At 45.0% G+C, this 144179-nt stretch overlaps 1 protein-coding gene across 1 annotated transcript; it reads left to right on the forward strand.

Moving 5' to 3' along the window:
• The first annotated feature begins 2475 nt into the window (after positions 1-2475).
• On the forward strand, positions 2476-91995 carry WNT3A (Wnt family member 3A). Its single transcript, XM_086615207.1, has 4 exons — positions 2476-2546; positions 53026-53267; positions 88627-88892; positions 91516-91995. The coding sequence occupies exons 1-4, from the start codon at positions 2476-2478 to the stop codon at positions 91993-91995; spliced, it is 1059 nt and encodes a 352-aa protein (XP_086471333.1).
• The last annotated feature ends 52184 nt before the right edge of the window (positions 91996-144179 follow it).

Below are 144179 nucleotides of genomic sequence, written 5' to 3' on the forward strand. Positions count from 1 at the left end.
TCCCCCTCCACCCCCGGTTTGCGGGGACCCCCTCGCCCGGGTGGATGCTGGTGTGTGAGGGTCTGTGTGTGTGTGTGTGTGTGTGTGTGTGTGTGTGTGTGTTCCAGTCTGCAGCGTGAGCAATTTCACTTGAAAAGACAGAGAAATCCCCCTCCTTTGAAAGTCTCGGCGTTTGGTTCTTTCCAGTAATGCTATAATTGGATGGGATTTTCTCTAATACAGAGGGGAAAGTCCTTAAGATGATTTTTCACACACCGCCACCCTCCCCTCCTTCTCCTCGCCCTACCTTGTGCAATAAAACTCCTTTCTCCCTCTCCAGCCTCTTCGGCTCCTCTGGGGTGGGGGAGCTGCTGATGGAGGTGGCGGGTTTAATACGCTCCATATAATTGCAGCATCGACACCACGGGGATTTGCTGGGAGAGCATCCGTTCCTCCTCTGGAAGGAAGCGAGAAGCCGCTCGGATCGACTCGAGCTTGGCTACACGGGGCGATTAGATCTCGGAGCACTTGCCAGAGCTCACATTTGCAATCGCTTGTCAACCAACCCTAAAGAAAATAATCAGGGCCCGACCCCTGCCAAATCCCCAATGATTTAAATATCCCCGAATGAACTGCATTTCTAGTATAATTTCACTAGAATGAGGATATCTCTCCATCTAGCTAAACACAAACATATCTTTATATATATGCATATAAAGCTCTCTGTGTGTAAATAGAAATATTCCCTACTAAGGGAAAATATATATGCAATTCTTAATGAGAAAGAAAACGCATTTTGATTTGAGCTCATGCAAGGTTGCAAGCCTTCCTCCAACAGAGTCATTAAAAATTGTACCTCTCTTTGTTCCGTGTGAGCCACAGACGCTTTCTGATTCACAGATAAAACCAAATAAAGTTGAATAAATAAATAAAATCTCATCCAATTCTCTCTCCTAAAGAAAAAAAAAAAGGCAAAAAAAACCCAACAAGCAGTAGCCACAACAACTAAAAAAAAAAAATATCACATACAAGAGAATGATCAGTGTTATTCCAGGGAGAAAATATCTCCTAGTTCATCCAGTGCCTCCATCTCCTCGTTTTCGCCTCTCCAGCCTCTTTTCAAATGTCCCAGGGTGAGGGGAAAGCCTATCAGCTGGGTGACACTTGCTCCCAGATACAGCAAGCTTTAAACAATATGTTCCAGAGGAGCAGCAAATCCAACCACGTACCCCATCTCGAGAAGCTACATCTTCATAATAACACTCATCATGATTATTTTTAATATTTTTTTTTTCTTATTTCCACCCCACCGAAAACCTGCGGATTTATGGAACTGCGCGATCCACCCCGGCTCACCCCCCACCAACCACCGCTGAAAGGAGAGAAACTGGGACAATATGTAGAGAGAGAAATTAAAAAAGAGATCAATTACTAGTGCCCTGTGGGGTGGATCTGGTGGATGAAGTCGTTTGCAGCAGCGTCTTCGCAAAATCCGGGGCTGGGACTCCTGCAAATTGTGATGATCTGGAGGAGCCTTATGGAGATTTGCATGGAAGAAGTTGATTTCTTAGCAGATGTCTTCAGTTGGAGCTCTTGGATATCTGGCTGGTTGGAACTGGTGGGGAAGGGGTGTGCGTGTCTGTGGGGGTGTGCATGTCTGTGTGTGTGCGTGCATGTCTGGGTGTAAATCCTCTTTTTTTTTTTTTTTCCTAATGAAAAAAGGAGGAGGAAAAAAGAAGAAGAAAAAAAAAAGAACCAGTTGAAAGTTTCTAGAAAGTTAGTTCAAATGTGTCCCGACCGTGAGGAAACGGGGTTTTAAGAAGAAGGCAGAATGGCAAGGAGCAAATCGAGAAAATAATAACTAAAAAAAAAAAAAAACACCACAAAAAAAAAAATCGCACTTTTTTTTTTTTTGCATTTTAGTAGCTTCGACCCAGGGAGTGAAATCCGGGCAGGTTGTTATAGCTACCCAAATCCACAGGGGTCCCCCCTGTCTATTTAAACCCCCTAAATCTTCCTTCCCCTTTTTAAAACTACATTTTATCCCTTGGCTTGTGGGCCAACGTGCCCCCTAATGAGTATTAAAACACTATCTCCTTGCAATTAGCTCATTCCTGACTTCGCGCTCCTGATTGACAGAACAAGCCAAAGCATCAGAATTCTCCCTTTGGCAATAAGTGCTGATTGGGTCCTTTTTAAGAGAGCTACTTCAAACTTTTTTTTTTTTTTTTTTTTTTTTTTTTTTAATATTTGCCTTCAGTGTCTTGGCTGAGAGAAGAGTTTTTTACCTCTCTGAGATTTTTTTTTTCCTTGAGAGTAGTAGAGGAAGCAAGAGAGGATTTACCTGGTCGGGTTGAGTTCACTTCATTTGACTTTTTCTTTTTAAATTATTGTTATTATTATTATTATTAAAATAATCATCCTGCCTCAGAAGAAAGGAAGGTTTTTGGCAACTCTGGTTAAAAAAAAAAAAAAAAGAAAGACAACTTTTCATCAATGGCCTCTTTTGGATATTTCCTGTTTCTTTGTGGGTTGAGTCAGGCTCTGTCAAGTTACCCAATCTGGTGGTAAGTTTTATTCTTCTTCTTTTTTTTTTTTCCTCTCATTTTCATTTATTTTTCCCCTCCTCTGTTTTCTCTGCAACCCCTGCGCTTAAGATGACTTGAAATTCTCCTTTCGTTGCCACTCAGCTAAAGAGGTGGGATTGTTCCAGCGCCAGCAAGTTCTTAGAACCTGCATTTCACCTCTTTTATTTATGCATTCACTTTGTTTATTTTGACTGGGTTATACCCGATCTCTCCTTCTCCTACTGTAAAAGAGAGAGAGCGAGCGAGAGCGATCGGAAAGTTATTTTTTTTTTTTAAGTGCTTTGATCCTCTCCTGTGAAGAACAAAAGGCGCTGCCTGAATTAAAGAGATAATGATACAAGTTGACATGAGCATTTCAAGGTGATTTCGAGCTAGTCAGGTGGAAGGAAGGGGGGGAAAGGATGAAAACTTTTGTTTTATTTATTTCCCCCCTTTGCTTTAAGGAATATTTAGGGGGAAAGAAGGAAAAAAAAAAAAACTAGAGAGGGGGAGAAAAAAGAAAAAAAAAAAACAAAAAAGAAAGAGGAAGGAGGTGAGAGGAGGCTGAACAACCTGGGCTGGTTTTGGAAAGGAGAGCAGGGAGCAGAGACGGGGCTGGGCGCGATGTGCCCGGCGCTGCCGCGGAGCTGCCCCGCGCAAGAGCAGCGGGGACCTGCGCACCCCCCTTTCCCCGCGACAACGCACTTTTTCTATCCGGGCTCCTTTTTTTTTTTCCCCCCTTTTTCAGCTCTTTGCACCCTACGCCTTTAAGAGGCTTTTCTCTCCCTCTCCCCCCCCCAACAAAAAGCAAATGGTGCTGGGCAAGGCATGTAACTGCAAGATCTGCTCTAATTACCCCGCGGAGGTTAATTGGGCTTCAGGGAAACCGAAGCGCAGGAAAGCTCCTGCTCTGCAGGCGGAGCGCGTAGGAACCGCGGAGCCGGAACGGCGCGGGGGTTGCGCGGAGGCGCGGGCATAGCGAGCCGGTGGTGTTCCGCGCTTTGCCACCGCTTGCGCGGATGCGGAGCTGCCCGGGTAGGGAACTGCCAACTGCCAGCCCCGCGCCTGCGGAGGGGAAGGCAGCTTTGCGCGGCCCCAGCACCCGGGGCGGTGCTGGAAATAACTCAGAAGCGTCCCAAAAAAAAAAAAATATATATGCAAATAATAATAATTAATTTTTTTTTGAAGTGCGTTGAATCTTTGTCTTGCCCCCCCCACATCCGACAAGGGGGTTAAGCGGGGTTCAGGTGCGATCCGCGGCGGGCGGAGGCGAGCGGGATCCACGGGAGCGGTACCTCCCGCCCGCGGCCGCGCTGCCCGGCGGTGCAGAGGTGAGGGTGTTGAAGGCAGCCTCTCCAACTATTTCAGGTATGTCTGAAAGCAGGGAATTCGTTGGGATGGGAGAGAAGCAATAAAATGCAAATGTGTTCTTGGGAAGGCAGGCAAGAAAGAGCACCTGGACGGGAGTCATTAAAAAGCAATCTTTTATTCCCAGCCACCATCTAACTTATAATTAGAAACTCCGGTTGCATTCCTGATTGGAGAAGGAAACGCATTCCTCTAATACCAACATAAATATTCCCTTGTCACCCCACCGAGGGGAGAGGAGGGCAGAGCGGCTCCGGCTCCCCCCGTCCCCCCGGTCCCCGCCGCGGCGAGCCCGCAGCCCGGCTCCCCGCTCCCTCCTCCCGGAGGTGCGGGAAAAGCGGCTGTCGAGGGGGAAAAAGGCAGGGATGGAGGCGGTGGAGAGAGGGGTAGAAGGTCTCTTTCCAAGCCAAGGCATCAGGTGTGTGCAGGGGGACCGCTGCGGAGACTCTTTGGAATTTATTTTATTTTTTGGGGTGGGGGAGTTTCTTTTTTTTCCCCTTCCATCCTTCCCCGGTGCCAACCAGCGGTTTTAGAGGTTTCTTTCTCAAAGAGAGCAAGCCCCCTTAGGCCATGGAAATGCAAAGGAGGTTTTGATTGGGGTGGGGGAGTCGGAGGAGAGGCTGGGTGCTGTTACATTGGCTGCCTAAATTCCCCCTCACCCCACCCCTCCGCCTTCCCCTCTTTATTTATCCTCAAGCAAGATATAAACCCGCGGCCACCCTCATGGCTGAAAGAAATTAGGGGAAACATCAAGTGTGTATTTGTCAGGGGGACCAAGTGGGCATGTGCCTGTTCCTGGAGTTTCTCTCTACCTCTAAACAGAGCTCCTTCCTTGGCTGAGCTGTAAATCGCTGTTCCCACCATGGCGTAGGGACACCTGTTTAAAATCAGGAGGCCACGCAGTGCTGGTGGCCTCTGCACAGCCCCAGATGCCTGGTACCTTCGGGAAAATTTTGTTGGAGCAAAAGGGAAAAGATCTCCCCGGAACGGTGATGCTCTCACGCTCCGTTCGCATCCTTTCAGCAATAATGGGAAGGAAAAGCTATGGGAGCTTCTTAAAAACAGAAAATTCCCAAATACCAGTTTTACAGAGTGATGGAATCGGCTTTAAAAATAATTTTTAAAAATAATAAAAGAATTTTATTTAACCGGGTCCCCGGTTCTCCCTGGGACTGCTGTGGCAAGTTTTTAGGGATGTGCTGGCGTGATTTATTGTGGCACAGTAACCCCACGGGACCTTCTCCAACGCAACGTGGTGTTGAGCTGTTCAACCTAAAGGAGCTACTGGTAGCAGCAACAGGCTCTTCCACACCCGGGGGGCCAGATTAACAGCAAAAATGTGGGTTTGGCTTTTTTCTAAAAAATGTTAGTAGTGCTGTTCATTTTTTGGTTGTTTTTTAAAAAAAGAAGAGAGACCGGAGTGAGCAAAGGAAGTCTTATGAAATTCAGAAGCAGAATTTATGGATGAGGGAGGATTAGATGTAACCTGTCCCCTGTCCTGGGGGGGCCTGGGGTCCATGCGGAGTCACAGTAGCAGGACAAACAAATTAAAACTTTTTCCGGCTACCTTGCACTGCCTTGGCTGACTGTGCATGGAACGGAAAAAATATTTTGTTTTATTTTTTAATCAGTGGCATGAGGCCTGACTTGGTCTGAGAACATTCAGAGTGCAGAAATAATTCAGAAGGGAGAAGGGTTTGATTCAGGAGGGAAAAAACCAGCAATAAAAATTAACATAGAGCTTCAGTGCTGGGAATCTTAACCTCCTGTAGCCCAGGAGACCGGTTTTAGAGGAGATGATGATGGGACAGGATCTCTGGGCTGAATTAGAAGTACAGGCAGATCTCTTCGCTGTGGGAGAAACCTGCCAGCTGACATCTCAAATGTGGTTCTTCCTGGGGCACGAGGCAGCTTGGTGCGTGCTGAGGGGTGTGGGTGGTTAAAGCGTGTGCCTGGAGAGGGGCTGGAAGAGGACATCTCATGGGAGGAGATAGGCACTGTCTGGGACCTCGTGTGGTGGCATGGCTTTGGGCAGTGGTGTGTGTCCCTTCCTCTGTTCTGCTGGTCATGGTGGAGCTCCTCTCTTCACTGCTGCTCTCTGCAACATCTGTGTCACACTCTAAGTGGGGTGGGATGAGGTCAGCCCCATAACGAACTGGACAGGGAGATGAGGGATAACTGCTAGTGGCAGAGTGGATGTGGTGTTACGGGAGATGCCAGGCTGGTGTTTGGAAAGTGGACGTGAAGGATGTGTGTTAGGAATATTTTCCTGGCTGTGACCTGCATTTGCTCTTGACTTCTTATCACTTATTCCCCAAGACCAGTCACAGAATCTTTATTGTTTGAATTATCCATGTGGGATGAAGCTGGCCAAAGCCTGTGATGTCCCACCGTAGGCACTTTATAGACCACGAAGGTTGGAGAAAGTGATCTAAGGGATCTTCCCTTCTCTATTGTTTGCGATTCGGGAAATGTAAGTGCATGGGAGCAGAGCGGGAAGAAGCCTTGCCAACAGAAAGACAAGTAACCTGGTGGCATAACTCCAGCAATATGCAGGTGCAACACCTGAACGTGTCCCTGTCGGAGTTTGATGGCATCACTTCAATAAAAGCAGCACTCGGATGAAGTCCTGGCTTGTGACCTGGTTCAGGTCTCTCCTGGGATCTGTCCTCCTCGAGGCAGGTGGAACAGCCCCCAGTTTGGACCAGGGTGGGTCCAGGCAGGGTTCTGGATCTCATGAGAAACCCAATTCTCCTTTCGTTGCTGGAGAACCAAGCTGAGTCTTGGCAGGCTGCGCGCTTGAGAAAGCAAAGCTCAGGTTTGGCAGAGAGCAACCGTGTTAAGTGAGAGATGATCATCCCTCGTTAGCCAGGAGGGAGGCAGAGCGGTGGAAGGTCACCCAAGGGACAGCGTGAGCCATGCGCGTTGGCACCAGGGCTCCTAAAGCAATCTCTAGAGCTCGGAAATATGAATTGCATCTGAACACTTCTCCTCTGCTTGATTAGCTGGAGTCGAGGATTTTGACATTTCCGAGGCGATGGCATTCATCTTCATTTCTTCTGCTGCTGCAGCAAGTTGAGCTGCTGCCGTGCTCCTCTGCAGTGGTAGCTGCATTTCAGCTGTACGTGGTGCAATCCCTGTACATGCAGCCCTCTCCCACCCGTGCCCCAAGGCTTGGGAATCATCTCTATATACATGTGTATATGTTACAACAGTATCTTCCATGATCCTGTTTTGCCAGGCAGCGTATAAACATGAAATGATGTTTTAGCCTATTCTTAGAAGTCAACTCGCCCACCAGCTTGGACTTTCTGGAGCACAGCACAGGTGGTTTGCAGTCAAGCAGCAACGGGGATGGAGGGCAGCTGGGTCAAGGGGATCTTGCTGTGTAGATGTAAGTGGTAAGAAACAGCCCTTGCCTGGTCCATGCTTAAGGTATAGTGTGCAAAGAGTAAGGGAAATATTTTCCCATCTCCATTTTATTTGGTGTTGGGACTGAAGAAACAGACTCTAATGGTATTTGTGTTGCTCCTGGAATAGTCCAGGCACGGAGGAGCTGTGCTGGTGGGATTAAACAACAGGATCAAGATCACGCAAGAAGTCTTTCTCATGACAGGAACTGAAAATGTTGCAAAGTTTTAGCAAAAAGCCCCTTTTTCAAGCACTGGGACGATGGGACCCTACTTGTTTCAAGCACTGGGAGGGATGGGACCCTCCCAGAGAGCACAGTGTGTGCTGAAGAAGAGCCCTCATCTACTCAGATTTTAGACTCATTTTATTAAATTGTATTGTCCTCCTATACATATTCAGTGATTTTTTTTCTTTCAATTTTAAGAGGACTTTGTTAGATAAGTTAACCTGAAAACCAGCAACTTGATATTCAAAGCATTGAACGAAGGCGTTGCTTCAAACGAGCAAGCCTTTCCTAACCAAGAGAAGGAAAAGTGAATCATTTTGTTCCCCAGCCCTTTTCGGGTAGCCCCAGAGGCAAAACATGTCCTTTATAGACATTTGAACACCTCTAAAACTTCTCACCTGAAAACCTTTGAGCACTTACTAACACGGCTTAAGCTCTGACGTGTGCCCAGGAAGGGAGAGGATGATTTTATTCCTATTTTGCAGGTGGGTAAGCAGAGGCAGAAGAATTTAAAGGCCCTGCCCTGGACCTTGCAGTGAGCTTGCAGCAAGACTGGATCTAGCACCAAGACACTTGGTTGTCCATTTCACCAGGGGAAGGCAGGTCTTTTCTCCTTTTTCTGCTTTCTAAAGACTTTTCTGCACAGGCCCTGTGTCCTTGGGTGCTGTTGCAGTGCATGGCACCAGGGCAGGGTAAAGAAGTGTCTGCTTCAGGGGCAGTAGTTAATGAATAGGTGGGTCCTGTTCTTCTCTCTGAGCTCCCATGCCACCTAGACGAACCATTTCACTCATGCACATGGCATTTCTTTGTCCAGACTCAGCTCAGGCCTGCTGTAGGTAGAGTAGTTGGAACAGGAGGATGGCTGTAGCCCTGCTTTCTGTTGGCCAAAAAAGACTTCTTGGCTGTTCCCTCTAAAGGGTTAGGCTGGAGGAGCCTTGACTTTAGCTATGAGTCTGTGGTCTTTCCTAGGAAAGAAAAGCCAAATTTTGCTGATTGTACCAAGGGAAACGAAGCTGACTCACTGGTGTCTCCATCCCAAATCTATGGAATCTCTTCCCTGCTTGCATCCCTCTTCCTGAAACTGGGATGACACAACTCGACTCCAGCCCTGTGGCAATGCTGCTGCTTTTCCGGACAGGGAGTTCCAGTCTCTGCACCTCTTCCCACATTGCTAGTGCTTAGCACGGGTGCAAAGCAGCAGGGAAAGGTGGCTGTTCTGTGCTAGACCTCGTGAGGAGCAGATGTTTTTGCTTTGCATTTATGGGAGCACGAGAAAAGCCCAATGGGACAACCTTGGGTTGATATGCCTGCTTCCCCCTTGCTCAGCATTTGTGCTTTCGTTCCTTGAGTGGGTGATTCAAAAAGCCCAGCCGCACTTCAAAGGGATTTATTTGGCGTAATGAGGGCACTTAACAAGCATTGCACAAGTGTGTCACAGGGGGAATCCTCCGGGCTCTGAGTTGGATGCTCCGTTTGGACAGCTGAGCTGTATGCAGTATGATGAACGTGGTTGACTGCAATGAGCATGCAGTCTGATCCCCAGGGCCTCCTGAAAGCAGGGATGGACTCGTCTTGCTCCCACCAACATCCATGTTGAAATTTCCTTCCTTGAGCAGGACTGGATTCCTGATCTTGCTCTGGATCTCAAAGGAAACCCTGTGGGATCAAAGAGTGCAGCTGGGAAGAGGGGAGGTGGAGCATGCAGGTGGTCTGGAGACCATTGCTGCAAAGAAGGAGAAGGGCTTTCTAGGCTCAGAACAGGCACCCACTGTCTCCTGGTGATGTGGAGCTTGGTGCTTGCTGCCTGGTCAGGTGGTGGCAGGTGCTGGGATGATGGTGCCACTTAAAACCACTGAAATATGTTGGAGATGAAGAGGAAATAGCAGAGGGACAAGTATTGGCCAGAGCACGTATGTCTTGTCCACATGCTCAGCTAAGGCTGGACGGGGCACAGTCCCAAGGCTGCAGCAAGAGCTGTTCCCATCGTGTCTCACTAAAACCATCTCTGCTTTGCTAACACCACCGAGAGCTAAATAAGGGTCCAGGGGCCGTAAGGGCCAAGACGGTTCAGTGGGGCTTCATACTGGAAGGAGATGAATACTCAGGAAAGTCTGTAAAGGCAGGAGCCCTTCTATGGCGTATCCACCAGAGTTTTACTGGATCAGGCCCAGGGTTGGTCTTGCAGAAAAGCCACTCCTGACACTGTCTGTGCCAACTGTTTCCATCTAGCCTGGGCCATTCATAATGCTTTTCACCCCTCCTGCCCCTTGAAAAGCAGCGAGGTTTGCTTTAACTCCTGTTATCACCTTAGCACAACATGTGAAAATTCACCAGTTCACCAGTACACTCCAAACTCTACTGGTGCTCGCAAAAAAACAGGGAAAGGGAAGAAGATACATTGACTCCCTTGTTCTGAACTCCTAACATAGGGCACTGCTTTTAGAAACAGCCTGTAAACCAGGGGAGAGCGTTACGCATCACAAAGGTGTTGGTTGTCTCTTTTCCTTGTTTGTCTCTTTTCCTTGTTTGTCACCCGCATATTCACAGTCCCCTTCCCACTTGGATGTTGCTAATACCCAGAGAGTGCTTTGCATTTGTAGAGCTTGGGCCATCAAAGGAGTTCAAGGTGCCTTTGTTCTCCTCATCACAGTTTCTGTTCTGGTGTCAATAATAGCCAGTTATGCTTTATGTTGTTATAGTGATAATTCTTCGAAGGGATGCTGTTACTCATTTCCAACGAGGATACTCCTCCACACTCTATCGGTGTGAAATGTTTCTCTCTTGTTGCATCTTTGCACACTCTCAGGCTTCATCAACAAGATCATGTCATAGCATGTGGGCTGGTTCCCTTCTCCCATCACAGGTCTCACAAGGCATCCCAGGTGTTTGGGATGGCCATTTCTCCTCTTCCATGGGGGCTCTCTAGGCTCTAAGTGTGTTGGAGCAGGTTTTCCTAGAAGTCTCAGAGTGCCTCGGGAATTCCTTAAGCTGAGATCATGGTAGACTCTCACATTTCTGGCTTGGCTTTATGTCTGTCACAAATTATGGAAACTCTCCTGTGCATCAATCCTAACGGTCAGTTTAAACACGTGTTCCAGGAAAGGTATCTAGTCCAAAATGAAGATGCCTGAGTTCCCCTTAGATGCCCGTGCATAGGTTCTACTTCCAGTTAAGATGTCCAATGGCTTCCTGGTTGTCCTCAGAGGCCTGGCAGGAATTATATATGATCTACTGATGACATGTTCCTTTCTCAGTAGCAGATGAAGGCCAGTCAAGAAAACCCTAGAGCATCTCAGTGGCACTTGATGCTTATCTGCAGGCAACTGAGCAAATCCTTAGGGTGAAATTCATTTTACCCATTAATTTCTGCAATTTCGTTATCTCCATCCAAGCCGAGTGTTCCTGACTCCTTTCATTGATGGGAAGAAGTGGTCACTTTCATATAGAATGGTTAGGATTGGAAGGGACCTCAAAGATCATCTAGTTCCAACCTCCCTGCCACGGGAAGGGAAATCCTCCACTACACCACGTTGCCCAAAGCATCATCCAACCTGGCCTTGAACACTGCCAGGGATGGGGCATCCACAGCTTCTCTGGGCAACCTGTTCCAGTACCTCACCACCCTCAATGTGTGCAATTCATGTCTCAGTCATTTGACTGAGCTTGACTGGTTAAATCTTCTGTGACTAAGGAGGAGCTGAGGCAACCAGCTCGGAGATCTCTCCACTGTCATCCAGGTTTAGTCAAATTCTATCCAAGATAGAGAATCCTCTTTGAGACTTGCTCGTTTGCCTATTTCTTAGCTGTTAAAATACGAGCTCCAATTCCCATTGCCTGGCATAATTTCCCATGGCTAAAATCAAGTCATGGACTTTTTCTCCGTGGCTTTCCTGTATTTTAACGAGCTTTTTGTACACAGTGCTCATGGATGTGTTAGAACGGGTGCAGCCATGGTATGCTATTGCAGGAACATGCATGCCATCCAGGCTGGTACTAAAAACCTCTAGACCACCCCTCTCCTCAGCAAATTCACACCATCTTATATTTTGTCACGTCTCAACACAGCTGCTGAAAGCCTGAGCAGCTCGAGTGTTTTGCAGCTTTCTCTGTATCCTATTTAATCCTGCCTCTAATCCAGCACGTTGTGGAGCACAAATACATCTTCGTCATGCTCCTTATGTTCAAACACATCCAGAGTGTCCCACCATCCTCCAACCGCATTCACAAGTCATTGGCTCAAGCGTGCAATGGAACTTTATCTCAAAACTTTAAAAAAAGGTATAAAATGTCTCTCTTGCATCTGTATCGTGACAGTTATCTCAGCAGAGGACATAGTCACTCATTAATGCAAGAGTTGTATTTGCGTTTTGGAGAATTCCTCTGACTTTTTTTACTTTCAGTTCTCCGAAATCAAAACCTTTTCTCTTTCCCCAGTCTATATCTCTTAATTTCACTTTCCAGCTTCACATTTTCCTCTGCATCTCTGTTGGAAGATGTGGGTTTATGGCAGAGGTTATGCATATTCAAGTTTCCAAGGAAGTCGCTGTTATTCAACAGAATTCACATCGTGGGATGGAGCAACGAGAAAAGGCAGAGCCCATTCCTGCTCTAGCCAAGCCTGTGAAATGAAGCCAAACAGCACTGAGCAGAGCAGGAGTTTCTTCTGCTTCCAAAAGGGTGCACCTTGGCTAATAGAGATATTTACTAAGGGGTGGGAAGGCAGGAATGAAACTCCTTGAACAGTTGCCAAGCCTCCCATTCAGTTTGTCCCTCTGCCCCTAGAAGAACAACAATAGAGCCTGTTGCTAGACAGTGTCGTGTGGCATGAAGGAAAGCAACTCTAAATCCTTTGCGGGCTGAGGGACACACTTAAGGGAGCCTTTCCATTTTTTTTACAAGCCTACAGTAGCCGGGAAGAAATGGGACAGTCTAAGCTCTTGCTGGACACGTAGGACCCCATACAAAGCCCAGTGAAGACTGGGGAAACACCACTGGACATCAGTAGATGCAGAATTTGTAGAATTTACTAAAAGACCGACAGTTCCTTCAGAGGCATAAAAATCTGGTTAATGCTGGTTTTTGGGAGATCCAGGTTTGATTCCCATCCCTTCTGGAGGGAGAACCATCTTGCAGCTTTAGCAGTCTCTGGCCAAGTTTCTTTTAGAGTCATTGGTGAGAAGTAGGATGCAACTCATTTGACGTATGTTAGACATTTACTTTTGGATGAGATGAATCACATCCCAGCTCTGCCAGTTTTCTCACCATTGCCTTCAAGAGGATCCTGGATGACTAGGTCAGACAAAGAAATCTTCTTTTAGACAAATGAATTGAATCCAGCTTCTTTTTTTTTTTTTTTTTTTTTTTTCCTTTGTATACACTCCTCAAGTCTAGGAGCATCTAGGCATTTTATGATCTACCTAGACATGTGGAATACTGAAATAGGATACCTCCATTGGAAGACCTTTCTGAAAATCCTGGTGGGCATTGCTTTTACATCTTTAGTGACTAAATTACCTTTAAAAACCCATCACTTGAGGTCCTGGTGTTGCATTCTACATATATGTAGAAGAGGTGAGCAAAAGTTTCATATCTCAGAAGGCAATTCTTATGAAGTATCAATTTCTTGCACATTCTTCCATGGAAAGAGCAGTCCAGATGCATTTTTCATGAAAATAATTGCCTTAACTGATCCAGCCTAGGAGAGCTGGGTGCCTCATTTGGTCCTGCATACCACAGGAGTGCAGTTCTCTCCTTGTGGATTAGCTTTGTAACAGTGGTGGAGAGCTGTCCTGAAGGTTCTAAGAACAGTACCCTTCTGAAGGTATGTAGATGCTCAGAAGATGTTTTAAAGGTGTTTTGAAGTTCGTGTTGATATAGTCTATTTATGGGCCTTCGAGAAAGCTGGAGAGGGACTTTTTACAGGGATCTGTAATGACAGGACAAGGGGCAATGGCTTTAAACTGGAAGAAGGCTAGATTAGATCTAAGGAAGAAATTCTTCACTCTGAGGGTGGTGAGGCACTGGCATAGGTTGTCCAGAGAAGCTGTGGATGCCCCATCCGTGCAAGTGTTCAAGGCCAGGTTGGATGAGGCTTTGAGCAACCTGATCTAGTGGAAGGTGTCCCTGGCCATGGCAGGGGAGTTGGAACTAGGTGATCTTGAAGGTCCCTTCCAACCCAAACCATTCTGTGATTCTATTGTTTTCTGACAGTGAGGGACCCAGGGACTGGGAAGCTCAGTCCAGCCCAGCCCGTTCACCAGCTAGTTTCAACAAAGTGTGTTGATTTTTTTCAAGACCTGGATACACTCCCGTTTACAAATGTTGTAAATCTACACAGAAAGAAAGTGGCAGCCTGATCTTCAGGGCCTGAAAGCTGTTTTGCTGCAGCATTAGCAGAGGTGTGGGTTGGTCACCATCTGGAAAGATTTGCTGGTGGAAATGCTCGGACAAAACAAGAAGAGGCTAAGTGGAAAAGGACAGAAGAAGGAAAGTGCAAGGCTATTTAGACACCTAATTCTTGCTTTATGCCTTTGACTTATTGACTGCATTGCTGCAACCTGATCAATTAACTGATTTTATTGAGCTGCCCTTTCTCAGTGGATCACAATGACTGGTCCATGAATGCCCTTAGCTCATTCTGGATGTGAGGAAAAGTGGATTTAGCTCTGTAGCTTTTACTGAAGAGCTTATTTGTCCTCAGATGCAGTAGAGAGAACAGAAGTTAAGCAACACAGATTTAGCTGTCTAACTGTTAGACACCTTAGGTTAGTTAGGTTGCATCCCACTGTGGGTTTGCACTAATAGGTTTAACAGCTCCTACCATCACTAAATCATTCAATCCAGAAATCATCTCATCCATCCTCATGTGCCCCAGGCTGGATTAAATGTACCTAAATCAGAATTGTGAAGAAGCAATGGATATAAGAGGTAGTTAGCCCTGAGTCATTACTAACAAGAATATCATCTGAGTAAGGAAGGAGCTTATTGGATCACAGCCCTTTTCTAACAGGACGGGTCATGGATATTAGTGGATTGATTGCAAAACCTATAAGTCACTTACAACAGAAGACTAAGGGCACAGTAGGAACTAGTTTTTGCCTGAAAGAGTTATGTTCAGACAGATGGGGCAAACAACTGAGTTGAAAGAGAATAGATAAGACACATTAGCAGAAGATTGGAAATCAGACAGGGAAATGCTAATTCAGTGGCCACTGAAATCCTTGGTGCGACTTGCCCACAGGCATATGGGAAGTCTGTGATAGAAACAGCACTGAGTCCATCTGTCCTGCTGACACGATGTGTAGTCTCAGTCTCCTGGTGAATAAAAGGTTCGAGCTCAGTCATAACACAAGGCAGCATGTTGTCTGTACAGCTTCCTAACAGCTCCACTAAAATTACAGGTAAACTGTAATGTTTTACCAGAAAAGTCTCCAAGCTGTAGTACAGAAACTAATTCCAGGGTTATATAGTCTGGCAGATATTTACAGCCACAGATACAGTGGCAGTGTCTGCCACCAGCAGTGATGCTAGTGGTGGCTCCTGTTGCCTCTGACACTGGTACTCAGATGGAATAAATGGAGACATTCTGTCCTGCACACGAGCTCCAGAAATAGGGCAATACAGGCTCTTGTTTGGATTTTTGTGTGCAAGAGTCTACTAATGAATTGCAGACTCTCTGAGAAACCAGAAGAAAAAGCTAAGTTAGGGGTTAAAGCATATCCTTAGGACATGGGACACGTGGTTATATCCCTTTTCTGCCCTCCACACGCCTAAACAAATAGCTTGGTGACATGGACAGCTGAGAATCAGAAAGCTGGAAAACAAGACCGTTTCCTACTGTCTCTGGCAGAGGCAGGCTGCATGTGTCCCATTTCAATGTAGAGTATGGGGTCACCGAGCAGAGCAGACTACAGGAGGAAAAGCTGTGCTGGAGTTACGTTTGACTCACTGTTTCGAACAAAAAAACCAACACTGAGATGAGAGTAACAGCCAGGGCAGCTGGGCACATGTGAGTCAGTACAACAGAGACCATGAGTGAAGAGTTTAGGTTGGTTCACTCTATTGTAGAGACGTACATAACGCTTACGCATTGCAGCCATGCTGAGGAGGATTCGTCATACTCCATCTCAGAGCTGGACATCTCATCTGAGGTAGTCATCTGAGCTCCCTTTCCAGTCAATGAATGAAGGCTAATGCTTCCTCTTACTGATTCATCAGACCTATCTTCGACGCAGATCTTTGGATGCAATGACTCTCTCTGTAGCAGCTGATCTCTCTATGTTGGTGATCAAGAGAACCAAGATGAGTAGTTGGGTGCCTGACTTCTGGACGAACAAGGTTAGGTCAAATACTCTAACTCCATCATTCCCAAATCCTTAGGCTTATCCTGTCCACAGCCGTGGGATCCCATGGGCAAGGAATCTGTATTTCTTCAAAAGTTTATCCTTTTTGGGTTTCTGTGGTGCTAGCCTACAACGCAAAGGCTGATTCAAGAAATGCTTTTGCAGAAGCATCATTCATCAAAGAAATAGTAATTTGGACTGATCTTTGTAGCCAGTAATGAGCTGCCAAGTGGAGGTACCATGACAGAGACTACCCTCAAGGCCAACCACGATTCTGAAATCACTGTGGCAAGAGTCACCAACTCATATTTTTTTCCCCCGAGCTTGAGATTTGTATGGTTCTGCTGACCTTGCTGATAAGATCTGTACAAATCTATTCACACGCTTGTGCTGTCTAGTCCTCAAATTCCCAGACTGTTTCTGTTACTGTGACTAAGGAAGAGTTTGGCTTATCTCAAATTTCCTTGATCTTAAAGATGTCAGGAAAGATGCCTGGGATTTTCTTTGATGCCAGAAGAGCATGGTGGCAGCAATATAATGGAATAGTGAGAGAAGTGATGTGAATATCCCTCTAAACTGCCTAAATTTCAGGTCTCTACATAGGTTTTGCTATTAAAACTGTCTGGATGCTAAGTTAGGCATGAACTTAGCCTTAGGCAGTACTATGCTAAGTTAGACTTTATTATTGCTATTAGGAGAGATGGAGACACTTGAGGTGTAATTTGTGTAATTTTCAGCCAGTGTTGGCCCCCTTCTCTCTGAAATTCAGGCCCTTCCAAAGTGTGTTTTAAATGCAGACTTTTAATTGTAAGGGGAAAGCTTGAGCAAAGGACCTGATGTCCTTCAGGGCATGTGCGTTGTGGCCCCAGAGGGGCTGGCAGGTTAGGGGCAGGGAAGGTCTCATGGAAGAGCTCTCAGACACCTTGCTCCTCTACTCCATCTCTTACAGCTGGTTTCTGCATGAACCAAGGCTTAAGCAATCTTGCTGCCTGCCTCTTTGTCCCCCTAATGACATTTGAATCTCTTGCCTTAATGAGCTTCATTTGGCAAGGTTCTCAAAGATATTGGATACCCACAAGTCTCACAATAATGGGCAATTAAGTAGGGGGGATGTGACCTGTGCCATGCCAGAGGGAGAGGCTGCAGAGCATGTGCATATGTGTGTGTGCACGTGAGTAGGCATGCACGTGTGTGTGCGTGCGTGCATGTATGTGTGCAGTGTTCTCTGGACATCATAAATCCAGACAGAAGGACAGACAAGTCAGCACTCACGAGTTTCAGTGTCCACAAAATAATTCCTTGCTCTGTGTTTTGTTTTGTTTGTTTTTTTCCTCCATTCATCTTCTGTTTCTTCCTCCTTCCTTCTCATTCTGGCTATGTGATTTGTGGGAGGAAGGTGAACACGGAGGGAGTGGGCCACGCCATGAATGTCATGATAGACATATTGCATCCCGTGATTGAGGAAGAGATCAATCTTAGGGATGCAAGAGATCAATCTTAGGCTGCCCAGGGAGGTGGTTGAGTCCCCATCCCTGGATGTGTTTAAGAATAGGGTGGATGATCTACTTGAGGATATGGTTTAATGAGGATTAGGGATGGTTGGACTCGATGATCTATAAGGTCTTTTCCAACCTAGAAATCTATGAAATCTATGAATCTATGAGATGAAGTGAATGAACCTTCTCATTAGGTTGAAGGAGGAGGGAGGGCTCCAGTTCTTGAAAGATCTATGCTTCCCAGCCACAGCTTGTCTCCCATACCAGGATACATAACATTGTTCTCCTCACCTGGTTGATACATGACAGCACAGCTTTGCATTGCAGATATTTTGGTAGAAGGTCATAAGACAGAGTGACTGAAAGCGATGAAGGGTTTGTGAGAACAGCCAGTTTGTGTTTTGTGAGCAGGGAAGGAGGACAGATGCAGAAATGCACCCACTTCCCTGGAGGATTGGTGTTAGCAGCTCCCAGTGACATCTAGAAAAGTCCAGTTAACAACTACTTTGAGGATTCTTTGGGGAGCAGAAGTATATATTACGAAGGAAAATAGTTATATACATACATAATATATATGCCTATGTAGTTGTATGTATATACATAGAAAGGTACATGCACATATCCCTTTCCTTAGTTTTAGCTTCTCCTCCAAAGACAGGTCAAACTCAAGGGAAATCTTCCCTTGACTTTAACAAACTTTGGAGCAACCTCTTTGTCTCTCAGAGGAGACTCTGAGCTCCTTTAGGTCTTGATCCTGCAAGGATCATACTTTGATTCTTCATACTTTGATTCTGGGCCAGGAAAGTGCTGCTTGGCTTTGTGTTTATTCTTAAACATCTGGGCACTTCTGTTCATTTTCTATACACATGCACCAAGCTGGGTCACTGAGGTGGAGATCAAGCCTGAGAGCAGGGAGTCTTTCCTCTGTTGGGCTGCTGCATAGCACATTATTATACGTGCTATCAGGGACATACAGTAATAATGTATGTAAATTACAGGCATATCTCTCAGTCCCATCTCCTATCCCATTGCAGGAGAGAGAAGGAACCCAGTTAAGGCTTGTATATATCTGACAACGTGCAGCAAAACTTGGCTAGCAGCTGGATGGGGTTTTGGGGCATGCAAAGGCAGAATTGCAGAACTTTTGTGTGTATCCTAATGGCCTTCAGCACTTGTAAAATCCATCCATATACCACCTATCCTGATCTGCACCCAGGTCTCAGGTATGATGGGTGTTGAGAGCTTCTTCTCTGAGCTCCAGAGGTTTCTGGCTGATTCCCCAGTGTTGGCCAAGACTCAATCAACGTGAATAATTGATTTGGTAGTTCTGTGGAATAGCATAATCTGTTGGCTAGGGTGAAATACTGAGATTTGAGAAACTTGAGTTCAAACCCCTGCTTCAAGTCAAGTAGAGGAAACTTATGAAGCTCATTTTCCCATACTGTGGGTAAGTGCCCTAACCACTAAGTTGCTGACTCTGAGTATAAAGGGGACATTGCATCTTCTAACTTCACTTTGGGAATGGCACCTTAGGGGATGGGCACATGAACAAATTACCACGAGGTAAGTTAGGGTGTGAACTAATAAGATGCCAGTTTTTCTGTGGTAACTGCCTGTGTGAATGCTCTTACCCTGCAATAAATACTAAATTGTTCATATATACCACGGGGTGAAAACGTTCACATGGGTGTTCACATGGCTCACACCCTGGTTTGACTCCCAGTAACTTGGGTCTGTGCCTCTAACCTCAGTACCCTTGAGAGTCCATCCTGAAAATAAAAATCAAACTCTTCTGTTTCACAAAAAAAAAACCCTAGATCTGCCATTTCTACATTTCCAATTGTAATTATTTTAGTGCATTTTTTGGTTTGCCAGAAAGAATTTGCTGAGCTTGACTCCACTGCACTGTTTTGGCAGAGACAGTTCTACCCGAAATCCTTGTGGCCAGCTTTAGCCAACATGGGCAGATAGTCTACAGACACCTCAGAAACTTTGTCTGCCTCATTGTCAGAGACCTTCTGGGCACTGTTTGAATGTTAATATTCCCATTTCTCACAGCCAGCTCCTGAGCCATGGAGAGATTTAAACATATGGACATACGAAGTTAGGCACATAAAACACTATTTAACTATCGGAGAAAAGGTGGTGTGGTTGTGAGATGATTAGTGCTTGCAGGTTGCCTTGGGGTCACTGGGTGCTCAGTGCTTTTTCATGCACTTCTCGCAGGTCTGGGAAATGGCCACCAAGAAAGGCAGCAACTCTGAAGAGAAGACCTTGATTTCAGGTCTTGGTATATTGGTCTGGGAGCCTTCCAGGGTTGCAGAGATAGACAACTTTGCCTAGGAGCATGCTGAGCATAACTGTGCATGGCCCAAGTGATTGAAGAAGGGAAAATGCCTTTAAGATGTTCTGGGAACTGGACTTCATGTTCCAGTCAAAAAAAACCCCACTTGCTTATGGGGTGGGACCTTGTATCACGATCATCCCAAAGGCTGACTGACTCAAGCTATCTTGAGGCATCTCCTTGCAAGTTAGATTGGGAAGATTCAATTCATCCTTGAGGAAGTGTTCCACCAACTTGGGACAACTCTGTTTTGAAAACAGGTCTTTCTCAGAAAGTTTGAGGACACCTTCTGTTTCCAAGTATACAAGGAGCTGCATCTGTACTCTATTGGGTGACCGCACGCTCCCCTAACAGACTTCTGGATGGAATTCACTCACTTAGTATTAGCCTTGTAATGCTTAGCTATCTGAGCTAATCTTCTTACCTCCCTCTAGAAAGATGAGCATCTTCTGAAGGCGATTAATCCTTCCTGAGATAGGTATCGTTTTAGTGGATGCGATGAATCACTGTCTGGAGTTGCGTATCTTTCTCCATACGCTCTAGAAACAGCCTGAACACCTAGCTTTTAGACAACTAAAGTTGGGAGGTGTGACTGAGTGCCTCAACACCCAACAAATGTCATTGATGTGATGCCAGTTGATGTCTGGAAGGTTTATATCTGTATTTTAAGAGTGGCTGATGAGAAATCTTCAGTGTTTGTCAGGTCCTTGACCTTCCTTGGTGATTTTGCCTGGAGGTAAGAGGTAAAACACCCAAATATTCCCTGGTACCAACAGCGCAACTCTTCCAATTTAAGCATAAAAGCAAACCGAAGTAGACACTGCTTTGCAGAGTTACTTCAGGAGAAAAAAAAAGCTTGCCATTAAAAAATGAAAACTGGGAAGGCGAGCCTACCCCAAACACCAAAAAGGCTTTGGAAAGAAGTGAAAATTACCTGTCTTCCCATAGACAGTGAGTTTTATATTCTGTCCTGAGGCAGAAGCAGAACCTGACAGTTTTTAGCTTTGGGATGAGCGACAGGATGTTAATTGGGCCAAAAATTTAACGAGGTTCAAGAGGATTTTTCAATAGAATTTTCCAAGTCAATATTTAGAGATATTACAAATATTCAGGATTGTCATAGTTAACAACAAGTATTTTGACAACAAGGCTTTTATTTCTGGGCTTAAGGTGGCATCTGGCTATCGAAGATCAGAGTGAGATTCATGCAAGGAAACAATGTTCCACAAATATCCTGTGCAGGATACTTACATTTTCTTCTGGAGCAGCTGGTTCTGGCCACTCTAGGAAAGAGTTCCTGGCCTCAGGTCTGCTAATTCATATTTTTCTACAGGACTGGAGCATTGTCACCAGCCTGGTGTGCAAAGTGCTAGTCCATTTGTGGCTGCAACGGGGTCACCAAGATCTTTGTAGAGAAAATAGAAGTACTTCTTCATCACTGCACGCTTCACAGGGCAGCTGATGGTTTGTGACTGACCAATGGCTAGGTATAACTTTGCAATGTTTTGGAGAAATATCAAGCTGAGTTGCCTATAGTGTGTGCTAACCATGCTGAGAGGTGATTTAAAAACCTCTCCTTCTGAATTTGCTGTTGAAGTTTTTTTGTGTGTATATATGGCTCATGAGAAGTGTAGGATTCATCTTAGGAAGCTTCTGCTGTCTAAAAATTAAGCATCTAGCTTATGGCTTTCATGTAGGCTCCTTTTGTAGGGACTGACTGCCCCAGAAGGCAGTTCAGCCCACCTATCCTGGACATCTATCTTAACACAGAGCAACTCACTCTTCTGAGGTGCTGATCTCTCTGTCATGAGGACATAGAGGGCCAAGGTGATATCATTAACTGGATTCCTAACTTTTAGGTGGCTACGGAGAGATGAGATGAACTCTGTCCCTGCCCATGGCAGGGGGGTTGGAACTAGATGATCTTTGAGGTCCCTTCCAACCCAAACCATCCTATGATTCTGTGATTCTATGATTCTGTGATTCTGTGATTCTGTGATTCTGTGATTCTATTCCAGGTGACCAGCTCTGGCGTGAGCATTGGTTCCTGCCATAACCATGTGAGAGGTTTCAGTCCTGGTGAATCGAGAGGTTTTTGCAAATCTGTTGAAGTCCTGCAGGCTTGAGAACCCTTTTAAAGCTGAAACGGTGTGAACTGGCACAGGTCCTTAGCCTAGAGGATGGGGACCACGGCTGACAAATATCACGCCAACAGTATTACGGTGCAGAGATGAAATATGAGGTCGTTGTGGCTGAGGAAGCTGTGGAAGCTGCTTGCACAGTGTTATGGCTTGAGAAGTTTGCTAGTACCTACACGTCTTTTCAAAGTTTAATTGTGCTAACGCTATAGCAGCCCTAACTCGAGGGAAGTTTCTAACCAAGCTATGAATCCCTGGAAGCTTCTTTCTTGCTTGGCTTCAGACCTCTACAGTGAGAAAGTCTCTGTCTCCAGACTGATTTCATAAGCATAAACCTCAGCATTTCATTAGGCTTTTGGGGATGTGTATTCGGATGAGGCAACCTGGAAACAGGGAGATTTCCTCAGAACATCCTGAGCAAATGAGAGATGTCGTTGTAATTAATGTGGCTTTGCAGAGTACAGGTTTGGTCTCCACTGACCTTCAAAATCCCATGCCTTTTTTTTTTTTTTGATGATGATTATCCCATTCTTACTGTTACGGCAAAAGTGATCACAATTGAATTTCTGAATAAATGCAAAGTTTCAGCTTTGCAAAATTCGAACAAAATTGACCTCATTTTTCTCTAATTGAAACATTCATCTACTTTCCTGTAACTCCACGGTGTTTCAACACCTTTCCCTTCGTTTTCCTGCTCTTTGCATCATGTTTCACCTGAGTTTTAAGAAACTCTTCCATTTGTCGGTGCATTGTAGTCCACGTGTATGTATTATTTAGGAAGTCAGAGGGAATGGTGGGAGCAGCAAACTCAGCTCTTTAGCATAACACTGGTCCATGATTCTAAATATAGAAATTTATATTTCTTATAAATACTGAGAGCTTGGTCGCAGAGGTGACTGGGAACCTCTGCAGTCCTGGATAAATAAGGTTTAATTGCAAAATACTCTGTGTGCAGTGGATTCAGTAAAGCCAGAATTTGCCCTATTGGACATTTTTGTGTGCAAACATAGAATCATAGAATTGTTTAGGTTGGAAGAGACCTTGAAGATTATCAAGTCCAACCGTAAACCTAACAGTGTCATTTCCCACTAAACGATGTCCCTAAGCACCACATCTATGTGTATATATCTCAGTCTGTGGACTGAGTCCCATCCTGAGAAACTTTGGCATTAAGTTGGTTGATAGTTTGACCCATTTGTAACTGGGTCTGGGATATAAGGCTCTAGGGGCTCATTTCTTAAGATGGCAATGAGGATTTCACCACATTTTCTCCTGCTCATTCAAACAACTTACATTGGACTGAAATGCGTTTTTGGGAATCATCAACTTAACTATACTTTAGGTTTACCTCTGAGCTGAATTTGACTGGTTTCAGTGAACCATCAGTGGTTTCCATTTCACTGCTAGATTGAAAAAGACCCTCGTATAATCCAAGAATCTGGCTGGGGGGTTATCCCTTGCTGAGTAAGTCATTTAAAGAGCATCCTATGGACCACTGGAGGTCCAAGAAACAAGCGTTTCTGTATTCTGTCCTGGGCTTGGTGAGGTGAGCATAAGTCTTGTCTTACGTTGAGATTGCTGCTGATCATGTCTATCTTCTACCTGGGCAGAAGACAACATAGATGGGATGAAGGGAACAAATGGTCAGTGTCTCTCTTGAAAGACGTCTCTTCTAACAGCAAAGAGGCTGTGTTTCTGACTCAGAGCTAGCTGGACTGCTGTGGTATATGTGACAAAGGACCTTTGGTGACCTTTATTTGTTGTTTCCTGGCTCAGAAGCAAAAGTGCTATTAACTTATTTATAATTTAATCTACTTGCAAGAAATAAATGCATTTTATTATTTTCCGTTAGGCACGGCTCTGTTACAAGGGATGTTGGCTGCCTCTAGTGATACAGATTTGTTGCTCTTTGACACAAGTAGCTCCTAATGTTTTAAGCTGGAAAAAGATCCAGGAATTCAGATTATTTTTTTTTTTAGTTACCTCTGTCAGATACTTCATTTGTGCAAAACGGAAGTTTTTGGAGGAAGATGGGCTGACGCCCACCATGTTGTAGCACCTCCCAGCAGAGAGGAGGATCAGTGTGACGGGTCCTTTTGCTTCATACAACTTTTAGTCAATTTTGTACTGCCTGAGGCCTTGGTAGAAATTAGAATCCAGGTCTAAGGGTTTGCCTATGTGTGGAAGTTATAGCAAATTAAACTCATGATCAAGTTTCTGCGGTGCAACAAGTTACCACACATCAGCTGACCCTTGGTAACTGTCTGTGTGCTCACTGCTAGCCTGCAGCAAGTGAGGTAATTAGACTTTGCTTGCCCACAATAAAAAAGGGTTAATTTAAATCACATTCACCAGCATTTGCTGTAGGCTAGGAATCCACATATGTAGGATTGCTGTGGGTCAACCAGCACCTAGCAATTTGAGCTCCACTTGCTTGACCATGAGATTGAGCCCTAAGAGGAGATCTGAATTTATCATGCAATGGTGCCTGTGTACTGATTCCTTCAGGAGGCACTCTAGGACATCCACGTTCAGACATCTGCAACACAGACATCTTTTTCTGACTCCTTTCTAGTTGATAAAGAGGAGGAATGGATGGACATAGTGAGACATTTTTCTCACCCTAAAGATGTTAAAAAAAATTAAATGAAAATACATTGAACTGTGCCCTAAAACAGCATACTTCTCTTAACTGCTAAAAAGGAAATCTGGATGACCTGCTCAGATGTAGACCTCTACATTGCAGATGTCATCAGCTGGACAAATTAATCCCACCTCCCAGTGCACACTGAGGGATCAAATTGTTGCAGGCCATAAGGGCCATCCGAGGGGCCTCTACTTACCCCTGCAAAAGGGCTCAGGTCTCCCCAAGGTCCAGTGTCATATCTACTAATCCCACAAGCACATTGCAGAAACTATGCCCTAAAAGTGAAGTGACTTGCCTCCTTTCAAAGAACGAGTTACTTTTCCAACATTCCGATGTAGATTATTCAAATGCACGTACTGTTGACTATTTGTATTTCAGGGTTTGTGAGGAATACGTAGTACTTCATGTATTTACCATCCAGGTTGCTATGTGACGATATCTCATGTAGGTAAATCATTAGTGATTTCTATACGTGTTCTATAGATGTATACGATGACTCAGAGAAGTGGAGATTCTCTGCAGCATGTGATTCTTGTCTTCACTTGAGCCAAAATAATAGAATCATAGAATGGTTTGGGTTGGAAGGGACCTCAAAGATCATCTAGTTCCAACCCCCCTGCCATGGGCAGGGAAATCCTCCACTACACCAGGTTGCCCAAAGCCTCATCCAACCTGGCCTTGAACACCTCCAGGGATGGAGAATAGGAGAATAGTCATTAATAGTAGGAGAATTGGTCAAATTCCAAGGCAGCTGCGTACCTGAGCCCACAAGAGATGAACAAAGAGGCTGAGAATTGAAGAAATAATGAACCAATCAAGCAATTTTTGTTTTAAAAGATCAATATCTTTCAATAGCCTGTACAGTGCAGCAAGTTTCCTTCCCCAGACACAGATAGCTCTTTCTGTAATCTCACTTTCAGGATTCCTTATTTCTGGTACAATTTGAGCAAAGGAAAAAAAAGGAGGACTTCAGTCCTATGCTTCACAAAGTGAGTTTTCAAGCTGAATAGTAACAGTCCTTACTGAGAGTTTGATACATTTGGCTAAACATGAGTGTCAAAAGCCATTTGAGATTTCCCTTGAGTCCATGTGCTGCTCCAGAAGGGCACAGCTCTCCCACGTCATATCTGCAAGCCTTGTGTAGGTATCTCACATAATGTCTTTCATATGGAAATATTTAGGCAATTGAATTCATTCTGAGCTTGAGATTCAGATATTTTCGTTCGACTTTCTACAATACAGCCATCAATGCCTAGCTGGTTATCCGAGTCCCGCTACAATCCATAGAGATTTAAGGTTCAATACAGTTATGTTTGCAGAAGTGTATAGTGTCATTCAGGATGCTCTATGTCATCTGAGGTATCCACATGCTTCAGAAAGGCAGGCTGGAGCCAGGCAGACACTGTAAAGCACCTCAAATGGTACTCAACACATCTATGCTTAAGCAATTGAATTCCACCCTTGGAATTCAATATGTGATAAAGTAAGGAAAAAAGTATTAAGATAATTTCAAGCAGGCACATACAGTTTCTTCCAAAAAGCAGCTGTTAGCAGGCTTGCTTCAGAATGTTTGTTTCCCAACTGCAAGTGGTATTATGCAAAGCAATGTTATAATGTTTACATAATGTTATTATGTAAAATAACGTGCAGCAATGAACATTTATCCTGGTAATGGGAATGATAGTTGAGAGGTCTACAAGTCTAGACATGGAGGCCTTCACTATAGAAGGAGTCATTGATCGTGGAGTCAGTGGGTTGAAATATGAAAGAAAAGAATTAACCATCTTCCTGTGTTTTGGTTCGGTTAATTTGGATCGTGTTTAGCCTATGTTCAGGGAAGCAGAAATTAAGCTTGCTAATGGACATGTGGTGATGAAGGGAGACCACAGTTTGCAGAAACTAGTAAGCTAGCACCAATCATCAATTTCAAATTGACTTTAAATACTTTTTACTTTCAAGCGTAATCCAGGGTTACTGATTTAGACCTGTGTCCGATTGCTGTTGAAGTAGAAAATTAAGATGTTAGGCTTACCTAGAGTGACAAATTGTGATGTTGCGTAAAATAATCTTGAATTTACTACCACAGCAGCTGCACTAAAAGACAGGTGGGTTATCAAAGCATTTAACTTCACGTGTGATAAAAAAGTTTGCTGTCTTCAGATGACTGAATGCAATATAGTTTCTTTGGCTCGACGTTACCAGCCATCAGCAGCACCGCGACACCTATACATGACCTCAATTTAATCTAACAAGGCAAAAGGAAGAGACTTAATCCTGTACTTCTCCCAGTTGGTGTAGGCTAAGAGCACTCGTATGGACAGTCGCAGCAGCTCTGCTGGCAGGCAGGAACTTGTCAATTACTTGATCTCATTCATTGTGTGCCAATACCTTGCTTCTCGTCACCTTGGTGAGTAAACAGAGGGAGGCAGAGCCCCTACCTCCACATTTATGAAAAGCGTTGCCATGTCAACATGCACAACTTCACACGGATACACGTGAACAGGTCGGCTATGCACAGGCACGCATCCTTCAGCCTGAGTGTGAAATGCAAGGTGACGGGAAAGAAGAACCCACATGAATGCACTGAGCTCTTGAATTGAGTTGATATGATGATATGGCTCCAGAGTGAGTGCACCTGGACTCCTGTATTTCATTCCATGCTCATGCCAGGAAGATGTTGACAAACTGGAGGGTATTCAAAGAGCCAGAGGGCTGGAAGGACTGATGCTGATGAACAAAGATTAGCAAGTACTAATCCGGGCCAAATAATGATATGATAATAGCTCTCAAACGTTTGTCAGGTGTATATAGTAGAGGAAAGCAAGGAGGAATCATTCCACAGGGTACCATTGGTCATAACTAGGAGAAGGAAAGAAAAGGGGATACCAGTTAGATATCAGGGGAAACAACTTGTCTGATATTCTAGAACGTCAGAGTGTAGAGGAGTGTTCTTTAAATGGTGAAGGATCATCATTTGACTTATTGAACATGATCCCAGGCAAGACCAGAGAGAGTTTGTGATGGAGGTTTCTATTTTACAAAGAGGCTGAGTGGAACAGCATCAATCACTGATTTTTTAATGGAATTCGGTGAGGGCTTATCTTCAGCTGATGTGAATCACTATAGCTTCCCGGACTTTGGTGGAGCTGTTGCAGATATCCAAAGACATAGAAGAGGCTATTGAAAAGCTAGAATTCAGGATATGACTGTATGGACTTACAAGGCATTAATCTGTGTACTCAACTTGATGGCTTGGACATTCACTTATTTAGATGTAAAATGATGAAATTGCCAATTTGTGGCTTTGTGTACCAGGTATAACAAAGTGTGTAAACTCATAATTTCTCATTGACTCCAATAATTTGCCATGACCAGGTTTGTCTGCCTTCACAGTGTTAATCATGAAATATATCTTCTAGCTCAATAAGTAATTGTATTCCACAAATAGGATTTTTCTCACTTAGGTTGTGATAAGTTAGATGTGGCAGGTTGAATTGCCTCCTGAATGTGCCTTTCCTTCCATCAAGTGTAGTAGGAACTGAATGAGTAGGTGAGACTAGACATCTACATTTTAGATGTTAGGTGAGATGGGTCCTACCTGAGCTGCAAATGAGCATTTGAGAAGGTTCAGAGTGTGTGAGAACAGATAATAATTTGTCAGAGACCCCAAGCTAAAGTCAATGCTTTAGATTTTTGTAAGTGAAGATGAAACGAAGGAGTGATCTCTTGCTGTTTGCTAGAGTAGGACCTAGATATTCCTCTTCTTTGGACGCATTCTCAGTGTGAGATGGTCATTTTCTCAACTTCCCAGTCCTACAGAGTGTGTAAGGGCTGCACCTACAGCAGATGTGAAAAGACTCTCAAGATCAACACTATTTAAGCACCGCGTTACTTCTCTTTAGCACCCTGCTGAAAAGTTGGGCAACTAGCATGCTCATGCAATCAAAGACCTGGTGTTAAAGAAGAGGCACCTCACAGGACATGTAAAATGGCCAAAGGAATGCATATATATGGGGCAAAGAGTCAGAGTTTAGCGACTGACTTGGCAAGATGTAGATAGACGAAGGGAATATGTAACTTGCAAACTCATCTGTGCTGATGTTCCTGTATCCTTTCAGCTGTGGAGTTGCCATCAGTGCTTAGATCACTGTGGAAATGCACAGGTACGCAGCTGGTAGGAAGGAGGAAGGGTTTTGACATCACAGTCGAGGTCGGGTAAGTATCTCTAGAGATAGACTGACTGTTAAATGACTTTAAGGACCTTAGTCCTAGTTGTCTGAGAGGCCAGGAGTGCTGCTGTTTGACACCATCTGAGGATCCGTCTTCCCTCAGCTGATAGAGATCACTGGATTTCAGCAGTGTTGTCATGTTACATTATGTACTGCTCCAAAATGCCTTGGGATGAGATTTACACAGAAAACTGCAGAGGACAGATGAATTATGTCTGAAGTGAGTTCCTTCCAGCTGAGACAAGCTCGGGAGCAGAATCTCACATTTCCCATCCAGCTGGCGGCCAAATACATGAACAGATCCTCCCCACCCCTTCTCCCAGCATTGGCTGGACTTCATGGCTCGTGTGTACATTGCACAGAGACCCTCATGGTCCTTAGGCAGTAACTCTATTAGGTGAGTCAAAAATGGAGCCTCCACCCGTTGGCCGAGCTGTGCTGAACTTGTCTCAGCTGGAAGTCACTGTTTGCATATTTTACCATAGCTACTGAAATATGATTGATTCCAGGCTGAGGCGTGACATGCAGGTTCCTAGCTCATGTAAGCAAATTCACCTAGTGAATTTGAACTGCCTCCCCATTGCTGAATTATCCAAGATATATATTTTTTTCTTTTTTTTCCCTTCACCTTTGTGATAATCTGAGCACTGGAGCACCTCTTTTATGAAAAGAGGCTGAGAGAGTTGGGATTGTTCAGCCTGGAGAAGAGAAGGCTCTGGGGTGATCTTATAGCAGCCTTCCAGTACCTAAAGGGGGCCTATGAGAAAGCTGGAGAGGGGCTTTTTACAAGGGCGTGTAGTGATAGGACAAGGGGCAATGGATCTGAACTGAAAGAGGGCAGGTTTAGATTAGACATAAGGAAGAAATTTTTTACAATGAGAGTGGTGAAGCACTGGAACAGGTTGCCCAGAGAAGTTGTAGATACCCCATCCCTGGAAGTGTTCAAGGCCAGGTTGGATGAGGCTTTGAGAAACCTGTTGTAGTGGAAGGTGTCCCTGCCCATGGCAGGGGGGTTGGAACTAGATGATCTTTAAGGTCCCTTCCAACCCAAAACATTCTGTGATTCTATGATTCTATGTTGTATTGCAGGACCTGGGGTGCACCAGGAGCCATGATCTCAGACACCCAACTTTTGGGTCTGAAGTAATCCTTTTGCTCATTATTAGCCTATCAATCCAATCTAACCGACCCAATGCCTCCTCTCACAGCCCGAAGTAGAGATTGTGTTAGGCACATGGCAGGAATTCTGCCATGCAACAGCATTCCCCAGATTCCTGGGTCATTAAACAGCTCCCAGAAGCTCCAAGGTTATTATCAATTATGCTAGTATCTAGATTAGTCTCTGCTCTGTCACCTTATCAGTAACAGAGTCATAAAGCTGGCCTTTGTGATTCTTATCTCCCCACTTTGATCAAATCCCTGAATCTTGATGGTGCGCTAAGTTGATCTTGTCTGCACTGTGTGGATCCCCAAGAGCTGGCAGAAGCTATGCAAAGGACTCAGGGCATAAAAAGATGACCAGGATCCTGCTTTATTTTATCCAAAGTCCCGGTAAAGCCCTGAAGCCAACTCTTGCCAGGAAATACTGCTTTCACTCAAATCTGGTTGAAGTGATGAGCATACAGTGAAGGAAACATGCAAAATGCCTTTCGGTTTCCATTCTTCAGGAGCTGAGCTCCTGGGTCAGATAAGGACAGTCTGTTCTGGACTTGTTTCTCCTGGGACAGTGTATGTGACCGTTGTGGCCACCTGAATCTAGACTTTTTCCCAAGAGACAGTTTGACCACATGATTCCTTACCTACCTCTGTGAAAAAGAAAAGAAATAGCAGAAAAAACAACCTGAAGATTGACATTGTCAAAAATTAGTGTGCTTGACTAGACTGCCCCAATGTTATCTTCTCATGTAATCTTTAAATTAAATAGAAACAGAAGCTCCTAACTGGTTTTGAAGGGGAGCGAGCTGGTACAAGAAGACACTAAAATATGCAGGCCACATGCAAAAGTGGTTGAGGAGAGTTAAAGTGAAGATGAGAGAGTCCTATCTGTGTTGCATCCGTGTGATTGTCTTGAAGGTCAATGCCTGGTCAGGACTTTTGCCTTCAGCTCTGTGAGTACCAGATCTTAGACAACTGTGGGCTGCTTCTTCTCTGGGTTCGTCTGAGCTTCCTATCTACTTGTGCTCTGCAGGCAGAATTTGGCCTGGTGGCCATCATTCAAGAAGATGCTGTAATAGAATCGGTGAAAACATGTCAGTTAAAATACCTGTTGTGCAAAGACACAAACATTCCATCTTGGTACTCTCATTTCCTAACTCAGGCTACTGTATCATGCTTCCATTTGGGCTCCTCTTTAAGCCAGCTTCAACTAGCTGCAGAGGCAGAGGTTTCCTAGAGGTGTCTTTATTGGAGGTCTCTACTCAACTGTAGTCTTTGGACTACATGGATCAGGCTATGGATCAAGCCTTCCATCTAACGTAAAGGCATGATGTGTCCATTTTTGTCTATGACTTCTAAAGTACCTCCATAGATCTTTGCTGACTTAGTAACTGATATGAAGAAATAGTAACTTCGGTAAATAAATTTTGAATCAAATCCATAAATGGATGATTATGGTTGGTAAAGTAGAGCTGAACATAGGTATATTGGAAGTTTTACCTGAAAGGTTTTTTGTGGTTTGTTGGTTTTTAAGCTGTTGTGTTTTTTGACATTTGAAGATTTTTATGCTTTTAGATTCTGAAAGTCTTAATTTAAAACACTACAACAATTTCTTCAGGGTAGGATCCAATGTTACAACATCCAACACAGGAAAACCTGGGTCATGTGCAGGATTACTCACTTTTATTATATTAAATCTAATCCTTATGAAAACTTTGGTTCAGCAAAACACTTAACCACATGTTTAAGCACCTGGGACATCCTGTCCTTACATACTTGCCTATGTCTCATTGATCCATAGCTTGGCTGGGGCATTGGGTAAATGGGGAACAAATGCAATTGACCTGAGAGAAGGAAATTTCCAGCTTCCCACCATCTGCTCTATCTAGTAAAGTGGATTGAAACATTGAAAATAAAAATCCACCAGTGATCAGACAAGGCTTTACTGGAACTGCAGAAAACGACGGTGTTTGGTGTTGCTCTGAAGATGGCAAGAAGAAAACTTTATGGATGAGGTGGAGTGAATCCTACATAGAAATATATAAATATAAATATAAATATAAATATAAATATAAATATAAATATAAATATAAATAGAAATAGAAATAGAAATAGAAATAGAAATAGAAATAGAAATAGAAATAGAAATAGAAATAGAAATAGAAATAGAAATAGAAATAGAGGGGAAGCCTCCTCCACTCAAAATAGTGTCCATAGGTGCTACAGTGACTTGGAAGTTGAGTTTGCACCTTCTGTCCTACTTACTCTTAAACAGCTAGTTATAGACAGAGGCATTATATGCATCTTTGCAGCCCTTCTGGAAGATACATTCAGTGATCCATCAACTACCTTCTGTTCTTGTGGTTGGCATGAGCCTCAGTTTACCACTTCAGTATGGCTCTTTTATTAATAATCCATCATCTAAGTGTTAACAGCCTTTGTCTTTAATTCCTTAAATACATGGCTCCTTTCATGATTGCATATGGTAATATTATTCCCACTTCACAGATGGGAAATTGAGGCAAACCAAAATGCCTGATTTGCCTCAAGTCCACAGGGGATCTTTTGTGCAGTGAGGCATTGAACCCACAGTCCTAGACTCATGCCTTAGGAACTGCACCATCTTCTCTCCTAATTAAAGTTAGTCACTGATATAATTGATCCATGTGCACGCTGGAAGGATTATTATCTCATATCTAATGTCAGCTCCATTAAGGATAGGTTCATAAATCACCTAATCTTTTGGTGCTGAAGGTTCTCCATCTAAAACAAGAGGGCTGCGAAGTTTTGTTAGTGCTGGTGAAGTTCCTATCTGTGCTTAATCCAGAGTTGGGAGCTCGAAATTATCATTCTTAAGGTAAAACAAAAAAAAAAAAAACCCACCAAAACTGGGGAAAATCTGCTGCAGTTCTGATTGGCAGCGTTTGATGATTAAAAACATGATTCATCCAAAAACAACCCACGCCTTTCAGTCTGTTCCCAGAGCTCTGGCGCCAACCAGATTCTGGGTACCCAAGAGACATTTCTGTCCTGTCACAGCAAGCAGCATAGAAATTGCAGCAAGGCAATTCCTTTCCCTCTGCTAGCACAAGGTGTCTTTCACAACGACCACCCAAATTAAGTAGAGTATCACTTACAGGGAGAGTCCGAGGTGCAAAAGCCTTTCTTGAGCAGGATGCTGCAGGACAATGGAATGAAAGAGCTACAACTGAGATGTTTCCAAAAGGGCGTTTTTAGTTTAGGACCTTTGCTGATAAGTGATTAGATGCTCTAAACAAAAAGGTGGTGCTAAAAGGATCAGCAAGGAAAGTCGGTGCTGAGTGGGAGCAATTTGCTGGTGAGAATCAACATCCTTATTCCTGTAAGGCTGAAGAAGGCTGGTAATTTCAAGGCATAAATCTCTTTAAGGCTTGCCACATCCTGGTTTCAGCCAACACTGGGATGGGTTAAAAGCAGGAGGGGCAGCATTGTAAAGCCATGATCTTATCCAACTCTCATCCGACCAGCTATTTATATGGTTGTAGATATATTACATCCCATTGTCTAAGGCAGATCTTGCTACTCAGTCCTTTGAGGGCTTGTGGTGAATGCTCCTCTGATCAGAGAATTTTATAGCACTTGGTGATAGGGGACTTTATGGCCTGAAGCCATGGACCATCTCGGGTCTGATCGTGTCAGATTCCTTACCTAAAACAATAAGGGTGAGTCACTACTTGGGTGGGAAGCCTTCAAGGATATCTGAGTATGATTCTGTCTCTTCAGGACCATTATGACCATGATGTCTGAGAGCTACACCTGGTCACTCCTTCGACAGATCTAATAACTTGAGTTTGAGCTACAGCATTTAGAAAAGATGTTCAAGGTGGCATTTTTCCAAAATTCCCGTAGTCCATATTCAGACCACTATTCTAATACCTTGGAGGAACTTATTGGTGCATACTATGGCATCGGAGATCAAGAAAGCAATGAATAACAAGTCAAAACTCTAGTGCTCTCTGTCTCACCAGAAAGAGGTTTTGTTAATGTTCAAAGTATCTCCTGTATGTGACTGGTTTCCATCCTGTGTCCACTTTCTTTGTTGTATTTAAAGGGAAGACTAATGTAGCAGTTAGGGACTGGAGGTGGTATGAATCAGTCGTTCCTTTCTCAAACTTGGAGGGTTTTCTGCTTCCCTGGGCCTTCTCCAGCTTTTCTGTACATCTGGATGTGATAGTTTGGTAGAGTCCTCACCAGTGCTATGTGTAGACGTTATACTCTCCTCCTCTTCTGTCTTCGCTCTCCTAGCCAGCCCATTGTGCTCAGCATTCACACCATGGGGGGTCAGTCCCCAAATCCCTGCATCCTCTTGGAGCCTCAACATGGCTTGTGTCAGTTTTGCAAGCCTGACTTGGCATCTAGGACACGAAAATGGCTTTAAGTGGACACATCCTGATCCTTCACTTTGCACTGCTGCCCTGTCCACGTCCTTCACTCTCACTCCCCTGGTGCTTTCGTATCTTACAGACTTTTTCGATAATGTGGTGGAGTATTTTTTGCCCCGTCGGTAAGAAAGTTAAATAGCACTGAGATGATCTGAGAGGGTTTCAGCTAGAAACAGCCCCACCTGATAATGGTTGCTTAGCAGAATGATACTGGAGAGCTGTCAGCTGTGCATCTGTTTATTGTGTACTATATCGATCCTGTATATTACCACTCAATTCTTTATTCAGTCTTTTTCTTTATATTCTGACAAGAATGCTATATGAACAGAGTTATTTTTATCACCTGTGTTTAACAATCTCATTTAAAAATTGGATTAAATTAATTTTCCATATAACTGTAGTTACTACCACTAATGATGTTAATATTCTTTCATTCTCTGTGGGTTCAGTCTTGTATCATCCATTTCCCTTTTGGGCCAGATAACAGATTTACAGTTATCAATTTGCTCTTTAACAACACAGTAGATTCTTAACCTATTTGGCATTCTGTTGTTTTCCATCATCACTTTGAGACTTATTACAAATGTTAACAGCAGTTATCCAGAAATATCCTAGATTCCCTTCATTCTTTATCTCCTTGTTTATCTACATATGATTAGTATATTATTAGGGACTATAAATGTATATTTAGGTATGACTGACTGTGTGTGTGAATATCTCTAACAACACATTAAGCAATTATTTATTGGTCATTTTCTTGTTCTTAGTACTACTAGCCATGGATTATTCACCGAGGGCTTGAGCTTCCTTTATCACTTATCTGCCTTACTTAGTCCTAATTTATATTTACTATATTCACAATTTCCCATTTTTCTCACCCGGTTTTTGAGTGCCCGTAGAAATGGAGTGAGTCTGAGCTTCATGGGCAGTGCTATGAGCTGATGGATGATTTTTAAACCATCCTGTGGGATTTCACCTACATCGTCACTTTCTGATGAAAAGCAAAGATGTTCACTTTAGGGAATTGCATTCACTTTACCTAAACTTCTCATGCCACTCCACTTGAACAGACTTTTCATTTACCCTTCTTTACCTAGGCTGTAGTTCTAGGTAAATCCTTCCTGTGTCACAGCCCAGGTGGAGGGATTAATTCCTTTTTCCTGTATACAGCCAGGAAATAGATGCTTTTTTTACCATTTCCCCTCCCTAAACCCAAAAGCTTTCAAAAAATTTTAGACCCCTGCCAGCCCCTCTCAGTCACTCTGCTGTCATTTCACACCTCGCCTTTGAAGATCCTTCCAATTATTTATTAATTGCAATACATTAGCAGTTGCCAGTTCCAAGGAAGTCGAAAGGCTCCTCGTCCTAAGCACCGTATGCGCATATAGCAGGAGACAGTCCCTGCCCTGCAGCGCTTCAAATCTAATCTGAAGAGACAGAAAAAAAGGTGGGTGAAAAGAAGAATTATTAGTACGGCACGATGTTAGCAACTCCTTACCCCAGATCCCTGGCAGCTTTCCAGTCCCCAAAAGGGACATGACTGCAGGTATCTCTTCTCAAGGTAAGAGTAATGTAGGGTTTTTATGGTGGAAAGCTCTCCACCCTGATTTTGCCACTGACGAGGGGATTTTGTAGAGCATTTGGCATGCTTGGAGCAGACCTCTATCAGCAAAGAGGCAATGGCAACGATCAGACCTATGCGCAGCTGCTGAAGGCTTTCTCACTGCTGTGTCAAAAAAAATATCCACGTTTCCACAGCTGGGAAATTCAAGGGAGCATTCCCCTTCTCCCTGCCGAGATTTGACATGTGTGGACACAGACAAGGAGCGGGGTTTGCTTAGGCAAGGCACCAGTGCTGACTTCTGCTATTTCTAACTGCTCTTCATTTTCTACTTACTGCTGCCTCTCATCCTACCTCATTCCTGGCCCCTTTTCTCTGTTTCGTTCACTCCTTCATGTCCTGCCTGAATGCAGACAATGAGCTTTCTACAGCAGGAATCAGCTCCTTGACATTTCTCCATCAAGCTCTTAACACAATGGGAGCCCTAATCTTAGACTCAAGTTCAAGGCATAATAGGAATAATTATTGTTATTATCATTATAATAACAATGATGGAAAGATTTGGAGAAAGCAGGAAAAAAAAATGTTGCTAACAGCAAGGGAAGATTATCCTGATCCTGGAAAGAGGTGTGTATCAGCAATGTTTATTCACCAGATAGTTGTCTCTTTCCAGTGTGGGATGATACTAGAGCCTGGGAGCTCTGGTCACACTCTGTGATGAAGCATATGGTAGGAGCCGTATGAATGGGTCGGTGAAGTTACAAAGAGGTGCAAGAAGCCATTTTCCTGAATACAAATGCACAGGAAGATGGGGAATGAACTGCAGGCATCTGTCCAGGTTCATCAGTAGAGGGTGGCCCAGACCTCAGGCAGAGAGAGGTCAACATTTGGCCACTTATTGAGTACAGAGTACGGAGTTAACAGCCAACATGGGCATGTAGGGCTTTCTCCCTCTCTCTTATTTCTCCTGAGCACACCAGATAAATAGCTCGAGGTGAAGGCCTGCACATTCTTTATGAAGCAAAACGTGCTGTCGGTGTAAGGAGGCGAATCTGTGGCCCGGGGCACCATGTGCAATGTAATGTGTCTCAAGTCCCTTGCACGGGCTTGTTTGAAATATGTGTCAATAACACCAGCAGCAGCAGCTTGCTGCTCGGGAAGTAAAAGGAGGTTAGCGTGGTGGGGAGCTGAGGGGAAGGCAGCACGGGGTGGAGGGGAGGTAGGCCCCCGTTCTCCCCCACCACCCTCCTTAAACAGTGTAAACCTTCCCCTCCTCCCCACCACCAACTCCCTCGTCAGTTGGTGAGATCACCCTCATTAAAGCGAACACCTAACAGGAGCAATTCCAGGAGAGATCCAGCATGTTTGCTTACAAACTCATTTTTCAGCAGAAAGAATAAATGATCTCTTGTGGGGAGTGGGTGAAGCCTCTAATTATTATTTTTAAGGAAATAAACCAAAACCAGATTAAAAATTACGGGGGAGTGACTGTCTTCCCCTTCTTGCTTCCTATTCTAGACAGATTCAGATCTTACTATAATTTCAGTGGAATCAAAATTAGCATCTGCAAGGCCCACGTCTGGAAAGCTGTATTCCTTTTGCACAAGTCTCTGCACCATGGTCTATGATTGCCACTGCTGCCACAAGCGATTGGCTTCAGCAACCCTAGCAGCTCTTACCAGTGAAGGTGGTTAGCCATCACAGCACATCCCCAGGGGGAACTGGTAGGTTCCCCATCTCTGGTTATCTTTGAATCAAGATTTGGGTACCTTTCTGAAGGAGGTGATTCAGCTGAACAAAAGCTACTGGGTTTGCTCCAGGTGAATCTAGTGCCTGAAATGCAACGGCCAGTGGTACAGAGGAGACGAGCTAATGGGTGGCCTAGCTTGGAAAGTGTATACATCGATGAATCAAGAAGATTACAAGGCTGTTGAAGAGAAACTCATATGAAAGCACTTTTTTTTTTTCTTGAAGAATTTCAACAGAATTCCTAGACTTTTGTGATTGTCTCTCGCCAGGTCCCCTGCCCCAGATGAGGAAAGCTATCTCACAAGGAGGGGAGTGAAGGAAACGGTCCTAAATGTTCCGTTCAGACTTTCTTGTCTCAGTGAGAGTCTCCCTGTCTTGGTTTAAGCTACTTTGAGAATTGTTGGGTTTGGGTCTCTGTTCTTGTATCTGTTACACTTTTCAGGGAGGGAGTTCCTGCCCCCCTGCAATCCCCCTTCTCCTCTCAGCAAGTTTCTCTGGAGCTCCTGCAGAAACAGGTCTTTGTTTAGCCAAGGGATTTGGTGCAGGTGGATACAAACCTCCCATTTATCACCTGACCTCATGATCCTGAGTTCAAGGTGGGATTCATCTCACTAAACACCTACAGTGTCAGTCATTCGCACCTGAGGTATAACATTTTTAAAGCCACTGGAGTCCAGCCCATGACTTAACTTCATATTGAAACAGATATCTAAACTAGGCCAAATGACTTGTGTCCTAATTGTGCCCTTTTCTTTCCATTGGACACATGGGAAATGTGGGATGGCCAGCTCAGGTCTATGCTGTAGCCTTCTACAGGATGGTGAGCTAAATCTCACCCAGCTGAGTGGGCCACACCAAGGCACCCAGTTCTGCTCTAGATTCACGGTGATACCCAAGACACTCAAGTGGGGCAGGCAGCTACCACACAGAAGACGACCTGTGCCCTTATGGTGTGGCAGCTGGGAGCCAGGTAAGATCTTTAAGCATAGCTGGAAGGGTGTGAGAGTGTGAGATGTCCATGTGTAGTCAACCAAACTGACCCTCCCGTGTCTTGAAACACCTCCCTGGGTTTTGGAAATTTGTCCCACCTAGTTCTGAGCTTCTCATTTCCAAATATTATTAGTCAGTATTAGCAGGAAAAAAAAAGATGTAAGAAAGAGTTCCTTGAGGGCAGTCGATGTTTCTGGTCGATGCTTGGGTGCATTAGAGCAGAGAAATTTTAAATCGTGCCTCCACAGACAGGGCTGTGTCAATAGGTGTGTCTCTCCGTGGGTACATGCAGGAAGGGAAAGGAACGGAAGGCAGAAAACATCTGATGGTGGCATCAAGGGTAAACACGTTCTTGTGTTTATGGTTTTGTTTCATTGTGATTTTCAGTCCTTGCAGTTATGGAATAGGCTGTTCGTTTCAGATAAACCTTCCATTTTGCCTTCCTAGTTGGTTGTAAATGGGCTGATGTTCTGTAGAGGTAGTGCTTAGAAACCTTCAAATCTGTGACACCTTTGTGCTGTCAAATCTCCGGGTGTTCCTGCTTTGTGTAAAATAGCTCATCCCTTCTTACTCCTGCTAAGATCTGAACCTCAATGACAATTTGTGAAACTGAGTTCCATTGATTAGTTGAGCATTGTAGTAAAAGCCAGAGTTGTGGAGGGCATTCTAAGGTAGTAGTTATAACGTCTGTATACCACTTAACATCTTGATCCTGTAAAAATCCTTGAAAATTGCACTTCCTCTTTTCCAGGTGATATGGACAGTAGGAAACCTTTTTATTTCTTAATCAGAAAAAGTTCCTAAGATTCTGAGTGATTTGTTCAGCTGAACATCTCTGGCCAGTCAAAATATCTCCTTTAGCTTTGTGTTTTCTGATGTTCTAATGCACGTGGGATTATAGTGAAAAATCATGACGCTAAAAGTTGTTGCAGCGCGGAGAATAAGCTACTTGTGATGCAACAAAACATTTTGGATTTTTAAAGTGAAAAATAAAACCCTGGCAGATTAAACCTAACAATGGCACAGGTTTAGTATTCTGTATAGTACCCGTGCATCATGGAAGAAAATTGCACAGACACACAAAAAGCTTTGGGGGGCTTAGGCTTTTGAGGATTTCAGCACAATTGCATCCAGAGCTTAAGGTTTCGATTCGGTACTGACAGAAAAGGAATGTAAGGGAGTATTCCTGCGGATTTTCTGTCTCTTTCCCTGCTACGAATAGGCACCACTAGATTTTTAGGATCTATGAGCATGGGAAAGCCAAAAGCTGGAGAGTGTTAATTGCTCCTGCAGCTCTTTGGTGAGACAGAGCTACTTCTGTTGCATGGATGAGAACAGCTTGCTGGCCAGCAGCGAGCTCCTGGTGCAGAGACCTGAGTGGTCCCTGTGGCTACTCAGGCTCCTTAGACCTGAGAAAAGTCCACAGGTTCCACGTGAGATCCATGATTTTCTCTTCTGGAGCTTCCTTCCCACAGCCTCCCATTGTCACTGATCAGATCTCCTGTGAAACCTAATTATTAATATTACATAACCCCCCCCCAGATACATCAGTGCATCAATTCTGCAGGTAAACGAGGAGAAATCCGAGCTGGAAGGAATCCATCTGCTAAGCCGAGTGACCCTGCAGCTTTATTATTATTATTATGAAGAGGAGGGCTCATCTCTGGTTTCTAAAGTAAACACAGGAGGTATCTTTGCAGAGGAACGTGCAGCAGAAAGCCAGGATTGCTTTCCCAAATTCTTGGCCGCTTCCCTCGCTGCATGTCAAAGCTGGTATCTTTGCCTAATTCTGATCACCCCTCCACGAGCTGATCACAATCTGGCAGCCTGTCTGCATTTCCCCAGCTGCTTTCAGAGAGAAATCATTAGGGCTCCGATGCTGCAGAGCGGTCTGCAGGTGCAGCTCCTGGCTGCTGCCACCATCCAAGAGTCCTTCTGCCAGAGGGTCCTCACCCCACACACTGGGGGGTCATTTACTCTCACCAACCAGGCAAAACGAGCCCAGTGCTATGGTTATTTGCTCTTTGCCCAGCAGGGTAGATTTAGATTAGATATAAGGAAGAAATTCTTCACTCTGAGGGTGGTGAGGCACTGGCACAGGTTGCCCAGAGAAGTTGTGGCTGCCCCAACCCTGGAAGTGTTCAAGGCCAGGTTGGATGAGGCTTTGGGCAACCTGGTGTAGTGGAGGGTGTCCCTGTCCATGGCAGGGGGGTTGGAACTAGATGATCTTGAAGGTCTCTTCCAACTCAAACCATTCCATAATTCTATGATCTTATTTCACCCTCCAAGTCAGAGATTTGAGTTAGTTTCTCCTGTTCCAAAGACAACTCACCCACTTTCTTTCCTCCAAATTCTACTCCTCCTACGTGCTTCCTCTCTCTCACCTGAGATTCTTCCCTGTTCATCAGCCTGACCACCAGCCTTTTTTCAGCCAGGCACTGAGTCACCAATCACGCTGAGAAGTTACTAGGCTGGAGAACAGTTATGTTTTTCTGAGGAACATCGGGTCACCACATCTGCTGAGTCACTTGGAGAAGAAGCTCTTCAAGCCATGGCTCCTGGTGCATAACCCCAAACTTCAGCAGGTTTAGGGAGAGGAGCCTGGAGAGGAAAGCTTGGTCCTTCTCTGCATGGTCTGGTGATGCATATATGGTGCCATAATTCTCCAGCCATGTTGCAGGAAATCAGACCAGGTCTTTTGCTTGGTTACTCAAAAGACTGGAAGAGCTTTTCACTCAAATCAGCTTTTTTTGACCAAGAGATCTGGAGACTCTTGGAGTTGGTGGCCTGTTGCTTAAGAGTCCACAGAACATAGCTAAGAATATCAAACTGGTTGGGAATAGATTCACATTACATATAGGTAGGGCTTCCCAGCTCCAAAAACAGATTGTAAAACATTGACTTAATGTTAGGTCATTGCCACAAGTGTAAGAAGTTGAGGGGTTTTGCTTAGCAGTCCAAGAAAATTAAGCTACCTGATGGCTGAAACATCCCTGCCTATTCCGCTCACATCAGCATAAATTTTGGGCTGAAGGAGATCCAACAAATCCATTTCAGCAGACATGAGGTATCCACAAACACTGGTAAAAGTCAGTGCTGTAAAGCAAGTTAAATATTTCTCTTCTTTCTCTGCATCGGGTTTATTGCTGTTGTTATTCTTCCTGTTGTGAGAGATGATCTTTGAGAGAGAATTTTTCTCTCTCCCAAGGTATATACAAATGCCAGGACATACACTGGCATTTTTCCTGTACCTTTGAGCGACTCATCAGTCTGTACCTCCTTAATTTTACTGAGATCTAGCTGAAACATGTCAAGGAGCCATGAGGATTTTTTCCCATGCAAAGTAGTTTCTTTGCAAAAAAAAAAAAAGAATTAATCCAGTTGTTCTGTTGCAGCAAAGATTGCCGTTCCATTTAAAAAAATAGTTTTATAAGCAATAAAAAAAAGTCTGAGATTTCGTCTCATGGTAGTTCTGCAAGAATTGAGCTCTAAATAAGAGCTGACTTCCCTTTGGGTTAGGGTGTTCCTCATGGCCTTCCTCCATGTGGATTCTCTGTTTTCTAAAAACAGGTCATCTTTTGCTGCAGCCTTTCCAAAATAGAGGAAAGCAGAGGTTAAAGAAGTCTCTGTCCTCTGCTCCTTTCAATTTTTTTTTTTTATTTTTTTCCAAAAAGAAAAATATAAACTTGAAAAGCTTCAGTGTGATTTTGGAGGAAAGCTTTTCTTCCCTGACTGACTTTCATGTCCCTTTCCCATACATGTTTGGACCAAGATCCAGATAAATATTCCCTTTAGTCCTAAGTCCATCCTGTATATGGAAATGATCCTCAAAGAGGTTGTATTCCTACCTATGTATGACTTTGGAACAGTTGATTCAGTATGGATCCGTCCTTGAAACTTCTTGCAGGGGAATTGAATGAGATGAGTCTTGTGACTTTTCAGATGAAAAGAGAAGCAGATTCTGTGATGAATGGATGATACGAAAGGAAGAACAACCATAACGTATTGCAAAGTAGTTAAATAGGATTTTGATGGATAGTGCAACTAGATGAAAAGCTCTTTCAGGTTTGGCATCTTTTGCTTTTTTTTTTCTTTTCTTTTCTTTTTTTTTCAGTTCAGTAGTTCAAAATGGAAGCATCTTTTTTTTGTGGTTGGAAAATCAAGCATTTGATCAGAAACTCTTTTTCCACAGAAATCCAAATATTTTACTTAAGTTTTGAGGTTCTGAGTACTTAAACATAAAGGATTTTTACACAAAGTAAAATTGTATGCAAAGCAACCCTCCATAAAACTGTATTTCTACAGTGGTCAGAAAAATTAAACTTATTCTGAGTGCTTGGCAAATGTGGCAAACTACATAGATATGTGAAAAGTACTCAGAAGATCTCAAGGTGAGTTTTATATATATATATATGTATTTTTATGGAAAATAGATTCATGTAAAAAAAAAAAGTGTCCATTCCTAACCAGCAGTTTTGGTAGAGTAGACGAATTAGTGTAGGACTTTGCTCTTCCTCAAATGATGAGGGTTTGGACACAGTGACAATAAGAAACAGCAAAATTCCTGATGCAACTGGAGCTGTGCTCTGGGTCTAAAAAGGAAGCAGTGCCTGAGATTGCTCAATCAAAACCGCTAATTTGGTATCGATAATTAAAAAAAAAAACACACACAAGTGTAACAGAAAGTTCCTTACTGTCTTGGCTCGATAAAAGTCCCAAAACACATGCTCAGTTTTAAACATGTGCTTAGGTCCCATAGATTATGGTGTTAACTTGAAGCATAGACTGAAGTGCTCTTCTAAATCAAGGCTTCCTGCATTTTCCTTAACAGCATTTTATGACCAGAACAAAAAGTAGCTGTAGGATTCATTAGAGGGAGAAGGGAAAGGGGGGGAAAAAAAAAGAGAGAGAGAGGGAGAGAGTGCAAAAGGAAGGAAAAACAAAGAGGAGGAAACTTTATGGCTCCGTAAACAGCTGTAAGCAATGTCTCTGGTCGGGTCAGACCGGTCTGAGTTGACAAGGCAGTGTCTCCAATTATATAGCATGCTGTAGCCTGTAAAAATGAAATCAATTTGTTATTTTTCTGGGAGAACATTATAGCGTGAGTTCACACATTTGGTGAGCCTGATGACTCAGTGAAAGCCAAAGAAGGAACTCGCAGACGTGTGTGTGTGTGTGTGTGTGCACCTGAGTGAGGGTATGTGTGTGTGTTTGGTGTGACCAAATGCATATGCAAAATACATCCTTGGAAGAAAGGGTGAGAACTATAAGTAACTCAGTGTATTACAACAGTGGACAGTGAAAACTGTGTTGTTCTTATAAGGTTACCTAAACACCACAATGCCATCCACAGTTCTCATTTCAAAATTGGCTTCATCACTAAGGAGTTTCAGGATAAAATTCCCCCAAGCACTCAAGCACTTAAGCAATTTAGAAGTCCAAATCCAATCTGCACAAGGATCTGAGGTCTTTGAGCCCGGTCCTCCAAGGTATTTAGCACTGACATAGCCCAGCACAGACCTCAATTCAGGGGGATGAGCATTAATGAGAGGTTGGAAACCACAATACATAATTTATATTGCTGATCATTTAAAAAAGGTTCAAGTCAGAATGCTTTGGGGATGGGGGGGAACTAGGATTGTTAAGACTAGCCACACTCCTAATTATTATTGAAATTCATAGTAGGAGTGTAAATAACTTTAAATACTGTAGGCATTTTTCATTGCCTAGTACGTTGCCTTCTCTCTTCCCTCTATTCCCCTCTTTTAGCACACCTGGCGCAGAAAATGTGAGCTATTTTCATCCAAAACTTGATTCCAATGCCCAAGATATAAGTGTATTATGCTGGGTAGAAAGAGGTAGGTTCTCTCCCAGGCCAGCCAGTCGTTGCATCGCAAACACACATATATATGCATAGTTTCCATTTGTCATGAAACCTTGATAGGGGTTAGGCTGGGAGAAGTCAGAACTGAGGCAGCAAAGGTGTTTACATGAAACTTTAAATTACTCTTCTTTCATTTGCAAGTAACTGTTGTTCCTCATCCCAGGTAAATTTATCCATCAGCAATATCATTAGATGAGTTCATTGTAACCACGAGATTTACAGCTCTCATAAACTGCAGTGTAGGTGGCAGATTAAAATGTTAAGGCTTATACATCTCTAATACCCTGTACTGAGATCCTGGCAAATCTTATGAGATAAATGGAGCAGGATGGAGGCAGATCTCAGCAGGGAGACCTACAGGGAGAAGCCCCAAATGTGGGATGTGGTATGGAAACAATATCAGGGTCACCGTGTCCTGGAGCCAGGCTTGGAAACATGGTTTGGGGGGCCATTATTCTGCTGGATGGGTTGTTTTTCAGAAGACATGTAACAGAGGCGTTAATTGCCTAAGGTAATTAAAGAGTTCCTGAGACTTTTTCAAGGAACCAGGTCGTTAATACTCATATTGTCTCCTCTTCTATTCAGTTCAGTAGATCCTAAGGGAAGACAAAGTCAAAGAAACATCTCTTGCACTTAGAGTGGAAGGTGCTGAGTGTTGTGGTGTGCCTTAGTTCCTGTGGGAATTCACTGTCCTGGCCAAACCTCAACTCGGATAATTACACTCCACTTTCTTAGCATCCACTCAAAGTTACCATTGAGAATGTTATTTTCCAAATCTAGACCCAAACTACCATTGGCTGTTATAAATAACCTGCCATGGCCCACGTTAGAGAGAGCTGCCATCTATCTCTCAGCAAAGACTTTCCTTGATGACCTCTAACTGGCCGCCAGGGATTTCTGAGATTCAGCAAAAAAGGGTGAGATTCCTGGTTCCTATTTTTACCTTGCAAAAAACAAGGTGTCTAGTTTATGCTCATCACGTTTCCACAGCCAGTGCCGCCTCCCAGGCATCTCCAGTGATTCAGCCCACCTATCTGAGGCACCTATCTTAGGATGGGCTGAATTGCCCTCTGGAGATGCTGATCTTGCTCCACGGACTCCAGTAGACAGCTAACTTGGCCGAGATGCCTAACGTTTAAATGGTCAAAGTCGGGTGAGATCGGTCCCACGCTTACAGATCCTCTGATGAAAGGTGCTAGAGAAATGCAATGCTGCATCATCATCACCATCATTATTATTAATGCAGGGCAAGGGTGAGGGAATTATTCATGGGAGAAAAGTTACCTCCATGCCTGCGTGTTTGCAGGATCAGACCCAGCCAAAAAATTATGTACATGCTTACTGGGCTAGAAGAGAAAAATAACTTAAATATAGCTCTGTGTTCCAGTTTAGGATGCAAGAAGAGATATCTAACGAGAAATGGAAATAACAGTTAATCCAGTAGGTCTCAGTCTTTTTTTTTTCCAGCTTGGAAGAAAAAAATTCTGGAAGGACGGATACCTGCACAGTGAAATTGATCTGTCTAACAGGCTTAGATTTCTTAGTTCTTCTTATGAACCTCTTAGAAATAGTCTGTCAACAGTCAGACACCACTCAGAGATCAAAAGTGGAGACCCCACTGCAATCAATGTTACAGACACTCATAATTTCTAAACTAAGATATGTCACTTCTGTAACTAGTGTTAGACATTTAGTCCCAGGTTTGATTATTACTGAGCAATGCACAACCAAATAAACCCCTCAAACTGAAAAAAATATTTTTCATGATAATCAGTTACTTGATTCGTGTCTTCTAGAGCTAAACCTATGGTTTTGCTGATCTATGTTAAGGCGGTTTTCAAATTTTCAACTAAAATATTAATTAAAAATTTCATTTTTGTCCACATTTTGTAATTGCTTGGGTTTGGGCTAGTTTTAACATCATAGAAGAAAATCATTTCCATCCAGAAGGGACATTAGTTAGCAGAATGATTTCCTTTTCCATTTAAAATGATGGGATTTGGCAAGTTCCATTTCCTTTCTTTCCATTCTAAAACTTATCCAGGTTTTATTTTCATTTTCTTAGGAAAACAGAAAAATAATCACAACATATGCTAGAATATTGGTGTTTTTCTGTGAAAAAGAATGCTATTAAATGAATGTAGATTCATTAATTTTCCTGTCTGTCCAACCACCACCTCTGCGGTGATGGTTCAACACTGCAGAAGAGCTTCATGGAAACTGGGACTTGATGTGTATTATAGGAGTGTAAAAGAAGACTCAGTAGGTTCCACTACATCTTCTATGCCTGCTCTGTAGCTCTGGCTGAGATGTTCTGGAGTATCCTTCCCAGTTTCCAGTTGTCCATGTTAGGTGGGCACCCTAGCTCTTCAGTCATGCATGCCAACTCTGTATGGTGAGGGTTGGTGGGAACTGAACAAAGGCTGGCTTACAGATCCCATCCCATGAGTCTCTTGAACATCCAGGTGTCATTGGCCATTCACTGCAGTCTCCATTTTTTGGAAACTTCACAGCCTCCTGGCATGTCATTTCTCCCTAAATATGTTTTCAGGCATCCTCAGATGCATGAAGTTCATGCGACCAATAGAGGATCATGAGTAGGGCACCAGAGAGGGCCTAATTCTGATGCTGTAGGATGCAGTAAGTGCTACCTACTCATCATTTGCAAGTAGCTTCCCTGTGAGCCCTTCTGGCCTAGTACAAGGAGATGTGAGACAACCCTGGCTGAGTTTTCCTTATAGCCTAACAGGACCTATGAAGAGTCCTCCAGCCACCTTCTTCAATTCCATATTTTAGTGTCATAATACCAAGTCTGTATTCTGAGCGTGCATCTTTTTTAGATAGGCAGCTCTGCACAACTTGTCCCCTTCTTCATAGTGTGGCTGAGATTCGTCTTCAGAGAGTTAGATGTGGCACCATCAGGAGGCAGAGAAAATGAGTGAGAAAGGAAAAGAGACTGAGGAGAACCTCTGGAGATGTGAACAGATTATGAGAAAGGATTTGGAGGAGATGTGACATCATCCTGTTAGGGGATCCCATGCAAAGGGAGCAACATGGAAGAAAACCCAGGGCATCTGCAAGCAAACACAAATCCCTTCTATTATAAGCAGATGGACATCTTTTGACTTAACTTCTGCAGCAGGACTGGCCACCACCTTGCATCAGTGTAAGGCAAAGGAAGCAAAGTCACTGCTATTGCTCAGTTCTCAATATTCAGTGGGGACTTACGTGCTCTCTGGGTCTTATCATGAGTCATTAGACAAGTTACACTCTTGCTCACAACACTAATAAATGCAGTTATTTCACCTGTGTTGGGGATCCCAGAAGGACAACTGCTGAGGAAGTTCTCAGCTATACTTGGAGCCAGCAAAAGACCTCTCCAAGATGAATAGCAGAACAGAGCTCCAACAGAGTTCAACGTAACAGAAAGCAGGAAGAAGCAAGTAGGTGTACACGCCTCTACATGCTGCTACTGATGTGTCAAGGACTTTTGACAGCCATACTGAGAAGGTAGGGACCTTGAAAAGTCAGTAGAGTGGTGCTGTACAGCAAGGTAACCCAGAACTGAAGCCTTTTCTTTCTGAAAAAGCTACGAGTATATATTTCCTGCATATTTCTTCCTCATAAACTGGTTGGAGTGTCCATTCCGAGAGGGAGGGTACATGCAATTTATTAAGAAAGTGGCCAGGTACTTGTTTACAACGGCTCTGCTGAAGGAGCAGATGGATTGAGATAAGGGGAATGAAGAGCTTTCTAGGTGTGTTGGCAAAGAAAAATTCTCACTGAAGGTTGAACTAAACACTTCAGGGCATGCAAAGCTTAAAGATAAGCCAAGAACTTCGGACACACAGAATAGTGTTTTCATGGCTTCTCCCGAGCTAATGGGAAGAAAAAGCTAATTGGTTTGAAAAGAACAGCTCTTTGACCTTTCTCTTGGTTCAAACTTGAGCTGTACCTGTTCTGAGGATGAGCGTTTCTATAAACTTGAGTGCTTCACAAATTCTCCAGTGAAAAAGAAGTGGTTGGTGTCAATACATCTAGGAAGTGTTGGTGCTTAAGAAATTTGAAGATGATGCCTGGTTAGACCACGACAGATGATGCTTGGCCCATTTCTCAACTCCACATTTTCAAAATCATCCTCATGCAGAAGACAGTTTAGAAGCAGATCACAGGAGAGTGGGAAATGCAAAAGACAGGTTTAATCATTGGGAAGAGTGAGAAAAATGAATGACGGGATCTACTAGAGAGTTGAGTAACACCAAAATGAGATTCTGATCTTTGTAGACTTTCCCAACGTTTTCTAAAGGTTTTGGTGGTCAGATTTTTGTTGTTTTTTTTGGGGAGAGGGTTGGAATGCTCATAAGGTTCATATCTCATGACCAATAAAAGTGACAGGAAGCTGAAAGAACTTGGTTCTCCTAAAGCTATGTTGACTTTGGAGAGAGGGAGAAAGTGTTTACACCTGGAAGCTGGAAGCAAAGTAGAGACCAAAAGAGGGTGCTCTGATAGATGTTATCACACTCCCAAGTCTGGAAATGAGCTAGCAAGAGGACTGTGCTTAGCCGTGTTTAACAGCAGAGGCACTGTTCATGGAGAGATGTTTTGAGATTCCACCCTGGATCTTCTGCTGAAAGTCAAGTGACTACACACTCCTCCATAAAAATGCCAAATTTGCATTGCACTGTCTCAGTGCCTGATGACGCCTTGAGAACAAGACTCTTGCTGGAGATTGTCTTTTGCAGATTAAACTTTCCAGACTGTAACATAGATCAAAGCAAGGTGTGACTGTTTCCCTACTGTATTGAGAAGGGAGCAGTGTGAAAAGCAATTAAAAGTATTTCCACATGTTTTTATTTTTTTTTAATCTGAGATGATCTTCCCAGCAATGGAAACAAATAGTTGAGAGCACCAACCTATAAACTCCTCTTCCTATGACTGGTGTTTTCACTCTTCCACTGTGGTAACCACCAAAAACATATAGACAGGCATGAGTTTGGCTGTTCACATAAATTAAATTTTATGAGACTGGAATCCTACAGCTTCGTCCAAGTCCTATTGAAATAGCTCAAGAAAGTCCTCCTGGATTCACAACGTGATGGATAGAGCCTACAGCAGGTTGATTCTATCTCAGTGGATACTTTGATGGAAACTGGATGGGGCACTTTTGAAGGCTTTGGGACGGATGCTGCTGACGGTAGTTGTTGTAGGAACAAGCTCTGCAAATGTTTCCACCGAAGTTAACTTTAGACACTGCAAGTAGCCATCCTGGACTTCTTGTACAGTGAGTGACTGAACTATTCTCTGAAAGATGACTCAGAGCAGCTATGTTAGTGCCCTTCTCTGGAGGCTTCAATAAAGACCTTTATTTCTACCCATTGTTTGTAGAGATAAGGTCCATCTAGCTCCGGAGCCTAAAGTTAGCGTCTGTGAATACCTGCTAGCTCCCAGTCCTCAGAGGCTGAATGGGTTGAGAATTAAAGATGTGGCACCCTGAGACTTCACATTCCCAAAAAGGCCACAGGGGTGACACACTCAACAAGTCCTCTGAAGCCTGAAACAGAGTTTTAGAAGGTGTCTTTCACCCAGGGACTGTGATCCAGCGTTTTGTATATAACTTAACAATGAAACAAAAATGTACACAGTGCAGTCAAAGTGAAAACACTTTTTGGCTTGGCATGGGCTCCGTTTCACAGGTGCTAGTTGTTCCCTGAATTAATATGAAGCTCAAGAAAACCCACATCAAGCCGCTTAGGGAAAACAAGTTAACTGGGTCCTTTCCTTGGTCTTCTCCTGTGGCTTCCTGTGGGATTCTGCAGAAACTTGCCTCCTTCTTGCAGCTGAGATCTTTGCATGGGCTTCAACACAGCACTTATCTTTCTTGGGTGGATCTTTTTCAAGGAACTTAGCCATCCTAGTTGTTAGGTATCATGGCATGATTCATCTGGAGTCTTTTACAGTGCAGGCATATCCCACTCAACCAGTCACCCAGGCTGTCTTGATAGCCTAGCCAATACAGTCAATGGAGGTAAGGCCGTGATTCACCTCATCCCAAAGCAGACATCTAAAATGGGGCAGATGAATCGCTCCCTAGAAATGCCTGTTTCTCTCCACTGACTGATTACAAAAGCAGGCTAGGTTGACTAGATCAGCTGGAGATGTCCATGTTGCAGACATCAGAAGGTAGATGAGATGAAGACAGTTCCTGGTCAATGTGAGCTGCCTTCTTCCCTCTTTTAATGCAATGGAACAAGAGAGGCACTTCTGGAGGACAGTTCATCCTATTGTCTCATCTTCCCTTCCTGGAGTAGGATGAATTGTCCTCTAATGTTAAGTGAGATTAATTTTCTCTTAAAAGTGCAGCTGAGATGGAAAAAGGCACCTAAGTTTAAGATATCAGCTGAAAATCCTTTGCTTTCCCAGGTGCCTCCTACCTTGCCCACCTAAAGCCCATTTACTGGAGGGCACATTCTTGGCTGAACTGACTATGTTGGTTCTAGATTCCTACCTGGAATAATTTGGGATCAAGGAATGGATGTCTCTACGTCTCACTTGCCTGGGGAGGACTAATTTGTAAAGTCTAGTCTATGCACTGTCAGCAAAGCCGCTGAGATGTGGTACCTGACCATCTGAACGTCCATCTCCTTTTTCACTCTGGCCACTCTTGACAGGGTGCCTACCAGGAAGGGAGCTAACTGGCTGCAAGGACTCCTCTCCCATAAAAACGTCAGATACTTTAAAATAGTTTTTTATCCTAGCCTAGATAAGTGCTAAAGTCGAGCTAATTTTCTCGTGAATTCCAGCAATGGTGGAATTCTTGTGCTTTTTTTTTGAGTCAGAGCAAGAGAGAGTGAGGGCATGTTCCCTGACTGCCCTGTTGATAATTCAAACACACCAGGCTGCTCCCAAATGAAAACCACATAGCAAAAATGAATGTAAACAGAAATACACACTGCCCAGGCAGGTTTCTGTTTGTCATTAATTCTGAGCAGAAAAGTCAATCAAGGGATTTAATTAGAAGAAAAGGAAATTATACTCTAAAGATCCCTTCGGTTTTAGTAATCAAGGTTATTATTAGAAGCACCAGTAAAAACACTTTAAAAATTTATCTAATTAGCTACATTATCTGCTGATCTCTCTGCATAGCTGAGTTGTTTGTCTCTAAAGCTTCAAGCAACATAATGGTTCGTGGACACTCCTTTCAACAGACTTCCATTTGTCTGAGCACAGAATTTGAACTCAATTTTTGTGTTTTTTTTGTTGTTGTTGTTGTTTGTTTGTTTGGTTTTTATTTTGTTTTATTTCACTCCCCTCACTTTAACTAAAGCCATTCACAGACTGATGGTCAAAGCAGGCTCCCCATATCTTTGCGCCAGTACAGCAAAAGTGGCATCTTTTTGTGAAAATACAGCCCTACTTTTGAAAATTCCAAAATTGGAACTGGTGTGAAAGCAAAGTGAAAAGGCGTTAAACTGATATCCAGACAGACACTGGCAGCCATTTTAATAATTTATCTTTAAAACACTTCAACCTGATTAGAAAGCCCCAGTATTAAGCTTTGCAAAGCACGTGCTTGGATTAAGCAGGTGTGGGAATGTTTTGGTAAACTGGAAAATCTGTTCTAGACCTCAGGGATGTTACGGATATGCCAGGCGTGGATCCCAACTTGTGTGCACTTCCGAATGAATGTCTCTAGTAACATAAATACTGCTGTTCACACAGGGAAACAGCATCGATATTGGACCTGTATTAAGCCATAGGAGAGTTTTTCCCCAAGTTGCTTCTATTCGAGGAGGGCTACATTTCCATCCCCTTTCCTCTAAAGCACAGGAAATTTAACTGCTTATGGCAGTGCGTTTATGCAGCATTTCTGCAGCATTTAGCTCAGAGTTGGGTTTTTTAAGTTCTCAAGGTCCAAACTGCTTAAGTACTTGGGGTAAGTTTCAGTGCACAGAAATTACCTGGTAAGGTTCAAATAAATACAGCACACTGCTGGATTGTATGACAGTTGTCCATTTTCGGCGTTCCCCTTTCCAAAGACTTGGAGCACCATGTCTTCTGTTGATGTTATTTGTGCCGCTCCAAAAGTGCTTTTGACTGTCGAATCCCTGGGCTTCCTCAGCTGCCAACATTTCCCATAAAACTACCTGCTCTTGCACAGGTGTGCTTGGCTTTCAAAGAAAGAAATATGGGTTTGAACCTCCGCTTGCAAAGGAAGCTATCTGTATGAGCTAAGCATCTCTGGGAAGAAGCACAATGATGGATTAAAGCTTTGAAACAATGAAGGAAAGGGAAGAAAGATATTAAATGCAGAGTTACTTGCCTTGCTGGGCCTGTAGGGAACTTCACGAGAGAGGTGATGTTGTTTTGGGGAGGGATGACAGCGGAAACGACACTTTCTGGAGAGGTGAATACAGAGGAACTGAAGATGTTGACTTTCTGTCCCCGTTCTTGTGAACCAAGCACAAAGGTGAAAGCCAGCCTGACAACATCTTCCTTGTTTGCTTTTTTTTTTTCCCAGGTCCTTGGCAATTGGTCATCAGTATTCCTCCCTGGGTACTCAGCCCATCCTCTGTGGGAGCATCCCAGGACTGGTACCCAAGCAGCTACGCTTCTGTCGGAACTATGTGGAGATCATGCCCAGCGTAGCAGAAGGGGTAAAGATTGGGATCCAGGAATGCCAACATCAATTTCGAGGGAGGAGGTGGAATTGCACGACCGTCAATGACAGCTTAGCCATCTTTGGGCCCGTGCTAGATAAAGGTGAGTGCAGTGTTACGGGTTTGGCAACAGCAACATCCATGGTGGAGTAGCAGCAGAGATCTTGAGAAACCTACTGTGAATTCATTTGCTTCTGATAAAGTGTCATGTAAAAAGGGCTGCTGGAGACAGGACTTGACCTTGATAAAGGAGACATGTGACACAGGCAGGGAAAATTTTGTTGGCCCAGGACCCCATCCAAGCAGTTCAAACCTGACCCAGCAGTTCTTTCGTAGAGATAAGATGATAATTAATTCCTATTCTCATAGGAATAGCAAGTACATGCGTGCCACCCACAAAGGAGGGTGGTTACCCACCATCTCCATTGCACAGTCAACATCCAGTCACAAGTAACCATTATTTCTACCTCAAACCTCTACTGGGATTTTATAAGTGGCTCAGAGAAGTGGGAAGTGCCCCATTTGGCAGTGCACAGAGAGTGGGGTCATCTCTGACCCTACTTGGAGCAGGAGGTTGAACTAGAGACCTCCCAGGGTCCCTTTCAACATGAATTATTCTATGATCCTATGCCTCTTGGAAAGAACACAAAGGATTATTGTGTTTTCAGTGGTCAAGCTGGACGTCTGGCTCCTTTTCTGACCCCTTGGCATTTCATGCTGCATTTTCAGATCTCTCAATAATAGCAGAGGGGAAATGATGGGCGGTTGGAGATGGTTCCTAGGGGCTGGACTTATCAGATAACATCAGTTTTGACACCATAATGGGATACAATGAAGATCAAAGGCCTGAGGAAATCACCATCAGTTAACGGTTCTACCTTCATTGGTTATGAACGTGACAAATTAAGACAGGGTGTGAATTCAGGCAAGTAATTCTGACACGGCACCAACTGATACACCTGGGAGCTCTTAGAAATGTTTTGCCATAAGTTGTCGAATGCAGTGGGATTTAAGCACTTGGCTAAGTCTGAGAATCTGGTCTTTTCCCCTATAAGTTGTCAGGATCCTATTTTAGCCCATAAAAACTGTTTTATCCTTCTTTGCCCTTCCAGCATGCCTTTTAAAGCCCAGCCTGCTCCTTCTGGTCTCAGTAAGTCTGAGTCAAGCTCTGTCTTTAGCACGAAGGGCTTCGTCCAAGAGGCAGACTCACTTTGCATTTAATTCCTGCCCAGATGCTAAGTCCAGGTGCCCTGTGCAGGAATATGGCTACTTTCTCTTAGGAGAACGCCAACAGAAGAAGCTTGGAAATTCTTTCTTTCTTTCTTTCTTTTTTCTTTCTTTCTTTCTTTTTCTTTCCCTTCCTTCCTTCCTTCCTTCCTTCCTTCCTTCCTTCCTTCCATCCTTCCTTCCTTCCTTCCTTCCTTCCTTCCTTCCTTCCTTCCTTCCTTCCTTCCTTCCTTCCTTCCTTCCTTCCTTCCATCCTTCCTTCCTTCCTTCCTTCCTTCCTTCCTTCCTTCCTTCCTTCCTTCCTTCCTTCCTTCCTTCCTTCCTTCCTTTCCTTCCTTTCCTTCCTTTCCTTTCTTTCTTTCCTTTCTTTCTTGATTTTGCAAAAGAGTAACCATTACAGGATCCTAACAAGTCTGAGAGTTGGAATTATTTTGTCTGGAATATAGTGGAGTAGCATTGTTTCACTTCGTATGACAGAGGAGAGAGCATCTGGGATAGTTTCAGGAAATCTCTTGAGTTGATGTAAGCAGCTGATCTACACCCACCTCGGGGAGTGTTCTTCCAGTGCTTGCCGTCTGGCGATTGGGATTTTGCTTGTTTTCCCCTTCTGCATTACTCAGAAGAGACCTCGGCATTCCGTCTCGTGCGAATTTTGAAAAACAAGGCAGCCAAGGGAGAGTAAAGCCTTGATTTGTGTCGTGGCAGGGCCTCCACCAGCCAGAACAGGCATTTCACATGCACCTAGCAGGAGAACAGGTGGTTTCAGCGGGTGAGATTATCCCATTGGAGCTGGGCAGCTGAGACACCGTATTCATGCTGGTGTCACTCTTCGGGCTTAGCGATGAGAGATCATCCCGAAATAATTACACCCTGTAAAATCTGCAGTGTGGTGCACTTAAGCCCATATCAAAGTGTCACACCACAATGTTTTGCATGCAATTAAAGCACCCGTTCTGGGTACCTCACTCCTGGGTGACTATAGCAGCTGAATTAGGCCAGCACAGCCAAACTGAGTATTTTTCCCCTACACACAAGTCCAACATGACTTGCCCAAGATCGTTCCCTGAGCACAGGCAGTAAGTGAACCAGAGAGCCCAATGTCTTTGACTCGTCCCAAGGCTGGATGTCCACAAGGACTCACTGGAGCACCTCATGCTCCCAGATGGTCTCAGATTAGATGCTCCACGTCTCCTCTAGGAATTATACTCTGTGCATGAGGAAAGCAATCCTCATCTTCTTGCTGACTGAAGGAACTCCGATCCCACAAGCTGCCAAACGCTCTTATCTCACAACGGTGTCGACACGAAGGGTCTGTCCTTGCTTGAGACGACAGGCTTTCGGTAGCCAGGCTCAGGGAGGGAAAGAAGGCTGGGACGATTTCATAACTGAAGAATGTTGTTCCTTGAGGGAGAATCAAACCACCCTTCAGTTTTGCTTCACCTACAGCAGGAGGGGGGAGAAAAAAACAGCTCAGTTGCATTCTTGTGCGGCAGATCCCCCAGGGTAGGAACATATTTGAGCTTCTACCCAGAAAGAGAGAAGGAGAAAAGGAGAGAAAGCAAGCAAGCAAGCAAAACTCTATTTTGCAGCTTGGATTTTAAGTCACCCAGGATCTAACGGCACCTTCTCGTCTGAGTCAATAGGGACCTCATCCTCCTTCAGCACAAACCAGCGTAGTCACTAAAGCAACTCCCTTTTGTCTTACATGACTATCTGCAATTCTTGCATTGAAAGGGACTGATTTTAATGCCTTCAGGAAATACTTTCTAGACCTGAACCTCACGGAGGCTGCCTCACTGTCTGGGCTGCCCTCGCTGCTTTGGTATCTCATTGCTAATTCAGAGCTAGGCTTGAGCTGTAATTCAGCAATGCCAAACTGTCACCAGACTCTGGCCCCATTAAGAGCCATATTCTGGTATCTCTTCTAAACCCAGACTCATTTTACCCCTCAGCCTGCTTATGGAAAGAAATCCCACATGGTTTAGCTACAACTATATGTATATATTTTTTAACATTTCCATAGCTGGGCCTAATGAATCTCATATTAGACAGCAATGATATTCATGAGCCCCGCTACAAGGGGATGGTGATGTTCAAGGGATCCACACCTGCTGCTATTAGGAGGCAATACTTTATAGAGTTGGCCTAAGTCCGTCTAACTCTTCTTATGTCACTCAGGACATATGAAGAGAAGTCCTCCATTCCATCCAGCTATTTAATTACTCAGTTTTGCCTGTCCTTGGCTGTGGAATCAATGTTCCCTACACAAAGGGAACACAGTCACCTTCCTCCCCGTGCTGTGCTACCTGCATGGGGAATGATCCAGGCATTAGCAGGAGGTGAAATTGCTATGGGGCTGTTGGAAGAGGGTTTTTCTCCTCCTTTGTGGTCTTGGGAGCATATGAGCAGCAGTGCAGCTCCAAGCAGAAACATTCAGACAGGTGCCACTGTTGAGTCTTTCTTGCAAAGCACTAGGAAATAGATGGCTTGGGTACTCTAAACTGTCGGGAATGCAAAAAACAGGATGCCTACATAGGAAAAGATCCCCTGATCTCTTTTCCTCCACCTGAACCTACCTATGTACCAGTCATACATAAGGGGCTACAGTTCACATAATTTCTAGCCTCCCAGAAGTTCAAATCTTAACTACTGGACAGCAGAAAGAATGCTTCACTTGAACTTTTCTGATAGAATAATTTCTAGAGGAAAAAAATTGTTCTCCTTTGTTTCTTTGCCTGTATTGTGTGAAGCAGTGGAGCAGAATATGTCCATAGCCACATGATCTCAAGTGATCACCTTAGCCACAGCTTGTGCTCAGCCACTTACCTGAGAGGTTTGGCTGTTGGTAGGGCGGTTTCCATATCTTTCAGTTTCCTAAGGACAAGGGAAGATTTTTGAGTTGCCTTTAAAAATATACAGGCTAAAACTTCTGAGAATGTAGTAGAGGGACATGCCATCACTGACAACAGAAAGTGAACAGTGCAACCTAGCAGGTGTTTCCCATCTCATACTTAAATGCCACATACTGGGAATTGTGTCTTTTGCCCTGGTTGTAGCTTTTGTGGACTGAAGACGCCGTTCATGTTTAAGTTGTGGTGCATTTTCTAGTCTCTTTGAAACTCCTCTGGGCAGAAATATGAACTGATCTCAAGAGAAGTTCTACAACAAAAGCTTATCAAGGCCCTGTCTCTTTAAAGGACCTCGGCACATAATTAACTCAAAATAAAAGTTTCCTCCCTCTCCTCCCCCCATTCAATAAAAGTAAATTACCTCAAACTATTTAAGCCCCCAGTTCGTTTAAATTTAAAAAGGGAGCCCTTGTCTATCTATTTCTTTCACTCACTCCCACCTCCTTCTGCTAAAGACTGGCTGGGGCTTTAAACCTGCCAGCTGGACTGAGAAATGGTTAAAAGTTATTGTGGAGGAGCAGCTTTTAATGAACTATTGAAGAATGATACATTGATGGAGTAATGGGAGTTTAAGTCGCTCTGTAATGAAACAGGTTCTCAGCGCGGACCCATTGTGGTGTAAATATGGCACGTCTCTCCCACTGTTTGGTCAGGACTAAATAGCAGAGGCCAGAGGGGGGTCAGCTTATGGGGTCTCCGCTTTCGTTAATCAATCTGATTGGATTAGGGTCACCGCGATCCCTAATAATGTCAAAGGTTACGCCAAACTGGATTAAATGCTTTGTTGGGGAGGGCTCAGATTCTTTCAGCTTTCGCCGACGGGGCTTGTTTATTAGAGTTTAACACTCGTGCAACCTTGGGAAGCCACACCGTCACTTTTTGTACGTCGGGGAGTTCGCCGGCGTGCCAGGGGGTTTGAACGAGCCGGGGCGGGCGCGCGCGCGTCCCGTTGCTTTGTCAAGTGTCTGCGCCCGTCGGATGTGCCCTCTGAGGACATATATCAAATTCCCCACCGGACAAATGAGAGCCTAATGGGTGATGCGGAGGCTTGGAGGCATAAATTAATTCCGGAAATAATTGTTGGCCATCAGCCCTGCTAGAAAGGCAAATGACAAGAGCCACAAAAGCGGTGGAGTGACCCACTGTTTGTGCCTCTCTGGGTTAACCCCGTCCCTGTCCAGCAAAGAGATGTTCTTTTTGATACAGCTCCTGACTGTGCAGTTACCTGGATGAGCACGGAATGAAATACTGAGTATTCAAGACCACTTGATCGCTTCATTATTAAACTGAGTAGACATCTTGCCTTCCAGCACTTCCAAACCAATCAAGGTGGGATGAGATGGGATGGGACGGGAATGGGATGGGATGGGATGAGATCCACTTGTCATTGTAACCAAGAAGACCATGAGGAATTACTATTATCTTCACTCATGTTTCTGAAAATGACACTGTCCTGTAGATACAGCAGAGTGTCCTTCAGAAAATGATACCAAATAATCTCTTGAAGGCTGCCTGACAATGGAAAGGGGCAGCAGTAATAGCAAGTTATTGGAAGAGGTACAAGATCTCTGGATCTCAAATGCCTCTTTCCTTCCTGCAATAGAGCACACACTGCGTGTTTAGAGCCTGCCAGTACTGTCAGATTATCCAAGCAGACTTCTTATATGATGCGAACTGGAGAATTTCACCTCGAGACTTCTGGAATGAACCCAAAATCTGGATTTGACTATGACATCTCTTCCCAAAGGACATCTTGCCTTGACATGCCACCGAGAGACAGATTATCTACCTCCCCTTTTGCAAGTCTCCTCATTTCTAATGCGACACTGCTCTGGTGTTCACAACCAGCCACTATATTGTCCTTTGCTACATTCTGAATAACTCTTCTAGAACAAAGCATTTTCTTTGCTACTTACACTTTATAAAAAGTTAAAGTTGAGGTCTGTAGAAGAGCAGTGGGTCAGCAAAGGCTTGGGTCCATTATGTCAGACAGTGAGACATGTTGAGGGAGTTCCATCTGATGCTGGGGTCCCCTGGGGCATGATTCATCTGATGCATTGTAGACAGTCAGGATTAAATTATTCACAGCCTGAAGTTTCTACATCTCTCCATCAATCACTGAGGAAATCCAGGGAGACCGGCTTTTGATGAGAAGACTCTGGCTCCCAGGAACTGCATGAAGGGCAGGACAGGCATTTGTCTAGCTCATGAGAGATGTGGGATTCAAGTCACATCCAGTTTCAAATGGGATGCTGGGCACTGTTACCTTTGCGGCTAGGCTTATTTGGATCCTACACCTTTTGGGGATAAGGCCCATATATCGCCTCTTCCAGGAAAGCCACAACATTGCTATGTTCATCGTTTGACTCCTTTGTCCCTGTTACTACTGTGAATGAGATAGCTCATCTTGTGTCTAGCAAAATCCATGTAAGTTTTCCGTCTGGGTTTAGCAAGAATGGAACAAGACTTACAAATTCAGTTATAATACCTGGGAGACACAAATCTCTTCTGTATTTTTTTCTTGCTGTGTTGTAACAATATCGCTCCACAGGCTCTCTGATAGGGCTGATCTCATCTACCAAAGTTAGATGTCAAAGTCTGAGCTAGTCACCCCAGGCTCCCTTTGTAGTCAGTGGAGAGCAATCGTCATCTCCAGAGAGCAATTCACCTGACCTATCTCAGACACCTATCTCAGGATAATATGAATCATACCAAGATGTTTATTTCTCTCCATTGACTATAGAGGGAGCCTAGGGCTACAGGCTCAGACTTTCATGTGTATTTCTTAGATGCTCAGTTTAGGGGCAAATAATTTCCACTCCCCATCTTTTTCCTGTTAGAAAGCAGTCCTGACATCCAGCCTCTGTTGGAGAGGCAAAAACACGACACTGAAAAGGATCTCCTGGACCACTGAATACAGGCAGCCCTTTGCTATTTCAGGCATAACCCCATCTCATAATGTCTTGCATGATTTAAAATTAATATGTTTAGCAGATCTCATCATATTTTCCTGATGGCATTCTGGCATCTCAGTTGTCTCTGTGCCAAATGCTTCCTCCCCTTTCTCTGCTCTAGATCAGACTTCTCTGTTTCTGCAATAAAGTAAGGCATGAGCAGAAAGCCACAAGATACTGATCCATCCAGGAGGTTAGTTAGATGTAGGAGGTACTCTCTACTCTCTCATGAAACTCTTCCCAAGAGGATCTGATTTCCAACCACACCCCGTCTACCTCTCCGCTAATGGCAATTTGGGCAGCTGCCCTGGTATCAACAACGGAGATCTACAAACTCTACCCTGTAACTATGGGGAAGGAAACTGGAAGGATCAGGATTGAAAATGTGACTATGCAAGCTCCACTCAGCCGTCAAGATGCATAAACACTGCAGGCCAGAGATTTGCCAATGCTGCTGAGAAAAAGACTGGCAGATCTTGGCTCAAGACAGAAGCATCAGTTGTGTTTAGCGTCAATGTAAATTGAGCCTGGAGCTGGGGATTACTGCAGGGGATGAGACAGTCATTAAGTGCCAGCATATCATTGTACTGCCTGAGTCCCCGTTCTGGCCCACAGAGCAGTCCATATTCATGGCTACACCATTTCTGAACCGGCTGTTACCTAGCTAGCTCAGTACAGGCAGCAGCAGCAGAGAGGCAATGCAGTTTGAGGAGATCTAGATGAGCTGTAGCCACGTCTCTGGTTTGTAGCCCACATCACTACTGAGAGATCAGCAGCATCCACTGAGCCTTGGCAAAAAGTGAAGTTGCAATGGCAGCAAACAGAGGTGCTGAGGAAACTTGTCAATGTGTTCGTCTCTCAGCCTTTGGGAACAGGACACCAATGAGGAGGTAGAGGAACTCCTTCTCTTGTTGATGGGGCTGCTGGTAGGGCCAGGTCACCATCAGAAGGGGTCACTTCAGCCTCTTGTGACTTCAGAGGTGTTAGAGGACAAGCACTGGTCAGCCCTCTGGTACAGTAGGCTAGCAAGAATATGGTTAGTACCATATCTGGATGCATTTGTTGCATCCTCAATGCAATCAGGTGAGTCAAGTGGAGGCCACGCGTAGCCTGGGTTTGGTGGGCTCAAGTGTAGCCTCGGCTTCTTAGCCCTTGCCTCATCACCTCTCCTCCTGCAAAGTGACCCCAGGATAAAGATCTGGCTCTTATGCATCTATACAGTTCTCTGGAGACGAGACAGCCCGTGTAAACAGCTGTAAACAGCCAACACTCAGGCGCAGGCTGCAAACCCGGGAGAGTGGTGATGAAGAAAAGGAAACGGCAGCAATGCCAGGAGCCGATCCTGTTTGCTTTCTGCGCTTTCTCTACCTCCCACTGCACCAACCTCCATCTGTCAACCCCGACATGGAGATTTTTCTGCCGACTAAAACATTAGACGGGGAATCAGGGAGGGGAAAAGGAACAAGACAACCTGCGGCTACAAAACCGGTGGCGTCTCTCCCGGCGGCGGGAGGCACTGGAAACTTCTGCCTCGGGCGGTGAGCACAATGCGACGGGCTGGCAGGGAGCGGGCTGCGCGGAGTTATGGATTTATTTCCTTCCCCCTCCCCTCCCCTTCCTCCCCTTTTCCCTGCTGGGTACATTGCATTCCCCAACTGGGCTTCAGGCTGGTTGCAACAAGGAGCTCCCTCTGCCGCGTCCCAGAGTGCCAAGTCCAAGCGTGGGAGCTAGTCCTAGACAAAAGGGAACAGTAGAGGGAGCTGATTAGCATCCCTTTGTCCCGGGAGAATCCCGGCCCCAAATGGGCTCCTTGGCGAACAACAGGCGACAGAAACACACACACGCATGGACGGGAGCCAGGGAGGGAAACGGGGACAGCAGAGGCTTGGTCGCCTTCATCCGGGCGATGGGGGGGAAGGGGGACGCGGTGGGTTTCAACTCCTAAGCACCGCTGTGGAGTCCTGAGCCGAGGTGCACCGTCCTCGAGTTCGCAAACGTGGTTCTCGCCGGTTGAGGAGGTAGACTATGCGTCTGCCCGCGCTCCTACGTACCAAACAGCCAAAACAAGCGAAGTCTTCTGACAAAGAGGGATCCAAGCCCATGAATGTAGCTTTTCTTCCCTGTGAGATGCGTTGTGAGCTGGCAGTGCTGAATAGACGCGGGGATTTTAAGGCCAGAAGGGGCTGTGGGATCATCTGGTCGGATTCCTGTATAACAAGCAGAGAATTTCCTCCTGTCCCTCCCCAAGCAGATATGACAGGGCAACAAGAGGAAAAACAGGGCATATAAAGATGCCCTGCACGCTTCTTTCTGTGCTATGGAGTCACATGGCGGGGGAGAGGGGCTGTCTCCTGCGGAGCAGACAGGGCAGGCAGCCAAGGCGCTTATCGGCAGGAGACAGGTCAGCACGCTTCCTGCAAAGGTCTGAGGCAGGAGGAAGTGTGTGCCCTGATGGATCAACTGAGGGTAGGGAGGCCCTTCAGAGGGATTTGAACAGACTGGATCGTTGGGCTGAGGCCAATGGCGTGAGCTTTAATAAGGCCAAGTACAGAGTCCTTCACTTGGGGTATAGAAACCCCAAGCATCGCTATAGGCTCGGGGAAGAGTGGCTGGAGAACTGCCTGGCGGAGAAGGACCTGGGGGTGTTGGTTGGTTACCGGCTTGATATGAGCCAGCAGTGTGCCCAGGTGGCCGAAAAGGCCAATGGGATACTGGAGTGTATCAAGAATAGTGTGACCAGCAGGAGCAGGGAAGTGATCCTGCCCCTGTACTCGGCACTGGTGAGGCCGCACCTGGAATATTGTGCCCAGTTTTGGGCCCCTCGCTTTAAGAGAGATATTGAGCTCCTGGAGCGAGTCCAGAGAAGGGCGACTAAACTGGTCAAGGGGCTGGAAAATAAAACTTATGGGGAGCGGCTGAGGGAGTTGGGGCTGTTTAGCCTGGAGAAGAGGAGGCTGAGGGGAGACCTGATTACAGCCTACAAATACTTGAGAAGGGACGGTTGGGAGGTGGGGGAAGGGCTCTTTACATTAGTGATGGGTGACAGAACAAGAGGAAATGCGTATAAGCTTAGTCAGGGGAGATTCAGGTTGGATATTAGAAAGTATTTCTTCTCTGAAAGGGTTGTCAGCCACTGGAATAGGCTGCCCAGGGAGATGGTTGAGTCCCCATCCCTGGATGTGTTTAAGAAAAGGATGGATGAACTACTTAAGGATATGGTTTAATGGGAGATTAGGGACAGCTGGACTGGATGATCTCTAAGGTCTTTTCCAACCTAGAAATCTATGGAATCTATGAAATCTATGAACTTCTCTCCTTCCTTACTCCCTCAGCCCCATCTTTTAGTGAACACCTTCAAAAGAAGGACTCATCATCCAAGAAGATCCATAGGATTAACAAAGAGGCAGGGATCAGGCACCAGGAGAGGGAATGGTTCAAAAGGATTGTTATGACTGTGTTTGGATTTCTGTTGTGCGTGTGAGCAGAGTGATGTAGGAATGATTAGTGACCTGTGGCACAGCCCGCTGTACAGTTGACTTAAGACTAAGCAGTGAGGACAAAGAGAGAGCAAGACAAAAGACTTTTAGGGTCTCCAGTGCCTTGGGAGATGAAAAGTTGCAGAATCAGAGAGCTTCATGGGAAGCAGCACTCAGCTGAAGTAGGTAGGGACTTGCACAGCTTCAGGGTAGGCAGTGGTGCTGCACAGAAGTGGCAATTTTTGGAAAAACAGCATGAGATGGGTGAAGCCGAGGTAGCTGAGGACTGTGTGAAGTAGACTCCAAGACACTAAGCAGGAAAGTGCATGGTGCACTGTCTCCTGCTCACCTTCAGTGGGCTCCCATGGGTCACCGAGATGCTTATGGAGAGCGTTGCCTACAGCAGATCTCTGTAAGATGGGCTCATAAAAGAGGGCTATACCTATGTGACAGTATGGATGTGCTTTAGGGAAGGACTTGAAGGAAACTCTCATGGATTTGTTTTGGTTTGGGCAGGTTTTTTTAGGAAGTAGCAGGTGGCATGGTGAACCTCAGAGAGGCTATGGAGCTTTTGCTGTAGGCGACCTTAAAACCTGATGGCAAAGCACAGAGAGAAACCTGTAGAGCCCATGAGATACTGGGAAACACAGAGCCATCCGAGTGGCTTGAGGCGGAACCCAAGGATTGGTACAGGTCATGAGTGGAGGAATGGAGAGCGTCTTTCAGTTTTTATTTCATCTCGACTCATCTTCCCCTTCCTAGAGAAGAAAAACAGTTTACAAACATACGTCCTATTTGACTGGTTTCTCCAGACCCAACCTGGACCAGAGAAAGGGAGCAAGGCAGAAAAGAGAGGTTCTGGTTCTGGCTCTGCTTTTGGCTGTGATGGAGACAGCGGAGCAGGTCGTCCTTTCTCTGCATCTCCGCTTCCCATGGAGTTGCACCACAGAAATGACTGGATACTTCAAAGAGAATGATATCAAAGTAGGTCATATGTAGGGCCCTGCAGCTCTTGCAACATAATTTAGGTAGTTTTATTGGCCTACTTATGACTGTTCTTCTCAAGTTTGATCGACGGGGCAGTAATGCTTCATGGAACACTTCCTGCTAGGCTGCAGCTTGTTGAGTAAGCATCTGGCACAATTTCCTCTCCATTATTTCCAGGTGCTAAATCACATTAAATGATAGCTAATAATTATGGTTTATCCTTTCCTAATCATGCTACTTTCCCAGGGAAGCTGTTGCCACAGGGATGTTGTGGGAGTGTGAATGGGTGGGGAGGGCACAAGGAGATATTTCTGTTCACCCGGAGCCATGGAAAAGTTGGAGACCCCTTAGGCTAGTCATGCAGAATCCAGCCTAGGAGATATTATATCTTGTCAAAAATGTATCTAATTATTTTCTAGGCCAGTCTTCCATCAGAAAAGGCAGCTGTATCAAAATGGAGATGTTCTGCAGGACCCTCTTGATTTTATGGCAAAAATGCCCAGCTTTGGCTTTCTTGTTTGGTTTTGCACATTTCGGATAGTTTATTTTGAGTTCTTGAAAAGAAGACATTTTACTTCTTTTTATTTTAAACGTGATCTTATGTCAAAATAGAAAGTCATTAAACTGTCAAAGAAGCACACTGCTGTACTTTTCATATTTGGTAGAATATTGGAGTGTTTTGATATTATTGTAGCTGAAGTATTTTATCTTGTCAAACAAAAAATTCTGACATTAACAAGACAAAATACTTGAAGAGCCTAAAATATCTCTTTTTTTCCCAGCCTCTTATCACATGGAAAAATTCAGACTCTCGTATTTTCCATCTGATTTTCGACTCTTAAAAATAAAACAAAACAGAATTTCCTATAATATGGTAATTTGATTTTTTGGCCCTCATTACCAGCCTTAGGCATGACATACTCTCCAAACTCCTTCATTCTGACAGGCTGCCTAAATCCAGATTAACTGAGAGCAAAGCATTAGCAGTGCTCTCCTAAGGACCCCTCTAAATTCATAAAGCAGCCTCACAGCTCTATAAAATGAGGGCTGTAACAGGCCCCAAATCCATGACTTTTTCTCCCCTGTTATAAACAATTAATTTTATCACGGAGATATTCCAACAGGAAATTGCACAGATTCTTCTTAGAGATGAAACAAAAGGAGGAAAAGTATTTTAGAGCTGTCGGGTTTGGTGGAGGAAGATGTTTCTACTCATACATTTTCATTTTACTTTCCTAACTGAATTTGGGATATAGATTCTTTGACAGATGAATTTGAAGACATAGATTTATCTTGAGAGAGGTAGATGAGCTCCGTGGAGGACGGCCAGCCTATGTTAGATGTTCAGTCTGTGTCCAGCACAGTAGCACTCTGGTGAGATTTTTAATTGAAGTATCATCTGAGCCCAGCATCAAATGAAGAATATTCTTTGTATTTAGCTCTCTTGAGCACAGCGTCTTCTCAATCAAAAGTTAATGTGCACATCACTTGCACCTGAACACATCAGAGATGACTCAGTGAGCTTCTGAAGGCAAGGCCCTGACAAATAATACGTTTTGTAAAGTTCTGTTTATGGCTTTATTAATTATAACCCTGGTCCATACACATCCCCATATCATTGATCCCTGTGGACCAGGAAAGAGTTGAAGAGGGTACAAATGTCTTATCATAAAATACTTTATACTTCCATTGAGCAAGACAATGGAGTATTGCCTTCTTGTGTTGGTTCTCAAGAGACCAGATGGACATTGAACCTTTTGAACTTCTTAGCCAGCAGGAAAGCACCATCTCGGTTTCCAGCTCCTTGTTTCCAATGATTGTCCCAAGGCTTCAGGACCCATATCAAATAATCCATAATCGATTGGTAAGAATAATCAATTGTAAGAATTAAAAACTCTCCCTAAAACCTCTTCTCTTCCACCAAAGCCAGCCACTAAAGTTCAGGATATTCCTGTCCCATCAGCCATCAATGCTTTTGTTGAGTATTCATGTTAAGACTACTGTGACTTTCCTGAAATCTTTAAATCAACCTGATGTAAAGCCAGTGTTGTTTTTTTTTTTTTTTTTTTCCAAAAAGAACAGAGAAGGGAAACTGGAAAAGGTGTTTATTTTGTGGATTATTTTTTTAAGATATTCAAACGTATCTCTATGTTTAACCTGAGTTTTCGTGTAGATACTTTGAAAATAGATGATACTCTGCTCGAACAGACATACTCACTCTTGCAACTCTGGCACAAGCCTCGTACACTAGTGCTGGCTACAAAATAATAGTTATTCAAGTCTGCAGAGTAGGAGGGAAGCAATTTAAAAATATATGTATCAGCATTACAGCTCTACTGGAAAAGAGGCTGTGATCACCAGTGTTGCAACTTGGTGAGGTCACCGCATCAAGCACTCTGAACTATTAACTACACATATTTGCCTATTTTATGGGGTTGACCACTAATACGGTTGACCAAAAGCTGGAAGTATATTGGGCTTTTCTTTCTAGAGCGGGGTCTTCTGATATTTGAGAGGCTGTGGGGCTGACTGCTGGTTTGTTAATCCAGGGATGCACCTTCTCTTGTGAGGCTTATGCCTGCTGATGTTTTAGACTCTTCTTTGGTTCCATCAACCCTGACAGATGAAGAAGGGTGTTGTTAATTCAGACTGGGCAACTGAGCCAGGTAGTCTGGTTTAAAATAACAGAAGAGCTAAGCTTGGTACTGATTGGGATCAGACACCTTGGGATGAACCCCATTGTGGTATGGTGGATCTTCTTCACTCTACGAGCCACGTGTGACATACATCATAAAGTCTAGGGCAGTGGTGTACTAGAACTACCTCAGAAGATGACAGTGGCTCCTTCATAGCTGGCCTGGGCAAGCAAGCCACATCCCCGCGTAATACAGCCCAATGATACTGGGCTTCTAACCCCCATGCAACGTAGCCCTACTGCTCACAACCACATGCCATAGCCAGGGCAAAGAGCCATATGCAAAACGTTGGAGAGCCACATGTGATTCAGGAGCTGCTGGGGAGTCACTCCTGTCCTAAAAGCTTGAACTTAAGCTACTCACCCAAGCTAATACCCAAACCTGCCTTGAACTTAAGCTGCTCATCTGAACTAACACACAAACTGCCTTGCTTTAAAAACTGTTTTAACTTGACTTAGCCAGCTGAGGTTAACCAGCCTGGGTGAAGTATGTGTCTTCTTTGTGTAGGGCTTACCATCTGGGAGCTCTTCATTTCAGTGCTTGATCTCTAAGTGGCTCTGTGAAACTGTGGGAATCTGCATATCATAGACATTTTACTTCTCAAGTTAAATTCAATAGGACTTTTTGCTTCAGAGACTGGCATGTTGCACTTGACATTAAAGTAAGAGCAAACACAGGCCCTGAAATCTGAAGAATCCCTGCAGTTCCTCACCGGAATATCTCCTCTCTAAATGAGACCACGTTGCTGGGATGAAGTGTAAACCCGTTCTGAGCTCTGCTTTGCTCAGCTCTGCTCTAAGATCCTGAGCTCTCTGCAGGCTTCCACCAACTCCCCATATTAGCACCGAAGTTAATGGTGATGCCCATAGCTCCTATGCTTATCCAGAGTAGAAGACCAAACACGAAGGTCAGAAGAAAAGCATACCAAAATCTTCACTATAGCCAAGAAACATACCAGATAATGGGCACATATTCAAGAAAGCCAAGAGGATGGCAAGGTCCAGGAGTGATTTATAGGCAGGACATAATATTTCTCAGCAGCATTGGTATTTCTCTGCCACAGGATAGGATTGGGCAATGCATGGATGACCCAGCTTTAGCAGTTCCAACTGACTGACTGCCTTCCACACCAGGACGTCCAGGAGCGTGCACAAAGCCTTAACCTTATTGCTGGTCACCAGTGACATAACCAGTGTGGGAGACATGGCTGAATTCCTGAAGAGTAGTGCTCCGCTCAAGAGCAACAGTGTGGTCTCCAGGAAAAAACTAGGAATCAAACCTGATTTCCTATAGCCCACTGACAGCTTTCCACCCTCCCCAGTTTATACCCATTGTCAGCGCACGCAAAGGCTTCATATCCTATTGCCAGTTGCTTAATCCATTCCTTCCCGCCCCACTGTCAATACAATAATACCCCACCGAGGAGACCCACCCACCAGGAAATCCCCCTTTAACACCCTGCAAAGGAGCAGCCAGATTTATCTCTGCCACTGTTCTGGAAAACTAAATGAGGACTCATCTGCTCTAATCCCCTCTTAAGATTTCAAGATGAGGCCTGTGTTCCCATATTAGCATATCTAACAGCTTCTACGTGTGCACTGCAAGGCTACTGCTCCATGGAGGTAAATCACGTACCAACACATGCTTCAGGTACTCTACTATCTCCCTCTGAAGACATAAATGATGGAGCCTTTGCAACGACCTCATAAAAATGCCTGAAATGAAGACTTGGGTTAAATGAGCTTGGAGATCTCCACAAAGAACAAATCTCATGATTCATCCACAGCCTCCTGCTAGAGAGTTTGGGGACCGCTCCTTACGTGTGACACACAGCATTTCCATTGGCCTCGTTTTTGGCATGGCAGCTGTGACTTCCTTGGTGTGGGTAGGAAACAGGCACTACAGTGTGAGGAAAATTCGGAGATTTCTGCAGCTCCTTTGGGCTTGCACTGGAATGACAGTGAGGCTTTTCAAGATTTTCACAAGTCTTGAAAAGCCTTGAAAAGTTCTCAAAGACCTGTAGGTAGATGTCAGCCGTGAAGCAGCTGAAGGTTTGGAGTGAAGGTGTCCGCTTGGGATGTGGGTGACTGAACATTTTGGTTGTTGCTGTTCTTGAGGCTTTGCTATTTCATGCTGAAAGCCCTAAGTTTGTTTGGGAGCACTGGCAGTGTTAGGAAGCACAAGTATTTGTGACTTGTGGTGGATGACAAGGGACTGGGAAGGGGTAGGGAGGCCAAGGGCCACCACCAGCACTAACTGGTGTGGCACCCCGTTGTGATTCACGCAAGACTTTTGTGTTCTCGCTGTTATACCACCTCCTGTGCACTGCTCACAACACATTCAGCCTTGTTGTGGGGAGTTGTCCTGGGTAGACTTTTGAACTGAACCACTATTACATAGTTATCTGGAATTCCTGGAGACCAGACTTTCTGACCAAGGTTGTGAATTAGGGCTGAATGATGCTAAACTGAAGACTGGGTCATTTGACCTCAGCCTTTTCCCAAGACCCAAATTAAGTTGATCTTCTTAGGATAAACAAATTCAGATGTTTGCTGTGGTTTTTTGGGCCGTGGTTTCCATCTAACTCCTTCATTTTGGTAGTCCCTGCCTATCTGGAAGTAGGAAACACTAATATGACCACTAAGCTCCTCAGTGAGGTTGTCCACTAAAGAGACTTGTTGGCCCATGTAATATGCAAGCCCAAGAGTTTTTATTCCTCCCAGCTAACTTGGGAGAAGCATCTATTTGGAGCAATGCATTTTCAGGCCCGTAACCATCAGAAACTTTGTTGTGCCAGCACAAATCCCAATTCCCTTTGCCGTACTCAGTCCTGCAAGCCTTTTGCTGGCAAGTCTGGAACTGCACTGAAGAGGTGAGCCATTTGCATGATTAAAGGTTGCAGGACCAAGCTGATTAGAAAGATTCAGCAAATTCTCCAATCAGAGCATTAGCACAGATCCACTAGGTAAGGAGCTGGCTCTGGGTACGTAGTTGGCTTCTCCCCAGAATAACTTCCACTGGTTTCCACCGAGAGTTGGAAGTTCTCAGCTTCTCTCAGGATTGATCTCTGCACCTGCAGAGCGAATGCCTGTAAATATTGTTGTGGTTTTGGTGGCTTTTTCTTTATAATATCAAAACCTGCTGCTTTGATTAGAGATGGGTGGAAAAAAAAAAAAAAAAATCTGACAGCGCTTTCTGGCATTTAGTCCCTAATTGAAATATTCCCTTTGGGTATTCAAAAAAAAAAAAAAAAAAATTAAATTGGCCCAGATATTTTTTTATGAATAACACTTTAATTAAATTTTTACATATTAAATGTACATCAATCGAAATAGTTAGACAAATAGCGTGAGTGTTAGTCATGTACAAGCAAAGGGATGAATCAGTCAAAGACTGCGTATGTTGCAGCAGCCTCTCCCTCTGAGGGCACACGTGAGGTGCTGAAAGGCAAGGGGAATTAACATGAGAGATGGAAGCGAGTGAGAAGAAGGAGCATAGAAAAAAAGGCGAGGTACCCAGTGGGATTATAAGGAAAGGACTCCCTCGCTTACGCAGACGTAAGTCATGGACTCAAGGGACCGGAGAGCTCTTCCCACCTCTGCCACTGATCCGCTACGCAACTTCACAGCATTACTTTGTTTTCCTCTCTTCCTTGCACTTCCACCTCCTCCTCTGGTTTGCTCAAGTTAATTTGACAAGTTCTCCTCCACGTCCACTTCAATCGCAGCCAGGGGACTGAGGCCAGACTTTAGGAAGAGTGGTCTAACGGTAAGGGCAGTGAAGCGTGAGGGTAGATTGCCCGGGGAGGGGGTGGGAGCTCCAGCCTGGGAGGTTTTCAAGAACAGGTTAGACAAACATCTGTCAGGGATAGTTTAGACAGACTGGATCCTGCTTTTGAGCAGAAGGGTGAGAGGTATCAAGCCTGATATCTATGATTTTAAGGTTTTCTGGAGCAGGGACTGAGCCTGCCAGTGCATCTAGGTATCAGTTTCATGCAAAACAACAAGAAGTGAGATGCCTAATTAGAAAAAGTAGGGCTTTGTGGGGAAAAATACTCCTATACCAAGATGCACCCCTAATTACTCTAGCTTAGCTTTCCTACGACTTTCACTGAATTAGATAAAGGTTATTCTGATTTACATCAGGCCAAGAGGAGAATCAGGCCCCGTGTTGTTCTGCTCACGGCCAAATTCTATTTTTTATTTTACCCAATTTATTCAGTAACTGATTTGCAAAGACATTTCCTAAGGGTTCTTGGTTGTTCTTTCCCCCCCCACCCTGCACTTCATGTATCATCTATCCCCACTCATTACATAGGGCAGCAGCAGTGTTGCCACCGAGGGAGCTTACATTTAGCAGTAAGAGAGGAATCTTTAGCAGCTCCCATCCCAAGAGACGGCAGGATGCCTAGCTTTGATTTTGTTGCTGTAAGATAGGCAGGGATGAAAGCGATGTGCACTGTCAGTAAACCCTTAAGGTACTGGGATCCTCCAGCAGTTTGGCAAATGCCTTCCACTCCCACTAAAGTCACCAAAGACAGTGTAGACAGAACAGGTCATCGACCTTCCTCCCCCTCCCAGGTTAATATGCTGGATAAGGAGCCATGAGTTGTTCCCACCAGCTCTGGAGTGCACAAACCCATTGCCGTGGAGTGTGGATGCTCTTTAAGAAGCTGTAGCAGAACAATAGATGCAAAATCAGTAATAACATCATGTCCAGTTTTCAAATACAAAGGTAGGGCTGACCTAAGAGCAAACAGGCATTTAAAGCAGCAAGAATGAGAAGTATAAGCTGGAATTGCAAGTTTTCTTGCAATTGGGTTGATGAAGCTCTGGAAAAGCCTCATGGTGTGAATGAGAAGAAGCAAAAATACTGTTATGACATATAGCCTGAGGAAGGGAACGCTTCATCAAAGGAAATGTTATCATTTGGCTTAAAATGGGTGAACCCAGAGACAGAGATCGAAGCTGGATCAAAACCCACAGCACCTGCCTCTTCTTCCCACTCCCTCACAACTCCTGTCTCTCTTGAGAGAGAGACTCCAATCCCTACCTGGAGGTTATTCGCATTATGGGTGCCCATCATTTTCCTTGCCTAGGAGGGCAAAACTCATGTGCAGTTCAGACTAGAAGAGATCATCTCCATAGGAGAGAGCATCTCTGCACGCTTCCAGCTCGGCTCTGGAGAGTGTATGGCACGGGGCTGGGCGAGAGAACGGCATCTCTGTAATTAGGTAGATGGGCGCTATTCAAACTTAAGAAATCTGGGCAAAATAAGGTAAGCATAAGATTAATTAAATTGGCTTGTCTTATGAATATGAATGATGGCTGGTTGAGAAAGTTGTCTGGAGGTGTTTGGTAACCTTTGCTTCTACAGCAGGTTTGGGGCTTTTTTTAGGTCAAGTAGCTATCTCATGCTGCAACAACTGTGCTGCAGTTCTGATTATGGGAAGGATCATGCAGCAGCAGGAGAACTGAGCCTTGACGACATCTGTTCATGATTTTGAAACTGTTTTGGGGTCACTGGTTCAAAAACCTGTGTGGGTCAGTGAAGAACAGAAATCATCATGTCTGAGAGCTTCTTGGTGGGCATCAGAAAACAGAGACCGTTTTCCTAACCTAGGTTGGGTGTTCCATTCGAAGACAGCTGACTCCTTGAACTGGCTTTTGATTCTTGCAGTAAGAGCATGTGGCACTTGCCCACACCGCCAGATGAGAACTGCATGTCACTCACTTCACCAGTGGGGTCACAGGCACATGAGTGGATGGTTGTCCATGACAAGTAGCCCGTTCACATTGGTGTGAGCAAGGTAGACATTGTTTGTGTGTGTGAGAGCTTCACTGCTTTAAATCACAAGCAGATACAAGTTATGGCTATTTTATTGTTGATATTATTATTATTTAACCCTTGTTCATCATTTGACAGTGAAGCTGATGGAAAACTTCCATTTATTTAATTTCTGTGGTCTTATATTCACCAAGAACTCAAGCTCTTTGCGTTATTCCTGGTGTGACAGATATCCAGGTGGTCTCCTAGACAAGTATTCACCTCGCATCTTTTTGCTCGGCTTCCCAAATCTAACTGCTGACATTTTCAGTCCAGCAGGAGGATCACAGGCTAACTCTTCAGGGTAGCTAAAATGAACCATTCTTAGGACATACATGCAGTAGAGGGTGAGGTCTACTTTGAAAGCACTGTGATCCAGATCTTCTTCAATTTTTAAGTACTAGGACTCATAGACCTTGATAGGCTTGACAGGTGGGCCTGTGCAAACATAACAAAGTTCAACAAGGCCAAGTGTAAGGTCCTACACATGGATCAGGGCAATCCCAAGCACAAGCTTGTAGGCTGAGTGGAGAACGGATTGAGAGCAGCCCTGAGGAGAAGGATTTGGGAGTGTTGGTTGATGAGAAGCTTGACATGAGCCGGCAATGTGCGCTAGCAGCCCAGAAAGCCAGCCATGTCCTGGGCTGCATCCAAAGCAGCGTGGGCAGCAGGTCGAGGGAGGGGATGCTCCTCTACTCTGCTCCGGTGAGACCCCACCTGGAATACTGTGTTCACCTCTGGAGACTCTAACATTAGAAGGCACGTGGAGCTGTTGCAACAGGTCCAGAGAAGGGCCACAACTATGATCCGAGAGCTGGAGTACCTCTCCTATGAAGACAGGCTGAGAGAGTTGGACTTGTTCAGTCTGGAAAAGAGAAGGCTCCGGGGAGACCTTTTAGCAGCCTTCTAGTACCTAAAGGGGCTACAAGAAAGCTGGAGAGGGACTTTTGTCAAGAGTATTTAGTGATAGGATGGGGGACAATGACTTTAAACTGAAAGAGGGGAGATTTAGATTAGATATTTTTGCACTGAGAGTGATGAGGCACTGGAACAGGTTACCCAGAGAAGCTGTGGCTGCCCCATCCCTGGAAGTGTTCAAGGCCAGGTTGGATGGTGCTTTGAGCAACCTGGTCTAGTGGAAGGTGTCCCTGTCTATGGCAGGGGGGTTAGAACTAGATGATCTTTAAGGTCCTTTCCAACCCAAATCATTCTGTGATTCTGTGATTCATTTCTCCATGCCTGGGACCAACACCAGGCTGATCACCAGTTCACAGACTTGTTTTGGCCGTGCGATCAATGCATAACAGTGTATGGAGGGATATCTTTTATTTTTTTTTCACTTTTCTGTTGTGATTGCTCTGATTGTGTCTTCCTAGAACCGAAAGATTTAAGGGAATGCCTCTTAAAACATGACTGTTGGTCATAACACTTCCTGCAAAGGCTTGACCATGAAAGATCTATGCATGACAATGTTCGGGGTCTGCACCCACTTGGCCACCAGATGTGTTTATGGAGGGTATAGCTATTTCCTTCAGAAAAGAGTGCTGTAGTTCAATTCTTGAGGTTTCTCTTTTGGTTGGGTGAGACGGTAGATTTATGAATTTGCCCACCCTTAGAAGACGCACTCTTTGCTGTAGTGTCCTCACATGCACTCCTTCCGTTACGGACGAGTACCCAGAATATCTGTCATCCAAAGCTTATCTGCTGACTTATAATTCCTTGTAAATCACCCAGTCTGTGTCCAGGGCTTTGCAATTTTCTTATTCCCCTCTGTCTAAATAGATCTGCAATCCCCATTCTTTTAGCAGCTAGCTGCGTCCTCAAGTGCTTGGGATTATAAAGCAGGAAGATAATGATGGCTCTCCATTTCACAGGTGGGCAACTGGGGCAGAGGCAGGGTGGATGAGCTGTTCGAAAGTCATGGTGTTTGGGATTGAGCCCCTTATCCCTCAGGAACCATGGATCCAGCCTCCAAACCATGCGTCCTCTCACACGCTATTTATAAAAAGTGGCTTTTGTGCTTTGTTGCATAAAACTTTTCTGCCTCCCCACCGGGGTGAAACTGAAACCCACAGGAAAAAAAAAAATAACATAAAAAAAGAGATTGCCAAAGCCTGCTGCAGGGGGGTGAGTAGCTCCCTGCAGTTCCCCCAGCACCCAAAACCCCCCTCCCTTCTCCAAATTGAGCTGGTAAAGCAAAAACTTCTGCAAGCAATTGCTTAATTGCCTCAAATTGATTCCATGGTTTTATTAAGATATTTGCCCAGCTCTATTATGGTTAATTATTTGTATTACAGTAGACTCTGAGGCCCCAAGCTGAGATCAGGGCCCCATTGTGCTAAATACTGTGCAAGCACATCATAACAAAATCACTCCTTGCCCCAGATAGATCACAGTTATGCGGAGAGCTGCGGTAGAGACACACCACAACTCGTGTGAACACCTTTTTCGGAGAGGCCACCGTGGATTTCGAAAGCCAAAAGGGTCCCTCACGAGAGCTGGGACTGCTTTCGTTGTGCGCGCTCCCTGCAGCTCCGCTCTTCTTGCTGAGCTCCGGTGGGGGAACAATCGAGGGAGAGAATATTGACACACAACCAAGAGGAGAACCCCCCACCTGGCCCAAGGCTTCATGATGGGAAGGAGGAGGGGGAAATAGGGAAGAGGAAAGAAAAGTGGGGAAAACAAAACAGATTCCCGCGCTGCCTTCCCCTTCACCTTTCGTTCGTGCTTGGAAGCTCGGCCGCAGGAGGTTCATGAGGGAGCTTGTTTCCCCGGGGATTTCCAGCCTCATTTTGCAGATGCAAAGCGTTCCTCTGTTTAGGTGAACGTTAAGACGAGCGCTCGGCTTTCAGCTAGCCTTGTGGAGACCCCGTGCCCACTGCCACTGCCTTCTTCCGCTTCCTAGCCCAGGCGAGGAAGAGGAGCGAAAATGCAAAAGGGGAACCCTACGCTTCTCTTTCCCCCTCCTTCCACTCCACTCCACAGCCAAATCTCTGTGGCGTCATCTCACTCGTGCATGGGAGATCTTGCTTATTGAGGGGTCAGCGCTGGAGGAGCTTTCCCACAGCTGCAATCAACTGGGGAGAGTTTTGAGACCTTCCAACCTTGCTGGAGGTGATGCTCGGGGCTGGGAGCGTGGTAGATTTGGGGTGAACGGCCGGCTGGTGATTCAACAGAGGGTCTCGCTTGTACCCTGGGTGCTGATGAGCACTGGGTGCCCCTATGGAGATGCTCAGGAGGCATCTTGCAGAGAGACAGCATTGCCCTCCTCTTTCTTGTGCTTTTCGTTGCGTTGCAACACAGGGTTGAGAGGATGTGAAAGGCAGCAAACTGTTAGCCCAAAATCAGGGGAAAATCCAATTGTTTCCAAACACTAAACTCAGGCCTCAAGCAGAGCGGGAACCTCCGGAGATAACGCGGTGTCTGTATGTGTGTGTGTCTCTGTGTGTAAAACGGCCTTGCAGAATCCCCCCAGCTTTAGCAGGGCTTTGAAAAAGATCTGGGTGGTGATTCAAAATCCAGGTTATGACCTGTGACCTTTGGATGAGAAATTGTTGCCATTTAGGATGTGTTAGGAGGTCCATCCTTTTCATCAAATGCGTGTTTCTTCTTGCTGCGGGAGGCAATCACACCGGTATATCATTAACTCGCAGAAAAGGAGGCTGTAAAAGAAGTTGATGGGGGACCTTAGCCCACACCCTGCTGGGGTCTGCTCAGAGCACAATATCCCAGCGACCATGAGATTAAGCTAAAGAGAAAAGTGAAAATGCTTTTCACGATTCACACGCCCTTTAGATTGTTTTATTAAACCATTTGAATAGGGATTTCCCTTTCGGCCGACAACGGGGCCCGGCCAATGCATAGTTCTAGGTTGCTATGACTTAGTTGGTGCTGGCTAATCACAAGTGAGGGCAAATTTCATATAAAATATCTCGGGCCATTGTCAACCTAATGCAGCGTGACAGTGCCAGCACAAAGGGGGATTCATTCACCCCAGCAGGTAATAAGGACGATTTGCCATACCAACCAGGCAGTCTCGAGGGGGGCTGTCAAATACGATCAGAGCAGCGAAATGGAGCCTCACATTCCATTCTCAGGTGGGCGAAGGCGATCCTTTTGTTCATCCATGTTGCTTCTGATAACAGAATACAATTTTTTTTTCTTTTCCTTCCCCGTGTACTATTGACCAGCAGGGCTGTTTTGCACAGAGGTCTTTGGCGCTTGCTTGTTTTATTCTTGCCTTTTTTTTTTCGAGGCCAGAAGGGACCTCAATGATCCTTTAACCTGCAACGCACCCCGGAGAATTTCACCCCAGTCCTTCCCTGCTCCTTTTCCGCCTTCTCCTTTCATTAAGGACTCAGTCCTGCCACAATGAGCGAGCTGTATCTCTGCTAATAACCCTCAATTGGCACACAGCTTCCTTTTGTCTAGGGCCTCCCAGGGACATCGAGTGGTTGGAGAGACGAGGGGTCGGGGTAATGTGGGACGATTCGGAGGGCCGAGAGGACCGTGCTGTTTCAGGACTCGAGATGACGATGAAATATTCAGAAGAAGGCATTTATGGGATGGTGAGAGGAGGGGATCAGACGCTGAGTGTTTCACACATGACCAAGCCAACAGAAAGACAGATAAAACGTGCTTGCATTAAGCAGGGTAGGTAGGGAGACATACATGGTAATGATTAGATTGACAGAGAGATAGGGCGATAGAGAGAGAGATAGAAGGATGTTTGCTTTGCAGGTATCAGACTTGGGTTACTGATACCAGACCATCCTGCTGATTTGCCTATCTTGGGGGTCTGGTTACCTGTGATCACCTGGGGTTATTTTGACAGTAGCTAATTAGCGAGAGCATTCCAGCCTTCTACCCACCTTCAGCTCACGTGGGCTCCAAGGGCAGAAGGGAGCACCGGCCCCGCTCCCAGCACTGTGCACAAGGCTCCCGCGCTGCTCCGGCGTCTGACAATCTTGCTTTACCTGTTTTGGGTAGAGCCCGAAAGGTTTGGAAGCGTGAGCACCGTGCTGGAGGTTGCAGCTCTGTTGTGCTGGGTGCAACGATAACCATAAGTAACCAGCAGAAAAAAAATGGGGAAAGAAGGGAAAAAAAAAAAAAGAAAAACACTGTTCAGGTGTTTTAGGGGAACTTGACCTTCAGGATTTTACAAGCTATGTTAATCCAACCTCCTTCGATCCAACATTCCCTCTTATCTGTATCGCCTTCATGTTCCCTGGCAGGAATTGCCCATTTAATAATTTCCCTCCAATGATCTGAATCACAGCTAATCTGATCAAATGTCTTTTTAGGGCCTTTCATCTTCCCAGGGATGTGTTGACACTAGCACACTGGTTCAGAGGAAACAAGAACTCAATCAGAACTTCGTTCAAAACACAGATGGGACCCAAACCTAACCTTTCCTTTAAGATATGCAAAAGTGTGGTTAGCTTCTTGTTATTATGCTTTGCATTTGCATAAGTCTTTGCATTTTGGGGCCTGATTTTGAAAAGGATAAAAAAGTCAAACCAACCCCGGAGCTGGATTTTGATGAGAAACGGCACAGAATCAGCTGGGCATGGAGTTGGCATGGCTCTCTGTGAAGAAGGGCATAGGCTGTAGCGTCACGCAGAGCCCGGCATGGATCTGCGGGGCAGCTCCTGGCTGGCATCACTTGCTGCAGTGTGGGTGCTCCAAAGTCGCATTTCTCCCACCACCGCATCTGCTCTTGGAGCCACCCACACTCCATTTCAGGGTTAGACCTGAAAGCCTTGATTACCTGCAGCCCACAAGGACCACTGTTTTGGCACAGTGGGTTTCCCCAGACTTGGAGATAAACTGAAAGAGGGTAGATTTAGAGTAGATCTAAGGAAGAAATTCTTCCCTCTGAGGGTGGTGAGGCTCTGGAATGGGCTGCCCAGAGAAGTTGTGACTGCCCCATCCCTGGAAGTGTTCAAGGTCAGGGTGGATGAGGCTTTGAGAAACCTGACCTAGAGGAAGTTTCCCTGTCCATGGCAGGAGGGGTGGAACTAGCTGATCTTTAAAGTCCCTTCCAACCCAAACCATTCTATGATTCTATGATAAACTCACTTGGGAAATGTTGCTAAAGACTAGCAGACCTGAGACAAGCCTACACGCCAGACAACGGCAGCAGGCATCTGGGTTTCACTGGTCTGTGGCTCCAAATCAGTCTGTAAATCTACATGGAGACTACAGTCTTACAAACAGATCTCTGAGGAAGGGACTTAGCGGTCCTCCTCCATCCAAGGAACACCAGCTGATCATTTAGACTCTGCTCTTGTCCAAAGGATCCCATGCAATCATGCTCTTCTGGACATGATTGATGGGGGTGTATATAGCTCTGGACACATCTTCTCTATGCAACTCAGAGCTGCTCTGGAAAGTCCTGCAGCTACTGCCAAGACCTACAATGGCTATAAAACCCAGATGAGGTGCTGATAAGAAAGCAGCCGTGTCCACACAGCTCAGCACAGAGGCAGATTGAGGTACTGATGTTCTCATGGAAGGCTCTACGGGAAAAGATTGATCCAAGCATAAGCAACACTCCTAGGGAAAAAAGACATCATGCAGTACTGGGTGAGGGAAAAGTCCTTCCTTTTGCCTGTCTCCTCTGTAGTGTTGTAGGCTGTAAGGATGCTCAGAGCTCAGGCTATAAAGTGTAAGTTGAGATTTCTGTCTCTGTCCCGTACAGACGGTATGCCAGATGTGGTCTGTGGTGTCAGTCAAGAGCAATTACCATCTGAACGAATCTATGAGTAGTTTTTTATGTGCCGTGATACATTAATTTTGTCAATTTTTGCAAACTGGGAAACTGAGGCAGAGTTTCAGAGTCGCTCGTGTCCAGAGAGGGATTTTGTGCAGCATTTGTAGCCCACTGGGTAAGGCAGGCACCAGGCTCTGATCTTCCTAAAGCCTCCAGAGTATTCTCAGAGCAACAACAAGGACCTTCTGACAGATGCTGCAGTGATGGAGCAGAAAATCAGGGTCAGAGCATTTGGCTGCTGGGTGTTCAGACTTGGGAGTGATACCAAGTAAAGAAATGAAAGCTTTAAAGCAGCTTAGGATCTCCTCCTAAAGCTTTGACTTTGGAAAGCATTTTCCAATATACCTAGTATGAACACAGCACGTGCTGTCGGATTTGGGAATGTGCTCTGCGGATTGATTCACCCTCCCACCAGAAAGCCTGACTTGTCTCCTCCTTTTACAGTTGAGTGCATCCAAGACCACAACTTGCTCCTCTCCACCTTTCCTAATGGGTAGCAGATGCATCTTTGAAAGCAAACAGCAAGTGTGGTACAAAGATCCTGTTTTTGGGGTGGGAGGGTCGGTGAGGAGCCTTTGGTGCCAGGCCAGGAGATGTTGCAGGAGGTCAACACGTTGAAGTTGGTGAGGATGGGTCAGAGGAAACATGAACACTGGAAAGAGGGGCCTCTCCGGAGAGGAGCTGGAGGAGGCTTGAGGCTGAGCCAGCCAGCTTATGTAAAACCTTTTCAGTTGATTTATCTGAGACGGGATCCTCTGTTGCTACAATCGAGAGGAATGTGGTGAAACTGAAGCTTGATTGCCTCCAAGGCCACGAGAGCCAATATTTTGTTTCCAACGTTCCCTGTATTTTCCCCACAAGCAATGTCAGGCTCGCAGCAGCCGTGACACCTCTGTAATCCTCCTCCTCCTCCTCCTCTACAACGGGAATGACACTTGTTCCCCTCCAGCGCTTGGGCACTGTCTCTGCAGCGTGGATGGATCTGTCAGCCAGCGTGTGCCAAGGAGTTCCTTGTTCTCCATCTTCACCTGGTGCCGTGCCAGTATTTAATAGTTCCGATTGGCAAATGATTTACTCCCTCGTGATCATGACAAAAAAAAGCTTTTACCACTTGTTTTCCCATCTTCCCTCCTTGTTTCCCAGGGGAGAAATATGTCCTGTGTTCTGAGATGTGACCCTTCATTTCTTACAATCGTAGAATCATAGAACAGTTTGGGTTGGAAGGAACCTGTAAAGGTCATCTAGTACAAGCCTCCTGCAATGAGCAGAGACATCTTCAACTACAGCAGGTTGCTCAGAGCCCCGTTCAGCCTGACCTTGATTGTTTCCAGGGATGAGGCATCTATCACCTCTCTGGGCAAACCTGTTCCAGTGTTTCACTACTCTCATAGTAAAACATTTCTTCCTTGTGTCTAGCCTGAATCTACCCTCTTTTAGTTTAAAACCATTGCCCCTTGTCCTATGACAACCAGTCCCACTAAAAAGCCTGTCCTAACCTCTCTTATAAGCTCCTTTCTGTGAGAAGAGCATCGTTAGGTGGAGGACATCATCCCCATGTCCTGAACCCTTGATTCTTGGCTCTGAGGGATCTGCTCGTTGGCAAGTTTAGCACAGAGGCCAGCAGGGCTGAGAGGACCGGAGTATCTTCTTCTCTGGTATCTGGGACAAGCAAGGCTGCATTGCTCCAGGTGGTCCTTGCCTATCCTGCACATAGATTCCAGGGCCAGCAGGCAATGCTGTCCGCGTTAGTATAAGCCAATAGCGAACTCTGCATATGTTTTTGCAGCTCCTGTGAGCTCTGACTCACCAGTCCCATTGGGTTTCATTTCTGCTATTCAGAAGGTAGCTGTGCCTGCAAGGCTGTCAATGTGAGCCTGAAGAACCCACTTCCCCTGGGGTCATCATCTACTTAACATCCGATGAGGCTTCGGCTCAAGGTAGCTCTGAGAGGTACCTTTCAGAGCTGAGGCTTTCCTCCAGCCTTGGCTTCAGTGTAGTTGCAAATAAGGAGCAGGCATTGACTTTTACACCATCAGAACTTCAGCTCCTGCATCCGTGGTGAGGAGCATTTGGTATTAATCTTTTCTGGCATCCTTCTTTTCCAGACAAAGTGGTGCAATGTGGTCTTTCATTCAAGCCTTTCTTATTTAGCTTCCACCATGAAGGTGTTTATGGGTGACCATCCCCACAAGGGAATGGCACAGCTCTCCTCCCATATCTTGGTAAGGTGGCTCTCTTGATGAATTCAAGGAGGAAACCCCAGTGTGCTGATAGCAGCTGGGTAGTCCTTTTTATACTGCAGTCAACAACAAAATTCACCTCACCTTGAGTCTAAAACTGGGCTTTCGAAACTCCCAAAGCTCACTTCACAAATTCTTTACCATCTTCCTCCATTGGACAACGCTTTCCTCCCCTGCAAGCGCCATGATGTCTAACCTGCAAGAAGGACCCCAACATCAGTAATCAGAGGGAAGATGAGCTGTTAAGACAGGCCTCCAATGTCAGAGACAGGGCTGTGTTGGCTCTGAATACCAGAAACACTAGTCTGACCCTAGTTTTATTTCCAGGTTCTTGGGGTTTATTTAGATTATTACTTTTTTTTTTTTTTTTTTTTTTTTTTTAAAATCCAGAGTCAATGTAGTGTCAACTGTTGTGCAAATCCTAGCATGAGAGCTGCGGGTTTGTATCCCCTCGGGCCAAGGAGGGAATTGAAACCCTTTCTCACACGCCCTGGGTACATGCCCTACCAGACAAACGATGGAAAGACTTTATACCTTCCGCCCTGAGAGATGGGTGTCTGGGTGTCTGAAATAGCTGACACAACAGGTAGCTTCCTCTTGTCTTTTAGCTTTGAAAAACAACGCTGAGAGAAAATAGCATGTCTCCTCCCTGCAATCCTGCTAACCAGATGTGATGTCTTCTCCGTTTTTAGCCCGCTTGCTAAGTGACTCTCCCAAGAGCATTCAAGCAGTCTGTGGTGTCAGAAATTCAAAGCTTGCAGCCACTCCATTGTAGTGCCTTTCCTGCAGTGGAACAGGGAGTAGGATCCTCTATTCAAGAGCAGACATGCTAATGATGGCTGGCAGGAATGGTTGAGATGTGGGAACTCTTTCTTTCACTGTTATATGTCTCCCAGAACAATTTGGGAGAACTCTATTCTTCTCCATGTTGTTTATACATTATCCAGCCCAAAGAGCCATTAAGTCATTGTTTCACTCCAAGGACTATGTTTCAAAAGGGATGGTGACAAGGTCCTGGGTAGTAAAGGGTTGTTGGCATGGGAGGTTTGTCTCCAGAGAGCAGAGTCAGTAGCTGTCCTGGAGTCATGAAGGTTCCCTTTGCAAAGGAGCTTCCACAGCTTCAGGAGGATGATCTAGAAAAGCAGCATGCTGAAAGGAAAACCCTTAGAGCAGAGTCCATCTCCTTTCTTTCTTCCATTTTTCCTTCCATTTTTCCTTCCATTTTTCCTTCCTTCCTTCCTTCCTTCCTTCCTTCCTTCCTTCCTTCCTTCCTTCCTTCCTTCCTTCCTTCCTTCCTTCCTTCCTTCCTTCCTTCCTTCCTTCCTTCCTTCCTTCCTTCCTTCCTTCCTTCCTTCCTTCCTTCCTTCCTTCCTTCCTTCCTTCCTTCCTTCCTTCCTTCCTTCCTTCCTTCCTTCCTTCCTTCCTTCCTTCCTTCCTTCCTTCCTTCCTTCCCTGACCTCATTGCTTTCTTTTAAAGATAAGTCAGTGTAAACAGCAGTGCCCTGTTTCTAAAATACCACCTAGCCCTTCAAGCTGTGATCCTACAGGTCTTGCAACATCAGCTCCCAACGCATCTGAAGGTGAGTTGCTTTGCCCTGTCCCTGGAACCTACTGTTACCACCAGGCCATGGTGCAGGGAGGAAGGAAAGATTTAGGGTGTCAAGAGCGGGGACAACAGGGCTCAGTGCTATGATACAGAAGCAGTAAAAAGGCACTATAACTTATTAAGACTAAAATAAACCATTATGTTCACCCTTCCACATCACCGTAGTCCTTTCTCTCTCATATCTGGGATATCTACCTGACCCGAGGTTAATCAGTTAGTCATTCAGAGAAAGAGTCAGGGAAAATAAGTCACTGTCTGGGCTGAAGCAGACGAGAGCAGGTTTCATATGTTAGACAGTAGTCATATTTATGCATTTATTCATTTTCTTCCCTCATCCCGCAACTTGACAACCCTCTGTTCAACTCCAACACCTTCTGCCCACAATTCTGAAGACATCACTGAATTTAGCTCTGCACACTCCTGAAGAGATAAGCAGCATTATCCTCAGGTGTAGGGATAAGTAAGCAGAGGCACAGACTGTCTAAAGGATTCCCCTAAAGTCATAGAATCCTGGAATGGTTTGGGTTGGAAAGGACCTTAGAGATCATCTAGTTCCAACCCCCCTGCCATGGACAGGGGAAACTTCCTCTAGATCAGATTGCTCAAAGCCCCATCCAACCTGGCCTTGGACACTTCCAGGAATGGGGCATCCACAAATTCTCTGGGCAACCTGTTCCAGTGCCTCACCACCCTCAGAGAGAAGAATTTCTTCCTTATATCTAAGGAAGTCAAGTAAAAAAAGCCCTATGAAATCAGGAAATCAAATCTTATGTCACCTTATCCTCAGGCCTCTCAATTCTCATATTGATACTGTCCAGCCATGTGTTTTTGCATCTTTAGATGTTTCTGCTGCTGAGGCAGAGTGGTCAGAGGGATTCTGCATGGGATGTTCGGTCTCCCAGCTTTACAGACTGGACTCTTTAGGAAACTATCTCCAGAAGTGACCAGTAACTTGGAGAGCTCTGCATAAGGGGGCAGCTACGAAGCATCCCTAAAAGGCCTCTGTAAATCTCAGCATCTTTTTTCACTTATAGCCGCCCCCCTCAAAAGGGTCCAGAACAGGGTACCTCGAAGCACCAGCCATCCAAGTCTCCAAGCCCTGCAGGTAAACTCAGGAGCAGGCAAGAATTAAACAAGCTGAAGCCGGAGCTTTGGTGACCTTATGCTGCACTGAAAGCAAAGTGGTTAAAATACTCTTAAGTCAACATCCCCATGAGGTATTAGTCCCTATTAACCTTCTCTTGCCAGATGACTTTCCAGAAGCTCTCTTCAAGTCATAACGAGCTGCTTGTCTCCTGCTACCAGAACCACCCAGAGAGGAATGAGGCGACCTGACAAATATACTGCACTTTCCTGTTATCTTTGCTAAGTCTCTTGCATTTTTATATGGCACCTTAATAACCCCTCATTTCCATTACAAGTGCATGCTTTCCTTCTGCTTATCTGTATCTCTATACACTCCTTCTCCATTCCTGCAGCCACACCGCCTCCGGCTACAACCTGGGGAGCTCTTCAGAGCTCAGCAGGGTCAGGTCTGCTTAGTAATCGGAGGACAGTCCTATAACTTAGGAGGTGGCCGGACGTGATTCACGCAATGGCGCTCTTCCATCTGCGTCAATATTGAACTCGGTGCCTTAAGTTAGGGGTAGGAGACGTAAACCCAGTGCCCTAATTTCATGGAGTCATTAAGAGATCGGCTGCAACTTTCTCAAGAGACAAACTCCTAACCTCAATGCCCCGGGGCCAGATTTCAGCTTCTTCGCTCTGCCTGCCTGCATTCCCCAGGTAGTTACGATCAGATACAATGCTATTTGCTTCCTGTTGTGTGCTGTTAAGTGGTGGCTGCACTCCACCCCAGGGGTGGCTGCATTTCAAAAGCAAGGGAGCGATTACGGCGTATACCGGCTGTAAAAGGCATCGGTGCTCCTTCTGGGAAGAGGAGAGCCGAGTATAATCGGTGTTTCTTAAGGCAAATCCCATCAATACCTTCCTTGAGCTGTAGGCTCCAGTGGAGAGTTTAGGTAAGAGACCTGGGATTTGGGCAGAATTGGGTATCTACGACCGAAGCTGTGCTCCTGTAACTCCTTGTTCAGCTGCGTCTAAGTCCTGGAGACTTAGAGAAATAATAATAAATAACTTAAATAACTTAATGAACAAACACAGAGAAACACCTCTGTTCTGAGCTAATGGTTTCTGCTGAAGGCCGGGTGGGATCCATGACCTGTGGACTCCCAGCCCAAGGCCACCCCTGTCATGCCCACACTGGAGAAGGCTTTCTACACAAACACCGTGGCTGCAGCTGCTTTCTTTTCAGTTCCAGTTTGGCAAGGCACAGGGGATCTCCATGGCATTTGCAAACATCGGTTCAGCACCTATAGCACCTACCCAAGTAGTTAAATACCTGGATCAGATCTCTTCTCCTGAGCAGAGGAAGGGGTGATTCCCAAGATACGAAAGCTCACATATTCAAGCAGCCATTACAGCTGTCAGATAGAAGGGAGAAGAAGAAGAATTATCATGTTCTTCTCCCGTCCATGGCATAGCAGCATATCAAAAGGTTTCAAGATTAGTTAGGCCACAGTGGGAGGAGGTGGAAGCTGTGTCAGCTATTCTCTGGTCAGGAACTGTATGTTCTACCTCCCTACCAGAGGGTAACGGCATTGATCTCACCAGCTTATCTGACTGGCTTCTATGAGGAGCCTTTACCTTTTACAGACCTCAAGGCTGGTCATTAATGCCCTTGGAGACACCATACCAAGCTCTCCACCCTGAAGATTTGGTTTCTGGATTCCACTTAGGCTTACACAAGTACAAGATGCCAAGTCCCCGGTCCTGTCAGAACTGGACTCATGTGGTCATGCTCAGAAGCTGAGCTTTCACACAGCTCAGGAACTGCATGGTCACCATTTACAGGAAGCTGAGATCCTCCAGGCTGAACAGATGCTGAACAAGGGTTTATAAAAATCACAGTGTGGAGCTGAGGGTTCTTGCATTTTCCTTTTTTGGTTCTAGCCCTCAGTGACTTATTAACCTCATGATGTGCATTGACATCATGTTCCAGGACATTGCTCATACCTTCGGCTTGTAAGTTCATGCACATTATTTGATTTGCATACTGTTGTATTTGGTAGTCTTCCCAAAGCAAAGTGATGCTGCACAAGCTCTTGCTTAGCCTTCAATCCAGCCGGGACTGCTCTGCAAACACGAAGTTTTGATTTCTCCCTGAGAACATGTTGGTTTTTTGGCTTGGCATATTAAACTTTCCTCGCGTTAGTAAAGCCTGGAAGCATCTAAAAGGTAAAGATTAAGCCAAAATGCCCAGGGAAAGCTCAGATCAGCAAAATACGGTGCAGAGAAGGTTGGAGTGGTTTTGAGGAGGCACCTCATCAGTTGATGTAAAGCTCAGTACAAGCTGGCGAAGCTGCATCAACTGAAAATCTGACCTTTATGGATCCATTCATATTTCAACACTGTCCTGGCCTAAGCATCTGAAAGGTGTCAGAGACAACATGCTTTCTTGGCTGACTGGTCTATAGGCACGAGGAGAGCTCCTGGGGGGAATGGTACAGGAGGTCAAAGGAAGCCAGTTATCAGAATCGTTGTGTCTTCTTAGATTTGCCTCAAGGGTTTGAGAATAGCCCTGTTCATGATAAAAATGCCATTTTGCTGAAGCCAAGAAGCATTGCAGTGATGTTTTCTGAGATGTGATGTTGAAATCCAGAGTCATTTCTAGTGAGTTAAGAAACATAAAGAGACCCAAACTGAGAGGGAAAAAAAAAAAGATATTTTGGTACATTGCCCATTTGCAAAGCATTTTGAAACGTTTGGTTTTCATTTTGACACAGCCTAGAAAAAGCTCTGGAAACCAGGAAAACCAGTCTAATGCTGAGCTGCCCTTCCTCACTCAGGTCCAGCTAGGATGAAAGGCTGTGAAGGAAAGTCTCCACTGAGACCAAAGCTCCTCAATCCCTGACCATGAAATCTTTTGACTGATCCCACACACCATCCTGAGGCAATGGGCAGAAAGGGAAAGCTCATTCTCAGTCTCCTTGTCAGTGGCCCTAATTAGGCAACTGAGCAAAACTTTGGGTAGATGTCAGATGCCATACATTGAACATTGTCTTTAAGTGAGCTAGGCAGCCTAGGAAAAAGAAGGTGGCCTCAGGATGGAGCATGGGAACAATGTTTAGTTTACATAGTGAGGATTGGGGAGTATCTGGCCATCCTGGCATTTTTGTACCTTCTGGCCATCAGCAGCTCTCCCAATTGAGTAGGAGTAGGTGCTTTACCTGATGCGGGTCCTACCACTAAGGCTGGAGGCTGTCATTAAGTGTAGACCTGCATTTTCCATGTTATGGGAACATAGCCCAAATTCTGTGCATCTGACGCCAAAACTGCAGCTCATGGTATGGCTACGTGGTGCATTGCCTCCAAAGTACCATGAAGTATATTCCATATGGCCTCCGAAACTCAGGTTTGCACCACTTTTTGTTTTGCCATGGCCTCATCCTAAGACCTTACGATGACCTTAGTCAAAACTTCTTGGCTGACCTCAGTGGACTTGAATTAAGCCTGGTCCTGTCTACACAGGAGCTTGTTTCCTAGTATAAGAAAATATCTTTGGAGTAGGTCCAAGCCGGACCACAGGGAAGAGGAGAGCTTCCTAGCCTTCTGCCATGCCCTCGAGAGAAGGCGTTCGCAGGGCTGATCGTAGCCACGTGTGGTCCCTTCACTGGCCACTATTCACCGATTTCTCTCTTTCACAGCTACCAGGGAATCAGCCTTTGTCCACGCCATTGCCTCTGCTGGAGTGGCTTTTGCGGTGACCAGATCCTGCGCCGAGGGCTCGGCCACCATCTGCGGCTGTGACACCCGCCACAAGGGCTCTCCTGGGGAGGGCTGGAAATGGGGGGGCTGCAGCGAGGACGTGGAGTTTGGGAGCATGGTGTCTCGGGAGTTTGCGGACGCCCGAGAGAACAGACCAGACGCTCGGTCAGCCATGAACAGGCACAACAACGAAGCTGGAAGGACCGTAAGGACATTTAGTTTCACCTTTCTCGATCTCGCTTTGATCTTTTCTTAACTGCCACAATGGATAGTGGGAGGGAATAACCAAACCTAAATCTGGGCTGGTTTACGTCATGAAACAATGATACTTGCCCTATGATAGTCCTTGTCAAGAAGGTGATTGACGTATTTGACCTATGAAAGCTATATGTAAATTTATCCACCCACATGTAAATGTCTACATTGGAGTCAGTGTTCCAGATGTCTTTATAGAGAACGGATCAAGATAGACAGGTCTAGGATGGAATTTCTTTCCAGCTTGAAGGAGTCATTTGAAATAGCGCAGCTGATGCCCTAATCGTGCCTGTCCGACTCGGCTGATTGTAGGAACAAGGTGGGCTGTACAGCCAGGGATGTCTGTGCTGTAGACATCCAAAGTTGAGAGAGGGACCAGGGTTTATGGGGAGGATTCAGCTGCTTAAGTAAAGGCATTTTAGTATAAACTGAGATATTCTGAAGTATCCAGTCTGTCCTTGTGCTGCTATTGGGAAAGACTGTGTGTGTCCTGCAGGTCCTCTGTCATCTTGGGACTGATGCCTTAGACATTCCCAGAGCTCAGAAATGGCATTAGATGCATGTGTTCGGGCAACTGGCTCCTAGTTTAGTGTGACTGTCCATTCCCCTGGGATCATCACCCTACTCTGTAGGCTTGAGGGTGGGGAAGAACAGGAGAGCGTTTCCCACCACCTCTCTTCTCAGCAGTGTTCCATTTCCCAGAGGGTATTTAAAGAAAATGAGAGGGAATGTGACTCTGGTCCCTGTTTGTTAAACCTGGACCATGCCCCAAAGCCGGATAATGTGTTTTCACTTCAAACTGTTGTGGAGCAAAATGTGTAAGGAAACAGCACAAAACGTTGCCCTCTTGACAGCAACTGCCTCGTACACAGTGAAACTTTTCCATAAGGTAGAACAATCCCAGTAAGCGGACGTTCTCTTTTTCATCTCAAGAATAGCCCATAAAAGCCAGAAGAACATAATCTATGGGAAACAATTTGAGAAATTCAATCACATTATTGCTTGTAGTTATCTTCATTGTGGACAATTTTTATTTCTGGTGGTATTTCATTTTGAAGAGTTGTATTCCGTATTTCGGACCAGCACCGGCCCAAATTATTCCAGGTACCCCAAGGTATCGTGCATTGCTGGTGGCAGTTCCTGGGATGGATAATGAGATACAGCAGACTGTGGAGAAGCTGAGTAGAGTGGAAAGGAGGGATTTGCCTTAAAGTAAGAATCCTTGGAATCAATTGAGCTTTGAGCAAACATCCCTGTGATCACAGGCCTGCAGAGGTTTTTTTTTATTATAAGTCTTGTTACTTGACATTGAGTTATTTTTGGACATTTTACAGATGTCAAAGATTTGAGCGCAAATGTCACATCATTATCTGAAATCCTACTGTTTTATAAAGCACTTCCATTCTCACCGTGGGGTAGCTCTTCCATGCCTCCATGTTCAAGTGTTTCCAGCTAAACCTGAGCCATAGGCAATGTTTCATATTAGTTCCCATATGAACTCAAATCCTACCACCAGGTCAGAAGCTTTGATTAAGTTCAGCATGATTATATGAACCAAACATTTTGTGGTTCTCTCTCATCGCTAATTACAACCTCCTTTGCGGTGGGTGATACTCCGTAAATAACACAGGAACGCACCTGGTGAGCACCAAGGTGCTGATTCATGGCAAATCTTTTGGACTCAGGCTGGCACTAGTCTGTTCACATACCTGGAAATTTGCTGATCAGTCTGAAAATGCAGATTATCAAGTAAGTTGCATAAGGCTGTCTCCCACCTCAGAATACTGCAGGGCAAGACCTCTAGAAACCTTTGGACTAATCTCATAAAAGGTAAAAGCAAATAGCAGATTTCTGGGATCAATAATCACCTTGCCATTTATTCAAGGACAGAGTTGTACGTTGAAGTCTAAGCCTTTCAAAATCAAAAGTTGGGCTCCTACGCTTTTCTTTGAAATGGTTTCAGAAAAATCAGAAGTCTAGCTTAAAGATAAAAACACATTACTTTTCAGGTTTCTGAACATAGCCACAAGCAAGGCTAGAATTTTATTTGCTTAATGAAAACATACATAAAAGATGGAATTCTGGACTAGATCATTAGGACGTTTCATATTTCTTTAATTTCCAATGGAATAACTGTGAATTTCATTTATGAGAACACTGCTTTAGATTATTTCTGTGTTCTTCACTTCTCTGCTTAGATGTGTCTGAATTGTGTTCCTGGGTGACAAGACTGCAATATTCACCCATGAGCACGGATAAGATAGAAGTTGGTAATGCACAGAAATAACATCAGACCTTAGTGAAAGCACTTGGTAGATGCTTAAAGTTGGGTTGGGAATCAGAGATAGTAGCTGAAAACAATAAAGTTGCAGAGGTTTTGTCTGCCTCAGATCCAGCATCTGTGCAGGGCGTTGACTGGGGGATAAGGTGATTTTTCTCCACAAGTGTGTAAATATATCAATGAAAACACTGCAATTCTTTAGGAAATTCTGCTAAATAGCATATTGCCGTATGTGTTTGGATTACAGGCTAATGTCTTCCTTGTTCTTTGCTTTTCCTCTCCTCTTTTTCAGTCTATTATCGAACTCATGCATCTTAAGTGCAAATGTCATGGCCTCTCAGGCAGCTGCGAAGTGAAGACCTGCTGGTGGTCTCAGCCAGACTTCAGGGTCATCGGTGACTACCTCAAGGACAAGTATGACAGCGCTTCTGAAATGGTGGTGGAAAAACATCGGGAATCCCGTGGCTGGGTCGAGACTCTCAGGCCCAAATACAACTTCTTCAAGGCTCCAACTGAGAAGGACCTGGTTTACTACGAGAACTCACCAAACTTTTGTGAGCCCAACCCTGAGACAGGTTCCTTTGGGACCCGTGACAGGATCTGTAATGTCACTTCCCATGGGATTGATGGTTGCGACCTTTTGTGCTGCGGCCGCGGGCACAACACAAGGACTGAGAAACGTAAAGAGAAGTGTCACTGCATCTTCCACTGGTGCTGCTACGTCCGCTGCCAGGAGTGCATACGAGTCTACGATGTCCACACGTGCAAATAAAGCAGGCAAAACCCTTTGCTGGGCTCCAAGTGGAGATACGGATTCGAGCCTACTTCCTCTGAGGTTGCAGACGTGAGAGAAGTCTACTTTTTTGATATTAAAAGAATAAAAACTTTAAAAAAGGCTAAAACTGGTTGGATAGAATAGGTCTAATGACTTCTGGGCTATCCCAAGGTACATCTGGCAGTCACACAAGTTATGACCCAGCGATGCCTTCTGTAGGAGACAGTGGTTTTTCAACCAGTCGACAACACAGAGCTGGAAAGAAGAGCATCAGCAAAAGCATGAATTTGCTCTGCTCTCACCCACCTGAAGTGACTCGTGTGATTAAGTGTCCTTTGAAAGACTTGCATCTTCCTAAGTATCTCCTTTTCCCTCAGCCAGGTGGAGGCTGTGTTGGACAGCAGCAGCACTAGGCTTTCTGACATCTATCTACATACCCAAATGATCAGACTCTGTATAATATGAGAAAAGACAACAGCAGCAAAAGAAATAAAAGCAGATAAATTAATGATTTTTTTTTTTTAAAAAAAAAAGCAAATCCTCCTTTGCTTTTGCCCTGGAGCCAGAGAAGTCTACAAATATATAATAGAGCTGTAGAGTGGGCAGGTTCTTCGTATGAACTTTTTGGCTTCTGCCACTTTTGACATAGGATGCAGTGACACCTGTAGAGAGAGAAGGAGGGAGAAGGAGAGGGAGAGAAAGAGAGAGAACTGCTGATGGTTTCCTGCAAATGTCCTCTTGGCACACAGGTGATGTGCACAGTACGGAAAAGTTCAGCAGCTGATATCTGAAGTAAAGAGGACTCAGTGTGAGCGTTGAGAAGGAGACAGTCCCACCAAGGGAGATGTTACTCCAGCTGTGGTCCCAGTACGTGGCTGAACCAACAAGCCTTCCTTGGAAACATGCGGTGCAGAACAAGTCTCCTGGGGCTGGACACTCACTGCTGGGCATAGGACATCCAACTCCTCAGCATCCCGGCTTGTTCCCATAGAGGAAGAAAGGGAAAGTGTTTACCCCTCCCACCTCGTTAGAGAACGCCGTCACCAACAGTGGAAAGTGCACTTAGTCTATCCACTCTCTGCACCTCATGCAAGCTTCCCTCGGGCACTTAGCAAAACCCTTAGACCACAAGTCTGTTGGGAACACGACTCTGAAGGACTGCTTGTCACCTATTAATTTACATGATGGTGAACCAACCTACCACCACCCCCCACAAACTGGACCAGTTACAGACTCGAGCCAAATTTTGTTTCACATCTAATTTCTACAGCCATTCCCATCCCTAAAAGTGGCACAGATGAAAATGCACAAAACCCAGACTCTGAACCAGCTCAGAGTTTTGGGCAAGTTTGGACACAGAGTCAAATATCAACTTTGCAGCGCTGCCCCATCTCTGCTGTTCACCACTGACTCTCCGTCTTTGCATGCTGCTCAACTTCTGATTTCAGATCAGGATTACCAGTTTACAGAAACAGCTCTCACCTCCTCCATGGGCATCAGAGCTTCCTTCAGCCACGTGGGTATCAGGCGAGAATCTCAGCCCATCACCTTGGTATTACAGCACTGTAACTCTGCTTGAATTATTCCTGGTCAATACTCCTGGTAATCAAGCATGGAGTTGTAGCCTGTTTAGCCTCAGATCACTTGTCCTATGTCCTCTTTTCCTTACCAATACCTTTGGGTTCCTATCTTGGGAAAAGGACAATGGATTGGCATTTTTTCTTTCTCTTCAGTACAGGAAGGGAAATGCAGTGCGATCTAACTCCCAGTGACCCGTAAGAGTCTTTTCATGGCAGCGTAATCATGGCTGTTGGCTAGTTCCCACTTGGACATCTATGTAGAGAAATCAGAGTGCTCTTCTCTCCCTGCATGTCAGCTTATTCCCGGAAACCAAAGGAAGGAGTATGCAGAAGAGGCAGGGAATAAACAGAGCTTAATCCCATTAGAGAGAAAACAGGAGGAAATGATGCCTCCAAGGGTTGACTCTGAGTCATGGCGTCTCCTGGGACTACTCCTAGGCTGGTGCAGTTTATGCATCACTCATTTATCTCAAGGCTATGCCCAAGGGCACGAGTAAGCTTTGCGTATTGATGGAGACACTTCTGTCAACGCTCTGCAAAAAAAGCTGCAATGAAATGGGAGCAGAGGCACAGAAGACAGGGAAGGAGAGAGGAAGAGATCAAGAAAGACAAAGAAAAAAATGAGGAGAAAACCAATCAATCATAACTGTACATGAAAACATTGCACCTGAAGGATGGCCACACACCAACTGGTAGAAAGTGTCATATCGCTAACAAATGAGAGAAAGATGGACCAAGTAACGGATGCACAACTGATTTTTTTATAATACAGTCTGGGAGAAAAGGAAAATCTTATCATTATGGCAAGTAGAGAAGGAAGCCCCTGCAGGGGGAAATTGCCATGATAATCAATATTCAAACACAAGCTGTCAAGAAAGCTGAACAAAACCACGTATGCGGTGGAGACATGGATAAACTGGAAAAGACGGGACAAGGGAAGATACGTCTGATTTCCTTACTATGATGGAGTGCTAGCAGTCACAGCAAGAGATGTTAGACACGTCCCACCAGGTACTTTTGTCAATGAATGGTGCCTCAGCTGCAAGGATGCAAATAAATCATTGCAGGTCACAGTCTCTGTCGATCCATTGACTTCAGCAGGGTCACACCCACAAGTAATTTTACCCCGATATTTTTAAGCAAGGTGGTTTCAAACACGTTCTCTTATACCATTCTAGTGAAGAAACGGGTTGAAGGATTTGACTTCCATGCATGGGAACTGGACTCTGACGCCAGCCCATCCACAACATGCTAACAGCCACCATTCCTGCTTTTGCACCAGGACCAAGCCCAGCATCACTAGCAGGTGAAGCTCTTTGGGAAGCATGGGGAAAAAAATATTACCAAACTAGGCATTTGCTGAGCAATTGCCTCTTAAGGTGAACAAGCAGATTTTGACTGCAGCAGTGGAATTTATTTCATCTGACCGTGTCATCTAGTCTAAGCTATTTATCTAGTTTTCTGCTAGGATCAGTGGCAAGAAGCAAACAAGTCCAGAAGGTGATTCATCATAGCCTAGGATGATATCTAAGCTATGTTTGGTAAATTGCCCTCTGGATGTACCTCTGTCTTTCCTCCGACTTTAGCTGATGAGCTCATACTAGATGATGAGCTTGTAGATGGGTACAGTCTGATGATGTGAAGTCCACCATGAGTCAAGGAGGTGAAGCTACAATCTGATCATCAGCTGAGATGGGCTGGAAGTTGTACTCCTTAATTCGAAGCTGGGGTCAGGCTTGAAACAGCTCAGTGGTTGGGGACTTCTGCCCCATTCAAGGGATTTTTAACAAAGCCTATGCATACTGGTTCGGTTTTATTATGTAATTAGTCATCCTCTGTGATGACAACATGTAAGGGTTTGAACAGCTGCTACTAAAGCCAGTGAAAAATGCCTGTGTGAATTCTGTTAATCACCCCAAGTGCATCCGAGGGTCCTAGTCCCAGGTCTGACTCTGCCTACTCATGAGGAGGGAAGAGGGAGAGCCTGCTAGGGGTCTGGGAGCATGCTGAGTGCACGTGCTAGGCCTGTGTCTGACCCCATGGAGAAGGGACTTGGGTCATGATTCCCTAATATACCTGATTTCAAGAAGTGTCTTTGGAAAACTAAGATCCCACTTCACTGTCTACACTAGATTTCTCAAGTCAAGGTTGCCACTGTAATGACATGAAATATTGAGTCGATGAGTGAAGTGTCATCCCTCTTTATACATCATCATGCCTACACTTTGCCTCATTTAGGAGATGGTCTAAACACAATACAGACCCTCAGGTTCTTCTGAGGCTTCTTTTGCCTCAGGTTCTCCCATTCTGTGAAAATGGTAGGGCCTTCCTTATGGAGGGAACTTAGGGTTTCACTCATTAAAATAAGCATCTGGTGGCATTTTAGGTGCCCTACAATATCCTATGGGAATCCCGCTGTTGCTTCAATGACACAGGACTCCCACAAGTCTTAAACCTGGTCAGATATGTCAGAGACTGTAGGATGTCCAAAATGACACGAGATGACTATGTGTAGACAGCTGAATTGTGCACTTGTCTGAAAACGGTTTTCTGACAAAACTTCCTCTCCACCTCAGTTGAGCTGGGTAATGCATCAGTCTAAATGCAAAAGGAAAAAATCATTAATTTCCCACAAATGGGAGCCAGCCAACTCAACCTCCGTGATCCATGGTGCTCTTCCCTTCAGCCTTCACTTCTGATGAGGTTTGTCCTCAGGCAGATGGTTTGTATCAAGGACGTGTCTGACAGTACCTGGGAAAAGGGAGAAGATATCATCCAACCAAGTAACACAGATGTAAAAAATAAAAATAAAAAGGGAACATAATTCTATCCTCTTACATGCTGCTATCCAGCTTTTCCTTTAGCTGAACAGATGGGTCTGATGGTCCCCATCAGTTCTACATCCAACCTCATTAAAGACAGCGGCGTTACCTGCGAGGGGTGAATTTGACCTCATCTCTTTTCTTTCTATGAAAGAAATGGAAAGTTTAGGAGTTTTTTTCTTGATGTTTTGGTTTAGTTTTAGAATTTGGGGGCTTCTCTTTCTCAGAGAAAAGAAAAATATGGGGAGGGAAATGCATGACATTTTCTATTACTTGACCCTGATGTATCTCTTTTGGCTAAGTGTCATGATCAACAGTGACAGTCTTCTCCAATGCATTCTGAAGTCTCCAGAATTGTTTCCGCTCCTTATGTGGGGCTTCATGTGCAGAACGAAAGCACTCAGGATTTAAACTTTGGAGGGGACTGCAGGGACAATCACACCGCAAAATGCAATATGGTACAGAAATCTCTGGGTCAGCACCAACCACATCAGCCCTGCAGACAGAAGTGCTGCAGTCTTAGCTGAGCATTGCAGGATTTCTGTATTAGTAAACCTCAGAAAGTTATTTCTTCTGACACTCTAAAATATTTTTGAGTTTTCAGTGCATTCAGATATATCGCCACAGAGATGTCCTTGGATTATACATTTGTCATGTGTGTTCATACATTTGTCATGGAATCATAGAATGGTTTGGGTTGGAAGGGACCTCAAAACATCATCCAGTTCCAATCCCCCTGCCATGGGCAGGGACACCTTCCACTACACCAGGTTGCTCAAAGCCTCATCCAGCCTGGCCTTGAACACTTCCAGGGTCATGCCCCACCCTTAAATTCAAATACAGGACAAACAGCTTTGGGTCACTTTTGTAGCTCCAAGGAGAAGTTTCAGCGCTGAAAATCTGGGATTTTATGTTCTTGGGATATTCAGGGTTTTAACATAAGCACTCTGCGGGAGCTAGGAGTTGTGAATCCAGTCCTAGGATCTGCACTATGGAAATTACTCCAGGCTTCACTTGATGCCTTAATGATATGCTTTGGGAAGATAAAATAAGGCCATGAAGAGGCACCAAATCAAACTGCCCTGCAGACACCAGCCCTTGCACCTAATTAAGTAGGCTGCCCATAGGAAAATGATTCCCAGCTCTTCCAGAGACCTGCTCCAGAGCTGAGGCTGCTGAGAAGGCAATGCTCTGCGGTTGGTGACGTAGCAAAGGAGTGGAATGTTCGCTCAGATCTATCAGTCATGTGCTCAAGCAGTTGTTTGGATGAGAAGCTGTAGAGAGAGCATTAGACAATGAGAGAGAAGGTGGGCTGGGTGGGAGGAAGTCCCATCTCTTCTTCACAGCTATATGTTTCCTGTTTCCTACTGCCCTTCAAGCTAAATCTTGGCTGTTATAATAGGGATTTCTTAGTACAGGAGAACCTCTTTTCTAGGTTTTCCCTCTCTCACAGCAGTGGGATCTGGCATCTTCCTGAATTCTTTTCTTAGTGGCTTAGCCCCCCATGCTCATGTTTCCTGCCCTTCCTGTGTGCTCCAACAAAAGCTACTGATCTGTAGTTCATCACTGCTCAGGGAGAGGACAGGACCCTCCTGCCTTCAGCCTCTGTTAACCACTGCAGGGTGCAGATGCTTCTGTTTGGTGGGAAGCAGAGGCTCCTGTGGCCTCCATTTGGAGAAAGAGGTGTTTAGTCCTCATTCCCGAGGCTGCCAGTATCTTCATGGACTTGGGCAAGTCATTCTGCGCTCACTTCGCTGTAGTTTCTGGGGATGTCTTTGCAGTGGTACTTGGGGTGGGCTTCAGAAAACAAAGTGAGATGCTTAAATACAGACATCTACATGTGAGCTAGGTGCTTGAACTCCCATACAAGCCCAATGATGGGCTCCATTTGCCTAAACATAGTGTCTAGGGCTGAATTGAATTATTGAAGATAGGTATCTAGAGCCATTTAGGATGTTCCAGGGTATCCCACTGGGTCCTAGAAGCTGCTCTGGAAGAGTGTGGGTTTCCCTGAAGTCCCATGGTGTATCTGACAGCTCCATGTAGATGCTTCAGAAACCCCAGGGCATCTCAGATGGCAATAGATGCCTGTTCTTGAGCCACTAAGTTGAGCTCCTAGTCAATAAGCAGTGGAGGCTAGAGAACAATTCAGCTGGCCAAAAGTAAGTGTCCAGTGTAGGACAAGCTGAACCACTTTCTGAACCTCACTGACAGCGCTGACTAGATCTCCATCAGATATGGGTGTTTAGATGTCTAACACACACGGAGGCACATACTTAGGGACATCTACAAGTGTGTGTCTTAGTCTACGAGCTAGATCTCACTCCAGATACTTAACTCTCATGTCTTTAGAGACTTTAAGATGGAAAACTGTGTATGGGCTCAATTCTGCTCTCATTTAAACTGGTATAAATCGAGAGACATCATTTCTATAATGCCAGACTTAGAAGTATATCAAAGGAAGCAGAGGGTAGACCTATTCTGTAAGAATAATTATTTGATTCCACTTTACTGACTGGTATGTAATGAGTTTGACTCCAAGGGAGCATCTCTGCTCTTCCTGTTGATGAGCACATAATGAAAAGGGGCAAGTCTCACCAAGCCATCTACAGGCAAAATCCTGCTGTTATGTGAATATCATCCAAATAGAGAAAGCTCCTGAAGCACAACAGTCACAAGGGTCTTTCCCACATGACTGGGTCTCTTCCTCTGTCTCTGTAGACCATGCTTTCCTTGTATATGTTCTGTGGGCCAAGGGAGGTCTTGGACAGCCCTGCATGGAACTGGAGAGTGGGGAAGGTGTGAGGAGATGCTTTCCTCTTTTTCCTTTATTTTCCAAGTTTCTTCTTCTTATTTATTAGTATTTATTTATTTCTCACTACTCATTCCACTCCACCAAAACCCCTGAAGGCATGTCTGCTACAGGCATAGGCTAGCAAGCAGCAGAGTGTCACCCATGTTTTTGAGGGAAGGCACCATCTTGTCAGGGCTCCTTCCCAACATACACTTGCCACTCGCTGCTACCACTTGGAAAGCACAAGAGGCTTGAGTCTTTCCAAGGCAGGCTCCCAAAACCTCCCAAATTCTCCTGTATGTGAGGAAATCCTCCCCACTGAGAAGCTTGGTTCCCACTGGTGCATGTTGCTCCAGATCTGGTTGCCCCACTGCCCCCCTGTCCCCGACTGACTGCAGCTCAGCCTTACGCTTCTTAATCTCAGTGGAGACCCACTCAATCTATCTCTTATGGCATCGCTTTCTGTCACTCCCAGGCCAAAACCTGCCCGAACAAGACCTGTCGTAGCTTTGGACTATCTGACGAGCCCACCAGCAGTGTGGAAGACATAAAACACAGCCCTGTAGCACCCCAGGGGATTCCCTCATGGTACAAAACATGCTTGTCCGGCAGTCAAGGACAAGTATCTTCTTGTGGGTGGGTTTTTTCACTATTGCTTTCCCTTCCCACAGACTGTCTGCCTGATTACATCGCCTTCTTCAAAGCTACATCACTGTCTGTAACCCTTCCCCAGCCTGCCCCTGCCCTCACCCCACCTAAGCACCCCTTTGTACAGATTGCATGTATGATACGACCTGAAATTCCAAAGCTATTGTACAAAGTAGGATTGTCACCTTTTTTTTCTCAGTATTTTGTTAAGTCTGATGATTTTTTTTATGATTATTTATTTTATGAATAAATGTATATATTAGTAAGAGTATATATTTGCGGAAATAACTCATCGGGACAGTGTTGTTGCTCTGCTGTTGTGCTTGTGACCTCATTGGCTTTTACTCTATTTTCTACTGACAGCACACTAGCGATGTCTTGTAACTGTTTTTTGTTACCAGTTAAGTTTGATAGATGTGTTAACTTTATAATGAAAATTAAAAAAAAAAAAAAAAGCATTAATTTTAACCTGTGTTTTGGTATTTTTCCCACCTTTCCACAGTTCTCATGGGATGGTATTTCATATCATGGGCTGAAATACAGCTGGGGAGAAGTAGGGAACAAATATGTCTTCCTCTTGTAGGACAGGAGTTGTGTGCTTTGGAAAAAGAGATACCACCTGGGTTGGCATCATTTAACTCATGCCAGCTGCTGTGGTAGGTGGCAACCCAATTATGAGTAAAACATACACTTAAACTGCCACAAGTCCATTTCTCAGCTGAGCATCACTAGGACAGGGATTCAGTTTCCCTCCACGGGTCCAGCTGCAAGGTAGAAAGGCAACCAAAAGACACACATCTTGCTTCAAAACCTGGGAAGGACAAAGACCAACCACACGCCTACTCACGGCTGAGAGTTGGTAGATGGTGAGACACCCTTTCTCCAAAGCAAAAAAAAAAAAGCCTGACATAGGCAAGACATCACTTTGCACGATGCCCCTGGAAGGCTGTAATAAATTTTGTCTTAGTTCTGCCATTTCCTGCCATTTTCTTCCTCTATTAGGTTGGAAGCCCATTAGGTATAGTCATGCAACCACTAAGGCTGTAATCATGCTGGGAAAGGGCATAAACTGCAGGGACTGAGCATCAGGATACAATTAGGGGAAGACACTGTTGACAGACAAGATGAGGGAACCCATGTTGTTCCTTTCATTGGAACCTACCATGGTTGGTCTTCCATTGCACCTACCATGGCTAGCATGGACTGTGTACAGAGAAATCTACTCCCAAAATAAATGCTGTAAAAGCCTTTCCCATTCCTCTGTCCTTACTGAGGAAAAGCATCCTCATGAAACAGGCTCGTTTGATTCAGAAAGCAGCACAACTTCTCCTCGACACGTTGAGTTTGACTGGATTGGCTGCAGAGGTGATGGGTTGGTTGCAGGGGTGATGGGTTGGCTGCAGAGGTGACAGGTTCACTACAGAGGTGATGGGTTTGTTGCAGAGAGGATGGGTTTCCTGCAGAGGAGATGGCTGCAGGCATACAGAGCAGCATTTCCAGGTGCTCTGTACCTGTTCACCTCCCATCCCAGCAATACAAACAGAAACAGATCAAATCCCACAGGTCTTCTTGTGGCCTTCTCCATTCACTTAGGAAATATTAAAAGCCACCCAGCTTTATCCCTCATAGACCAGGCATTTCCCCTAAGCTCATTCTTGATGACTCCTTTATAGTCAATGGAGGGATTTGAGCACATCCAGAAATTTATCACACTTATTTAGAACATAGACCTTAGCTGGTATAAATCATAGAATCATAGATCACAGAATGGTTTGGGTTGGAAGGGACCTCAAAGATCATCCAGTTCCAACCCCCCTGCCATGGGCAGGGACACCCTCTACTACACCAGGTTGCCCAAAGCCCCATCCAATCTGGCCTTGAACACTTCCAGGGATGGGGCATCAACTTCTCTGGGCAACCTGTTCCAGTGCCTCACCACCCAAAACCACCTTCCAGAGACATCTGTTTTTCTACAGAGACTCTAAATGAGCACATCTATAAACAACAAAAAAAAAGCACCTTGCCTATGAGAAGAAATTGGGAGACAAGTGGCATACTGTGGTGCCCCAGACAAAATATTCCCCCCTCAAACACACACCCACACCTTGCTTTGAATGACACAGGTCAAACATCTCGGAGAGCTTTCAGCATACCGGACTCAGCATATTTTCCAGAAATAAATGATAAACATTCTTATTAAAGAGCACTTGAGATAAGCTTATTTGTCAAGCTGTGTTGCCTGCTTCACCAGGTTCGAGCAAGAGCCTTTTTTTTTGGCTTAAACAGGAAAAACCAAGAAATGAGTGGACACCTCAGTTGCTCTTACCTTACACATGCTATTAACCCCTACAGACTCTTTTATGAACTAAAGAAGAAAATCTAGTTTTGATAATTCATCGCTGCCCCATGACCTCATCTTTTCACCATTAGAGAAACTGTAGAAGTCCTTTCTTTGGCAAAACAGCCCTTTTCCTCTCTACAAGTAGTCAGCACTACTTGTGGTCACATTTAGCCATGACGGTGGGCTTTGCTCATGACGACCTAGCTTATAGAAGTCACCTAAAACTGTTCCACTACCAATTAGAAACTATTTGACACGTAGAACCAAGAGACTAACCTCATTCTCAAGCACAATCTAAGGATCGATGCGCACACAGGTCTTGACGAAGAGAGGTAATTAGGCACCTTGTCGCTTCCTTGTAATCAACCCAGCTGAGAGCTTAACATTTCTTTGAGAAACAGTGCACTGAACTTGGCCAAGGTTTGGTTCCCAGCAAAGAATCAGTACTGACTAGACTACTCCTAAGCAAAACCGTGGCCAGGTTCACATGCCACATTGCTGGTAGTACTGTACCATTTCTCCTGACTGCTTTCCATGCACAGGCGTCCCAGTCGCATACAAACAAGCAACTCAAACCAGTTTGGGATGTGCCAGATCCACTGCATATGTATAAATTGGTCTGTACACGCAGAGTGAGCCCAAGGCTTCTGAGAGCCCCCAGAATCCCTGCGCACCAGTCTGGTGGAAATAAACTACCCATAGTCAGACAAATCTGCATGTGAACGAGGCATCCAAAGTCTTTACTAACTTGCAGACTTGCTACACAGGCTTCACTGATTACAAGGGGTGGGATTCAACTCACAGGCACAAACACACAGATGTCGGTGCCCATGGAACCACAAATAGGCATATCGATTCCCTCTAGGCATTTCAATCTGGAGTATCCTGCCTGTCCTCCAGATGCTGTTCCAGAACATCCACGGGTCTCCTGCAGGTCTGTGTCATGTCTGACAGTGCCAGGAAGATGTCTCAGACACCCAAAGATACGTCAAAAGGCACTAGACACTTTAGTTGAGGGAATTGAGTCCAGTTTATCTGAATTTGAGGTCTGACTTTCAGATTCCCGTTATTGTGAGCGACGTCTAGAGTAGGATTAATTTCACACTAAGGTCTGAGTGCTGCCTTAGATCACGTAGGGCATCTGCAATATCATATGGGCTCGGCATATATAATGCTACAGACCCTTTAGGAGATCCATGTCCTCCTGGATTGGCAGGGGGATACCCAGAGGAATTACCCTAAGATACCTAAATCGGACGGGATGCCTGTGTTTAGGCAAGAACATTGAAACTTTGATCTCCACTGGTTGTAATGGGAAGTTAGACTCTCCAAGCACATGCAGGCAGCACAATACATATTGCTGCCTGAATTTAGATGTCTTAATCTGCAAGTTGAATCCCGCTTGAGCAATCAGTCCAATATAGCATCCTTTGAAGCTGCAAAAACCAGCTGAAAGCAATTCCTGACCAGCAGCTAACCAGGTCATAAAGAAATAAGCCGTGACCCAATATAATTTGAAAGCTTTGCCATCTCATTGCTACCCAGCCTGGCTTTGGAATTTGCTTACCGATCTCTTTTATTTGCAGGTGTGGATTTTTTTTTCCCTGTTGTACAGTCATTTGGAGGCACGTAGCCAGATTTGCATTCCACAGGGCTACAATCCGGTCTGGGATTTGCCCGCGAGTGTCAACAGGTGAAGTGTTAACTAATGAACTTGGTGGTAGTGTTAAGGTGAGGTCAGCTCAGTTTCTCTGGATGTTGGTTTCGTGCAAGGACCGCAAGGTTAAACAGACTTTAACAGTGATCTAAAATAGATCCATGCTCTGGACGTCACCCTTTGAAACCTTGTTCCATTCTCCCTGGTCCGTGCACATCCAACACTCTAAATTTTATCTGTTCTTTTGTCAAAAAGGAGGTGCAGCAAGGCTGTGTTGGGTATGTCTCACCCAGCATCTGAACTCTGAGAAATAAAGTGTCACTACGATTTTTTCTTCTGGGATATGTGAGGCCATGGTCATTCTCAATTTTGCAGCGTTGGTGTGTGTGGGAAACAGTGGTGGTAGTGGTGGGGTGTCAACTTATAGCGGGAATTTCTTTCATGCAGGCATCCAAGGAGACTCTTGAACCCCTGTTTTTTCTGTCCTAATCAATGCTGTTGGGTTATGCAGGCAGCGTCTTTCATCCTGGGAATATCAAGGTCTTTATGCAAAATGAGATAGCTTCAGTGAGAAAAGTATCCCAGAACAGTCACACAGCAAGGACAACTGGCAGCATATGGAAATCCATGGGCAAGCCTCCCTTCCTATCAGACAGACTTAAACCTACAGCCAATATCCTGGCTGAGTCACCAGCTGTTTCTGATTGATAGCTCCAGCCTAGTCTTGAGCAACCTCACCGGAATTCTGTTTTCAACAAACTGCTGTTTTCCAGAGAGAAAATGCTTCCTCTGAAATCACTGCTCCCTCTCTGTTCCTCATACTGCTCCCTCACAAACGATACACCTGAACTCCAAGTGCTCTCAAAAATAGAGAAGTAACTTGGGTCCCACTCACTGTTTAGACCCAAGTTCATAGTAGAGACTACACAGTAGTCTTTGGCTAGCCAATGTGAATGAAGACGGGTGAGTTTTTTGGCGAAGACTTATCCCTTTGCACGTAGACCATGATGACACACAGCCTCTTCAAACACCTCACAGATGATTTTCTCTTCCATGTTGCTAACCCAGACTAGAATAGCAGATCAGACTTTGCAGAAGATTTCTCTCAGGCATGCTTTCCGCAGCGTCCGTTGGGACAGTAGGGTGTCTCAATGAAGTGGAGAGGGCAGGACAAGTAAATAGTGCTGAAGTGGGTAAGGCAAGGACTTTGGCAGATATTAACAGCTAAATCAATAAGCACACTTGTTACTGGTTCAACCACGGAGTGGGAACACCATCCCCCAAGCAGGGCAATCATGGAGAAGGAGTTTGGCACATGGAGGGCTGGCAAGGAGCTAACCTTTCGACTTGTTAATGAATGATAATTGAGTGGTTCTCAAGAGCTCTGAATAAGTTCCCTGGCTGCCCAGTTGCTGTTACCGGCTGGCAGCGACTGCTCGACACACCTCACCTTAGCAGCAGATGTTGTTCCTGCAGAGGAGAGGATGGTTATACATTAAAAGGCTGCAGACACTCCAAATTCGTATGGAATAAAATGCAACTGAAAGTCTGGCTGTGCAGCTTTGTTGAATTATTTTTTCCTCCCCTTTAATTAGGATGCTTCAATATCTGAGGAACACATTGAGATCCAGATGTTATTGTTATTGCGATGGTCTCAATCATACTCATCTTGTGACGATGTTTCTGGTGCTCATCCTGGCTGAAGACCACTCCTAGTGCTAAGCGATGTGCAAATACAGAACAGGGTGGTGGACCCTGTCCTAAAGAACTTCCAGTCCAATCAGTCTGTTTCTACCTAACCCTATTTACACCTGTCAGTGATGCTGGTAAATAAAAATAGCTCCTAGCCATTCCTGCAGGCTGCCGGAGCCAGTTTGCCTGTAGACACAACAACCATACCCAAGGAAGCCACAGAGAGACCTATCAAGCAGACGTCTTGCAAGTCATCTGAATGCAAAAATAACATCAAGTTAGTAAGAGCAACAATGTCTGGTTTAACTAGAGGAAAGTGAGGTCCACGTTTCAGCATCATTTATCAGACATGTTGTGTCAAGGAAATTACTTTTTTCACTTGTGGCTTGCAATTAGTACAAGCCAATAAAAAAAGTTACAGTTCTGCTAGCTCACCAAGCATGTGGTTATACTTTGCTGGCATAAAGAAAATGGGAACTGCTCTGTAAGCAGAGGCCATAGGGTGCAAGCTGGCATGATCTGCAAAAGAAATCCTTGGAGCAGCCAGGCCTGGGGAGACAATAAGGCTGAGAGGTGATTATAGAACAAATATCCACCATTTCTCATAATATTAAAACTGGGAGACATCCACTGTAATTAGTGGGTCAAAAATAACACAAAAGGGTGTTTCTTCTCATGGGACATAGTTTGACAGTAGAAATCTCTGCCACAAGAGCTGTGGATATTTAAATTTACCTGAGTTTAAAAAGCCACTAGACAAAATTCACCGCAGAAAAATGCATGAGGAGTTTTTACAACCAAAGATACAACTCCTCAACCAGAAATCCCAGCTGGGGTTTGCTGGGAGTTGAGCATATGACAGTGGAAGTATCACCCTGTGTTTGTCCCGTTCTTCTGCTCAGAGACAGAGGCAGGAGACACCAATGCAACCTGCTCTCTGATCCAGCACAGCCGATGGTATGTTCATCAACACGTAAATGCCCATGAAACAAACCTGGGAGGAACTAATATCCTTTCTACACTTCAGGAGGGAATGACTTTCAGGGAAAAGGTGATTTATTCTTACAGACAGGCTAAAAAACCTGAAGACAGGGGTAATTTCACTTAACTTAAAAAAAGATCAAGAGTCTGACAAATCATTACAGCCAACGGAGAGAAGGGGACATGTTCAGCAGATGATTTGCATGACCAACCTTGGGTGTTTGTTTTAAAAGATGAATCTCACCCTAGGGGTGACTCTTCTCTCCCTTGACTACAAAGCAAGCCTGGACTGACTAACTTGGACCTGGGCATTTGACTTTTAGAGGTATAAGTTAGGGCTGATGAAACCCTCTCAAAACTGCAAACCTCACCTTAAATTTGCAGGAAACTCAGCTGTGAGGTAGAACATAGAAAAAGTACTAAAACAAAAAGGCATTAAACACTAAAGAAAATGCACATATATTTCAACATCGTTTTCTATGGGCTAACTAAATTTTGGCACCAAAATTTCCTTTAAACCCCTTAGGTTTACATGCCAGCTCTTGGCCAAAAAATAGTTCTCTCTGAGAAGTCTACACTGTTTTCCATAACAAGGAAAAGCTCTTGATAATCACAGGACCTGAAGAGTGAAGGCCTCTTCTAACCAGGGAGAAACTTGAAGCTGAAGACACCAAAGCAAATTTCATTTCTGAACAAAAAATGGCCTTAATATCTGTTTAGATCGTGAAACAATATATCCTTAATGGGAGTAATCTGAACAGACTCTGCTCAGCTGCTGAAGGAGCACAAAAGGTTTGAGTCGAGTCAGCTGGATTTTGACTCTGTGGTTGTGAGGAATCTAGATAGTTCGACCCTAGAAGTCATCTTGCTAAGCCTTCCTTAGCAAGGACTCTTTAAGAGTATGCCAGCAATGGTGAGTGGACTCCTCCTTTAGATCCAAAGTCATAAGAGCTGTTGTCTTCACTTCCACAAGAGAAGGTCTTCCCGTCAGATTCAGAAGTTGGTTGTAAATCCAGATTGGGGTTGATTTTGAAGAGTAAATTTAAGGGCTGTGACTCCACAAGTGCCACAAACTCAACACATACTGCAGTTTTTGAAGAAAAATATTAATGTGCTGTGCAAAAAGAAAGAAAATGCTTTGGGGCATTTCGTTCCTCACCTGCTGTAGACTGACTACTAAGAATAAAACAGTCTATCCCATTGGGAACAGAAGTTAGTCACAATTTATGGGGACAGAGGAAATTGCACTTACTTATTCCTCATCCATGATCTCTTAGTGTCAGAAATGTGCAATTTCTCCTTGTGTTTGGAATACTCTAAAATGTCAAGCTGGCACTATAGTCTCTATACCGAAAACTTCTCAAAATAAATAGGAGGAAAATGTTGCTTTGGACTCCAGATCGCTTGAGTATAGAGCATTTGAAGGATGAAAACCCTGAAAATCAGCAGTTTGGAGGAACAATGCATATTGGAAATAAGTTCTCTATAGGCTTGTCCTCCATGCTCTGAATTCATGGTCAGATGTTCTTCTTTGACTATTCCACTCCATCTTAGAATCATAGAATCATAGAATGGTTAGGGTTGGAAGAGACCTCAAAGATCATCTAGTTCCAACCCCCCTGCCATGGGCAGGGAAATCCTCCACTACACCAGGTTGCCCAAAGCCTCATCCAACCTGGCCAAATCGTAGACACTCTCCATTTTGAAACCCCTTCATTAAAGGCCATCTCTTCTATAAAGCTCCTCTGATCTCCTAAGTGACCTTCTTAGTACTAATCCTTCAACAGTGCTGTCACGTATAGCCATGGGTAGAAGAAAACTTTTGATTTACAAAGCTCCAGAGAATATTTATTCCAGTCTCCTCAACCTAAAGTGATGCATCAAAATCCACCCCGAAGCAGAGTATCTCTGGGGATGGTGTAAAGCCAACTCCAGGCAGAAGATGTTTGATAAAGACAAGAGTTAGAAACTGTAAATGAGCGTTTTGTCCATATGACTTGAGTTCCATTTTTGTCTTGTTCGCCAGGGGAGCATGGAGAGACATCTGGTGGTTAAATAATTTTCTGCAAGCAAACACATCCTCTTGGGACATGTCTTTGCTACAGGGATGTCCCAAGAACAATGTGTATCTTCAGAGACACCATGCTGTTCGGTTCATTTGAAGCATCACCACGCGCCGCCACATCTCCAACTTCAACAACGAATCTGCCATCTGTTCACTGGGGCAAAAACCATGCCAAAATTGTTTCTGACAAGACAACAAATCTCTTCTTGATGCCTCAAACATTGGATTTCACTGGAAGCTGCTGAAAGGACTAAAATGAACTGGACATATTTGTCATCTCTTACTCCACCGAGACAACGGTAGAATGACTGCGGATTTGAACAGGTGCAAGCGTAGGTCTGTAACATTTGTATAAGCAGCCTCTTGTAACCAGCACTTGCAATTCCTTGTGCTCTAAAAATCTCATTGCCTACCACTTGAGCTCAACAGTCAATACCCTGGGGAAAGCACATTAGCAGTCGCATGAGCATTGTCCTGGTAGAGGACAATGGCCAGCAGGTGTGTATTGTCCCCCACACTGCAATGCCACAGTCACAGTGTTCAGTTATGATGTTCAAACAGAGCCTGAATGCCACAATTATATTGTCTCCATTGTGCTAGGGGCTACAGAATTATAAAAGGGCTCAAATCTCGGAAGTATGTTGCACAGCCTTAGTGCAGCAGAGGTGTGCAATGTAGTTGGTGCTAAGGAGTCTTCCTGCCAGAATGGTCTCAAGAAAATTCTTTTTTTTTAATTTCTCTTAGGGCACAACCAAAGGTTGCCTACTGTGTGTGCACTTAATCATGTGCATTCTGTGCCCCACAGATGTTAAAAATAGATAGGAAGGATAAATAATGTGAAACCCATTTACAGAAGGATAAAAGTATCTTAGGGGAGGTTGCAGAGAAACACGGAGTACCAACAAAATCTTACGAATTCCAGTCCTGGCTTCAAGCCTATATTTCTCAACCCAGCCATCTCTCTGACCTCTCTCATAGAATCATAGAATGGTTTGGGTTGGAAGGAACCTCAAAGATCATCTAGTTCCAGCCTCCCTGCCATGGGCAGGGACACCCTCCACTACACCAGATTGCCCAAAGCCTCATCCAACCTGGCCTTGAACACTTCCAGGGATGGGGCAGCCACAACTTCTCTGGGCAACCTGTGCCAGTGCCTCACCACCTTCAGAGGGAAGAATTTCTTCCTTATATCCAATCTAAATCTCCCCTCTTTCAGTTTAAATCCATTGCCCCTTGTCCTATCACTACACGCCCTTGGAAAAAGTCCCTCTCCAGCTTTCCTGTAGCCCCCTTTAAGTACTGGAAGGCTGCAATAAGATCACTCCGGAGCCTTCTCTTCTCCAGGCTGAACAGCCCCAACTCTCTCAGCCTGTCTTCATAGGAGAAGAAGACATTTCACTTCAGAGAATATCCAAAGGGTGGTGATAAATCAGGTCTTGATTTCTCCTTTTCTTAACAAAACATTGGCTAAAAGAATTTTTTCTCCCACCAGGCTTCATAAGAAGCAATTCTTCTGCACTTGGCAGCAGAGCTTCAGGTGTGGTAGATGGCTGATTAAACACCACAGTCCTCCAAACCAAAAGGTCACTGAAGAGAAGAGCTATAGAATTGAAGAAAAAAAATTACCAAAATGAGCTTCGTTCTTCACTGTTGTTCCACAGTACATTGTTTTCCCATGGTTCTTGGCACCCCAAGAACTGAAGTACAGCACAGAGCTGGTTGGCTATTGCTATCCCTACTTTGCTATGGTATTCACTAAGGTACTCAGATCTGTAATAGCTATTGTAGATTGTAAAGCATCCATCACCAAAAGTGGTCCTGTACTGACCAACACTCTTTGCTCATCTGTGTTGGACAAGGTTTTTAGATCAGCACTTTAGTCAGGTTCAGGCGGCCAAAAGTGACAGCACAATGATGGGCTGACCTACTCACAAGGTCACGCTAGGCAGAAGCGATAAAACCATGACAATAGCTCTCCATGGTTTTCCACCATTTTTTCTTTCAATAGTGAATCAACACTTAGGAAAATTCCCCGGGTCAGTTTTGCCTCAGGCAAGTTGGAGCACTTCTTCATGCCAGGACCAGGTTGATTTCTTCACCAACCATAGCCCAAACTCATGAGTGCAACCAAAACTCTCTCCTGCCAGTGATGCCTCCCAGTGCCAGTGGTGACATTTGATTTTGTCTACTAAGTATACAAATAGGAATGAGGTTTACTGCATAGATTGCCTTTTCTGAACTGCACGCCTTCATCCATTGTCCATCAAAGCAGAAGACAGCAGATGTCGGGGTAGTTAACCTACTCTGCCTACCCGGCTTTGTGACCACAGCATACAAACTCTTCATGGTCTTTAACATATTTCTGTCCACATCTTCTCTACAGTGGAGTAGAGTGCAGATATCTTCATTTTACAGATGAGGAACAGAGTCTTGAGGAGACCAAAAGACAAGTCATTTCATCTGACTTTGGTCCTCTCAAATGTAGGTACCAAGTCTCTTGCTGCCTTCAGAGAGACAGATGGGCAAGTCTCACTCTGCAAAGCCTGCTGAAATGAGACTTTGATTTGCCACACCTTGAGCTTACAGTCTCGCTCTGCCACTGACATGGATGGGATAAATCACTTTCTAGACAGCCAGATCTCTCTAACGAACTGTAGAAAGTGAAAGACTAGCTCGGATCAGACATTATTTTTGATAGATAATGTGACATAAGTCCCATATCAAATAAATTCCCCAGTATTGCACAAGGAATTGCATCACAGGGATTGAGTCCCCTCATCCCAAGGGTCAGTCTTTCAACCTAACCCTTGTAAGACGCCTTTCAACATCAAGGGAAAACATTCCATCCATGTATTAAGTAGGGAATCAGTCTTGCCACACAGTGACCTTGCAGCCTACACTCTCCAGAGCTGTCCATTGACATCCTTAGGAACTGCCTTTCACTTAAGGCCAAGCCGTACGTATTATTGTAGCTGGAAAAGGCCCCCGAGGTTCATTCTGAACATAGTTTGATGAGATAAGGTTCAGCCTACATCTAGCTAGGAGGCTGAAAACCATTTACCACCACAGGGCACAATCTAATCTACCTACTTCATTTGTCTGATCTCTCCTAATTTTGACTAATCTAGATGAGAAGAAGATCTTGTGTATCCAAAAGCACACCTCTCTGCTCCTGTTATATGAGATGGTCTAATAAAAGGTATTCCCCTTCTCTGCAAACTCTGAGCGACCTATGTCCATTGTAGTGTCGATTTTCTTCTGCATTTATAGGGCATCTTTCACCGCAAGGTCAAAAGTCTGCAAATTTCCCCAGAAATACTTGACTAGAGGAGAACATTCTCCCTCTCCTCTCCCCACTAAAAGCTGCTAAGATTCCTCATTTTTCATCAAAGTAGTAGAAACTGTGCAGGCATCTCTCCTCTGGAGTAGCTGGTACAGAGGACAGGCGGCTCAGAGATGTTTTCTGATGCTGTCTGAACTTGCTGTGCTATTTGGTTTTATCATTCCTCATAGGTCACACATGGTTAACGAAACAGAATCATCACCTCCGCCAAGGACAGGATGGATGCTTCTGCAGGCAAGTCACTACCAAGCAGTGGCGGCCAATTTCCCAGCTGGAGCCAAGGGCTAATCGATCCATTTAAACACATTTTAAATCCAACACAGAATATACAGGTGGTTGGAGCTGAGCCACACAAAAGACATTGCTTGACAAGAGCTAATGCTGTGGGGAAATTCTTGAGAAGGTGGTAACTTCTAAGAAGTCCAGATATGCAACCAAACTCAGGTGCAAAGATTTTGTCTACAGGTGACCCGTTGGCATCTTAAACCTTTATCACAGGCACTGCAATAACTTTTATCTTAGGTGTGTTCACCCCTGAAAAAGCAATGTGTACCCTGATCTGAACTGGTAGGATGAGTCCCAACCCCCTGTCTCAGAACAGAAGTCACCAGAAGAAGGATTTGTTTCATCACTGCTCTTGCAAGTCTGTGTCTAGATTAAGCTCTGAATTTTGGCTTCCTTTCTAATCAGCAGAGAAGCAAATGCCTACACAAAGCGATTTGCCCACCCTCAGACACCTAAGACGACTGAGACCAAGAGCGTTCTGGAGGATCCTCTCATCCCATTAGCTGCAGAGAGGGACAAGGTGGCCAACTCACACCGGACAACATACTTTTAGACAACTACATTTTAATGAGGAATAATCTATTTTTGCATGTGACTACATGACGCTGCAGATAAGAGCATGACCTGAGCATGGCATTAACATGGCCATGTTGCTTCCAACTCCCCTTGGATCAGGTATCTCTGTATCCCCTTGGATCAGGTATCTCTGTACACTGCCACGTGCTGTTCTACACATACGTGGTTTAGTTGCAAAATAACAAGTGCTTCCCTCAACAAAGTAATTCATCTGGAATAAAATCTCTTCCCCCTGGAATAGTGGCACTATAGAAAGCTAATTCTAAAATAGCTATTCTGGTCACATTTGCCACGAAAACAAGTCCTAAGGAGATGTAAAACTGACAACACAGACCTTAGCTTCATATCCCCTGTAGTGAATTTCTCAAAAGAATGTCTATTGTCTTGCTTGCCTCTGACTGCGAGATGATAAAACCAAGGAGCTGAGGGGAGCGCAGAAAGGAAAAGCTCTGCTGTGTGGAGAGTATTGCATGTTGCATGGGAAATCTGGGCTCTTTTCTGGCAAATGTATTTTAATTACCTCCTTTTGTTTACAGGACCATTTCACGTAGCGTCCCGCAGCAATGCACTTGCCAAGCAGCCCAACCTCTCCAGTCGCTTCCCTGCCGAAATCGTGAGATCTGTTTAAAAATCATGACATTTTAGAAATAGTTCATGCTGGATTCATGTCATTTATTTTCTGATTTCTGAGTCTTTGTGGGGATTGTTCTCAAACCCGGGCCTGAGTACTAAAAATCCGGGGAAGAGGTTTCGTTTCTTTTCAACTGATTTATCACATGGCTGAGAATGGGAACACCAGGAAAAATCCAGATATGAAAGGTCTACAGTGAAATCATAAATTACCATAAGCAAGAAAAAAATCAACCAAAAGGTGGTAATAATTCAACATGGCACAAAAATACATACAAAAGGTGGCATAAGTGGCTTATAAACGTATTTGTTCATCCTGATGTTGATGTAGGTAGAGGAGGCACCTTTTATAGCTCGTGTCCAGTGAATGCTAAAAACAAACACACGTAAGAGTCTTTGAATGAAACTATTAAAGTTTCTCCAAGGTTATACAGAGTCTTTTTTTTACATTGCAAAGAGCAATCTGTAAGAAAAACATGCATCACAACAGCATTAGTGGAAGCTCTACGAACTCTCACTTTAATGATTACCCATTAATGATGACGTTATGATTTGCAAGAAAAAAATAATCTGTCAAATTCACTTCTGCAAATCGTCATCCTTAACCAGTGTGTACTTCAGGGAAAGCAGTCACAGGGTCTGTGCAAGGGGCACAGGCTGAAGTGCAATTTATTCCAGCAAAATTCAGAAGCCATCCAAAATAAAATAAAAAAAAAACCAAACGCATTTGCATGAACAAACAGCTGAATAATTTCTGGCTGAGAATTATTTGCTTGCAGATTACTCACAAGTGAAAAAGAAAGAGCTAGATTTGTCAGATTATTTTCTACTGTGCTGGGTCTGCCAAGCATCTCTTGCTGTCCTCGTGATTTTCCCATCATCTTTGCCGTTATATTCTGTTTATCCAGGACAGTCCTCGTGCATGAGAGCTGCTCTGTCAATTTTAATAGGAACCTTGCATGAGTAAGGATTGCTGTGGCAAGGCAGCCAGAAAAAGTTTTGATTCTCCAGTTATCTCCAGGCAAGGACCTTTCATTTTTAAATTGTTAATAAAGGGACATGCACACCACCAGCAACGACCACCCACCTATTTAACAAACTTAACTGTGAAATAGGATCCTTCCCATTTAGCCTGGATTTGCCTTTGATGCAGTTCCAGAGCTTAGGTTGCCTTATTTGCCTTTAATTTCTAATCCAGGCATATAGCCAAGTTTAGGACACATTGTCTCCTGTATTACAATATCTTCAGCACCAGCTACAGCAGTTATAGGAGCATCCTACAGCTCAAGAACAGCTCTAATAGAACAGACCAAAAGTCCCCTGAGCCCCAAAACTTGTCTCCAAGAGCAGACAAAAGAGGACAGTTAGAGATGACCACAAAAAACAGGACACTGAGGAGTACCCTCTTCACCCGATCTCCAAGCTTGCGGACGAGAAGGCTGGTTGTCACCAGAATGAGATATTTTCTCAAGAAGGTTTTGCTCCACTAGACAGTGTTGTGTCAGTCAGCCATTCCCAGTCCCATCCCACCCTTCATCCTGATCTCAGATGTCCTGAAAGGATGTTGAAGAGCTGCCGTGGGGTCGAGAGCGGGGATCGCTCTAATGGATGGCGCAGGATGTTCTCTCTTGCATACCCACAGGAGGTGGCTGTTCGGAAAGATATAGATGAACTTTCTGTATGATGCCTGAAAATGGGCAGAGAAAGATCCAGGACACCGGTCACTCATTCCTAGTAGTGGAAATCAGGTTAGGCTAACTAGGAAAAGGAGTGTAAGCCCATGAGCTAATGTCTACGGGATCTCTAGGATAGGGTAATGCTGTTCCTTATAAGGGAATATTCTTATCATCTGCCCTGAAAGATCTGAGGATGTTTTGACACTTGAAAAGGGCCAGGAGCAACATTACACAAAGGTGGTACAAGTGTTTTTCTGGGACACTGCACTGTGATCTCAGATGGAAAGCATGATGACTCTCTGTCCTTCCCCGAAGCAGACAGCTGAAGAGGAGACATCCTAGGGTGGGATAGGGAATAAACATCTTCTCCAGAGGAAGGTAATCAACAGCTTCTCTGTGTCTGGCTCATCACAAGACGTTTCAGTGTCTTGGACTGTAGTGTAATATCCACCTACACTGATGGTGACTCACCCGAGAGATCCCTCCCCAATCTCAGCACTCATCCTCTGTTCTTCTCCCACCGTTAAAGGTGATTCAAGCAAGCAGGGGTGGACTTGTCTTCTTGAGGAGTGCCAGGAGAACAAAAAAAAGTCTTTTTGCACCTCCCTCCCAAGCCAGCATTATGCCAAGGATGCAGAGAGACAACTCTATCCCTGGGAGTACACAATAAAAAGACCTAACTCAAGAAAACACCAAAATAATGCAACGCCTCCCTCCTCCTAGCTGGCAAAGGAGCTCTGGATACCCCCGCCTTTCCCCCAGTTTAAAACATCTCAGGCTTCCTGACTGAACTTGGCTGAGGTCTAAACCATGAATAAGCTTCCCCTGTCCGAAAGCCAACTGGCAGCGGCGGCTTGGATGGGACTCTCCATTTGTTACGGGAAAAATGGCTGGTCCAGTTCTCCTTGTTAAGCGGCGCGCTGCTGGTCGGGAAATAAAGACAGAAGGTCTGTTTGTAACACTGAACACACAATCCCTTCCAGCCTCAAAGACATTGAGGCGGCAGAAAATCTACCCTATTCACCAAGATGACCTAGTTCTGTTGTCAATAGGTTAGAGCGGAGCAAAGTTGAGGGAGAATATCCTGATTAGAGGGATCTCCCACAATGGGAGAGTGAGTACCCTTTTGTGCCTTAATTTTCACCCCCGTACCCTAATACTGGGCGTGCTATCAACATATAACTCAGCGGGTTACGGGCTTGTCCGGTTTACTTCCACCTAACTCTGCTGGCGTCAAGTTTACATCAGGAGCAGATCCGGCATCGCGCTTTGTCGCCTCATCCCTGGTGCTGGAAGGTTGGTACGGAGGGGGTTTGTTTTGACAATATTTATGGGTTTTTTTAATCCCTTCTCCTTCTTCTGCTCCATCCCTGAGAAAGCCTTGAAAAGGTGGCAACAGCTTTGCCGTCCCCACACAAAGGAGCCATGGCTGTGGGCTTTCATCTGCCCTGCAAAGATGGGGTTCAGCCAAGCTCCCCGTGCCCAGTTGCTCTGCAGCCTGGAGAGACCTGTAGCCCAGCCGGACTCGACGTCCATGCCGCAGCCGGGGGCCTATTCCTTCCATCACCGAGACAATGCCGCTCCTTGATGCGTTTAGGGTCGGCGCATGCAGCAGAGAAAGAGCCGAGCAAAGATATAGCTCACAAATGGAAAGCTACTTAGTCCTTCAATAAAAGAGGAGGAAAGTGATGAAATTGCTCATCTGTATCTGTCCAGATGGATTGAGGATGGACAGACAGACAGGCAGACATTTCCTTTTTGTTCTTTAATGACATCGCTTTGCCCCAGTTAAACACTTTCTAAAATTTAAAATGCGTAGGCGTTTAAAAACATGATGCGTTATATAACCAGCTCATTGAACAACATACTGATGATTTATTAACCATTAATAAATGTTAAAAATAGAAGCTTGAAAGAAAACGTTTCCTTTTCCCCTTCCCTTTTCTGGTTGTGACCGTTAATAAAGGATTTAATCACCCGTTTTACATCCTGTTTAAAAAAGAAGGGGCTTTCCTGATAACAGATGCCCCTCTGGCCAACTGGCAAGGAAAAGGGGAATGTATGAGGTATATAAATGTATTTCAGAGGACAGTCAACAAAAAGAGGGAGAGGGGGAGAGAGAAAGAGAGAGGAAGGGAGGAAGAGGAGGAGGAGAAGGGGGGAAGGAAGAAAAAGAGAAAAAAAAAAAAAAAGAACCTGAAAGGATTAGAAATGAAAAAGAAGGTATTTTGTGCTGAGCTAAATATTATTTTGTTTCCATTGAAAGGGTTAAGAAAACAAAGACAGAGTTGACAATTTCTCCCGACTGGAAGCTGGGAATGGCCCACGGTGGCACAATGCTATTATTCTTGCATGGGCCCATTCTCACTGGATTTTCCACAAAATCTTTAATAATTTGATTCTTTTCAGGCTCAGCAGCCAGCTGAGCTCTTTAAGAAACAGTAACAAAAACCCAGAGAAAAACCCACTACTGAGAGGGGAGCTTTGGCGGAGAGCTGCGCTGAAGCCGATTAGTTTGGCCTGAATAGAGCCAGCCGGGTCCTCGAGCTCTCGCTCAGCCTGGAGTCCTCCGTCTCATTCATCTCAGCACAATATCACCACCAGACCCCGGGCCTAGACACTAAATTACACTATTATAAAACTAGATTGATACACAAACTTTCCCTCCCAGGCTGAGTAGGGGACTTTTTCAACAATGTGGTGTGGGGGTTTTTTTTGGGGTTTTTTTTTCGGTTGGGAGGGATGGAAGTGGAGCTCGAGCTCTATTCAGGCATGTTGAAGTATCGCCATTCATATTGAGCATATCAATTCTTAATGGCGCCACACACACAAATTGCAAACACGGGGGGATGCAATCCTCCTGAGTTCCCCCGGGGAGGGGGGGAAGAGCTGCGGGCGCTCGGCGGAGGCTTGCAGGGGTTTTGTCAGGGTTATCTCCCCGAAGACCCAGCAGGACGGGAGCCTTTCATCGGCTGGGGGGCGGCTCACATTGTCCCCGGGAATTCACGTCGGAGCGGTGACGGGTCTCCAGCATGAAGTGGGAAACGCAGACGTTTGACCCTTGCCGGGGCATCCCCGAGCATCACCTCTCCCCAGTCCTCACATCCCTTGGGCAGGTGACAGATGCACTTTTTGATGTGTATTTTTGGGGGGAGGGAAGAGAAAAATAAATATCCTCAAGGTTCCATTTAGGGACCCTCCTTGTTCCTTTTAAAAGGCAAGTCTGGATTTGGCCACACATTCCCAAAGACCGTTGCAAAAGCTCCTGAGAGAAGGTTTGCAAGGCTGACTCTGGGTGCAGGTGCACGGTGTTGTCTTTTAACTGCAGCAAACCTCAGCAGCTCAGGACAGCAAAATGTGATTAGATCACCCAGCCCTTTCCTGTCCAGGGACAAACTTTCCTACAGCTGCTTTTTTTCCCCTCTCAAAAAATACTAGGTCCTTCTTTAGGAGAGAGAAGAGTCCTTAGCAAGGAGCCCTCAGCATTATCACCTCCTTCTTCAGCCTGGAGGAAACTTCCTCCTCATAGCGCATTGCTCATTTCAGGCTTTAAAACATGACATTAGAAACATCACTTTGGGAAAAAAAAACAAACAAGTTTGAGGAGGGGAGAGGGAAGAACTGACCTGGAAGAAAGAGTGGTTTATATATAACAAAACATGCTACATCGATGCATCCCCATCCCACACCCCCCTGGTCCTCACAGACAGACCCCAGTTTGGAAAACACCATCTGAACATACAAGAGCCAGTGCTGTGCATGGAGAGCTCTGCATAAGCCTCTCTATATTCCTTTTCCAGTATACATGCAGATGGGTGATGCATGTCTCCAAGCACAAGTACAGGCTGGGTGGAGAATGGATTGAGAGCAGCCCTGAGGAGAAGGACTTGGGAGTGCTGGTGGATAAGAAGCTCAACATGAGCCGGCACCGTGCGCTGGCAGCCCAGAAAGCCAACCGTGTCCTGGGCTGCATCCAAAGCAGCGTGGGCAGCAGGGCGAGGGAGGGGATTCTGCCCCTCTGCTCTGCTCTCGTGAGACCCCACTTGGAATGCTGCATTCAGCTCTGGGGTCCCCAACACAAGAAGGACATGGAGCTGCTGGAGTGGGTCCAGAGGAGGCCACAGAGATGATGGGAGGGCTGGAGCACCTCTGCTCTGGAGACAGGCTGAGAGAGTTGGGGCTGTTCAGCCTGGAGAAGAGAAGGCTCCGGGCTGATCTTATAGCAGCTTTCCAGTACCTAAAGGGGGCCTACAGGAAAGCTGGAGAGAGACTTTTTACAAGGGCGTGTAGTGATAGGACAAGGGGCAATGGCTTTAAACTGAAAGAGGGGTGATTTAGATTGGATATAAGGAACAAATTCTTCACTCAGAGGGTGGTGAGGCACTGGCACAGGTTGCCCAGAGAAGTTGTGGCTGCCTCATCCCTGGAGGTGTCCAAGGCCAGGTTGGATGGGGTTTTGAGCAACCTGATCTAGAGGAAGTTGTCCCTGCCCACGGCAGCAAGGTTGGAACTAGATGATCTTTGAGGTCCCTTCCAACCCAAACCATTCTATGATTCCATGATTCTTCCAATTAATCTTTTCTTGGGGCCTATCTACCTTAATCCCTGCCTAGGTCTTTTTTTTTTCTTGTCATCATTGCCATTATTTTTATTAAAGAAAACACAAAAGGAGGAAGGACAGTTTTTATGCAGATTTTGCATGGGAAAAATGTGAGGAAAAAAATCCTCCTTTTTCTTGCCTGTGCTGATACTCATGGAATTTATTTTTCCCAACTTTTTTAGTTTCTTTTCTGAAAGCCACATTCATCCACGAAAACAATCTCACTCTCCGCTGCCTCCAAACCTCAGGCTCCCCAATTGCTCTGAATATATTAAACACAACACAAAAAGAGCAACAACCCAACATGCAAATTAAATTAAAACTCACTCTCCACAAGAGGGAAATAAACAAACAAACAAAACCCCCACCGCTTATATATACACAAAGAGGATAAATTAAAAGAGATTTAACAGTTCTGAGGAATTTGGACTGGTTTCAATAGCTTTTCTGAATGGGAGCTGTTACATGACATCAGCACCAATTCTAATATCGGTCATTTCTGGAAGAGAGAGCTTTTCACAAAAAAATTCATTGACTGGAAAGTCTTTTGAGTAGTTTCCACTCAACATATTTTGGATGTTGCAGACAGGTCGTAATAAACGTCAAGAAAAGGAGTCCTGGCAATTATTATTGATGCTATCTCCATAATTTCAAAGCATTAGTAGGGCAAATTTGGTACATGACTGCACCAGATTTCTAGTTTTGGAAATTCTCTAATTAAGATGGCCCGATTATGAAGCGACGGCGGCGCGACAGAAACCGTGGTTTGCTCTCCAGCATCGGGATCCTACGGCTTTGTGTTGTCCCACGTGTGTCTGCGGAGTGTTTTAATCATGTGAACGCAGAGAACGTGCTTGTGTGTGCTACGTGGCCTGTGTGGCTGGGAGTGATACATAAAATTGAATTAGGGCAGAAGAAATAATTAGCATTGCAGCACATGGAGGAATGACCCTAAAACATCTGAAAGCTGCGGCTGCTTGCAGAGAGAAACAAAGGAGCCCCAGAAGAGAAGAAAGCAGCAATTAGAAAGGAGAGAATGAGCTGGGGTGTTGAACCATAGATCTGTAAATGGACACAAATTGTCCTGATTTTTCTTTTTTTTCCTCGACTCTCCTCACAGGGGCTGTAGTTTCAGGAAAAGTAATATAGGAAGGATTATATTGACCCAGCAAATCCAAGAGCCAGGGTTCAACCTCTGCATTTTAAGGCTGGTACAGGTTCTTGGATGTTAATTAAATTCTGGTACTCACCAAGATCAATGAAATAGATGTCTGGGAAGTAACCATAGATTTTCTTTCTATTGTATGTTTTTGGACACAGTATAATCGCAAATTTCTTTGCAAAATCAGACATCCCCCACGTTCCAATGGTTCTCCAGTACCAAGACAAAAATCATACCTAGCAAAAGACAGAGATGGCTGAGAGGTGGCTCATCAGCTGTTTGGCAGCGAGAAAGCAGCATCGTTCCATCAATGGGCTGGCTCCAAATCAAATGTGCGAGGTGGCTTCCTCAGGTGACAGACAAGGAAGTTGGGAGCAGTGCCTTGGCTGTCAAAAAATATACCTCAACACCAAAACCGCTACGTCTCTCCGATAGCAGAGATGATATCCAGCCTGGGCAGTTTCCAACTCGCCAAAGACAGAATTTGCACTTCAGGTGGGGGAGAAACAGAAGGGGACAGATAGCAGATTGTGTTGATGATGATGCTGGCTTGCCGAATAATTAGGGCAGGTACCTCAAATGACTCCAAAAAAGGGAGGGAAAAAACCCCCTCATGATTTCTGGACATCTGCCATTGTGTGGTGCCCATCAGGAAGTGCATGACAAGCCTCTCGTCTTTTGCTGCTGAAACATCCGTTAGCAAGCAGGTCCCAAGCTATCATCAGACACACCTTAGGGAAAGCCAGTGGTGGGAACCAACAAGCACGAGGAGGACAATGGGAGACTGATGTAAACCAAAGGGTTTCACTCTCGTCACTTGATGGGATGCCAAGTGGGAATATCCCACACTGCCCAATCGCTGCCACCCTCTGACACCCAATTTCCCTGGCAGGGCATCGTCACTGCAAGTTGGACAAGTGCCCAGAGAGGGAATAAGGGGGCTATTGTGGAGATGCACTTCAGGCTTGGGGTGGATGCGGACTATCTGCATGTGTCATGCCAAATCTCTCAGCCACCTCCCTGCACCTCTGCTCTCTTCTCCATGTAATGGGGTTCACAGCACAGTCAGCCCTCCAGGGACATTCCTATGGTAGCAGGGACATTCAAACTTCAGAGATGCTCCCATGCCAAGGTGACTGTCTACATTTATCCTTGATGTGTAAAATTAGGGTTAGTTGTTTAACACTCCTACTTCACCTCCTCATATCCTGAAACATCAGCATTTTTAAGACTTCAGAGGCCCAAGCAGACCTACAGATGTTTTTATCACTCCTCTAAATCACTTTATTTCTCTTTTTTTTCACTCTTTTTTAAAATTTTTTTTGCCCTTTCTTCTTTGTGATGGCACATTAGCATCCTGCAGCAAGGAGTTCCTCAGATGGGGACATTACAGGATGGCTGTGTTTGACTTGCATTGGGCTTGTGTCCCTTGTTTTCACCCTGATGGGAACTCCGTTGATCCATCCTCGTCATGAATGCTTGTCATACCACAGTTGTGCCTCTCCTTCCTAGTGCGGACGGACGCTTTCCCCAAGTTCCTTTTAGGGAGCTGCAGCACTGCAGCAAGCCAAGTCGTGCCCTGCATGAAAGCCTCAGCAACCCTTTAGTCTCCAAGAGGCTGATGGAGTTGAGTGGAGGGCAGAGTCAGGCCCCGGGGGGGTACTGGGTGGCCCCATCCAGCAGGCAATGAGACTTCTGGCGTGACTCCTGGACCAAGCCCAACTGAGGTCCCAGGCTGCTCCTTCAGACCACCACCTCCACACACCCACAGCTTCTTTTTTCACTGCATTTTTCTGGCATTTCCTAACGTGTTTTTTCTTGTGTTACATTTCTCAAGGAAGGCTGCCTGATGAGCAGCAAATCATTATTAATTCTTCAGGTATTCGCTCTAATACAATTAACCCCCTGCATGCCGCACCCCAGGCTGCACTTCCTGAAGAGGCCCCCAGTCCCCATCTGTCCCCACCACCTCCACGCTGGTGACCAAAACCCAGTCCATGGACCAAAACATGCATGAGAGAGGGCACTTGCTGCTCTTCAGGCAGCAATCAAGAAAGACCGTTCATCTCTGCATGTACATGGAAATTCAGAGACCCTGTTAAGAGTTCATCCTCATTTTTCCAAAGTTTTTAAGTGACAGGGTCCCCGACTTCATGTCCACAAAGGTATTATCTTGCATTGCTCTCAACAGGAGGCATCTAAACCATTTGCAGAGTCTTCCAGTCTAAACGGTTGAGGGAAGCCTATTTCTCTTCTGGGGAAGCCAATGCAATTAGAGAAGGAGTGACACTGCCAAGCTTTTATCTCAGCCCAGACTATCCCTTGCTATCTTGAGATCTGCCTTATCCACGTCAGAAAGGCACTCCTTTAGGGTTCCCTGATCATAGGATTTTTTAATAGCTCTTCACCACTGTTGGGCTGCCTCTTTTCTACAAGGTCTAAGGCTTTCTGTAGGAAATGTCTCCAGGTGTCCCTCAGGAGAACACTTTGGTGGGAGTTTTCTGAGCACCACAGAGGGAATCTTTTTCCCTGCCAACACCTGCGAGGGTCTTTGGTGTTTCAGCCTGTCTCTGTGTTAGAACAAGGAGGGTGCATGGTGCTGTCAAGAGGGGAAGAGGTGGGACGTGGGAAGAGTCCTGGAGATGGTGGTTGGAAGAGATCTCTGGATGCCATCCTGTCATTCTCTTTCTCAGCGTTAGAAACAGCATATGGAAGAGTTAAAAATCAAGTCTGCAATGAAAAAACCCCACACTGAAATAGAAAATGTCTCGAGGCCTGATTCCTCTCCTGCAGTGGGGTAAAAAAGTGTAACGCAGGAGGGGAGAGGATTTAAAGCCCTTTCAAACAAAGTGCATTGCAGCTCCCAAAGTTCAGCTCAAAGCTGTGCGTCACCATCCCTGTTTGCCAGTGGGGAAACTGAGGCAGGGAGACTTGCTAGAAGAAGACACCAGATGAACTGCATGACACACAGACCTGATGGCTCACATATACTCTTCTGAAATCACTCTCCACTCAGTGACCTGAGGAGTTGCTGATAAATATATTTCCTACTGCGGTGGTTGGAGAAGCCAAGGCATTTATTTGGAGCATAGACCAGCAAATCCTTCTCTCCCATGGCCACAGTAAGGACTCAGTAGGGCATCAGAGCTACATCTCTCCGTTGCCTGGAGAAGAATGGAGAGACAGAGCAGCGCTGCTGCCTTCCAGGAGCCACTGCCTTGAAACTGGGTCTTCAGAAAGCAAATCCCAAATGATCTCTTGTGAAGGAGAAGGTCTTTGCAAAGCTGGTTAGCAAATAACTTTCTCTCAACACTATCCAGCAACCACGATCTGAGCCAAAAACATTGAATCAGCCTCAAATTTGAGGCTAATCCCTCCTTGCTCCAGCTACACTGGGAAAACAGCTCACAGCCACTTTACACCAGTGGGAATAAGCAGAGGAAGAGCAGAATCAGCTCCATGCCAGGCTGTCGACCGGGCTCTTAATGCACCAGTTTTGCTGCTCTGATTGACACCCGTGCGCATGGCTGATAGATGAGGACCTCCAAGGCAAACCAGGATTCCTCCAGCTCAACCTCCTGTGGTTCAACCGTAACCCAGGGCAGGAGGGGGAATCCCAGCTGGCAGCCCCCTGTTCCACTCATGGCCAGGTTGTCATCAGCTCAGCATCTCCTCATGCAGCATTCCTTGAGCTGCACCACTGCAAACCAAAGGAAAACGGGGCTTATCAGCCCTGTCTGGCTGCAATCTGCCGAACAGGGACCCTGCCCCAAGCCTGGGTGTCATCTGCTGCAGCAAAAGGTGGGAAAAGTCCCTGTGAGGACCTGAAAAGATCCAAAGGATATGGGACTGCCACCTCCTCAGCAATGTGGATTTGCTCCAGCAAGCCAGGGGGAAAAAAAAAGGCCAGCTCTGAGATAAAGGGGCTTGTTGACTTTTAACACCACCTGGGGAGGGCGGGGGTGGGAAGGAAGCAGAGAAACAAACCCAGAGACAGAGGAGGAAAACAAGAGGTTTACAGCCTGCCTTGAAAAGACCTTAAAAAAAAAAAAAAAAAAGAGTGACATTCTTGGCTCCCCTCACACCTATTAGCCTAGGAAATGGTGCCTGGTCTCCGCTGGGACCTGACTGAGACCAAAGGCAAGTCAACCTGTTAGCAGGTACTTGAGAGAGGGGCTGCTGGCTGGATTGGGCTGGAGGCGTGAGAAGCCCCCGCAGCCTCCCCCATTCAGGTCCCCTAATGACCATATAAAAGGGTTGGGGGGCGGCTTTCAGGGCAATCAGCTCCCTCCCAAGCATCCCCTGGACAAAACCCCATGGCTATAACGTAGCTCTCCCCCTGCCAAGGCGAACAGCCCGGAGAGATGGCGTTCCTGCATATCTATACGTCCCTACTGCTGCGGCGGGGGCTATTTGAACTCTTTTCCCAAGCTGGGGATGTTCCTCCCACATGTCACACTCCAGGTCGAATAGTTTGGCCTTTGATGTTGGTGAGCATCACAACATCGTGTAGGGGCTGGGGATGTCCAAGTAGGGGCTGTCTGGGCAGCAGCTGGCCACAACATCCCTCGTGTATGTCCCCAGATAAACTCAAACCCAGAAGTTTTGTAGCAAAATTCTTCTTGCTTTCCTGCAGACAGGCTCAGGTCTGGCACTGGTAATTCTTGCAGTGAAAACAAGAGCCTGGCAAAGTTACTTTTCTTCAACCATCATCTTTTTTTACCCCATATTATTGCAGTTCCCATGTCATTGCAGCCTTCCAGTACTTAAAGGGGACCTACAGGAAAGCTGGAGAGGGACTTTTTACAAGGGTGTGTAGTGATAGGATAAGGGGCAATGGCTTTAAACTGAAAGAGGGGAGATTTAGATTGGATCTGAGGAAGAAATTCTTCCCTCTGAGGGTGGTGAGGCACTGGCACAGGTTGCCCAGAGAAGTTGTGGCTGCCCCATCCCTGGAAGTGTTCAAGGCCAGGCTGAATGAGGCTTTGGGCAACCTGGTGTAGTGGAGGGTGTCCCTGCCCATGGCAGGGGGGTTGGAACTAGATGATCTTTGAGGTCCCTTCCAACCCAAACCATTCTATGACTCTATGATTCTATATCTCTGGTCCTGAAATGCATTGCAAGATTGTGACAGTTTAACTGGTGTTTTTTGGTTTTCTTTCATTTTGTTTTGTAGGAGAAAAAATCCGTCTGCAGATGGTCAGAGAAAATGGAAATGTTTCATCTCAGCATTTCCAAGGGAAGACGGTTTCTGATCTTCAACATGACTCAATTCCATTTTTGGTATTAAAATTTTTTTAACTGTTTTAAACAATTTTTTTTTAAGAAAGAATGGAGGTTTAAGCTGAGTGAAAAAATGGAACCGACTTTGTATCCGTCAGTTCAGACCCATTTTTTTTTTTCCACTCTTTTAGTTGATTAACACTTGGTTTTCACAGTGTCACAGCCCTTTTCATTGTTCTTTTACTTGTTTCAGGGGTGGAATTTTGCTGAATGAAACATATCCTCTATGTTTCACCGTAAGGCAGCAAGTTTGCAATTGGATCCTTCCCACTTGCACAGAGTCTAGGAGGTCAGATCCAGCATCCATCATCTAAGATCCAATCTCCTGGATCCACCGAGGCCCTCCCTATGCTCTGTGAGAAGACTCAAGCATCCTGAGTGTGGGAAAATGACTGAAATTGGAGGGGAATGGGAGAATATTGTTCCCCAGAATTCAGCTAATATTAGAGCAGCTCTGACATGAAGTACAGCTGCTGCTCTCAGGAACAAACAAGGCCTCAATATCCTTGAAATGGGGAGTAGAGTGGTACGAAGGTATCATGGCTCAGCCCTGTTATCGGGGACAAGAAACAACGGACAAGGCCCACGCAATACCCTTGAAATGGGGAGTAGAGTGGTACGGAGGTATCACGGCTCATCCCTGTTATCAGGGATGAGAGGCGCCTGGTAAAGATAACCATAAAAATGCCATCGAGGGAAGTGAATCACAACCGCTGCCTCAGCAGCGATGGCGAAATTGTGTCCTTCAGCTACTAAGTCACACCTCCACCTGCCTCTGAGCTGCGACCACCCCTCAAACGAGCAATTTACACCAATCCCAATTAGTGAACACCCCTCACGAGAGAAATTTACACCAATCCTAATAAAAGTTATGTATGACTAGAGTCACTCGAGCTCCACCTAAAAGATATGAAAAAAGTATAAAATAGCAACAAACAAAGGGGATGTTAGGGAGAAGCCCCCCCACCGGAACGTCTGGGATCAGTCGACGGGCTGAACCTCTCTTCTCCCCCCCATAGGGACGCCTATTGGGTAAGAACTCTGTGTTATGTGCACTTACTTAATTACTTACTAACATCTTGCTAGCTATTTAATATTATCACTGATCAGTAATCGTTTTATATTATCCCTGCAGTATTTCAATTAAAGTTGTTTTTGTAGTCAGTCACTATCACCGGCTATCCTTGAACCTGTATTCTGTCACAAATAAAATATATATGCATGTTTCCAGAAACTTTTGAATTATTATAAGGAGTTGGCCCATAGTACTACTAGTGACGATCCCTTAATAAGTGGGCGAATCACCCTCCGACTCACTGAGCTGCCAAAAGAGGGCAGGGGGAGTCGGGCCCAAGGGTCTCGCCTAACTTGGGAGCTGGTATACTGGCCAAATTACCTCCTGTTTGTCTATTAGTGCCGGATCCCACGATAAGTCAGACGAATCACCCTCCGACCTGCTGAGCTGCCAAGAGAGGGCAGGGGGAGTCGGACCCAAGGGTCTCGCCTGACTTGGGAGCTGATAGACTGGTCATTTTGACCTCAAAACGTGACACTGAGTAACTTAGACGGCCTCCTTCCATCCCTTTCCTCATCCTCCTTGCTTCAAATTTAGGCTGAACCTTGAACTTTACTTCAAAATTGAATGCTCTTTAGCATAATATGTGCTTGCAGATCCTAAGTACACAAACATACCCCTGGTTTTCTCGTTCAGGCAGAGGTCAAGGTTGTCCTCGATGATCTGCAGATCCTTCACACATCCCAGAGGTCACTGGGGCTTTGGATGCACCTGCCAAGTGGCTAAATCACCAACCTCTCTCTCATCCTTTCCTCTTTGTTCCTGTTCTCAACCCCTTCTCAGGTCAGATTATTTAACATGGGAAGTTTTTGGTTTTGTGGGTTTTTCTCTTCTTTTTTTTTTTTGAGCCTTTTCCAATATTCACACAACAGTTGTCGCTCTTCCCCCTCAATTTCAATTGTTCTATCTCCCTTTTCCTATGAAAAGGGGCAAAATAGTTCGACACCCCCCTAGCTTTCCTCAAGACCCTGGTTCCAGGCTGTGCATTCACCCTGCTCCCTTCGCTGAATTCGGACACAAGAGCACAGGAGAGAGAGGCAGGTGATACTGAAGGGGCCTTCTGAATAGTGGTCTTCATTCTGAAATGACTATTCAGGTGGAGAGTCTCAACACAATGTTAGCAACTATCCCCAGACCCGCTCCAGATGCCAGAACATCTTCCCTCTCCCAATAAGCCCCACAAGTTTACCCCTCCTTTCCCCTTCCTCAACCACTTCAGCTCTGGAACTGGAAAGCAATTCATCTGGACAATCAGATCCTTTAACTTTCAAATCCTCTGGGTTTGTTTCTATTAATTGTCTGCAAGCAACACTTTCTTCTCAGGAAACTAAGAGGGGGGGGGGAAAAAAAGCAGAAAACAAAAGCAACCAAAAATGAAGAAGGGCAGCTCATCTCTCCAGTCACAACATGCAGGAAGCATTTACTGAAGCTCTAATTTCAAAAGAAATAGATGCTGCTTTCTAAGCCATTCCTACCTTTTGCCACGACAGCCTTAGCAATTATTTAAGAAGTTGCGGATTTTCCCTGTGATAAATCACACACTCCTGCTTTCCTGGCTGCCTAAATAGTATTGTCTTTCTCCAAAAATCACAGGCACTGAAGGCTCTGGAGCTGTGATGAGCTCCACGCAGGGGGAACACTGTCTTCACGCAGTGACTCACCAGGTGAGGTGTCTCCTTACTGGCTCCAAGCCCCTGCACAGCCCTTCCACCCTCTCTGTCTGAGCCTTGTGGCCTCACCTGGTCATCCTCACTCAACCTTTCTGAGCTGAGGAAGCAACACCAGCTCCAAATTTTAGAACCAAGCACTGACTGAGGGTAAGTGACTCATCCAAGGTCATCCAAGAAATGTCTAGCATGAGACTCTCTCACCCACTAGTAGTGCCCCAACCTCAGAGCCATCCTTTGCTTGTCTCTCTCAGCAATTAAAGGGTTGTTGTTTGGTATTTTGAAACATTAATGGTTATAAGACAGTTCAAGCACCTATGGAAGGACCCAGCAAAGGACCTTGCACGGTGTAACGTCTCTCTGCATGTGACTGGGAGGCCACTGGTACCGAGACGTTGTGGGGCCTTGAAGAAGAGTGACACATGGAAAAATATTTTACGTGAAGTTTGATGAAAAGGCCAGTCTATCACAAAAAAACAGGAAATTCTCTTGAATTCCCAGAAGAAGCTGCAGTGGCTCTGTTCCACTCTGCAGCTGGATTTCTACCATGTTGCCATCTCTGGGGGTTTGCTGAGCATCCCCTGATACTTGCATTTGTTTGCAAAGCCATGATCCTTGCTTCATGGGATTAGTGTGCCAGGTGTCATCTTATTGTTTTGCTTCTTCTGTCTTGCCTTCTTGCTTTCCTCCTCTCTCTCTCTCTTCCTCCCTTTCTTTTCCAACAGCTGACAGCTAAACTCAGTGACTGCAAGAGAGACACAACTCAGGAGCCTAAACCAACATTCATAACAAGACAATTTACTTTAGTCTTATGGATTGAAAACCAGCCTTCTTGTTTTCCAGAGGGAGTCAATCTCTTGGCTATGGAAAGCTTACGCTAGGCAGCAACAACCAATGCCAGTGTCATCCTGGGGACCTCCCTGGTGTTGAGCTGGCCAAAGTGGAGGTTAGTTGGCCCAGGAGGACACATGGGCTTCTCTGCATGACAAGCCTTGCTTACTGCACCATTCGCAGGAGGGCGCAATGCCTCTGCTTTCTCCTGCTGCTGTCAGCAAGGCTCCTCCTGATGGTTCCCATCTCTCCTGTGTGCTTTTCCTTGACCAAGGCCATGACTGCTGAATGCAGAGAGGTCTGTGTCTGCACTATATTGCTGCTCTTTTGCTACCTGTTTGGGGTTACAAACTCAAAGGACTAAGAAACCACACTCTGTTGAGTTCACCCTGCTCCAGGGAGGTGTTTCAGGGTGCAGCACCCTTCTACTTGGACATATTCGAAATTTGCCCTGAGCAAGTGGATCTAATGTCAAAGTTGGCTCTAACTTGGAGACTGGTCCTGCTTTAAGCAGGTTGGTCAGGGAGCTTCCAGCATCCTTTCCAGTTTAAATTCCTCTATGAGTACATCTGTCTAACTCAATGCACTTATAAGCAAAGACATTCATTCTCTTTATAAATGTATAGGAATTGAAGACCAAAAAAGACCATGAGATTTTCCAGTGTGATGGGCTGCACATTGAATCTCAACCAAACTTAGGAAGGCCAAAAAACCACCGTGCATCACAGGAAAAGTTCACGAGAGATCATGGTTTTCCCTATCACCTTAAATCTTTGCTTTGAACAAAAATCTGTAAAGTCTGGGATGAAACTGGCATCCCAGCTCCAAAGGGGTGAAAAGCCCCTAGGTAGCTTTGTGCACTCCCAGAAACAACATTGCCTTCTTAACATGCAAATTGATATTGCATTGTATGAAGGTTCTTGGGTGTATTTGGCATTTCTCTTTTGGTGGGGCTCCCTGTGATGGATTTTCTTCCCTATTAAATTCAGACTCTCATCCTCCTGTGTGCCCCTAAACAGTCTCATAGATGCACCCGAAGAGAAGAACAGAGCCCCATTTCGCTCAGGTGTACAAATGGCCTTTGCAGTCGCGTCTTTGATGTTTCTTCTCTTTCGAAGAACAGCTGGAAGTTCAAAGTGTTTATCAAAAGCTAAGGGAATTCCATTGTAATGTAGATGTATGCTTTAAAAAAAAATGTTTTTTTAATAGGAGTTGCTGGGAAGGCTTAATCTAACCTCTTGTTCTGCCTTAAAACCTCAAGTATGAATTGTACCCTGTTGGTAAAGGGGAAAAAGGCAACACTGGGTAAGAAAAAGTCCTCCCTTGGAAACCCCTGCTGTGCAGGAGCAGTGATCAGATGGTTGTTTTGTAAGAGTTTGCTTGTCCTCTGGAAAAGTGGTGCAAGATAAAACCCTGTCAGATGTGTCCGTAAGACTGATGACAAAGCCATTCCAGCTGTTGGTCACCTCCTCACCCTGGTGGGGTTTAAGTTCTTGAGCTGAAGTTCACATACCTGACTTCCAAATTTTGAGTTCCCACTATCCAGAAAAGACTATTTCAGCCAACCTGCTAGAAGCAATAATCCCAACATGTAACATCATCCAACCCTCAGGAGAGATCAAAATTTTGCTGAGATGGAGACCTGTATCTCCCATCAGAAAGGTGCAGAAGTCAAGGCTGAGACTGAAATTAGCTCCGTATCTATTCCTATTTCAGTAGTCCCCCCATACAAGATCAGACCATATTGAGCACATACCATCATAATGGGATTCACTGCTTCCTTCCTGTTCTGTGGCTGCTGTTTCTTGCTCATCAAACAGTTCTACAATCTGCTGGAGCAAAAGCCAGTCAGTGGATCTTGCGTAAGGAGAGGGAAAAAAAAATCCCCAGCCCATAAATAAATAAAGAAGGAAGTATAAAAGACAAGGCTCTCAAAGCGATGGCTTGCAGCTAAGTATTTTCAGTCACCTCTACTGACCAGACAGGTTATTCGGAGTACTTCCAGCCCTAGAGATGACATTTGACATGACATGTACATGAGATGTATCATTTAGGTCACTGTGCTAAAGCACAAGACATGCCCCCCTTCCTCCTCCTCCCCTCCTTTGCACCCCTCAGGGAATCTAAAAGTTCAGGGTCTTTAAATCTGAATTCCCCGCACAAGAGTTCAGCACCTTTCAACCTTTCCAGACCTATTACAGGAAGAAAAACGGGTGGAAGGAGTGGAGTAGGGAGGGGGGAGGACAGAGGGTCAGGGAGGTTATTTCAAGGCAGGTTATTTACTGGCAGGTTTGGAAGCTCAAGAGAAAAGAAGCTTTTTGCATTGGTTGGAAGGGAGATAAAAGTCATTAGATTGGTTCATCTCCAGGGCTGGTGGCAGAGTGTAGGCTCCTTCTAAAAGCCTTAAAAACGCACCTTTAATTCTGCAATAATCCCTGTATAATTAAGAGATAAACTCAACAGAGCAGGCTGTGTCATCACAGGATACCAGCACACTGGTTTAAAATCAAAAACAAAGAGCTGAGGAAAAATAAAAGCAGAGTAATCTCTCCAGTCATGATGAAGCCATGTCAACTGATTCATGGCTCCGGACTTGCTCGGGGTTGGTTTGTGCAATTTGGCTGGTCTGGCACTGAACGGCAGTTTGGGATGAGGGGATGCTAATCAAGCCTCAAACAAAACGCATGTGCATCATCTGGTCAGCTACTCTGACTAGAGCCTACAACAGGAGGACCGTTCACCCATGAGGTTCAGTTCCCTGGTCAAAATCCTTTGGCATTCGTTTTTTTACCACATTATTTTCTTTCTCTGCGCATTTTTACATAGCTCTTGATACCACTCAGTTCAGAGGAACGCGATAAAACTGTCAATATATGAAAGATATGGCCCGGATAGGGACACAGGATCAAATAAGAATAGCGTTCGGAAGCTGCAAATAGGTGGATGGGACATTACGATGGACAACCATTCCCTACACCACTAAGAAAAGCCTTCTAGGCCCATCCGTGGTGATATTTACTACAAGCACAGGCAAACGACAAGCAAATGGAGCTGGAAGGAAAATGAAGACGTTGTTCAATCTATCACCCATGTGGTGTTTATGTCATCTCCAGAGCATGGCATGTCTGGCTGGGACTGGTCGGGAGCCAGGAGAGGTGACAGTGGTAGACTGGCCAGGAGCAGGGACCAGGACACGCCTCCTAAGCAGCATGTCTCAAAGTCCACTCCTGAACTGAGCCAGGGGCAAACAAGCCAGGGTCTTCAAAAAGTAGTGTCTCAGAGCAGTTCAGGTATGGTTCAATCCAAGGATATTGGAGAGGGTGCCAGGAGGGGCTGTTGAGGCAGAAGTTGCTACATCATGCGTCCTTGCTGCTCCCCACCGCAGCCTTCCCACCGTGGAGCAAGTATGCTGCTGGGATGCATCTTCTGGCTGTGAATTACTTCTAAAGTTCCCTCTTCTTTGCCTGAGATCAGAAAAAAAATAGTTTGTGGTCTGCAGATGACTTTGTATTTTCCCATAATCATTTCACCTACACCTTCTACATAAAGGAGAAAAATCTAATGTTAGTCACACAACGTCTCACATCTTTTATTTCACATCTGTGGTTTCTGCTCCCTTTGAGACCATGGGCAGTTTTTCTCCATGACCTCCTACAGCCTTACTTTCCAAAGTCCACTCAGACCCTTGGGAGGACTTTTGCTGACCACCAGGCTTTGCAGCACGCCGGGGGCACCTGTGTTGCATTAGAAAACAGTTGTACTGGAAAAAAAAAACCAACAACTACGTATTTATCTCACAGCCTTGTCCCAACTCATCTGCTGAATATAAAAGAGCATTCGTAATCTAATTAATCTAACCATTGCCTGTCACGGCTGGAAGGCAATTTTGAAAGACTATCACCTTGTGTTTTACTTCGTCTCGAAAGTTAATCTCCTCAAAGCAAAGGGACTTCCCACTCCCCCAAGCCCTGCAACCCTTAATCTTTCGTCTTAACCAGTTACTCGTGAACATGCCTCAGTAGCTGGGTGTAAGAACGTGTAAGAGGGAGGCGTCCCCTTCTCCTCTCCTGCCATAGAAAAAAAGACTTTTGAGAGTAGATGCCGCTCAACCGGTGCTTCTCCCACCGCAGAAGAGCCTCAGAAGGAGTCACAACTCCCCAGCCTCACTCTGTGGTGAACCAATTACCTTATCTCTTCCATCATCCAGTGCTTTGCTCCGTCTTTTCTCTCTTCTTTTTTTTTTTTTTTTGGTTAAGATGAAAAGATCTCACACACTTGGAGAGAAGAAAGAGCCTCCAGTCCATCTCCACCTTGTCAATTATAAACAAGGGGCTAGGGAGGGTTGCACACTGTTATTGACTCAAGCACTTTGGAAAGGTCATCTTCAAGGTCTGGGCTTTCCTTTTCCCTCTCCAAGCTCACCTGGGCCCATTAAGGAGGAATTTCTGGTCCCTCCTGTATTTCATTTTGGGCCCACTGGCATTTCTGAGGAGTAATAGACAAGGTGGAGAGGGAGGAGGTGGGATGGGGGGCGTGGAGGGGAAAATGAAGACAGGTGGGGGGGAAAGAGAAGTCACTGAGAGACTTCAAAGTAGAACAAAGACCCATCCAGATGTGAATAATTGCTGGGTCAGCATGTTAATCACAGGCAAGGGCTATGCTGCAAGCCGTCCCTGGTTGCTTCACAGGGGCAAAAAGGGGAGAGGGAGGGACAAAAAGGGAGAGACACAGAATCAAGGCTTTGATACAGCAAACAAAAAGCCCGAGAAATACATTTTCCAGGTGATTATGTGGATAATGAGCCAAACTCTCTGTTTTATTAAGGGCACACTGGGTCTGTAATTGCAGATGAGCTGCAGCTGGAAGGGCAGCGATGGAGGCACTGCACCACGTGCTCCAACTCACTTCCACGTACCTGCAGCCCAACAAAAGCTCCATCTCGCCACTTGACAGAGGATTTCCTGCCCTGTCCACCACAATATCTGGGCTTTCAGATCTTGGCGTGGTGGGAGGGAACGATTAGAGTTTTGTTCTTGTGTCTTTGAGGTGAATTATGACTCTAACCAACAGCTGAGAAGATGCTGGCTCGTCATCTTTGCCTTTTTTTTATTCCCAATCCCCATGTTCCTGTGCCACAACACCAGCTGTGTTTATCTGGGTAACGTCTTTCTTCTAAATAAGGCCACATGGTTTCACTAACTACAGACAAAACACCTTCCCACGTGGCCTTTTGCTGTGTAAATAAACATCCAGCATCTAAATAGCTAGAGGTGGTGCGATGCTGCTGACGTCTGCATGTTCAGTTAATATAAAGGAAATTTCTTACTGCAATTGCATGAGCTGCAATATTACCACAGGGCAGCAGCTGCTATCTCTTCTTTCCTACGCTTCTTTTAAAATTTCTGGTTCTTATAAAAAAATCTCATTTTTATCATATGTTCTTACAATAATATCTGATCCCCCCTTCCAGCGTTAAATGATGTGGTTTACCTAGGATTTTCTCCACAGACACGTGTGTTTGGTGGGGTATTTTGTTTCGGTAGGGTTGTGACCCTGTTGGTTTTTAGTAAGCATGTTGCACAGGGTCAGTGCTAGTGAGGACAGAAGAAAGAAGAAGTGGGCTCTGCTTCTGGAGCAGACGAGACTCCAGTTTGCAACAGGATCTCTGCCCAGGGCTCAGGCTGGCTCCGGCCTCCTGCAGCCTCCTCCTGATGATGGAGCATCACCTCAGGCTGTGAAATGACATTTTTTCACGCTCCCCATCGATCCCATTCCACCTGCCATCTCCAGTTCCTTTTCCAGGATCTACCATTTCTAATTTTGGGAAGTTTGGACATAGTCACTCCCCTATGAGATCCTTCTCAGAAGCTCCCAGTTTCAGCTGGGACCTTAACACTGGCATAAAAACTTACACAGAAAATGAAAATCAAGTTCTCCCTTTTGCAACTGGATTCTCCACATGCATCCCAGCCCGAGCAGTTTGTACCAGAGACCCTCCAGACTGCATCCCACCTGCCCTGAAGACCACAGTGCAGACCTCAGACCTCTGATCCACAAAAACAAGCAAGTCAGGTGTTTGGATTTGTAAAGGAAGGTCAAAGACTCTATTCCCTGAGACTCTTCTCGAAGTGATTCTCCTTTAACATAACTTGTGAGATACTATGAGATACTCATAGCAAATACGAAGACATTGGGGAGCTACGATGGCTGGAGGTAAGAATAACTAGAAGAGAGAGGAGTTCCTTGTCTAAAAATTATTTCCTGAGAAAGCACATGTACAAGTGGACAGAGCTAATGATCTATTTTTGGACACCCAATTTTAAGAAAGATGTAGACAAGCTGGAAAAGAATCAGTAGAGAGAGGAAAATGTTGAGGTACTTATGAACAAAATAGCTATAAGGAAGCTCAGAAGAAAGGAATTTGCTGGTCTGGGAAAGAGGAGGCTGAAAATTAGAAGAAGAGAATATCATTTAGTAGAGAGTTTAAGGACAAAGATTACACAAATGTATGTCCAGAACATCTAGACTTTTGATGAAAGGCAGCTATTAATAAAAAAATATTTCTCCCAAAAAGCCTCTGATGGATTTCAAGTCGTGTCATATCTGTGTCCAAGAGCTTTGTAGAATCTCCACAGGACAATGAAGAAAACGATGCCTGTGCAGGCAAACAGCCCAAAATCATGTCATGCTTAAAAAGAAATGTTGGAAGCATAGGAGGCCTCAAATCACAAGAGGGTAAGACCTCAGGTCTCAGTGAGGGGAAGGTCTGAAGCAACATCGCAGCTCCTATGTGAGTCCCAACTATAAGGACAGTCAAGAAGCTGTGCTTTCAGGCTGGGCAGAGTGATGAGGAAGGGACACCATGGTCTTCAAGTTTCTAGAAGATTCAGTACCACGCTCTTCTTCTTAGTCCAGTTTTCCTTTCCTTTGTAAAGAGCTTCTTGCTCCTAGCTGCCAGAACCTGGAGAGGGCTCATTTCTTTCCCATCTATCCCACCACTGGCTTAATTGCAAAGAGCGCTTCATCAGAAGCGCCAGCGAATTCAATAAGCTCTCCTCTGCAGCTCAGCCTGAAGAGATGGTACTGTGCCAGTCATCGCTCAGAGGTGCTATTTGACTTTGGCACTACCATCGCCTCATAAACACGGATTTGGCCTCCGCCTCATAAACATCTCATAAACAACTACTTGGCTTGGTGTGGGTCTCCAAATTAGTGTTTATAGCCATGTAGAGAGCAAGATGTTTGCATAAGTAATCCTGAAGCAAAACTCGCCTTCTCAGCAGGAAGAAAGGAAAAAAAAAAAAAGGTAATTGCTTGGCTGCATCTGCTGATTTGCTGCACATGCACGAGGGACATCGGTGTCACCAGATCTTCACATGGGGTAACCCAAGGGAGAACGCTCTGCTCCTACCAAGGAGACTCTGATTTCTCCAGTTAAGGAAACTATTTCTTTTTCTAAGACTAGGATGATCTGTGGATTCCAGGTGCTTGGGAATAATGTAATCATACAGAGCTGAACAAGTCTGATATTCAAGCTAGCACAAGCCAGCAGAGAGCAGGCAGCAGTGATGGGATTCATCTCAGCTCACTTCAGATGTGAGCTACCCACACAAGAATCCTCCCAGGGTCAACAGGGAGAAATAAGCACCAGTAGAGAGCAGTTTGTCTGATTTATTTCAGATGGTTACACTTGGGCAGATAAATCCTAACCAAGGAATTGGAGAAAGAGGACTAGAAAACTAGAAATGTGGAAACAGACTGTAACACTAAGGGGACAGAGTGAGAAAGTTTAGGACCCACTGTACTACAGCAGAGTTGTTCAAGCAGGAGATAAATTTAGACTCTTTGACTTCCTTTGGTGTTTTCCTTGAGCAGGCCTCAGCTCCCCGAGTCCTGTGATTATGACAGCTTCATTAAGAATATTCAAGCTATTGCCTTTTATGGGAGAGAAGAATTGATTGAAGTATCATCCTGGAAGCTCTGAGACCCCAAAGGAAGTGCAATTCACTCAAAATATGCAGTTCTTTTCTAATTCTCATTATTTCCACCTGCATAGAATGGACAACATTGTCAGTTGTGAGTCTGAAAACAATGCCCTGACAACTCATGAGATATCTACGTGTCCCAGTTCCAGCTGCACTCAGGGGTAATGCTGCTTCCTCCCTCCCACTCTCCATCAGCTTCATCACCAGCTCTTTAAGGTAGGAACTGCTTCTCTTTGGCCAGCAAACTAGTAAACCATACAAGGCATGGATTTGAGGATAAGTCATGATCGGCTGAATTTTTAGCATGGCTCCTGGCACTGATCAGCCCTGTACAACGGTTGGCTCAGTTCAGGAGACCAAGGAGTTTGGATGCAGCTACACAGTTTTCAGGGGAAAGTAAGTTTTGATGCAAGCCAAGTTGTGCCAGGTGGCTGCAAGACCAAAGAACAGCCTTTGGCTCATGCACAAATGCAGAGTTTATGCTCCTGGACTAAGCCAAGCACAGTGGAGAATTCATTTCATTAAGGACTGAAATGCTACTGTAATACAGAGTTTTAAAATGGCAACATAAACATGTGCCCTGTCAGCTTCCAGTCACCCGTGGTTCATGGACCTCTTAGCCAGTGGCTGTACCTTTGTCCATCATATGCTTGCTCAATTGTGTTCCAATATCAACATAACATTCCTCAGCAATATTTCACATTTTTGGGTTTCAGAAGGTTTACAGAGATGAGCACCAGATGGGGAAATCAAGCATGAAACTGAAAAAAATGTCACCACTGTCTCCCACATAGCTCTTTCAAAGATATGGCTTAGTGAAACCTGAGTGAAATGAAAGCTTTGGCTGAACACAAAGATGCCACTACTGGAGTAAATAGCAAATTAAATTCTAGGATCTTGTTTAATGGGCTGGAAGTAAGTGTTCCATGATAAGAAAAAAATCTTATTGCTACCCTCAATGAGAGAGTTGCTTGGTCAACTCCAATGGTCTGCTTTGAGTATGCAGGTCCTGGCATAGTAGTCTTCTGTGGCTCCTGTTCTTCTCAGGCACTGTTATTATGGTTGCCCAGATGGCACAGAAAAACACTCCGCTCTTGCAACTTACAAAACAGGATGGGTAGGACATGGAAGATTCAGTTCCACTTGTGTAAAATATTGGGGATCACTACCAGCAGGAGAAACTACGGCTAAGTTCACTTGTAAAGACCAGCCAAGGTAAGGAGGTATCTCAACTCAGCCTGTGTGTTTGTTTATTCTTGTTCTATAGGAAAGTCCAGGAAGAGCTCAGGAAGGCAATGAAATGAGATGATGCTGTATATAAGTGTGAGTGAGTTTGTGTGTGACTTAGGACAAGGTAGGAACGCTGTTCTTCTCCAATTACAGTTTTGATGCTCTTCCAGCTTTTACTGCAGTGATCACTGTTCCATTAAGCTGACAAGTTAAACGAACCTTTGCAGGTTTTTTTTTGCAACACCAATCAAATATCTAGCAGAATGGGCAGCAGTATGGGCAGCGTTGACCTGACTCTGTCCTCAGCAAGAAAGTACAGCTACATATAAAATTCTGAAAACCTACTCAATATATTTTAATTCCTGACTTCAACAATCCAAAGATAGTATGGGGATATGTTTTTGTGTTCTTCTTGGTGCTCTAAACACTTATAGAAGAGGCACAGATAATCCTGCTTGAAGGAACTTTGAGAAATCTACTCTATCTCTCTGCCCTAAGCAAAATCGACTCTACCTTAAATATAACATCCCTTCAAGGAGGTTCCTAATTGGCTTGTTCTTATCACAGGCTTTGAGCTGCTGCAATACAGCATGAAAAGGCGTTTTCATGCTTCTTGCTGTCAGAGAGGAAATATGATTCATTGTGATGAATTATAGATTTGTGTAATTAATTGCCCTTCTCAGAAACTTTTCGTTTCTGTGACATCACTTTGTCTACTAATCATATCCTTCCTTGGAGGAGATAGTGCTGCAGTCCCAATCTCTAAGAACCTTCAACTAACCTCGTAAAAGGGATGAAGGAAAATATAGAAGGATATGAGTGGTTTTTCTTTCCAAATGGGATGAAATGAAAATTCTATTAATACAGCTCTTCAGCTTTCTGGAGCAGTTTTATAGTCTGACACTTCACAAACCATAAAAACAGTCCTGTACAAATGCTAGTAATTATTGCCCTCAGTTTTTATGTGTTGGGATAAAGTTAATTTTAAGTTTAATTGCCCCTTTCTCTGCTCACAGGTTAGGCAGAGCTCCATGAGAAACCTACTTGGAGGCATCATTTACATGGGGCACTGCTCAGCCAAAATGAACGATTTCTTGTACAACTCTTGAGGTGCAGGAGGGAAAGATCTCATCCTTGGTGGGCCACAAGACAGGAGGAACATCAGTTCCTGCAGAGAGCTGCCAAACCCACTCAGACCAGATTGACACAATGTAAGGTCCGGGCACAGAAGGGACAGAAACATATTGCTTCTGTGGTATCAAAGTCCAGCTTGCCTGGGGGAATAAAAGAGAATTTTAAAAGGCCAGGTTTGGAGTGTTAGCAAGTCAGAGAAGAGATTCACCCTTGACTTACAGATTGTTCAACACAGACAAAGTAGAGCTAATACCATGTTGCATGTCTGAGAGTAACCAGGGTTTGCCTCCACCAGATTTCCAATGGCCCTTCTTAGTGGTACTTACCAGTTACCATTCACTACATATAAACAAATCCAACCATCTGGAAGCTTTTCAAGACAATTCTCCTTTTCATGGCTTCAGTCCCTCCTTCCTAAGTATGAATATGTGTCAAAGTAAAAAATTTTCCCTGTTTACTACAAAATTTAAGTACTGATCCAATGATGCCAGGATCAGCTCTGATCAGGTCATCTTCTAGAAATTCCTGAGCCATAGACTCACAGAACAATTGAGGTTGGAAGAGACAGAGTTGACCATTTGACATATCCTGCTAATCTAAGAGGTGAAGACGTTCACTTAGATGAGAAATACATTTGAAATCTTATCGTGGCACCAGCATGGATGGGAGAGAAGATCACAATAAGGGCATTTGTCCCCTCAGAACAAGGCCGAAGCAGTCAGTGTCTTGAGTCTTTGACCACACAGCAGCGATATTTAGGTGGTGGTGTACTTTGCAGGAGGAATTCACATTTCTATAGACTTTTTCACTTGAGTTTCTCACAGCACCATGTTAATCCTGAGCAGAGCCTTTCTTCAGCATCTGGGATGAAAGCAGGGATCATCAGTCTCACTATACAGAAGAAAAGACAATGTCAAGGTGGCACAGAATGTCTTCAAACAAAACTCATACTTCCAGTGAGCAATTTTAGTCTTCATCAGCAAACCATCAGTCTTTTCATACCTTCTCAGATTGCCTTCTTCCTACGCTTAATGGAAAGCGATACTTACTGCTGCGGGAAAATATCCTACAGTCCTGGATTTAGGATTGGGAACTGGGTTTGGGATTCACGCCCCCTACTGAAATTTTTAGTCTTATCTAGTCATCCAGGGCTCAGCTCTCTTGACATGCCCTTTGGATCCCTCCTGGTGTCCACCAGGTTCACCAGTATGGGGTCTCCAAAATGTGTGCCATGCCTGCCAACATTTTTGGCTGTTGTAGATATTTTAAGGCATCTCAAGGAGCTCTAAAGTCTCAGCTTGGGTAAGACAATCTGCCCTCAGACTCTGTGGTCAATCGGAAAAGACAGTCCCACCTAGGGAGGATGCAGCGAATTGTCCTCTGAAGGTGCTGACTTGTCTCCGTTGACTATGGAGACAGCTTGAACAATCAGCTTAGATGAAAAACCTAATTTCCAAGGGGCTAAAGTTAGGGGAACTCACTTCCGCCTTATAAAAATATCCACCTTCAGGAGTGGCAGCTGACTAGATTAGGACTCTAACCACAAGCGTCTTACTCCTGCTTCTGCTGTAAACTTGCTTCAGGGTATTTGCATGCCCCTTCAGCTCCTCTTCCCTGGGGGCAGTAACTCTTCCTTTGTTGTCTTCTGTGTCTATTTAGATGGGGAGCTCTTCGGGGCAGGGACTCTCCTTTTGTGCATGTCTGTGGAGCACCGAACACCGCAGGACTGGGATCACGGCGGAGCCTCTAACTCAAAGAGTAAATAATAATAATATGCATTAGGTGTTAAGTAGGGGAATTAGGGGTTAGCTAATATGTAAGCACTGTACATAGTGTAATGATATCCTCGTGCTTAATGCAACTGGATCCTTCCATCATTAAAGCGGCAGGCGAACCGATGTTTGATCTGCAGGGCTAATTCTGGTTTTTGGAGACATCAAACAGCTGCTTTTCTTCTTTTTTTTTTTTTTTTTTTCCTTGGCAAATGCGCATGTTATAAGCAAATCTGAAATTACCAGGTTCACAAGTTGAGTTTCATGCAGAGAAATGTTTACTTTGATGCCAAAGGACCTGGCTCATTTCCATTTACAGTAAATGAGGAAGAAAATTGATTTGCAGCAGCAGGAGGGGTGTCAAACCTTTATGCTGCTCAGGACATGTATGCACTGCTAACCAGGAAGATAATTAACCTAAATTAACCTTCTGCCTTAAGATGAGTCATAGTTTGGGGAGGGGGGGAGGTGGGAAGCGGGGGTGGAGAGGGTGTAGGGAGGAGTAGAGTGCCGTAGAGCTGTATGGACACGTCCTGTGCGTTTCCAAGCAAAGACGATAGGTCCATGTAGCAACTGATCAGATTTAAATGGAAATTCTGGATGGAGGTTTTTGCCGCATGAAGGGCAAAAAAAAGGTTGTGGTTTATATTAGGGCTGGACTGTGAATTACATAAGTTGTGCCTGTAAAGTGGGGAGGAAAGTTGTATTTCCAGGTGCTGCTGACAGCTGTTGAGTTAGCCCAGCCAGAAGAAGCACACTGCAGTTCATGTTCATGACCAGCCATTAACCTGTTCAGTCTTCAACAAAGATGAAAAGCTGTGATTGTCGCTTGAGAGAGGTTTGGTGCTTTGGTCAACCAGCTGCGTTAATCGTATTTTGAATACAAAGGTTATCCATTTCCACCAGCAATGGTGTCCCCGGGCGTAGCATCACACGTGTTGTGGGCATCCCACGACACAGCCTGGCAGTTAGACCAGCCCAATAGGATTTGTGATGGCTGGTCATAGGGGTGGTCCTACACCCAGGAAAACAAGGGGAAGACCATGTCATTGCTCTGTGCCTCCGTTTTCCCCATTTGTATAATGAGGGTTATTTAGTGGCCTCATCCACAGATCACTCTAAGAGCTCTTGTTGAAGAGCTACAGCGTGGGGAGGGTGGAGGCAGGACACCTGCCAGTGGCAGAACTCTGCTCTGGACTATGTAAACGAGGTGGTTCCCAGGTTGATGTCAAGGCATGAACCATGCTGCTGTTATCCACCTGCCCAAAAGCTGTTCCATGATCATTACAAGCTCCTTCAGGGTGAGCAGCAGGCAGGGCTGAAACCTCCCTTATGTGGATCCAGGCCCTGGACATCATTTGGGCCATGCCAGAGAACAGCTAAGTATTATTTTTTTGCATTTCCTTCACCATGAGGTGATACTCAGACAAAGCCAAAGCTGGATTTCTTTTCTGTTTTGTTTTTTTGGGGGGAGCCTAAGGACTTCAGATGTCCAAATACCTCTGACATAGCTCCTGTAGAAAATCAGAGTCCAGGGCTGTATGCAGAAAACCCTGCAGTGTGGCAAGCGGAGTCACTCCGCTGGAGGGAGGCTGCTCCTGGCTCCGTGAAGATGGATGCCCTACTGAGGTCCCACGGGAACAGCTCCAGATCTGTGCCCACAGCTCAGCACCCACCAACACACACCCTCAGAGACACCCTACCTTCACTAGGGCACATCTCTACTCCCACCTCCCAGCTGTGCGTGTAACCTTCATTTCAATAAGGCTGTGCAGACCTCATCCCAAATTAATCATTGTTCCCACCAGCCATATCACATCCCAAGAAAATTTACCTCCTTTATAGATAACGTCCAGGGTATTGGGAAGAAAACATCCATTTTAAGGAAATAAATCATAGGGGCTGAGAGAGGGACAGGTAAATCTGATCTAAGAGCCTTGCCGCTCGGCCTGGACCTCATAGGAGGTCTCAGCTCCCAGCTGAAGACCAGGTAACCTGTGCGAATCCTTTGTGTTACTCATCCTCCCTTTTGAGCAGTGGAGATAATCCATCCTTCTTCCCCAAGCAGGTGTGAGGACGCAGACACCGCGGTGGTGAGGAGTGGGTTGGTACTTCAGTATGGTGAGCAACCAAGCCTCCACTTCTTTAGCAGCTCTACTCCACCATCTGTGAAGGGGGAGAAGTGATCAGTGAGGCAATACAGTTTTGGTTCGTCCAAGATGACTTTGTGAGACAATTTATTTTGATTTAAACAAAAGGGGTTTGGGGAAGCAGGGGAACATCTCAAAAAGTCAAACCTTCTTTTTTTTTCACTTGGTGTTTCTTGCCTTTAAAAAAAAAACATAGATGTTA

This window comes from Tauraco erythrolophus, chromosome 7, assembly GCF_009769465.1.
Source record: "Tauraco erythrolophus isolate bTauEry1 chromosome 7, bTauEry1.pri, whole genome shotgun sequence".
Taxonomy (NCBI): Eukaryota; Metazoa; Chordata; class Aves; order Musophagiformes; family Musophagidae; genus Tauraco; species Tauraco erythrolophus.

Coding starts and splice junctions, on each gene's coding strand:
- WNT3A (XM_086615207.1), top strand. CDS start 2,476: ATGGCCTCTTTTGGATATTTCCTGTTTCTTTGTGGGTTGAGTCAGGCT. Junction 53,268..88,626: donor TGGGCCCGTGCTAGATAAAG/GTGAGTGCAGTG, acceptor TCTCTTTCACAG/CTACCAGGGAATCAGCCTTT. Junction 88,893..91,515: donor ACAACGAAGCTGGAAGGACC/GTAAGGACATTT, acceptor CCTCTTTTTCAG/TCTATTATCGAACTCATGCA.